The sequence below is a fragment of the Euleptes europaea genome, chromosome 1 (assembly GCF_029931775.1).
Source record: "Euleptes europaea isolate rEulEur1 chromosome 1, rEulEur1.hap1, whole genome shotgun sequence".
NCBI classification, from domain to species: domain Eukaryota; kingdom Metazoa; phylum Chordata; class Lepidosauria; order Squamata; family Sphaerodactylidae; genus Euleptes; species Euleptes europaea.
In genome coordinates, this window is record NC_079312.1 from 28,598,595 (window position 1) to 28,742,420 (window position 143,826).

Sequence of the window (143,826 nt, forward strand, 5' to 3'; positions counted from 1 at the left end):
GTAGCCATGCCGCTCTGCAGTAGCAGAGCTAGATTCAAGCCCAGTATCACCTTAGAAATGAACAAGGTTGTCAGGGCCCAAGCTTTCAAGAGTCAAAGCTGATGAAGGGTTTTTATCTGATAAAGGGAGCCTTGACTTTTGAAATCTTATACCCCAAAAATCTTGTTGGTCTCAAAGGTGCTACTGGGAAAGGAAGGAAGGAAGGAAGGAAGGAAGGACTTCCAAACAACCTTTACCACACAAGCACTTTCAAAACAAAATAAAATGGACAAAGCAGGGCTGGGGAGAAAACCGCTCTCACCCCACAGATGGCTACATATGTCAGTGTCGAAGATGGAGAAAGGAGTTACCCTTACAGCTGCTGCCTCCACACCAGCACACACACGATTTCTGTTTCTATGCACGTCTGTATGCAGCCTGGTTGTAGCCACCAGTAACTATCTAGATAAATGTACAAGAGGAGAAATCACAGGAGGCCCACATTTCAGTCTCTCTCTCACACACACACTCACAAGATCCACACGCACAGAGACACGAAGAGCAGCAGAACCTTTCCTTTTGACGAACCATGAGTCCAACGGCTACCCTTCCCCAGATAGGAACGCTCGAAAGTAGTCCGGTTTGCGTGCGTCGAGTAGGGGTGACCCTGCAATCCACTACTTCTAAAATAAAGTCCCCCATAGAGTTGGCACCTGGATTCCAGGTTCCAGGGGCAGGCAGGTGGACGGACACAAAGGTATTTTACAAAGACTATAGGATGTTGGGATTTTTTGGTGTTTTTTTTTTTTAAAAAACCTCCCCAGTCCCTACCCACCAGCCTCTGGTGTGAGCCTCTGGCCCCCCTCCCCCCCCCAGCTCAGCAGGCACCGGCCGCCTTCCCCTTTGGTGCTGCTCGCAAGGTCCGTCACTTGTAGAGCAGGTGGACACGGCTGCCGTCGCAATTGTTACGCCCCAGCTTGTCGGCTTGTTCAGCCACGAGGCAGCGCACGAGAGGCAGGCTGGGCTGGTAGAGGTTGGGGCCTGTGGCTGCCGAGGCCGAGGCCGTGTTGTTGAAGTGGTTGTCGGCCGCACAGTTGGAGGAGCGCCGGCGCGACCGCAGCTGCTGCCGCTCTTTCAGCTGTTGCTGGAGTTCGGAGACACGCTCTTCCTTCTGTCGGGGACAAAGGCAGGAGGAGTGAAACAGGGGGAGCAAATCCCCGCAGCACCCCAATGCGGGTCACGCAGGCCTGAACTGGGGTGGGGGGGAGAGAGAAACCTCCACGGGCGCTAGGCCCGTTCTCTCTGTAAGCACATCCAGGTAGTGGTTGCCTGGCAACCAAAGCAGGAGTTGTTCCGTTGGCCAGGTGAGCGTGAATCAGGGTGAAGGGCTTTCACCCTAAAGGGTAGACAGACTAATGGCAGAAGAGGCAAAGAGGAGGCTGAGGGTGGGAAATGGTGGCCCAAGAAACCAAAAGTAGGGTGGCCAGGTCCCTCTTTGCCACCAGCGGGAGGATTTTGGGTTGAGCCTGAGTTGGGTGGGGTTTGGGGAGGTGAGGGACTTCAATGCCGTAGAGTCCAATGGCCAAAGTGGCCATTTTCTCCAGGTGAGCTGATCTCTATCGGACTGGAGATCAGTTTTAATAGCAGGAGATCTCCTGCCACCACCTGGAGGTTGGCAACCCTAGCCAAAGGGCTGGCATAGCAGGGTATGAACCTGGAAGCTGACTGAAGGAAATGGGTATCCTTAGCCTGGAGCAGAGAACTCTGAGGGGAGACATGGTCAAGCTCCTCAGACACCTGAAGGGCTGTTAATCCGGAACAGGGAAAAGATTCCCTTTTCTTGCCGCTCCAGAGGGCAAGACTACATCCAATGGGATTAAGTTCCAGGAAGGTAGATTTCAACTGAATTTTAGGAGAAACTCCTTAATTGCAACAGTGGTTTGACAATGGAAGCAAAAAGAGTGGCGAATGACAGGCTCTCCCTTGCTTAAAATCTTCAAACGGAGTCTGGGAAGCCATCTGTCAACAGTGCTCTGGCTCTGAGTTTCCTGCGTTGAGCAGAGGGTTGAACTATATGCTGTACAGGGTTCTGGGGTTCAAAACAGAAGAAAAATCCTGTGGCACTTTAAAGATTAACCATATTTATATCAATATGAGCTTTCAGGAGTCATGGAAATATTGAGATAAATGCTGTTAGTCTTTAAAGTGCCACTGGAGTCTTAATTATACAAGGGCTTGGCTAGGGTTACAACAATAAACGCTGTGCTGCTTGTGAACTTACTACAGGCATTACTACATCTTACGTAGCTGCTGCCAGCTAAGTTTTGTACAAAACGAAAATTACAAAGCCACACTGTGCACAGAGTCAAGTACTATTTTTAAAAAAAAAATCAACAAAACCACCCTCACAATCCTGGCCTGTATGTGGACTTACAGGAGAAGCACAAACTTTAGCTCTAGAAGAAAAAGGGATAACAGCAAATTATAGGAACTGTAATGAGAAGACAGTAAAAGTGATAATCAAGGACCCAGGAGAACTAGGTTCAAATTCCCACCCTGCCATGACGCTTATTACGTGACCCTCAGCCAGTGGTTCTCCCTCCCCTCCCCTCCCCGGGTTGTTGTGAACGACAAATGGAGGAGGGAAAGGAGTATGTACGCTGACCTGAGCTCCATGAAAGAATTGTGTGATGAAAATGTGATGAGACAAGACATTCCCCTGACTTCCCCCCTCCCCTCCACCCACTCCCACCTCAGAGATAATCTTCTCCAGTTCCCGGTTCTCCTTCTCCAGTATCCGTGATTTCTCTTCCTCGTTGTTGTTGGTGGACGAGCCTGTCTTCATCGTGTCCTGTTGCTCCGACTGCCACTCGCCCCGGGTGATGAGGCGACGCATCTGGAACAAGACCCAATGCTCAGCGGTATGTCCGCTGCTCGTTTGAAACGGCAGGATCCTGGGCCCAACAGCCACAGTCAGGTTGGGCTGGAAGAGGCACCTGGCCACTAGTGACATTACAGCTGTCTCCTCCTATCCTGAGTCCTCTGGGGCATAGAGAGGCCAAACAACCTGCCATCAGGGAGAAGTAGTAGGGGCCAAGAAGAGAGGTCCTGCTCTACTGGCCAGGAATTTTCCTTGTGGCTCAGCAACCCACTCATCCCTTCTTGGCCTCTTCTTCTCCTTCCATCCCACCATCCATCGGGCCTTACCATTTCCAGCCTGGCCATGTTTACTTCCAGCCAGGCTGATAATGTTGCAGAGCTGCCAACTAACCCTGGCAACCGTTCCCCTCTGCACAAACCTTTTCTTTTCGCCATTGGCTTTGAGTTTTGCCCCGGGTTATTCTGAAGTGCTGGCAGAGATCCTCACAAGTTTTCAACAGTTTGACTTTCCATATTACTTAATTAACAATGGCTCAGAAACTGGAGCCTTGACCTGGATAGCCCCAGGCTAGGCGGATCTCATCAGATCTCATAAGCTAAGCAGGGTTGGCCCTGGCTAGTAATCTGGATGAGAGACCTCCAAGGAATTCCAAGATTGTGACATGGAGGCAGGCAATGGCAAACCACCTCTGAATGTCTCCTGCCTTGAAAACCCTACGGGGTTGCCATAAGTCAGCTGTGACTTGGGAGGGAGGGAGGGAGGGAGGGAGGGAAGGAAGGAAGTCCCATGTTAAGTAAGAAAGAATGCAGACCAGGCATCCCTGTGACTGTGTTTGTCCTTCAGGTAGTGGTAGATAGTGCCGTAAAGTTGAAGCTGACTTATGGCAACCCCTCATGGGGTTTTCAAGGCAACAGATATTTAGAAATGGTTTGCCATTGCTTTTCTCTGTGAAGGAACCCTAGATCTCCTTGGTGGTCTCCCATCCAAGTACCAACCAAGGGTGATCCTGCTTAGTTTAAGAGATTTGAGGAGATTCGACTAGCCTGGCCCATCCATGTCAGGGCAGGGCATTCTTAAATGGTAAAACTGGTAAAGTGGTGGCAGTTAACCTCAATTAGATGCCATTGTGACAGCTAGTTACCCTACTATGTTGTTAAAAGCTCCTGGATATGTGATTGGGTTCAATAAGATACCACATGCATTAGACTGGGTGAGATACATAGAGACTGGGTAAATGAGGAAGCACTGGGAACTGTAAACAGAGAAGAAATCCCTACCCAAGGTCACAGGCTCCTACATGTTTATTCAGGAACTAGCACTGAGGTCAATGAGTCAGCACTTAGTTCTCAAGTCAGCATGCTTACGTTTAGGGCTTCTGCCTCAGCATAATACAATCACCTCATACACTTTGTCTCAATAACCATGGCTGTGACGTCCTTGATGGTTACCTTGGGCACAAAGAGCACAACCAGTGTGAAGTAAGAGGAGAAGACGATGGCCAGCGAGGCAAAAGCAAAGGCTGCATCCTGTTGACTGTTGAGGATCATGGTAACGGGGGCCGTGATGAGACACAGCACCTGGGACAGGAAGAGAACCAGGAAGGTTGGAGAGCTTGCAATGGCCCAGAAGTTGCATACTGTAATAGCCAACAGGAAGAAGGGTGGGCAGCAAAGAAATGGCCACATGTTACAAATTAATATTTTTAATTGGTTTTCCCTGCAGCTCAAGCTAGATAACAGCATTACCAGTAGATGTTAACTGCTTATAGTGATTATTGGGTTACGAGACTTTGATTAACTTTATATCTGGAAGATTGTTTTGACTGTGTAGCTATAATATGTACAATAAGGTTACTAGTTTTATGTGGTATTATGTGGTATTATCTGCAATGTTAAAGCTTTTTCTTCAAGCTGGAAAGCTATTTTGTTTGTATAACTGTGTTGAATAAGCATGGCAATGTAAGGGGTTACCGCACTTTGTATTCCCAGTGATGTATTAAGAGTTTGAAAATGTTATAAAAAACATCGCTTTAAAAGGGTTTTTGGATACCACAGCTTATAAATGGTTGGAAGACGTCTTCACAGCTAAAGGGGCCAAACAAAGTGCGAACAGTATTTTTTATAACGTTTTCAAACTCTTAATACATAGGTAGGAATACAAGTGCGGTAACCCCGGTAATCTGTTTGATTCTATTTTTATTCTTTTTTTCTCTTATTTGTAATGCCGAAACCCTCCTTTCCTCCCTTTGCATTCCCCTTATTATGGAAAAAAAGCTAGATAACAGCATTCATCTTGTACCTCTTGAAGACAAAAGCAACTTATCACTGCACTACTGAGAACCTAGGCAAAGAAAGAGGGAGCGACTTGCACAGACAATACAGGGGTTGTAACTACCCAGCAACAGCCCTGCTGGATCAGACCCAAAACTCCATCTGGTCCAGATACCACAGGAAGCCCACAAACCGAGAAAGGAGGTACACAGTTTGGAGAGATCCCTTTGGAGCACTATACAACGTGCAGATTTTCCTCATCTGGAACCATTGGCGTTACCTATAAATTTGGCCACCTCAGCACTCGCCTCAAATCCCAAATTATCTGTGACCCTTTGAATCCAGGTGTCCAAGCCAAATGGGCCTTATTCACACAGGCTCAGTATCCAGAAACTCAATGCCTGCTTCCAAACTCAAAGGTGAGTAAGTGTGTGGAAGTATGATATGGGGGAGAGCTGAGACGCAGGGCATATCCACAGTCAGCTTTTGCTAAAGACTGGGTATATGGATGTGAAACCATCCAGGTGCCCCCAGAACTGATCTCGACCAGCCCACACATCAAGCCAGAAGAATGGAAAATTAGGACAGTTCTCATATTCTCCCACGAGAAAGAAAATTGGACAAAACTGTGCCCTTTCTCCCTGGAGGTCTTGGGGTCAGGCTATGACATTTTCAGCCCTGTAGCTAGGGGTGCCAACTCTGAGATGAAATTCCAGAAGATTTCAGGGTGCATTCTGGGAACGGCATGGTTTGAGGAGGGGAGGTACCTCAGGAGGATATAATGCCATACAGTCCACTCGCCAAAGCAGCCATTTTCTCCAGGGGAACTGATCTCTGTCATCTGGTGATCAGTTGTAATTTCAGGAGATCTCCAAGCCCCGCCTGGAGGCTGGCAACTCTACCTAAGGCTCAGCTTCACATTCCCTCCCTGGTTGCTAACCCAAGCAAGTTCTGTCAGAGGAACACGAGGCTCTTTAGTCGACCGTTGGGTCCCGTTGTCACTGAGTCACTCACAGCCACGTTGTAGATTGCCATGCCCACTGCACGGTGGTCATTGATCTTCTCTGTCGAGACGCCCTTTGTCTCATAGGCAAGGAAAATGCCGAGAAGCAGCAGCAGCCCTTTGAAGCCGTAGAAGATACCTGTGTGAAGGGAGGCAGGTGGGGGTCAGTGGCGAAAAACCGAAAGGAAGAATGGCAGCAGTGTAGGGCACTGGGTGGACAGGGTGTGGCAGGAGTGGGCAGGATATCAGGCTGGAGAAAAGAGGCAGATTTTGCACGACAGGCAGTTGAGTTTAGCTGTCTGGGTCAATACGTAGAAGGGAACATCCAAATACACTAGTCCCCATAACAAAGCAACCCTAATGCAGCCAACGGGCCTCCAACTATGCTGAGAACATAGTTCAGCATGAGGTTGTTAGTGCAAAACCTGGATTACTTTAGCCGTATCTGAAGAAGTGAGCTGTGGCTCACGAAAGCTCGCACCCTGCCAGAAATTTTGTTAGTCTTTAAGGTGCTACTGGACTCTTGCTCTTTTCTACTGCTACTGACAGACTAACATGGCTACCCATCGTGGATTACTTTAGAGCATTTTTAGCGCAGATTATACGCAGGCCTCTCCATCACCTGGGCTGTGTGTATCCTGCAATTGCATGAAAGGGCAGGGCATGGCGTTAATTTAAAGAAAAGGAAAGCAAGCCAGCTTCCAGCCCTTATGGATGTGAAATGGGTGGGAATTGCAGAAGCTAGAGGAGCATCTGAGAACAATTTACTATTATCAGTGGGTAGGATTTCACGTGTCCTGTTGTTCCTTATCCTTTCCTATAACCAGCACGCACACACACAAATTATGTCAAGTCAAATATATGCAAATTTGTTTCATTTGTGCAGATTGCAGAATTCAGATTTTCCTGGCAAGAGGGTGTGGGATAGCTTGGTGATTTTTATTTGGATTTGTTTTAATACAGAGTTTTCACATTCCGTTCTATCATAGATCCCAGGTGGTAGCCAGTAGTAATGAATGACATCTGTCTTCCTTTTCTCAGCTCTGATAGCCCTGGAATGGGGAAAAGCAGGGTTGCTGGAGGAGAGGAAAGGCTCGGGGGCTTTAAACACTGGGGTGAGATGGAAGTTGGAAAAAGCCAGGCTCCCTCAGGAGGCTCACCCAACCAGGTGTTCATCTTGCCGGAGCTGCAGTGCTCAAGCTGGGGCAGGATCAGGACGTCGATATCGCTTTTGGGCTCCTCTTTCGTGAATTCCTTCAGGAGACACAGGATGGAGACATTGGCTGAGAACACTTCAAGTACTTGAAGGGCTGTCATATAGAGGATGGTGCTGGGTTGTTTTCTGTTGCCCCAGAAGGTCGGACCAGAAACAACGGGTTGAAATTAAATTAAAAGAGTTTCCGTCTAGACATTAGGAAGAATTTTCTAACCATTACAGCGGTTCCTCAGTGGAACAGGCTTTCTCAGGAGGTGGTAAGCGCTCCTCCCCTGGAGGTTTTTAAGCAGAGGCTAGATGGCCATCTGTCAGCAATGCTGATTCTATGACCTTAAGTAGATCATGAGAGGGAACGCATCTTGGCCATCTTCTGGGCTTGGAGCAGGGGTCACTAGGGGTGTGAGGGGGGTAGTTGTGAATTTCCTGCATTGTGCAGGGGGCTGGACTAGATGACCCTGGTGGTCCCTTCCAACTCTATGATTCTATGATTCCAACAGGCCAGGCAGCGGATACTTCCGAGAAGCAGGAAGCAAACAGAGCCCAAGTTAATGATGAGCCAACACTGTTTGTTGGTGTAGCAACTGCAGAGAGTGGCAGCAGACACGTGTTTCAATCGCAGGTGGAGCAGGGTAGCGTTGGAGAGGTGCCATTTAAAGGGCGGGCAGGGGCAACAATTCGCTTTTGTAAAAAAAAAGGTATATTGGTCATTAAACTCCATTAAACATGCTCGAGACAGCTCACTGCGTTAGAACCAAAATATCCAAAGCTATAACAGTTGGGAAGAGGGAAGAGTTCCATGACAGTGCTGCTCTTTCGTGCAGTTCTCTCGATGCGCCCCCAACTCAAACGGCAGCGGCAGGACTCTGTTCTGCTCTCCAGGGGACCGCCATTCAAGGAAGATGCTAACAATCTGACAAAGCTTCAGAAGAGCCAGGGGCAGCAAGACAAAGGGTCACAAGGAAGAGATTGCAGGGACTAGGAAACAGTTTTATTACTGTAAACATGAAACCTGGTAAACCTTATCTAACCAGGAAGCTTATAAACACCGGTCTCTGACAGATGATGGTTAATTACTAGCAAGATGAGAACCACAAGTCTCTCACGCACCATATTAGCAAACGTCATGCCTGCTTTCACACGCATTGGGCTAACGCACTTTCAATGCACTTTCGCAATCATTTGCAACTGGATTGGAAAACCCACTAGCAAACGATTGTGAAAGCGCATTATCCAACGTGTGTGCAAGTTGTGCTAGCCATGGTGAAGCCACAAACAGCATGTGGAACTGGAAGGAGTGGGGCTTCTTAGAGGTGAGCAGAAAGGCACTTTGCTTATGCTCAGTGGCACTCCTCCTCTTTATTACTTTTTGTTTTCTAGAAATTCGTCCTGGTACTGAAAACTGATCCCATGGTTTAAACCCTGGGTCAAATGAAGCCCCAGAAATCTCATCTATGGAAAAGTTGCTCAATTATATCAGCTGCAGAGAAATCTTAAGTCTACCCACATTGATGGCCGTTCGAGGGTGTTTACCTCAATGGTGCGTTGAAGAGGGTCAACAATTTGCCAGATAGCCAAGATGACAACGTCAAGCCCGACCAGCAAGCCAACGGTGGCATACAGCTTCCAAGGTTCCAGAGTCTGGAAGAAACAAGAGAACGGATGGGGGGAATGGGCTTCCTTGGCACCCTAAGGGTCTTAAAGGGGTATTCTGATACACAGCAAATGAGCCTCCAAGCTCCTTAAATTCCTGTGCTTTCTTGAACATCTTACACTACCAAAGATGGGAGTTTCATTGATACTTCAGTTGAAATACACCATCTAACAAAGCAGGACGTAAGAACACGCAGTCTCTCTGTATGTGTGTGTGTGTGTGTGTCTGTCTGTCTATCTATCTGTCTATCTATCTGTCTCTGTCAAGTCACAGCTGACTTACAGTGACCTTGTGGGCTTTCAAGGCAAGAGACTAACAACTGGTTTGCCATTGTCTGCCTCTGCATAGTGACGCTGGTGGTCTCCCATCCAAATACTAACCAAGGCGGACCCTGCTTAGCTCCCAAGATCTGATGAGATCGAGCTAGCCTGGAACTATATAGGAGTATTAAAAGCATCTATATATCTAATTCTCAAGTGTGCCCTCTGCATGAAGATACTTAAATCTGCAGATAGGGGGCACACTCCCCCCCAACAGGTTTTTCTACAGACTCAGGGAACCCCCTGGGTCTGCAGAACAATCTGAATTAAAACAACAACAACAGACGGGGAGTTTAAATCCCCCCCCCAATTTTTGAAAGATTGTTGTCTGCGCTGTTGTCTATCCAACCTGTATCAGCTGTGACTCAGAGGTTGATTCTGCGTCTGGATAGCAGCCTACCAATGAACTTCGTCCTCTCAAAAGCCACTTTGTGTTTTCAAGGAGATGAAATCCATGGTACGAATGTCCGCTGTAGCACAGTAAGCCTATTTCAAATCCAAGTCAGTGGTAGCAAAAACATTTCAGGTAAGCTGACCCTGAAGACACCGATTACCACAGGGCTGTGAGAACACTTCCATTCAAAGACATAAAAGGTGTGAGAGAGATCTACCCATTACTATGAACTAATCATCCTAACAAATCATGTGAATGGAAAGGGCATGTACAAAGTAGGTTAGATCCAGAGCAGCGTTTCTGGCGGTGTAAGGAATTCCGCACACAGAGTGTGACGTTCTGGGCTCTCCCCACACTCCTGTTTTCCAGGGGGCATTTCAGGCTGCCGCACGAGGGAAAAGCGGAGAAAGTTGCACTCTGCAGGTGGAAGATCTTGCACCTGCGGAAATGCTGCGCTGGATTCAACCTGTGTTTAGAGAATGGAGATATTCTTCCTCCAAAAATAAACAGTGCGAGCCAAATTATTTAAAAAACAAAAACAAATGGGGGGGGGGAGAAACGTTAACAGTACTAAGGGGTATAGGCGAAGCATTATTAATTCATATCACGTACACATCTACCGTAACACTGTACACTGTATTAGTCAACAACAATCTGCAGTTCACACTCTAAAAGATGGTGTGAGACAATGAAGGGATTCTCTGAAAAATCACAAATCGGGAACAAATCCCTCCTCCCTCCCACGCCTTATAGGTGGTACATCAGCATATTAATCACCGTTAAGGCAACTCAGGTTCTTCCTTTAACTAGGATTTGTTATCAGATTCACACTGTGGCTAAGAATCCTGGCTAAAGAGGAACCCGTTTAAGCAACAGTCACGGTTAATGTAAGGGGCTTATGTAACCCGTCAGGCTCCGGCGTCGCAAACCAATTTCAGTGGGTTGGACCCCTGCTGCTTGTGGTGGTACTTTCCTCCAGAATAAGGGGTCTAACCCTGATGCACGAGGCTCTTTTACTGGCAGAAAATCCCTCTTGAACCAGGGAGGGATACCTGGCGCTGGAGGAAAGCACCATTGGCAGAAGAATAAATCTGTGGAAGCCGACCCAGTTTGTTTGCATTGGTTAATTGCTGGGCGTATCCCCTTCCATGGAGCACTGAGATCCGGGACACAAGCCTTCAACTAACTGTGAATAAAGGTGCCTTAAGAAACTAGTGCTCCTTTATTTCCCTGGTAACTGGGCTCCTTAACCGTTCCTTTAATCCTGGTTAAGAATCCCAAATGCTAGGAATGAAGCCCGCCTTAGTAAAGGCACCCATGTCCAGACAACAGAATTCATGAGAGTTAGTTAAAGAGAGCTTCAATTTTTTGACATATAGGGCAAGAGAGAATAGTTACCCAGGTTCCTGCCCCATCACAAACAAACTTTGTTCATGACGTGTGGACAAAGCCTAAAGCCTTGTTAAAGCTGGAAGGAGTAGGAATTTGCTCTGAGGAGGGGTTTATGGGATCAGAGCACATTGCTGATCTCATAACCCCAGAATTCCCCCACCCCTGTCATGTCTGCACCTACCCTGAAACGTCACATTTTCTCCCCACATCGCACTAATATAGTTTCTCTCTAGATCTTACATTATATATTTTTAAAACATTTAAAACATTCCATTACTGTTTCCCCCTTCCCTGTGAGCCATATTTCAATGATCCGTAATGCTTTCTTTTGCAAGTATTGCACAATGATGAATTTTGCTGCTGGCGAAACCATTTAAAATATGAGAGAGAGAGAAAAATCATTGGACGTTTTGTTTCATAGGCTGAATGCCAATACCCTTATGAAAACAAAACATCTTCTTAGAAACCAGGATAGCTGTATAATCCTCAGAGCAGTCTTGGTGGCCTAATATTTAAGCCTACATTCATTTATTTAAAATTCTTATGTCCTACCTTATCTCATTACGATCAAGGTGGCTGGCAAAGCAACCACATGTTGCAAACAAATAAAACACAACATAACAAACAATGATGGGATAAAAACAGCAATAACTAATCTAGGGTTGCAACTCCAGGTTGGGGGAACTCTTGGAGATATGGGGGTGGAATCTAGGGAGATCAGGATTTGGAGAGGGGAAGGACCTCAGTGGGGTATAATGCCATAGTGTTCATCTCTCAAAGCAGCCATTTTCTCCAGGGGAATTGATTTCAATATTCCTTCCTTCCTTCACTCTTATATCCCACCCTCCCTGGCAAAGCTGGGCTCAGGGTGGCTCACAGCACGGTCACATCAGAAATCCAATAAAAGGTACAACAAAATGACACTAAAACAGTTCCAATCACATAAAAACTGGCCCCATATATAATCATAATAAACATCAACAATAAATCAGATGGAACCTATTGAAGTATATTTGTTGCAGCAGGGCCTGCAAGCGGTCAGGACCCCCCCCCCCCAATACCATTGGTAATAATCATAAACAAATTGAAAACGAGCGTGTGTGGGGAAGCCAGCATTGATTTAAAACCATAGCTGCCCTCAACCATAGGCTTGGTGGAATAGCTCCGTCTTGCAGTCCCTGCAGAATTCCTTAAGGTCCCACAGGGCCCTGGCCTCCTTAGAGAGACTACTCCACCAGATAGGGACCAGGGCAGAGAAAGCCCTGGCCCTGGCCGAGGACAGCCGGACACGCTTTGGGCCAGGGACCACCAGCAGATTGTCATTTAAAGAATGCAATGTTCTCTGGGGGGGGGGCATACCAGGAGAGGCGGTCTCGCTGATACGAATGTGCCAGAATGTGTAAGGCTTTAAAGGTCCAAACCAGCACACTGAACCTGATCCAGTGTTCCAGCTGGAGTCAAAGTAGCTGGTGGAGCACAGGCTGAATGTGCGCCCGCAGTGGGGTCTCCGTAAGAAGCCTCACTGTGGCGTTCTGTACCAACTGGAGTTTCCAGGTCAGTCTCAAGGACAGTCCCACATACAGTGAGTTACAGTAATCTATCCTGGAGGTGACTGTCGCATGGATCACCATGGCAGGGCAGGAGAGGTAAGGCATCAGCTGCAGGGCCTGGCAGAGATGGAAAAAGGCAGTCCGGGCCATGGCTGTGACCTGAGCCTGACAGGGAGGCATCAAGAATCACACCCAAGCTCCTGACAGTAGGCATTGGTGTTAATTACAAATTGTCAAGACCCAGGAACTGGTACCCCACCTCAGAGCCCCATTGACCAAGCCATAGGACTTCTATCTTCGATGGATTCAACTTCAGCCGACTTTTTCTCAACCATTCAGCCATGGCATCCAGGCACCTGGTCGGTGTGTCCAGGGTGAAATCCAGATGGCAGTCCACCAACAGATAAAGCCGGGTGTCATCAGCATACTGATGACAACCCAGCCCAAAACTCCAGACAAGCTGGACGAAGGGACGCATATAGATGTTAAATAACATAGGGAGGCAGGATAGCACCTTGCGGAACCCCACACACCAAAGGGCGCCACTGCAATATGTCATCGCCAAGCACTACCCTCTGTCCTCAACCCTGGAGAAAGGATCGCAGCCATTGCAAGGCTGGACCCTGGACCCCAATGCTGACGAGGTGGTGGTCCAAGCAATCGTGATTGACCATGTCAAAGGCTGCCGACAGATCTAAAAGCATCACCAGCCCCGATGCACCTTGATTCAGCTGTTGATGGCGATGGTCTGGGCGACCAGAGCCGTCTCCATCCCATGGTCAGGGTGGAAACCGACTGACATGGGTCTAATAGCCTGGAGATCACTTATAATTGTGGAAAATCTCCAGGTCCCACCAAAAGGTTGGAAATCCTAGCGCTAATCTCATAAAACCATTTTACCTTCCACCAGCCTCTGAAATAAAACTGTTTTACAAGCTTTCACAAACGTAAAAACTGAAGGTGCCCTCTGCGCCCACTCTGGAAAAATCAATCCAAAGGGCCGATCCGACTGCACAGAAAGCCCACAACCTGATTGTTGCCAAAAAAACCTCCTATTGGTGATGAAGAGGGGCCTGGCAACCCTACAGCTAGAGGAGGGGGGCATTCTAATCTGGCCTAGCGAAATAGAATCATAGGCGTGACGATGCTCCCTTGTTAATTTCCTCTGCAATGTAAGACTGTAATCTCACAAACACCTCCTAAACTGCAAAAAAAGCACCAATGATCTTGCAAACACTTGCAAATGTAAAAGCACTGGGTTGGTGCTGACTTGCTGGGAAGATTTTTGTGACTTAGCAACAACAACAGTTTTAAAAACAGCCAACCTCAATATCTCCAAAACCTGTCTCAGTATCTCCAGTACCAAATATATCCAGTTTCAGAGAGCCAGCGTGCACACGATCAATTCCTCACCTTCCGTCGGTCTTTCTTGTCTTCCTTCTTGGTGAAAACAGTATGCACCCACCAGATCTTGGTGAACATGCTGCCATAGCCCAGGCCAAAACCCAAGCTCAGGAGCCAAAGACGAGCCTGTGGGTGGAGACAAGACCCATTGTAACAACGTCTTCTATTGCCACATTTTACCCAGCGTGCCTAAGGACGGCCAAGTCTTCCCTCAATGCATCGGCAGGGAGCCAAACTGGAAGCTAGGGGAGCAGACGTTTGTAAAATGTAGTCAGTAGATAAGGTCACTTCCAAATGCATATAAAAGGGGGGTGGGAGGACTGTTTAAAGCACAGCAGGAGGGGGAAGGTGAACCCCACTCCTCTCTCTCTCTCACACAAACTGCTTCACCATAGAGTTTTCTCTGAGCCCAGAATTAAATTCCACTAGGACCCCACCCCCCAAAAAACTGGAGTAAAGTAGTTGTGGTGGAGAAAGCCCAGATTTCTTCTGCCTCCTACCAATGTTGTTCTTTAAATTCTCCCTCACTCACATAAAACACTCCCTCACAAAGCTATCCAGTACACTTTCATCCTGCCTTCCTTCTCGGGGCTCAGGGGTTTCATGATTCCCCCTTCCCCCATTTTATCCTCACAACAATCCTGTAAAGTAGACCAGTCTGCAAGAGTATGACTGGTCCAGGGGGACACAGTGGGCTTCATGGCAGACTAGAGACTTGAACATGGGCCTCCCAGATCCTAAACCAACATCCTTAGCAGTGACACCACACTGGCTTTCTCATGCAGCACTTACGGCACCGTGCTGCTGTAACATCTGCTTTGCCTCACAATTTCCATCTCGTTCCCACCTCCCCCGTGTTTTATGACTCCTCCCCTCAGCCTCCAACCTTTCTCTCAATTTTGGCTCTTCTCCCATCCTATGGACAAGAGACATCTTGGTCAGGGCATTAAGTTGGAAAAAAAAAACCCTCCCAAAGTACTGAACACCCAAAGCGACCCCTCACCCGGCTCTAGAAGCCCACATTGCTCATCCTAAAGCAGCTCAAACGTACCTGGCATACGAAGGGGAAGAGTCCGATGCCGATGTGAAGGCCATCAAGCCCCAGCGGGAAGATGGCCGCCTGTGCCATGGCGCAACCCACTGCTGCCATATTGTTGAGGTACGGCTGCGAGTTCTGGATGTACCTGTGAAGGGATGGAAACCATCAGAGGCCTGCAGGGGCTTTGCATCTCCAAAGGTTCAGACCTAATTCCCTCTGCTTTACCACTGGCACACCAAGCTTTACCACTAACACCAGACTGAGGTAGCTCCACATCCTCTTAAAGCTCAAATGCCATGAAGAAGAAAAAGAAGAGTTGGTTTTTATATGCTGGCTTTCTCTACCACTTAAAGGAGAATCAAACCGGCTTACAATCTCCTTCCCCTCCCCACAACAGACACCCTGTGAGGTAGGTGGGGCTGAGAGAGCTGTGACTAGCCCAAGGTCACCCAGCTGGCTTCCTGTGGAGGAGTGGGGAAACAAATCCAGTTCACCAGATTAGCCTCCGCCACTCATGTGGAGGAGTGGGGAGTCAAACCTGGTTCTCCAGATTAGAGTCCACCGCTCCAAACCGCCGCTCTTAACCACTACACCACAGTGGCACTGAGAAGCGGCAACCAGAACCCGGAGGAGGTTGATCTGGCCCCTGTGTAGGAGGCAGAGGCTGAGGGCAAGGAAAAGATTCCGCATTAAGGCAATCCCAGGAAGTGACATGAGAGTAGCTGCTAGCTTTGAAGGTGGGCCAGGGAAGAGTAGAGGTGCCGGAGGCGGCCGAGTGTGCCTGGGGGAGGGGGAGTCACCCACCTGACATGTCCATTGTAGATGTTGAAGGCCAAGCAGATGATGGCCAATAGGATGCCCAGGCTGGACAGAACCGAAACAGAAATGAAGAGCTTCTGGGAGAGGTACCGGAAAGTGACGATAACTTTTGTGTAGTCGGCGGGTTGGGTACCCCCTGTGGAACGTGGGGGAAAAGAGCATCACTCAGGAGCCGCTCCCCCACCCCACCCCATCCCATCATAGGAGCAGAGAAGACTCTGTTACTTGTCTTTCTCATACACAGTTTCACTACTTGTCTCGGCAGCCCTGGAAGACTGATTCAGTTTGGCCTGTTTGGTATGCTGAGACCACTATGCAGCTAGGCGTTTCCGTGCGGCACTCTCCTTGAACGTTTCAACGAGTCTTACACTGCAGCTCGCTGTGTTCTTCTCACCAATGTTTTTAACGCTTTCAAAGGTAAAGGGATCTCTGGCACATACCCAGCAAAGGGACTCTTCCTAATATCTTGCACACTCTTTACCTATGGGATCTCTCAGTGCCTCACACTTTTCCTTGTACTGCGCTCCTTGGTTCACCGCTACACTGTGAAACAATTTACTGTTCTCGTCGGTAAGACATTCTTGAACACGGGCATTGCCCACTACACCACGCTGGCATTTAAATCTTTATAGTTCAACAGAGCAACCAACACCAAGCCACCTATGGAAAGAGATCTTCTCACCCTCAGCTCTTTCTATTCCCATGGAGATTGAGTCCCTCCTGCTCACAATTACTTTTGGCCTCTCATCAATACATGGGGACATATGCCCTCGGTCTCTTACCGATCCATTGGACATTACTGTACCAGGAGAGGTTATCCTTGGTGCTGTCATAATAGCCGATCTTCTTATAGATGCCATCTGTTGGCAGAGGGAGGGCATTTCAGGCAGTGGGAGGGTCAAAGGGCAACATCCCTCCCACCCTTGGCAAGGGCTGGTTGGGAAGAGGGAATGAATCACCAGCTGTCAACCCATTTGAGTGCTGGAATTAATAGTTAAGCAAATTTAATAATAAGTAATTCTGGGATGAAGTGACAGATAATTCTGGGCTCAGGAAATTATGCATGGATATGTCACAGCCTCTCAAAATCAAATAGCTGTCAACTGAACAACCGGTTGGGGAGGGGCCGTGGCTCAGTGGTAGAGCATCTGCCTTGCATACTGAAGGTCCCAGATTCAATTCCTGGCATCTCCAGTTAAAGGGACAAGGCAGGTAGGTGATGTGGAAGACCTCTGCCTGAGACCCTGGAGAGCCAGTCTGAGTAGACAATAATGACTTTGATGGACCAAGGGTCCAATTCAGTATAAGGCAGCTTCATGTGTTCAGATTCGTACAAATGGAGACACCAATAGCCACTGCACTGCAGAAATGTGCCGGAAAACTACTCCAAAAAACTCAAACCAGCACACCTGGTACAATCACTCACCCTGTAGCTGTTCGATGAGGGTCCAGGCCATCCGAGAGCCACTAGCATCAAAGACCACGTGTCCCTGACGAGGGAAGGGAAAGAGAGGTATATTGATGTAATTTCTCAAAGGTTCATCTGTACAGCTGAGCCACAGGAGTCTGAATCCTCCATTTGCTCTCTCAAGAAGGGGCACCAGGTTTAAGAAAATAAGAAAGGCCCTGCTGGATCAGACCAAGCCCATCAAGTCCAGCGGTCTGTTCACACAGTGGCCAACCAGGGGCCTCTAGGAAGCCACTAACAAGACGAGTGCAGGAGCACCATCCTGCCTGTGTTCCACCGCACCCAAAATAATAGGCATGCTCCTCTGATACTAGAGAGAATAGGTATGCAGCATGACTAATATCCATTCTAACTAACAGCCATGAATACCCCTCTCCTCCATGAATATGTCCACTCCCCTCTTAAAGCCCTCCAAGCTGGCAGCCATCACCACATCCTGGGGCAGGGAGTTCCACAATTTAACTATGCGTTGTGTGAAAAAATACTTCCTTTTATCTGTTTTGAATCTCTCACCCTCCAGCTTTAGCAGATTACCCCGTGTTCTAGTATTATGGGAGAGGGAGAAAAACTTCTCTCTGTCCACTCTCCCTGTCCACTCTCTCCAAACCATGCACACAACAGGAAAGAGGCTGGTTTCTTGTGCAGGACAGTGTTTTTTGGAGGTCAAGCGTGAAAAATGATTACAATGCAAGATTTGAAGACAGAAACTGGTAAGGTCTCCTGCATCTTTGACTCTGCTCTTACAACATGTTATGTGTGTGAGAGAAGGGGGAGGGGGGAATGTCAAATCCAAGGGAAAATCCTGATTCTTAAGATTCTCTGCTTTCATTTAAAAACAAAGTAGGTCAAGGTTTAGTCCTGAATGACCCCCCAGATGTTTCTGCCACAAACCCATAGACCTCACACAAGTACACACTTACCCACCTTTCTCTTCTTGCTCTCTGCAAGCCCGCCCCATCAAAAACAAATCTGCAAATGCTCAAACACTAAGTGTAGGGATGTGGATGCAAACTTAGCCATTCAAAGCAAAAATAGGCCAATTCTGCATAATTAAATTATTTGCATAATTAGGATTTGGGGGAGTCAGACACATCTGTGCCTGTCCTGTTGCCATTCTATGCCCCAACCACCCACATTCTGTGCTCAGGAAATCAGGGCGAGGAGGAAGAAGAAGAGTTGGTTTTTATATGCCGACTTTCTCTACCACATAAGGAAGAATCCAACTAGCTAACAATCACCTTCTCTTCCCCTCCCCACAACAGACACCCTGTGAGGTAGGTGGGGCTGAGAGAGTTTGGAGAGAACTTTGACTAGCCCAAGGCCACCCAGCTGGCTTCATGTGGAGGAGAGGGGAAACCAACCCGGTTCACCAGATTAGCGTCCGCCGCTCATGTGGAGGAGCAGGGAATCAAACCCGGCTCTCCAGATTAGAATGCACTGCTCCAAACCACCGCTGTACACCATGCTGGCCACTCACCGAGACTCCCTCAAAGGCTGAGGAGTTAAGTGCTCGATAGATCTCATCTGTAATGGTCCTGTTATTGTAATTGAAGTCTTCCAGACGAAGGCCCTTCTTCACCAACTCAGTAGAGGTCTTGTTCAGTGCGAGGGCCAGGGCCCATATGGCGTCATAGGCCAGAGGTGCCTCTTGGAAACCACCTGTCTCCTCGGGAGATTTCTCCACACGCTTTGTTAGCTTGTCTATGAACTCTTGCGATGTCTGTAGGGAGCAAAAGATAACGTCGTCCTCCCTCAGCCCTGTTTGCAGTGTTCCCAGGGCCCAGTGACCTGCTTTCCGACTAAAGGAGTCAGCTTCAGTGCACATGACAGAGGCAGGGATCTGCTTCCTTTGTAAAATGCCCACAATAATAAATAACACCAGTGCATTTGACAGAAGAAGAAAAGTTGGTTTTTATATGCTGACTTTCTCTACCACTTAAGGGAGACTCAAACCGGCTTACAATCATCTTCCCTTCCCCTCCCCACAACAGACTCCCTGTGAGGTAGGTGAGGCTGAGAGAGCTGTGACTAGCCCAAGGTCACCCAGCTGGCTTCATGCGGAGGAGTGGGGAAACAAATCCAGTTCACCAGATTAGCTTCCACTGCTGATGTGGAGGAGAGGGGAATCAAACCCGGTTCTCCAGATCAGAGTGCACCACTCCAAACTACCGCTCTTAACCACAACACCATGCGCTTCTCTTGCCACCAAACAGATACAACCAGCATTTTTGCACCTGGGAATGAAGAGGAAAGCTTCCAAGGCAGAGAGATTCAACTTCCAGACAGCCTTGGGAATCTGCCAGCCCCTCGTTTTGGAAATCACCCCACAAGTATTCCCTAAGCTTCTGGTCCTGAGGACCTTCCTCACCATATTGGAGATGCTGCGGGTGTTCTCTGGGTTTAGCATGACGATCTCGGTGGTGATATGCCCCTCCACCGCCTCCTTCATCTCCTCCTCCGTGCAGTTAATGTTTGCATCCTTGATGCGGAACCAGTTATCAGCATACCAGCCAATCAAGAACCAGACGTACTTCTTGCCAAACAGGCGCTCCTTGTACACCTGTCCCAGGTGCCACAAAAGAGGACGAGAAAAGGGTCAAGCAAGGAATAGAAAAATGCAAGTTCTTGAGGAATCCTGGAGGGGGAAGAATTGGGTTGGGAAGAAAATCCTGCTACCCACCCTTATGAGTCCTTGTGGGCCCCCAACGTTCCTTTCTGACTGTGAAGCAGAAGATGCCCTCCCCATCCCAATGGCCTGATGAGGGCTGAGCATGTTTACTGCCCTCTGCAAGGCACCGAATGTTGAGGGCAGGTGAGCATCACTTAAAGGAAGAAACAAGGAAAATGAAGTAGAGTGGGGAATTTCGCCTGCCTAGCCCTTTAGCAGCTTAAGGTATCCTGTACAGGGAACTGGTGGAAGTTTCCCAGTGGTTTATCCCCTCCTGCCCGATCGGAGAATGGGAAAAGAGGTTTTTGTGTGTGTAAAGTGCCGTCAAGTCGCAGCCACCCCTTTTGGGGGTTTCATGGCAAAAGACTAACAGAGGTGGTTTGCCAGTGCCTTCCTCTGCACAGCAACCCTGGTATTCCTTGGTGGTCTCCCATCCAAATACTAACCAGGGTTGACCCTGGCTTAGCTTCTGAGATCTGACGAGATCAGGCTAGCCTGGGCCATCCAGGTCAGGGCATAAAAATGATTTAGGGGGTGCCTAAAACCAACTACTGAATTGGATTTCTGATTCATTCCTATCCAGGCCTTATGAAGCGGTGGCCTGAAAATGTTGAAAGTGAACAGAACAGAAAGGTAGGGAATACCAGCTAGGCATTATGGGAACTACCAGACTTTTTTTTCTTACTCCTGGCTATGTAGAAGAATGCCTACGCCAGCTCATGATTTCTCCCAGGAGCCTGCCCTCATTATTTTCTGAGAGGAAATCATGTGGTGGTTTGTCCCACTTTTCAAGCCACTCTATTTCTAATATGTGCGTGAGGCACCAGAACAGGTAGTGTCTCTCAGGACTAACTAAAGAAAAAATGTGTATAACAAAACCACAATTGACATTTTTAAAGGAAAAGAAGCTGGGGGGGGGATTGCAGTTTGGCATGAGGAAGCAGCAAACGGCTGGGTGCGTTTGTGTATGTGAGGAAGGAAAGGGAAGGGCCCATCACATACTAAGGGCCGGATGACAACCGAGCCAGGACACATAAGAACATAAGGAAGGCCATGCTGGATCAGACCAAGGTCCATCAAGTCTGTTCACACAACGGCCAACCAGGTGCCTCTAGGAAGCCCACAAACAAGACAACTGCAATAGCATTGTCCTGCCTGTGTTCCAAAGCACCTAATATAATAGACATGCACCTTTGATTCTGCAGAGTATAGATATGCATGATGACTAGCATCCATTTTTACTAATAGCCATGAATAGCCCTCTCCTCCATGAACATGTCCACTCCCCTCTTCAAGCCTTCCAAGTTGGCAGCCATCACCACATCCTGGGGCAGGGAGTCCCACAATTAAACTATGCACCGTGTGAAGAAATACTTCCTTTTATCTGTTTCGAATCTCTCACCCTCCAGCTTCAGCAGACAACCCAGCGCGTTCTAGTATTATGAGAAAGACACGCGCCAATCCCCGAGGAAGTGCCCAGCTGGGAAGCCCATTTAGTGGGCAACAACATGCCTCCAGGGGCCTGAGGCGGAAGGGATTGAACAATCACTCTCCCTGCACACACTGTCCCTCCCTGAGGGGCCTAACCAACAGTCCACCCTCTGAGCACACTCACCTCACAGAAGACCTTCCGTGCCTCAGTCTCATAGAAGAGCCCAACGATGATGCGGGCGTCCTGGCGCTGAAGGAAGGAAAGCGGGATCAGACGGGCCAGATGACATTTCCACAGAGACAGAGCGCTCCAAGCGCAATGAAATATTAACCACGGACATGTCAGCATTCGGTTTCTGCCTCACACAAGCACACACACCAGATGTATATACTTGTTTTCTACGTCTAACAGAATTCGACATTACTGAGGCGTGGAGGCAGAGGGTTCCAGATCGGATTAAGAAATTCTGCACGATCTACAAACAGGGGAGACACTCCACTATCCTCTCAGCTGGTCCCCCAGAAAACACCAGGGATCTGTATCTCACCCTTTCTCTCCCCAATATGTTCCCAACTGCAATGCACACAGGCAGCCTTGGATCAAGCGATGCACTGACGAACACACTCAAAACAAGAATTGCCCTCCCATAAATCCAGATGTACAATTTTCTGTCCATCTTCCCATAATCATGGACACACTTACTTGAGTACACTGCACACATGCACATGAGAGACAGTTATACGCAGGTTGCTTACACAGAAGTAGAAATGCCAGCCGCCTGACGGGACCTGGGGATCCCCTGGAATTACAGCTCATCTCCAGACTACACAGATCAGTTCCCCTGGAAAAAACGGATGCTCTGGAGGGTGGACTCCATGGTATTTTACCCCACTGAGCTCCCTTTCCTTTCCAGGTTGCACCCCCAGACCTCCACGAATTTCCCAACCTGGATCTGGCAACCCTACCCCCCATCCCCCGCTGGTGGCCAGGGGGGACCTGAGCTATGCCAAAACGTACTTTCATACACATAGTGTGTGTGGGGGGGGGGAGACACTTCCCCTTGTCTGGAGACCGTGGCAAATGTTAAAGACTGAGCTATTTTTAGCTACATGAATTTTGCTGGTTTCACTGTGACTGCCAAACAGATTTAATGCTGGCTGAAGAAGTCAATGTATATTGGTGAAAACGCTATACATCTGGAAGGCGTTCCCGGGCTCTGCTCTGAGCTTCGCTGGGCACTTTGTGCCACGATCTTGCATATTTCAAATGTTTGATACGTGGATTTGCAATTTGTGATCCAACTGAGACTGTTCATTGTTTGAGGCTTACAAGCCCCTTGTTTGTGGATTTCTCCGTCCTCCCTTGTAGGCTGCTGTTGTTTTGTGCTGATGTTTTATGTGGTCTTTGCTTATGTTGTTGTTAAAACTTTTGTTTGCACATTCCCATTACTGTTACAATGTTTGTATTGTCGTATAATTGTTGAAATATACCAATTGTTGTTCATTGAATTCTATTGAGTATATATTGGCTTAGTACTGGTTCTTCTTAGCAACTAACTTAGCAGTACTGGTGATATTTCATAACCTACTCTAGACCAGGCCTGACAATGACCCCAAGTATAGCTATAAGAAAAAAACACACCCTCTTTCTGTTCCCTGTTGCCCTGAACGTGTCACAGACATCTCTGTGTGGTTCACTGTAGAGGGAGCATAAGCAATGCTTGACTTGTCTCCCAGAATTCTTTGTTTCTGTCTTGCAGTATGAGAGTTATTAAACTGATAGACAGCAAGGTGGGCCAATATATCGATTCTGCGACACCATCACAGCACAACGAACCAACATGAGAACTGTCATGCTGAATCAAACCAAATATCCATCTAGGCCAACAGAGGAAACCAGATTCCCTTGAAAAAATCACAAGCAAGGGCATCTGGGTAGAAGAAGAGTTGGTTTTCATATGCCGACTTTCTCTACCACTTAAGGGAGACTCAAATCGGCTTACAATCACCTTCCCTTCCCCTCTCCACAACAGACACATTGTGAGGTAGGTGGGGTGGGGCTGAGAGAGCTCTAAGAGAGCTGTGACTTGCCCAAGGTCACCCAGCTGGCTTCGTGTGTAGGAGCTGGGAAACCAATCCAGTTCACCAGATTAGCCTCCGCCGCTCATGTGGAGGAGTGGGAAATCAAACTCGGTTCTCCAGATCACAGTTCCGTTATCTGGCTTGGGGACCCAATACTCAAGAGGTTTACTGCAGCTGCTTATCGAGGTTCTGTTTCATTATAACCATTAATAAATTTATCCTCTGTCAATGTGTCAATTAAGAAGCTATTCTAAGCTACTAGGACTACCCTGCCCTGACCTGGATGGCCCAGGCTAGCCTGATCTCGTCAGATCTCAGAAGCTAAGCAGGGTCAACCCTGGTTAGTATTTGGATGGGAGACCACCAAGGAATACCAGGGCTGCTGTGCAGAGGAAGGCACTGGCAAACCACCTCTGTTAGTCTCTTGCCATGAAAACCCCAAAAGGGGTGGCCGTAAGTCGGCTGCTACTTGACGGCACTTTACACACACACACAGGACTACCCTATCTTATGCACTGAGTTTAGGGTTGCCATCTTTGGGCTGGGAAATCCCTGGGGATTTTTGGGGTAGAGCCCAGGGAGGGCATTTTGGGAAAGTTTGGGGAAGGAAAGGACTTCAGCAGAGTATAATGCCACAGAGCCCACCCTCCAAAGCAGCCATTTTCTCCAGGGAAACTGATTTTGGACATCTGGAGGTCAATTTTAATAGTGGGAGATCTACAGGTGCCACGTGGAGGTTGGCAACCCTGAGTTCCGTTATGCATTGTGTGAAGAAAAGGTTTTTTTTGCTTCTCCTGAACCTATTGTTATTTACACTGGTGCATTCTGCGGTCAGAAAAACCCAGCTCAGAAATTTGCACGTCGGATGCACTGGAGAGACAGCCTCTTGTTTTTTTGTGCTGAACTTGTGCTGATGAAACCAGCGTTTCATCAATGATTAATAAGCCACATTGTGCCTGGTTATCTGATACCATGATTATTAACTAGCAAGTCACCCAGAGACGATGCTGTTCTCCTGCGGGGAGTGCCGTATGTGTACTCTGGCTTCACAGGATCCCAAATCTATGGACAGCAGGCAGCAGCACACCGGGAGCGATAGGAGCATTTTCGGCCCAGCCAAAACTGAGTTCCACAGTCCTGGTTTTCTCCCAAATCCTCATATAAGAATGGAAATAAGCCACGTGATTCTGGGCTCTGCCGCCAGACGCCTACGGCAACTTCAGCCTCCTGCCAAAGAAATGGCTGCGGCTGATGATGTCATGGTGCTGGTGGCGGTGGCTCTCCCCTGGACAGAAGGATGGGAGTCTGCCCAAATATTAGCCACCAGAATACATAAGAACATAAGAACATAAGAAAGGCCCTGCTGGATCAGACCAAAGCCCATCAAGTCCAGCAGTCTGCTCACACAGTGGCCAACCAGGTGCCTCTAGGAAGCCACTAACAAGACGACTGTAGCAGCACCATCCTGCCCGTGTTCCACCGCACCCAATATAATAGGCATGATCCTCTGATACTAGAGAGAACAGGTATGCAGCATGACCAGCATCCATTCCAACTAATAGCCATGAATACCCCTTTCCTCCATGAACACCTCCACTCCCCTCTTAAAGCCCTCCAAGCTGGCAGCCATCACCACATCCTGGGGCAGGGAGTTCCAGCAATTTAACTATGCATTGTGTGAAAAAATACTTCCTTTTATCTGTCTTGAATCTCTCACCCTCCAGCTTTAGCAGATGACCCCGTGTTCTAGTATTATGGGAGAAGGAGAAGAACTTCTCCCTGTCCACTCTCTCCAAACCATGCATAATTTTGTAGACCTCTATAAATGCCAGGCCCTGCAATCAGCAGAAGGCGGTGGCTGCAATGGGTGAGTGACTGGCGGCACGTAAGAGCCTTTTGTGGCTGGGAGTACAATGCAAAGAGAAGGCGGGCACCGAAAGCTGGTTCTCCCTCCGGTCACCACGACTTGTACATGTGCCCAGGGTGAGCCGCTAGCAGTATTACCCTTTTAGAGGGTAATACAGGATGCCAGGAAGACCATCACACATGAATGCTTAGCACAGCAGGGATGCGCCATGCACACGAATTGAAAACTGCACCCCCATTCCCTGCTCACCCACCCTGCTCCAAATCGCAAAACCTTCAAGTGACCAAAATATGCTCCATCAAAATGTCATCGATATTTCTCCCCCCACCATTGCCTGATGACCCTATGCTGAATTCTAAAGGCCAGCCCAAAAAAATCACTTTGGAAGGGTATTTGCGTTTGGACTTCGGGAAATCTACAGTAAGTAAAAAACTTCTATAACAGGGAGACAAGAATACCTTTTCTCTCCCAGCAAACAAGAATACTTCTTTTACACCTTTCTTCCACACCTGATGCATAGGTGACATGAATCAGAGGACCCCTCAGCAGGATTGCCAGATCCCTCTTTGCCACTGGTGGGAGTTTTTTGGGGCAGAGCCTGAGGAGGATGGGGTTTGGGGAGGGGAGGGACTTAAATGCCATAGAGCCCAATTGCCAAAGTGGCCATTTTCTCCAGGGGAACTGATCTCTATTGGCTGGAGATCAGTTGTAATAGCAGGAGATCTCCAGCTAGTACCTGGAGGTTGGCAACCCTACCCCTCAGTGGGCCTTGCAGACTGTAATGGGAAACAAGGGAAGACCGCCCCCCACACACAATCAATCACAGCCAGGTGCATTTCTCTCACCTTGAGATTCTTGACAGGCACAGTAGGGTCCGAGAAGAAGCTCTGACGGAAGGTGATTTCAATGCCGGCCTCTTTGACTCGTTCCTCAAGGTCATCCAAGGTCTGTGGGAAGACAGAAGGAGGCATCATGACAGCATAGAAAAAGAAGAGTTGGTTTTTATATGCCAACTTTCTCTACCGCTTAAGGGAGAATTAAACCGGCTTACAGTCTCCTTCCCTTCCCCTCCCCACAACAAACACCCTGTAAGGTAGGTGGGACTGAGAGAGTGTAATTAGCCCAAGGTCACCCAGCTGTCTTCATAGGTAGGAGTGGGAAAATGAACCCGGTTCACCAGATCAGACTCCACCGCTCCAAACCATCGCTCTTAACCACTACACCATGCTGGCTCTAGCAATAGGCAACGTGAATTCATTTTGGGAGCCATGCTCAAGTAAGGGGGACCTCATAGTTAAGAGTTAGTTGGGGTTTTTTAAAGCCCGGGTATCAAGAAAATGCAACATTACAATAAACTTCACTTTTCATTTGTGAAAAATTTCTGGTCCCCTTGACCATGAAGATAAAACTTGAAAATGTGGAGGAGCACTCAGTAAAATCTCAGAAATGCGTGTGTGTGTCCCATTTTTCATGGGACCGGAGCTCTGTATACCCTGACAGAAAATGTGTACTGATCTTAAGCGCAGAATATACCTGCCCCAAGGTAACATGTGCTTTTGGTTTAGTGGCAAAGGTCATGCATAGAGGCAGGATTTGGATTCAGAGTGAATGTTGGGGTGAAAGTGCACTGGGGACAGAATTAAACCCTCTCTTCCTTCCTGCCCTGTGTGTCCCCCAATCCAAATAGGAGCCCTGGTGATTGCATTTTTAAAACAATGGAAGAATCCAACCATGGATCTTCTGTTGTCTTACCTGTTTTGAAGGAATGGATAGGACAACATTTCTAAAGAAAAGCAGAAGACCCCCCTCTATGACCTAAGCCCTTCATCGTTTCTTGCAGCCATAAGGACTAGACGCTTGGGCCACAATCCTACATCAAGACTTCAATGGACTTCAAATCAATGACACTGAGTGTACTTAAATCCACGACAGACTGTGACTAGAAAGGTATGAAGCCACCTTATGTACGCGGCTAGAAAAATGGTCCATCTAGCTTGGTCTACTATGAATGTCGCTTAAGAAGAAGAGTTGGTTTTTATATGCCGATTTTCTCTACCACTTAAGGCAGAATCAAACCAGCTTATAATTGCCTTCCCTTCCCCTCCCACAACAGATACCCTATGAGATAGGTGGGGCTGAGAGAGCTCTTAATAGAACTGTGACTAGCGCAAGGTCACCCAACTGGCTTCATGTGTAGGAGTGGAGAAACCAACCCGGTTCACCAGATTAGTGTCCGCCGCTCATGTGGAGGTGTGGGGAATCAAACCCGGTTCTCCAGATCAGAGTCCACCACTCCGAACCACTGCTCTTAACCACTACACACCTGAGATCCTTTAAGGGCAGAAGCTGAGGAGCGGGGACCTCTTGGGAGCAAAGTACAGGTACTATTACTGAGCCAAAGTGACCACAGAGACACCACACACATCCCTGGATTGTGCCCCGGTTCTGCAGGAACCACGCGATTTGTTAAAAGCCACACTGCATCCCACAGGGCAACTCCGGTCATTTTCATTCCCAAAAGACTCTGGTTAGGGACTAAGACTTGGGTTAGACCAAGAGTTAAAGAACATGATTTAGCAACTGGAAGAATTGCTGAGCCCTGAGGGAGACGGTGGAAATGTACCATGATGAGAAGGAGGGCTATGGCCATTTGCCGATCACGGTGCATACAAAAATAGCCTCATTTGCTTAACATTTGCATTAATGTGACGGACATTGGGAACACAGCTGGCTAGAAAGGCTCCACTTCTCCCCAAGTATCATTTGTGCAATTTTCCCTTGTCTGAAACTACAAATGGCAGTTCTTCTTAGGACTTCTTGGAGAGAAGTAGCACTTAACTGAGATCTCAGATGACATTTATTAAGATTCAGCAGGGAGAAAAAAGGCCTCTCAAATGTGCATCTGAAATAGACAGCACTCCAGTGGCATACTAATGGCATCCCGTCCCTTCCTTCTGTTGCCTTATTTCTCTTTCCTAACCAACCCCTTCCTCTATTCCACCATCTCCTCTGCTGTCTAGCTTCAGAATGTGAGCTCCTTGGGACAGGGAACTGAGGTTTTGCTCTTTTTTGGGAGGGGGGCATATATTACTCTTTGGAGCACTTTGGATAGCCATGTTGGTCTGAAGCAGAAGATTCAAGATTCAAGCCCAGTAGGACCTTAGAGACCAACAATATTTCCAGAGTATGTTTGTGGGCTTCCTAGAGGCACCTGGTTGGCTACTGTGTGAACAGACTGCTGGACTTGATGGGCCTTGGTCTGATCCAGCAGGGCCTTTCTTATGTTCTTATATGAAGCTTTCGGGAGTCAGAGCTCCCTTTGTCAGAGCTTTGACTCTTGCAAGCTTATATGATGAACATCTTGTTGGTGTCTAAGGTGCTACTGGAATCAAATGTTGCTCTTTAAAGCACTGTCTACATTGAAAGTCAGTATAACCACACTACTATGAACATGCCTAACATTAAGTCAGGACATTGGCCCATCTGGCTCAGTATCTTATGCTCTTTTTGGCATCAGCTCAAGAGGTTACAGGTAAATAGGCTCTTTCTCAGTACCTGCCGCCGAACATCCTTCTACTGGAGATGCCAAGGACTGAACCTGGGAACCTTCTGTACGCAAAGCAGCTGCTCTGTCTCTAAAATATAGCCATTCTCTGCATTTTTTGTTGTGGTTTATACAGGTCAAGTTGGTCACTTGTGCAGTAGTTCATCCTTATCATACGTAATGTTTACATTGGTCATGACTGGGATTACAGCCTTCGCTCTCAGGATTCTAGCATGGAACTCCAGGTGGTGAGCTCCCCATCATTGGCAGTCTTCAAGCCACGGCTCGACAAACACTTGTCTGGGATGTTCTAGGCCAGGGGTGTCAAACTCAATTGTTACAAGGGCTGGACATGACATAAATGTCACTTGGTTAGGCCAGGCCAGGCCTTGCCAGCCCAGATTCAGAGTGGAGGGGAGTGGCTGCCTCGCGGGCCAGATAAGAGCTCTCAAGAGGCTGGATCCGGCCTGCGGGCCTTATGCTTGACACCCCTGCTCTAGGATGATCCTGCATTGAGCAGGGGGTTGGACTAGATGGCCTGTATGGCCCCTTCCAACTCTATGATTTCTCTGACCTCAGGTATCACAGACAACCATGAATGCCATGTTGCCCAACTGTTTGCAGGATAAAGGGTTGATTGTTAGAGTTAATTAATAATACTATGAACAGGATTTTGTTTTCCTGTTAAATTGAACAGGAACAAGAAGTTAACTAACGTTTAGAGTGGATGGAGGACACAAGGCCCTTGCATTGTGTGAGCTATACATTTTGAAATCCCGCTGAAGGCTGGGGGTGGGGGATTCACCAAATCAGTTCCATTAGACTTAACAACCCCTTCTGATCTTTTAATCAGGACTGAGACCATGTAATGCGCGCTGGGGAAACAAACACTAATCTCCTATCAACCTCGTGTTTGCCCATGGAATAAATCAGCATGTATAATTTCTTCGGAGGACAGGATGTTAGTTCATGCCAATTTGAAACCTTCTGGCATGGAAACTGGTGATAAAGAGCAAGGAAAGAAGATAGAAACAGCTCGTTGAGTAAGAATGAGGAAGGGGTGTGGAGTCACAATAGGCAAACGAGCCCTTCTCTGTTCGTCAGAAGCACTTCCAAGGTCACCTTTCTTTTCCCAGACTTCAACAGAGACTGCTTGCCCACTTATCACATTTTTTTTTCTTGGAAACCAGGAGGGCTAGCATCACGGGAATGCTGTTTTTTCAAGAAACAAGCAAGCAAACTGGGAATTCACAGATTCTCAAGAAGCCAAAGTTTGCGTCAGATAACATGTTCTGTACAGGAAGGTGCACAAAACAAAAAGAGGCTCAGCCAAACAATCGCAGAAGAATCCTCTAGCCACCTAGCCCACCAGGACGCTATGCCGATGGCTAATTAGTCCATCGTTTATCAGTGTGTAGCCCATCATTATACAGGCCGATGTGTATCTGGCAGGTTAGCCTGTATATTTCAAAAAGGGGGGGTATAGCACCTCTCGGTGTTCCCTGTGGGATCCCAGCAAGACCGGGGGGGTCTGGCACACTTTCAAGGACAGAGGACAATCTGTGCCTTCAAAAGCAGCATCTTACATATCTGCATTGTAATGAATAGCAGCCATTTATTTAGATGGTGGGGGAAATAAAGGGGTTCACCTAGGGACACTGTTGTTATCAGGGCAAAGCTGTCCCAGCCAAGGCAAGGGGCAAGTTTAGCAGGCAAGGGGCAAGTTTAGCCACCTCTCAACTCTGCCCAGGTTGCTCCCCATGTATTTGGTCATCTGGGGAACTGGCGGGGCTAAAGAATCACAGAGGGAGTACCGTAATTGACTGTGCAAGCCCCCCCTCCCATGGCACAACAATGTGCCACTGCTCAGCTCGGGGGGGGGGGGCAGGAATAAGCCACTTCCTGCTCACCGAGTCCTGAGTCTCAGAAAGCTATCACTGCAGCACAGTTTTACTTATTTACAGAATTTATATCCCATCCTTTCTGCAATTACCCTACAGCAGGAAGCAGAACAGGACAGAAGTGTGTGTTAAGTGCCGTCAAGTCGCTTCCGACTTATGGCAACCTTATGAATTAATGTCCTCCAAAACGTCCTCTCGTTAACAGCCTTGCTCAGGCCTTGCAAACTGAGGGCCGTGGGTTCCTTTATAGAGTCAATCCATCTCATGTTGGGAGAGTCGGGCTGATGGGGAATGGGGGTGGGTGGGCATGCATACCTTAAGCAGTCAAGGGCACTGCCCCTTTCACAGGTGCAATTTTTCTGAGAGGTGGGGAAGGGTTTACGAGGATCGGAAGAGATCCTTTTCCTCTGATCTTAATGCATCAACCACTCCCACACTCTTTTCCCTCCAAAAGGGTCAGAGCCCTTAAAAGGGTGTAGCGTCCTGGAGTTAGGGGATGCCGTGAGGCAAGAATACCCCAATATTCATCCTTCTCCCTAGGACACTTTAAGCAGTGCTCCGGCATAACAATTCCTTTTCATTCTCCCTTTCTCTCTCCCCCCCACTCCCACTAACAGTTAACAGCCCTCAATATTCTATTGGGGGCAATGAACATGCTCACTCCTTGTCAAACTTGTTTTTAAATAGTGTTCCTTTCCTGTTTTAAAAGTTAATAAGGTACTGTTATTCTGCACTTAACACACACACACACACACACACTATACCCTGCCAGAAATGTTGCTAGTCTTTAAGGTGCTACTGGACTCTTGCTCTTTTCTATGGCTAGTGACAGCCTAACAAGGCTTCCATCGTGACACATTATTCTGCATACCAGGGCAGTCCCTGGCATATGCAGAACCCCCTGCCTCATGCATGGGTGGCCTCGTTTCACCGTTTCGCTGGTAGTCACAGGACTACCCAGAACACTATTAGAAGAAGAAGAAAAGGAGTTGGTTTTCATATGCCAACTTTCTCTACCACTTAAGGAAGAATCAAACCGGATTACAATCACCTTCCCTCCCCCTCCCCACAACAGACACCCTGAAAGGTAGGCATGACTGAGAGTGTGTGACTAGCCCAAGGTCACCCAGCTGGCTTTGTGTGTAGGAGTGGGGAAACAAATCCAGTTCACCAGATTAGCCTCCGCCGCTCATGTGGAGGAGTGGGGAATCAAACCCTGTTCTCCAGATCAGAGTCCACCGCTCCAAACCACTGCTCTTAACCTCTACACCATGCTGGAATGATAGAATGCAAGGACAGTTGATAAACCCCCTGGGTTAGGGTTGGCGTTACTAATTATAGGGCTGAGAGCCAGTGCTCTGACTACAACTCAGGGGCCTGCTGGACATTACAGAATGCCTGAAAGATAACTGTTGAGGACAGCTTCAGGTAAGGGGCTCCATACCGAGGTGAAGACCTCTGTGGTCTGCTGGATGGTGGCAATCTTGGTCCAGCCCCACTTTTTGAAGAGCTGCACGCGGGTGGGGTTGTGGAGAGTGGCCGAGGGATGCGTGCGGAAGAAGGTGGGGAAACGCTGGCGATTGGAGAGCGCTGGCGAGCTGGAGCCGTAGGACAGCTGGAAGGAAAGAGGCACAGCTAAGAAAGGAAAAGGCTGAGATACACACAATGAGCCCTGCTCAGTCAGACCAGGGGTCCATCCAGACCAGCGTCTGGTTTCCTATAGCGGCCAGCTAGGTGCTTCCAAAAGACCATGGCATAAAGAAAACAGTAGTACGGTTGGCCTCCCCTCACTTTGGGATCAAGATTTCCCACGTGCCTTTCTCCTTGTCCCATTCATACAAGCCTGGTCCTGAGGTTCTAGATATACTCTAGTCCTAGAGCCACATGAATATGTGAAGCTGCCTTACATTGAATCAGACCCTTGGTCCATCAAAGTCTACTCAGACCAGCAGCAGCTCTTCAGGGTCTCAGGCAGAGGTCTTGCACATCACCTACCTGCCTAGTCCCTTTAACTGGAGATGCCGGGGATTGAACCTGGGACCTTCTGCATGCCAGGCAGATGCTCTACCCCTGAGCAACAGCCCCTCCACAAAAATAAAGGCACATGAACATGAGTCAGACTGCTGCTTTACTGGGGTCGGTATTTTCTACTCTGACTGGCAGCACCTCTTGGACAGAGGTCTTTCACATCACCTATTAATTGATTATTTAACTGGCGATGGCTGGGATTGAACGTGGGACTTTCTGTATGCAAACCATGCACTCTACCACTAAGCCACGGCCTCTGCCTTTCAGGCCTGCTTCATCCCCTCCCTATTCCAGGACTTAATTTTGAAACTGCACTATGCCAGGGCTGAGTTTCCAGGCTGGTTTACTCTGGAAAACCCTAAGAGGCTGTACTAAAAGCACTGAGAGAATTCTGCATATGCTCCCAGACGTTCTCATCACACTATTCCAGGAATGAAATACTTCGCATCACTGAGCTCTGACTCCAGTCAAGACTTGTGCGTCCCATGCCCTCCACTGACACTGCATATGCATGCATACACACAACATGAGAGGTGCTCACCACAATGAGGTTCCACATGCGCGCAGCCTCAGCCACCAGGGTGGAAACACTGCTGCAGCCCGGCAAAAGGACAATCTTGATGGGGTCATTGTAGAGCAGCTCGTACAAGAATTTGGTGGCCACGCCCGGCTCGCACTGCAGGGGTGAGACAACTTGATGAATCACATTCCAAGGACAGCAAAGTATCCCTGACTTCCCCCAATCCCACACCCTTCCCACTCAGAACACATCCAGACGTTCCTAGAAAAAGGGCTTCAAGGCAACCGCTCTTTCTACTGCTTGTTATTAATTTTGGAGCCAACTGCACAGCAAGTTGAGGGAGCCAGTATGGTGTAGTGGTTAAGAGCGGTGGTTTGGAGTGGTGGACTCTGATCTGGAGAACCGGGTTTGATTCCTCACCCCTTCACGTGAGCGGGGGAGGCTAACCTGGTGAACTGGGTTGGTTTCCCCACTCCTACACACGAAGCCAGCTGGGTGACCTTGGGCTAGTCACAGTTCTGTTAAGAGCTCTCTCAGCCCCACCTATCTCACAGGGTGTCTGCTGTGGGGAGGGGAAGGGAAGGGGATTGTAAGCCGGTTTGATTCTTCCTTAAGTGGTGGAGAAAGTCGGCATATTAAAAACAACTCTTATTCTTCTTCAAGTACTGTATAGAACACAGTGGCAGTCTACATTAGGAAGAAAAAGAAGAGTTGGTTTTTATATGCCAGCTTTCTCTACCACTTAAGGGAGAATCAAACCGGCTTACAATCACCTTCCCCTCCCCACAACAGACACCCTGCAAGGTAGATGAGAGTTTGGAGAGAGCTGTGACTAGCCCAGGGTCACCCATCTGTCTTCGTGTGTAGGAGTGGGGAAACCAATCCAGTTCGCCAGATTAGCCTCTGCCGCTCGTATGGAGGAGTGGGGAATCAAACCCGGTTCTCCAGATCAGAGTCCACCACTCCAAACCACTGCTCTTAACTGCTACACCACGTTGACAGGAATGAAAGGAGAGGACAGAGCTTATCAAACAGGTAGCATAGAAGAGACATGGAAGATTCTGACGGCCATGGAAATGCAGGCATGGTGAAGTGCAATGAGACGCAGAAGAATCTGCTAGCAGTGTGGGGAGGAAGGAGGTATCTTGATGAGTAGTGACAAAAAGGTACACCATGGAGCCAGCCACACATTTGTTTATTTATTATGTTCCTATCCCCACCTTTCTTCCATTAAAGAGCTTCAGGTGGCATGCATGGATTTTCCCAGGCAGTCTCCCAGCCAGACATCAACTAAACCTAGGCTCTAGCTTCGGCAAGTTGACCTCATCAGGTGCCTTCTGTCTGCGCACTGTGGCTATTATTCCCTTTCCCAAATGGATGGCTACCCTCCCCTAACTCTTGTCCATGAAGAAAAAATTAGTAACGCGGAACTATGCAAATCCCTGGTTGCCTAAACACATGAACACATGAAGCTGCCTTCTACTGAATCAGACCCTCGGTCCATCCAAGTCAGTATTGTCTACTAAGACCGGCAGCGGCTCTCCAGGGTCTCAGGCAGAGGTCTTTCACATCACCTACATGCCTAGTCCCCTTTAACTGGAGATGCCGGGGATTGAACCTGGGACCTTCTGCATGCCAAGCAGATGCTCTACCACTGAGCCATAGCCCCTCCCTAAGCCCAGTCCTGAAGAATGGGACTAGAACTGTTTGGCCAGGATCCTTATCCTATCCTGTTCTAATCAAGGATACTGCTCAGATATTGACTCCAGCAGAGGTGAGAAGACTCCTTGCAGTTCAGTCACCTCCCACATAGCCAGTATGCAATGGGACAGAATACACAAAAGGTCATTGCCTTGATGAAGCAGACCAAAGAAGAATGTGCCGTCAACATCCGGAACACATGAACGCATGAAGCTGCCTTATACTGAATCAGACTCTTGGTCCATCAAAGTCAGTATTGTCTACTCAGGCTGGCAACGGCTCTCCAGGGTCTCAGGCAGAGGTCTTTCACATCACTTACTTGCCTAGTCCCTTTAGCTGGAGATGCCAGGGATTGAACCTGGGACCTTCTGCATGCCAAGCAGATGCTCTACCACTGAGCCACAGCCCCTTGCCTTAATCCCTTGGTGCTTGCACCTTTACCTACCTTTTACAGCTATTCTGAAAGATCTATTCTGGCTTGCTGTGTGTTTATGGGCTTAGTATATGGTGCTGGATTTTACCTGTAGAGTCCTTCATGATCTGGAACCCTCATAACTGAAGGAGCACCTTTCCCAGTATGTACCTGTACTCAACTTTTATTCTTCCCAGCCCCTTCTCCCTTCAGTTTGAGGAGGTACATACATCAATCAGCCCATTCCAGAGCACTTGCTGTAATGGCTCCAACAATCTGGAACAATCAGGCAGAGGTCTTTCACATCACCTACTTGCCTGGTCCCTTTAACTGGAGATGCCGGGGATTGAACCTGGGACCTTCTGCATGCCAAGCAGAGGAGCTACCACGGCCCCTCCCCTGTCAGGGCTTGGGAACTAAGCAGGGTCGGCCACAGTCAGCACTTGGATGGGAGACCACCACGGAAGATGAGTGGGTCGCTACACAGAGCAGACCAAAAGGGCTCATCTAATACGGGACATATTTCCCAAAGAGTGGCCAGCCAGATGCTTCATCCCATAGACTCAACAGCAGGGCATGAAGGGAGATTATTACCCTCCCCCTGTTTGTCCCCAGCATCTGCTACTGGAGATGCTGACTGGAAAGATGGAGATTCCATTCTTAGCTGTCATGGCTAATAGCTTGGGGCGGGGGACGGGACAGCAGAAGGCAGCCCTCGGCACAGAACAGATGATCTGTTGGCTTTCCCAACAGCGGGTAAGGGTGCTTGTGCCAACAGAGCTGTCAATTTACCCATCCACCCCCCAGAGACCGCGAAACCCCTTTTTATGCCTCTCCTTCGATCTTAAGATAGCCCCTGCCTCCCCACACCCCGCCTGACCCCCTGCCCGGCTGTCTCTCTCTCTCTGGACCAACGTGCCAGCCACCCCACCCTCCGCTCTCCCACCTCCTTGCCAACACTGCTCCTGGCTGTGCGCCGCCACCGCAAGGGGATGATGAATTATTCAGGGCATCGCCGCCCGGGAAAGAGGATCAGTTTCCATGGCAACCCAATCAGCAGGCGCTGCCACGGCAACCTGTGAGCACCAGGGAGCGGGGCTTCAATGGGGGGGAACAAAGGGAACGTGGGGTAGGGGGGTGACTAGGAGGCACAGAGCAGCGAAGGAGGGAGCGCGAGAAAAAGAGCAGGCGCGGCACAGAAGGGGTGTACGCTTGTGTGGGAGGAGGGACAGACAACCAGATAGACTGACGGACCAGATTGAGGCTATGATTGATGGACAGGTGGCTGGATTCAGGGACAGAAAGAAAGCTGGGGAGGGGGAGTTGGGCAGAGACGGAGAAGAAAAAGAAGTGTTCTTGGAAACAGTCGCCTAGGACAAGGGAATAAAGCCAGGCACGTGGAGCGGGGGGGGGGGGAATGACATGTTTTGCTTTGTGGATAAGGCACCTTGAGAAATACTGGGATGAGGAAGCAAAGGAATGTGGGTAAAAGAAGATGCGTAGAGCACGGACAGCTGGGAATATGGAAGGATGCAGAAGTTGAGATTCAGGGAATGAATACGGGAGACAGCCAGATAGAAAACAGGGAGCACGTGTTTTCACGAGGGTGGAAATACTGAAAGGTGGACTCAAGAATCAGCTAGCCAAAGTCAGTACAAGGGTTTAAAGGGCAGGCATGTGCAGCGAAACTTGAGCATTTTGTGTTGCAGTGCGGATAATCCTTGTAGCCCCCCAACCCACAATCACTGTTACTGTTGAACTGGCCCAGTGCGAATGCAACCAATCCTCAGGCATCTGCCACCGAAAAAGGGAAGAAGGCGAGTAACTTCTGAGCAAAGACCGCAAAGAGTTCCCATGTTCACCTGCCAACTCTGGAAGGAAAATGTGGTTTAACTTCCTGCCATGGGGAGGCCAGGAACTGTGCCTGGACAGCCTTCCCATCCTAGCGGTGAAAGCCTGCAGCTGTGTTCAAGGCTAGAAGGCCACAGACGTCACCTCTTCCCTGACAATGCCTGGCTGTGAGGGCGTTCTTTGAGCACCTTCCAGTCCTCACCCTTGGTTTCTTCCATCGTTCTTGTCCACAGAACATTCTGATACCGGTCACACGGAGTTAAATGATGCTCTGAACCATCACGGGGAAATCAGAAAACCAGGAGCCACAAGCTGAGTCTGAGCCCAAGGGTTGGACGGTGCGCCAAATGGTAGGAATTGGAGACCCATCAGAATTTATGGGGAAAGGCAGGCATGCAAGAGATGGTCACAGAGCAGGTACAATAATGCCACGGGAATGATGGTGGAAAGGAGGAAAACAAATAAGGGGGAATATGGCGGGGGGGGGGGGCATTGACAGTACAACCACCATGCGGTTCATCTTCCGAATCCAGTCTGACAGAATTGTGGTCATATTCTGAGGACATGGCTGGTGGCGAAGACCTGACCTCTCCGTCCTGTGGCCACATTTGCCGCTGAAGGGGATTATGAGGCCCGTTCTCAATCAGTCACATCAAAGGCATTGACAAAATGCGACTTTGAGAGAGCTTTCATCTTTTATGCACTTCTATCCCTGACTTGACATACCTCAGACCCCCTTCACTGCACTCCCCTTCCAGACAAACACATCTCTCTCTCTCTCCCCGCCCCCCCAAGGACGCATGAACACCTGATGGCAGCCCACGGGGTCAGGAATTTGGGTCTGTGATCCTGGCTCAAACTGAATAGCAGTGCTAATGAAAGGGACTCTGTGACCCCCCCCCTTCTCTCTTGGCAGGACTGTGTCATCAAACTGTCTATTTATTACATCTTTTATCCCACCTCTCTAGAGTGGCCTACGTGGTTTCATGTCAACAGTGCCCATCTGCCCAGGCCTACAGCCCTAGAAAGAACTTTTCAGTCAGACTCTAGAAAGGACCAGCCAGGCAGGTCGGAGGGGATGGTGGTCTAACGGTGACTGCCCACCTCCTTCATGTCACTGCAACAATGAAGCCACTTCACCCACCTCTCACCCTTAGGCAGCTGACGGGCTGACATTTAGTGTTACCTCCATAGAAGCAATTTGGTATCGAAAAGGCTGTGGCAGTCCCCGTCGCAAACCCATCCTTTAGGCTAGTCCATATTACCAGCAAGAAATCCCCACACAGATAATAGGGTAAACAGCCCTTTAACATCCCCCTCCTTACTAGCGCTCTCCAAAATCCTACCTCCCAAACCCACTGCCCTTCTCGGCTACTGTCCCCTCATGTTCACTCTCCCAGTTCTTGATACAGGCATTAAAAAAGTGCTCCTTGACCCTCTGTCCATCCACGCCTCACTCTTTTGAGCATTTGATTCAAAGTCTCTATGCGACTCTCCCTAGCGATCCCTCCCCCCTCCCCAGATGTTCCTATCAGCTCATGTTCTGATCATGCTCTCAAACTGTTCTCGGGCCGTACGACCCCCTCCCTTCATACTTTCGGTGGCACCCCTCCTCCTGCATCCCTTTCTGCTTCGCTTTCACCTTGCTGTCACGTTGGCTCAGAGTAACCCTTGCCAGAACAACTCTGCAACTCCATTTTCCTCAGTCCTCACCTTTTAGCCCTCAGGGAGGGTGCCTCTGTCTTGACCGGGAGACCCCCGTTACCCCTCTCACCCCTGCATTGCCAAAGCCCCACCCCTACCCCGCTTCCAAGGTCATGTCATCCCTCCATCCCTTCTTCACATGAACACATGAAACTGCCTTATACCTAATCACCTTATACCAAACCCTGGTCCATCAAAGTCAGTATTGTCTACGCAGACCGGCAGCGGCTCTCCAGGGTCTCAGGCAGAGGTCTTTCCCATCATCTACTCGCCTGGTCCCTTTAACTGGAGATGCCTGTGACTGAACCTTGGGACCTTCTGCATGACAAGCAGATGCTCTGCCACAGAGCTACAGCCCTTACCCGCTGTGGCATAGAAGAGCAGAGCATCCTTGAGGAGAGAAGCAACCCCTCACCCACCCCACCCCATCCACGGCCGGAGCTCTCGAAGCCCCTTCGGCTGTCTTGTCTATCGCTGAGTCTCTGTATTATCCTTGGGGACCAGGACAAGTGGGGCGCAGAGCAAACCACCTCCAAAGTGTTTGTGTGGCCAGTCATTCCCTCACCTGGCTGCGCTTGTGGCCACCAGGAACAACATTCCCACTCAGGCTCCCCAGCTCTGCAGCTAACCCCCTCCCTCTTGTAACAGTGCCCCCCTCCCCAAAAAACCCCTTCACAGCTCTCACATGAACACATGGAGCTGCCTTATACTGAATCAGACCCCTTGTCCATCCAAGTCAGGATTGTCTACTCAGACCAGCAGCAGCTCTCCAGGATCTCAGGCTGAGGTCTTTCACATCGCCACCTGCCTAGTCCCTTGAACTGGAGATGCTGGGGATTGAACCTGGGACCTTCTGCATGCCAAGCAGAGGCGCTACCACGGCCCCTCCCCTGTCAGGGCTTGGGAGCTAAGCAGGGTGGGCCACAGTCAGCACTTGGATGGAAGACCACCACGGAAGATGAGTGGGTCGCTACGCAGAGCAGACCAAAAAGGCTCATCTAATACGGGACATATTTCCCAAAGAGTGGCCAGCCAGATGCTTCATCCCAGGCTGAGGTCTTTCCCATCACCCACCTGCCTAGTCCCTTGAACTGGAGATGCTGGGGATTGAACCTGGGACCCTTCTGCACCCAAGCACTGAGCCACGGCCCCTCCCCAATCTCCTCCCCCAACACCCCTTGACTCGGGTGCCTCCCCCCCCCCCCGCATCCCTCCTTATTCCCCGGGCGAAGGCGAGTGCGAGCGGAGGGGAGAGGGGGGGGTCTCTCACCTCGCTGTCGCGGGGGTCGAGGCGCAGCTCGTAGTCGGGCAGGATGTCCCTGCGGCTGTTGACGTCCTCGAGGGCCATCTGGGCGGCGGGCAGGCAGGCCTGGCCCCCGGGCCAGCCGCCGGTCATGGGGAAGAGCGCGCCGATGTGCAGCCTCTTCTTGCCTGCGCCCAGCGGGGGAGAGAGCAAGAGCCAGCCCGTGAGCACCAGCAGGGCCGCCTGGGGGCCCCCGGCGGGGCGAGGGCCGGGCAGGGCCATGGGGCGGCCGGGCCGGGGGTCAGGGGCAGAAGCGCGGCGGCTGCTGCTGCTGCTGCAGGAGGCGGCGGCGGCCGGGGTGCGCGGCTGCACTGCGCGGCGGCGGCGCCGGAGCCGGCTCCTCCATGGCGCTGCCCGGCGTCGGTGCTGCAGTGAGTGAGCGAGCGAGCGAGAGGGGGGGGGGGAAGGAGGGGGCGGGTCCAGGGGGCGGGGGGCTTGCAGCCAGCCCACCGCGCCACCCCGAGCCCAGGGGAGGAAGGGAAGCAGCAGGGCCGGGGCCAGTCGGTTTTTGCCCCCCCCCCCAAACTTTTTTTGGGGGGGGTGTTGGAATTAAAGCTGGGCAGTGAAGAAAGCGGGTGGGAAGAAAATAGGCCCGGGCCAGTCATTTTTTGCCCCCCACCCAGGCCAGGCTGACCGCTTGTGCTCACCAATATCGCAATGCAGATGTCTTGTAGGGGAGAAAAAAAGAAAAGAGCAAAACTTTTTTGGGGGGGGGTGTTGGAATTAAAGCTGGGCAGTGAAGAAAGCGGGTGGGAAGAAAATAGGCCGGGGCCAGTCATTTTTTGCCCCCCACCCAGGCCAGGCTGACTGCTTGTGCTCACCAATATCTCAACGCAGCCCCCCCCCCCCCGGCCAGGCTGACTGTGCTCACCAATATCTCAATACAGATGTCTTGTAGGGGAGAAAAAAAAGAAAAGCGCAAAACTTTTTAGGGGGGTGTTAGAATTAAAGCTGGGCAGTGAAGAAAGCGGGTGGGAAGAAAATAGGCCCAGGCCAGTCATTTTTGCCCCCCCCCCCAGGCCAGGCTGACTACTTGCGCTCGCCAATATCTAAACGCAGATGTCTTGTAGGGGAGAAAAAAAGAAAAGAGCAAAACTTTTTTTGGGGGGGGTGTTAGAATTAAAGCTGGGCAGTGAAGAAAGCGGGTGGGAAGAAAATAGGCCGGGGCCAGTCATTTTTTGCCCCCCCAGGCCAGGCCAGGCTGACTGCTTGTGCTCACCAATATCTCAACACAGATGTCTTGTAGGGGAGAAAAAAAGAGAAGCACAAAACTTTTTAGGGGGGTGTTAGAATTAAAGCTGGGCAGTGAAGAAAGCGGGTGGGAAGAAAATAGGCCGGGGCCAGTCATTTTTTGCCCCCCACCCAGGCCAGGCTGACTGCTTGTGCTCACCAATATCTCAACGCAGCCCCCCCCCCCCGGCCAGGCTGACTGTGCTCACCAATATCTCAATACAGATGTCTTGTAGGGGAGAAAAAAAGAAAAGCGCAAAACTTTTTAGGGGGGGTGTTAGAATTAAAGCTGGGCAGTGAAGAAAGCGGGTGGGAAGAAAATAGGCCGGGGCCAGTCATTTTTTGCCCCCCCCCCCCCCCCAGGCCAGGCTGACTGCTTGTGCTCACCAATATCTCAACACAGATGTCTTGTAGGGGAGAAAAAAAGAGAAGCACAAAACTTTTTAGGGGGGTGTTAGAATTAAAGCTGGGCAGTGAAGAAAGCGGATGGGAAGAAAATAGGCCGGGGCCAGTCATTTTTTGTCCCCCCCCCCCAGGCCAGGCCGACTGCTTGTGCTCACCAATATCTCAACGCAGATGTCTTGTAGGGGAGAAAAAAAGAAAAGTGCAAAACCTTTTTGGGGTGTGTGTGTTAGAATTAAAGCTGGGCAGTGAAGAAAGCGGATAGGAAGAAAATAGGCCGGGGCCAGTCATTTTTTGCCCCCCCCCCCAGGACAGGCTGACCGCTTGTGCTCACCAATATCTCAACGCAGATGTCTTGTAGGGGAGAAAAAAAGAAAAGCGCAAAACTTTTTAGGGGGGTGTTAGAATTAAAGCTGGGCAGTGAAGAAAGCAAGTGGGAAGAAAATAGGCCGGGGCCAGTCATTTTTTGCCCCCCCAGGCCAGGCTGACTGCTTGTGCTCACCAATATCTCAATGCAGCCCCCCCCCCCCCAGGCCAGGCTGACTGTGCTCACCAATATCTCAATACAGATGTCTTGTAGGGGAGAAAAAAAGAAAAGCGCAAAACTTTTTAGGGGGGGGTGTTAGAATTAAAGCTGGGCAGTGAAGAAAGCGGATGGGAAGAAAATAGGCCGGGGCCAGTCATTTTTTGCCCCCCCCCCCCCCCAGGCCAGGCCGACTGCTTGTGCTCACCAATATCTCAACGCAGATGTCTTGTAGGGGAGAAAAAAAGAAAAGTCCAAAACCTTTTTGGGGTGTGTGTGTTAGAATTAAAGCTGGCCAGTGAAGAAAGCGGATAGGAAGAAAATAGGCCGGGGCCAGTCATTTTTTGCCCCCCCCCCCCCCCAGGACAGGCTGACTGCTTGTGCTCACCAATATCTCAACGCAGATGTCTTGTAGGGGAGAAAAAAAGAAAAGTGCAAAACTTTTTAGGGGGGTGTTAGAATTAAAGCTGGGCAGTGAAGAAAGCGGATGGGAAGAAAATAGGCCGGGGCCAGTCGTTTTTTGCCTCCCCAGGCCAGGCCAGGCTGACTACCTGTGCTCACCAATATTTCAACATAGATGTAGGGGAGAAAAAAAGAAAAGCGCAAAACTTTTTAGGGGGTGTTAGAATTAAAGCTGGGCAGTGTATGTCTATGCTCTGTATTGCGTGTATTGTAACACCCCTGACCAGAGGTTATAAATGTTGCCATCTTTTGTTCTGGTGTGTGAATTTACCTGCATGTTTGAGGTAAACACACCCGACTGCATTTATTTTGGCCTCAATAAACAGATCTTTATCTTCCAACCTCCGACTGTATTGCTGATCATTGGCTGCTAAGTAATACAGGAGCACTTCAATAGGAAGACAATAGATTGGTTCTTTGGTTCTTGTAGGTTATCCGGGCTGTGTAACTGTGGTCTTGGTATTTTCTTTCCTGATGTTTCGCCAGCAGCTGTGGCAGGCAACTTCAGAGGAGTGACACTGAAGGACAGTGTCTCTCGGTGTCAAGTGTGTAGGAAGAGTAATATATAGTCAGAAAGGGGTTGGGTTTGAGCTGAATCATTGTCCTGCAAAAAGTATCAAAAAGTATCAAAAGTGATTCAGCTCAAACCCAACCCCTTTCTGACTATATATTACTCTTCCTACACACTTGACACTGAGAGACACTGTCCTTCAGTGTCACTCCTCTCAAGATGCCTGCCACAGCTGCTGGCGAAACGTCAGGAAAGAAAATACCAAGACCACAGTCACACAGCCCGGATAACCTACAAGAACCAATGAACTCTGACCGTGAAAGCCTTCCACAATAGATTGATTCTTGTAGGTTATCCTGGCTGTGTGACCGTGGTCTTGGTCACACAGCCCGGATAACCTACGAGAACCAATGAACTTTGACCGTGAAAGCCTTCGACAAGAAAATAGATTCCTTTGAAAATGTAGCTTTGGAGGAGAGTGTTACGGATTCCGTGGACTGCCAAAAAAACAAAAACAAATCAGTGGGTTCTAGATCAAATCAAGCCTGAACTGACCCTAGAAGCGAAAATGACTAAACTGAGGCTCTCGTATTTTGGTCACGTCATGAGATGACAAGAGTCACTGGAAAAGACAGTCATGCTAGGAAAAGTTGAGGGCAGCAGGAAAAGAGGAAGACCCAACAAGAGATGGATTGACTCAATAAAGGAAGCCACGGCCTTCAATTTGCAGGATCTGAGCAAGGCTGTCAAAGATAGGACACTTTGGAGGACTTTCATTCATAGGGTCGCCATGAGTCGGAAGCGACTTGATGGCACTTAACACACACACAACATAATTCATTGACTCTGTAAAGGAAGCCACGGCCCTCAATTTGCAAGATCTGAGCAAGGCTGTTAAGGATAGGATACTTTGAAGGGCATTGATTCATAGGGTCGCCATGAGTTGGAAACGACTTGACGGCACTTCACACACACACACACATAATTAATTACATTCTATAGCACTGTTGGGGTACTTATCTTAAAATAAAATAAAATATATAAATTATCCGTTGCATTTCCCCCCCAAGTTTAAACTGTGCCCCTCAGGCCACTTCTGCGCCCCTCTGAGGTCTGCGCCCTAGGCCTAGTTCGCCTAATGTTAGCACTGGCCCTGGGAAGCAGTGGCGGACTGGCCAGGGTGTCAGCTTGCCCGATGGCAAGTGGGCCCTGTGGGCCCCTGATGACGTGGGGCCCTCTTAAACATTAGGCAATATGTTAGAAAATGTTGATGACCTTTTAGTCGCTTGAAAATATATAATAGAAGGGCAACAAAGACGGTGAGGGGACTGGAGACCAGGTCCTATGAGGAAAGGTTGAAGGAGCTGGGTATGGTTATCCTGGAGAGGAGAAGACTGAGGGGTAATATGATAACCATCTTCAAGTATTTGAAGGGCTGTCATATAGACAGGGCTGGTGCCAGTCATTTTTGCACCCTAGGCAAGGCTAACTACTTGTGCCCTCCCCCACAATTGCTAACCAATATTTAAAAACAGATATCTTGTAGAAAAAAAATAAAAGCAAAAAACTTTTTAGGGGGCGCCTAGTTTGCCTAATGGTAGCACCGGCCCTGGGAAGCAGTGGCGGACTGGCCAGAGTGTTAGCTTGCCCGATGGCAAGTGGGCCCTGTGGGCCCCTGATGAAGTGGGGGCCCTTAAACATTAGGCGATATGTTACAAATGTTAATGACCTTTTAGTCGCTTGAAAATATAACAGAAGGGCAACAAAGACGGTGAGGGGTCTAGAGACCAAGTCCTGTGAGGAAAGGTTGAAGGAGCTGGGTATGTTTAGCCTGGAGAGGAGAAGACTGAGAGGGGATATGAGAACCATCGTCAAGTCTTGAAGGGCTGTCATGTAGAGGAGGGTGCTGCCAAGTTGTTTTCTGTTGCCCCAGAGGTCAGACCAGAACTAACGGGTTGAAATTCAATCAAAAGAGTTTCCATCTAGACACCAGGAAGAATTTTTTAACAGTTAGAGCGGTTCCTCAGTGGAACAGGCTTCCTCGGGAGGTGGTGAGCTCTCCTTCCCCGGAGGTTTTTAAGCAGAGGCTAGATGGCCATCTGTCAGCAGTGCTGATTCTATGACCTTAAGCAGATGATGAGAGGGAAGGCATCTTGGCCATCTTCTGGTCCCTGAGGGTGTGTGTGTGGGGGGTGGGGAGGTAGTTTCCTGCATTGTGCAGGTGGTTGGACTAGATGACCCTGGTGGTCCCTTCCAACTCTACGATTCTATGATTCTATGATGTGATTCTAAGTTCCATACTATTACTGTATGCAACTAAAATTTTAATTGTACCCTTTTCCCACTTACGTATTTTTTTGAAAATTTTATTTATTTCTTATAAAAATAAATAAATGATAGCCTTAGGCCCCTTTGTCTCCTGGCAACCAATATTTTTAGACCCAGTCTGCCACTGAGGGGAAGGGAGGGACGCCCCGGGGAAGGGGGGGGAGAAGAAAGTGCTGGCGTTGCAGGGGGGAGTGAACGGAGGGGTGGAGGCACCTGGGGATAGAGGGAGAGCTGGCAAGATGCTTGTGCGTGTGTTGAGTGCCATCAAGTCGCTTCGAACTCAGGGCGACCCTATGAATCAAAGTCCTCCCAAATGTCCTATCATTGACAGCCTTGCTCAGGTCTTGCAAACTGAGGGCCGTGGCTTCCTTTATTGAGTCGATCCATCTCTTGTTGGGTCTTCCTCTGGCAGGATACTTGGCTACTAGTAAAAATGGATACTAGTCATGATGCATCCCTGTTCTCTCCAGTATTGGAGGAGCATGCCTAATATATTGGGTGCTGCTGCAGTTGTCTTGTTTGTGGGCTTCCTAGAGGCACCTGGCTGGCCACTGTGTGAACAGACTGCTGCACTTGATGGGCTTTGGTCTGACCCAGCAGGGCTTTTCTTATGTTCTTAGATAGAGTGGGAAATAGAGGGACGGAGGAAAGAAAGACTGGGCAACAAGGGTTAAAGGGGAGCAAGTGAAAGGGGAGGTTTTGACTTGGGTTTGCCACTTTCTAGACACACGTTTCCCTTATCCGAATTCTCAGAACTCAAAAATAAGCCCCCCATGCAGAGTTTTGAGAACTCGGTTCAGGAAAACATGCATGTAGGGAGCGGCAAAGCCACAGCAAAACCTCTCATGCCCAAATGGCCCTAGAGAAATGGCTTCTGGGAAAATATGGTAGCGAGAGAGAAGGAAAGAGCAAGTATGGTTGAAGAGATGGCCAAAGGATGGGAAAGGTGGTGGGAAATGGACAAGTGGTAGAGAAGCAGAGAGGGAGAGAGAGAGAAGAATGATGAAAGGGACCCTGATGGGCATAAAAACATAAGAACATAAGAAAAGCCCTACTGGATCAGACCAAGGCCCATCAAGTCCAGCAGTCTGTTCACACAGTGGCCAACTAGGTGCCTCTAGGAAGCCCACAAACAAGATGACTGCAGCAGCGTTATCCTGCCTGTGTTCCACAGCACCCAATATAATAGGCATGCTCCTCTGATACTAGAGAGAATAGGTATGCAGCATGACTAGTATCCATTTTAACTAATAGCCATGAATACCCCTTTCCTCCATGAATATGTCTACTCCCCTCTTAAAGCCTTCCAAGTTGGCAGCCATCACCACATCCTGGGGCAGGGAGTTGTTGCACATCGTGGCAACAGGAGATGGACACATGGATGGGCAATAGGTTCAGGACAGTCAAGAGTATGTACTTCTTTACTCAGTGTGTTGTGGAATTCGCCACTGGTGGACATCATGATGATCACTGGCTTTGATAGCTTTTAAAGGGGATGGGGCAGATTCATGGAGGAGAAGTCCATCAATGGCTAAAAGGAACCTCCACATTCAGAGGCAGTACATTTTTTTAATAGGAAGCAACATCTGGGGGGGGGGAAACGTGGACCTTTATGTTCTGTTTGTTGGCCCAGCGGACCATTAGGTTGGCCACTGTATTAAACAGGATACTGAACTAGATGGGCCAGTAGATTGATTCAGCGGGGCTCTTCTGATGTTCTTATGAAGAAAGGGTTGGTTTGAATGGAAGATAGATAGGAGCATATCTCAGAAAGGTGGTTGATACCTAGAGGATGAGAAGAAAGAGGAAATGGAAAGATGGACAGAACTGGAAGAATGGAGAAAAGCAAGACCAGTGGAAGAGCAGAGAAAGAGCCAATGGTGAAGCCAAGGAGGAAGAGGTGGCAGAAACAGGGAGAGTGAGAAGAGCTAGAGAAATAGACCCAGAACTGAGGTTAAGGTGAAAGAGACAGGGAAGGTGCAGAGAAACCGAAACAAGGGAAAGAGGCATGGATGGCATAGAACAGAGAATAAAAGTGCTGCTATCATACTGCCTTTGTATAAATCTATAGTGAGATCACACTTGAAATACTGTGTACAGTTCTGATCACCACACCTAAAAAAAAGGATATTGCAGATCTTGACAAGGTGCAGAAAAGAGCAACCCAAATGATCAGGGGACTAGAGCAACTGACCTATGAGGAATGGTCACTTAGGGCTGTTTAGCTTGGAAAGAAGGTAGTTAAGGGGAGACATGACAGGGAGAAGCTTTTCTCCCTCTCTCATAATACTAGAATGCAGGGTCATCCGCTGAAGCTGGAGGGTGAGAGATTCAAAACAGATAAAAAAGTATTTCTTCACACAACAAATAGTTAAATTGTGGAACTCTCTGCCCCAGGATGTGGTGATGACTGCCGGCTTGGAAGGCTTTAAGAGGGGAGTGGACACGTTCATGGAGGAGAAGGCTATTCATGGCTACTAGTAAAAATGGATACTAGTCATCATGTTGCATATCTATTCTCTCCAGGATCAGAGGAGAATGCCTATTATATTAGATGCTGTGGAACACAGGCAGGATGCTGCTGCTGCTGCAGTCGTCTTGTTTGTGGGCTTCCTAAAGGCCCCTGGTTGGCCACTGTGTGAACAGACTGCTGGACTTGATGGGCCTTGGTCTGATCCAGCAGGGCTTTTCTTGTTCTTATGTCAAGTGGCAAGGGAGGTTGGAGAAGGACGGAGAACAGTGATGTGAAGAAACAGGCAATCCGATTCCGGATGAGAGAAGGTTGCTTGTGGTACAGGCAGGATGGAGAAAAAGAACAGAGGCCAGGCTGATAAGCAGGGAAGGGTGAAAGAAAGATCGATGGGTATGATCGCATTGCTGACACAGAGGAAAGAGCGGCTGCTCTACGAGAGCTACAGAGAGCACTGGGAGCATTAGGTTGGCATGGCTAACAGAAAGGGCAAATAAAATAAATTAGAAATGGCAGGGCTTCACAGCCACTAGGGCAGGGGGAAAACATTCTCAACCTTGCATGCAGAGGGAGTAACGTCTAGGTTGCTCTTCATGCTTCCAGCAACTCAGTAAAAACTCAGTGGAAGATCACTGCAGTGGAAGATAGGGGGGAGCCCTCCGACAATGAGCTGAAATCAAGTCAATTAGTTTTGTTCCCTGTTGTGGGGCAGCTGGAGGGGAGGATGGAGCAGAGATTTCTGGCCTCGCAGAAGGCCTCTGGGAGGCAGGATTCCTGGGTAGTTCTGGAAGAGGAGCCCAGCTGGTTGGCATGATTCTGTGTACGCTTTCCTTTTTGGTGGAGGGGACTATAAGCCTTAAGTCCTCGGCTCTTTTCCCAGCTCTGGGATGAGGAGGTGGTGTATGTCACCAGCTCCCCTCCCTGCTGGTTGCTGACATTTTCCTGGCACAGACACATGCGGAGGTGGCTGGGAAAGGAACGGAAACGGAGAACAAGAATAAAAGAGCTTCCTTGCAGATCAATGCACTTTCCCCAGCCTCTCGCTAGCGTTCACCTCCCTGCTGGGGCACTGAGGCCGAGGGAGAGGAAAGGGCACGCCGAGAAAGAATCATCATCATAATAACCCGAGCGGAAGCAGAAATTAGCAACTTCGGAGTCTTGACTCCCCAAATCTGCCCACTGCACACCTCTTGATCCCACCCACGCTTCGCTCAGAGCTTTATCTGGAGAAACCAGGAGTGTGGGTTCTCACGCCTTTGGCTTGGCAAAGGATGAGATCCATCCTTCCGATGCCCCACACCCTTCCCTTCCCTCTCCGAGCTATAAATAGAACCTCTCCTTAGGAAGACAAGAGAGCAGGTTTGTCCCACAGACTGCACTGGGTTGGCAAGCACAGAGTTGCCCCGTGCCATTTTGCAGCCTCGTGGCAAGGTTTTGAGCTGTCGGTCCGGAGTATATACTCGGTGCAACGTGGTTTGCCAAACCACCACCACTCAAAAGGGGACACCTTCAGTCACAGAGGGTCCTGAGGACAGGGAGGAGATGGCTGCTAAGCAACCTCTAGGGCAGGGGTGTCAAACATAAGGCCCGAGGGCTGGATCCGGCCCCTTGAGAGCTCTTATCTGGCCTGGGAGCCAGCCGAGGCAGTGCCCCCCCCCCACTCTTGCTCTGGGCTGGCGAGGCATGGCCCGGCCTGACCAAGTGACATTTATGACACATCCGGCCCTCATAACAGTTGAGTTCGACACCCCTGATCTAGGGCCTGTCCACTGTATCTGAGGAGGCTGGGGTTTGGGGAGGGGAGGGACTTCAGAGGGGTATAATGCCATAGAGCCCAGCTTCCAAAGTGGCCTTTTTCTCCAGGCGAACTGATCTCTGTTGCTGGGAGAGCAGTTGTAACAGCGGGAGATCTCCAGCCACCATCTGGAGGTTGGCAACCCTACTAATGCTGTGGGAGTTGTAGCAGCTGTGGCTGTTTCCATTCCAGGTCCTGTTGTCTGCCTCCACCCATTGGGCAGCTCACCTGTAGTCTTGCTCACTTTTGCTGGTGAGGGAGGGGGCCAAATGACAAGACCGACAGGACTAGGGAGGGAATGAGTAACAGGAGCATAAGAACATAAGAGCCCTTCTGGATCAGACCAGTGACCCATCTAGTCCAGCATCCTGTCTCACATAGTGGCCAACCAGTTACTCTGGAAAGCCAACGATAGGGCATTGAGGCTGAGGCCTTAGAATCATAGAATCATAGAGTTGGAAGGGACCACCAGGTTCATCTAGTCCAACCCCCTACATAATGCAGGAAATTCAGAACTACCTCCCTCCCACACCCCCAGTGACCCCTACTCCATGCCCAGCAGATGACCAAGGTGCCCTCCCTCTCATCATCTGCTTAAGGTCATAGAATCAGCATTGCTGACAGATGGCCACCTAACCTCTTCTTAAAAACCTCCAGGGAAAGAGAGCTTACCACCTCCTGAGGAAGCCTGTTCCACGGAGGAACCGCTCTAACTGTTACAAAGTTCTTCCTAATGTCTAGACGGAAACTCTTTTGATTTAATTTCAACCTGTTGGTTCTGGCCCGACCTTCTGGGGCAACAGAAAACAACTCGGCGCCCTCCTCTATATGACAGCCCTTCAAGTACTTCTCCGGATGTTGCCTGACATTCAGAGGTTTACTGCCTCTGAATGTGGAGGTTGCCTTTAGTCACAATGGTTAGTAGACCAGTCGTTAATAAATCTGCCGAATCCCCTTCCAGAGCTGTGGCAGCGAATTTCACAGCATCTTGCAGTACTGGGGTGGGGTGGGGATGTATGGCTGTGTGTTGTTCATGGGGTACGCAGCAGTAAGCAAAGTGTCTTGCCAAATGGGAAGCCGTAGGTTATTACATTGTGTCTCAAGGAAAAGCCTCTGAAGTGTGTGTATGTGCATGAGGGAAGGGGAAAGGTTAATAAACCAAGGCTGCTTACTCATTCCTAGATGGGGATGATAAATCAGTGGGAAAGGCAGAGCCATGACCAGTGGTGTGCTTTAGGAGAAGGACACCAGACAGGCCATGAGAAAGAAGGGATGACCTCATCCGTTGGTCTGACGTCAGAAAATGGATGGGCAGATACAGTACGGTCTGGGAAACAAGAAGTCAGCACAAGTCAAAGTGTGCATCAGAAATGGAGCGGAAAAGAAAGGCGCTCAAAACCTTCCTTAGCGGATGCCCGTCTCTCCTGTTGGAAGGCCCACCTCACGTTGACAAGGGAGGCTAGAAGGGGAAGGGATGCCAAAGCCTCTTGGTGTTTCCTTGCTTTAACACATTAGCAGTTTATGTCGTTTTGTCTTTCTCAGTCCAACCTACCTCACAGGGCTGTGGTAAAGAGAAAATGAGACAACCTTGTTTGTGCCAGTTTGAGCTCCTTGGAAGAAAGGCAGGATAAAAGGAAGCATTTCTTCACACAACGCTCCGTTAAATCGTGGGACTCTCTGCCCCAGGATGTGGTGATGGCTGCCAACTTGGAAGGCTTTAAGAGGGGAGTGGACATGTTCATGGAGGAGAGGGGTCTACATGGCTTCTAGTAAAAATGGATACTAGTCATGCTGCATACCTATTCTCTCCAGGATCAGAGGAATATGCCCATTATATTAGGTGCTTTGGAACACAGGCAAGATGCTGCTGCTGCAGTTGTTTGTGGGCTTCCTAGAGGCACCTGGTTGGCCACTGTATGAACAGACTGCTGGATTTGATGGATCTTGGTCTGATCCAGCATGGCCTTTCTTATATTCTTATGTTCCTGGACAAGGCTGCTACCAAAAGTCAAAGGCCTGGTATATGTTTAGGATGTGGAACTTAGGGACCAGGGTACACACTCTGACATTCCCATTGAGGATGCCACTGCCACAAACAGCCTCCCCCGTGGCAGAAAATCTCTGCTGCAGCCTTAATGTACACAGCTGCTTGCCATACGGAATACCACTGTCCATCTTCGAGTCTCCATAGAGCTCTGACCCCACCCAGTGGCTGCTAGGAGCGTGGAGTGTGTGTTTGCATGTGTGTGTGTGGCGATCAACAATAGTACAATGGCCCTCCACTTGCTGAGTCACTGGATATCTCATGACCCGGACAGGGAGCTCTCGCTGTTCCTGGTAATGTTGTATATGGACAGGCCTGTATAAGAACATAAGAAAGGCCCTGCTGGATCAGACCAAGGCCCATCAGGTCCAGCAGCCTGTTCACACAGTGGCCAACCAGGTGTCTCTAGGAAGCCCACAAACAAGACGACTGCAGCAGCACTATCCTGCCTGTGTTCCACAGCATCTAATACAATAGGCATGCTCACCTGATCCGGGAGATAATAGGTATGCACCATGACTAGTATCCTAGTATGTATGTTCTGGCTATGCGTTTCTATCAGCAGATTCAAATGGGAGGGGGCTGTTCTTGCCAGCACAGTCCTGTCCCAACAGCACTAAGAGATATGGTACACAATACAAAAGCATTCCTTGTTTACAATGCAATTCTAAGCAGAGTTACCCCTTTCTAAGCACATTGACTCAGAAGGGTGTAATTCTCCTTAGGATTGCGCTGTCAGTTTAGCAATCCCATGTGTCTTTCCTTCCAAGGAGCTCAAACTGGCATGTACAAGGTTGTCTCATTTTCTCTTTACAACAATGCATGCCTATTTTCTCTAGTATCAGAGGAGCATGCCTATTATTTTGGGTGCAGTGGAACACAGGCAGGATGAAGCTGCTGCAGTCGTCTTGTTTGTGGGCTTCCTAGAGGCACCTGGTTGGCCACTGTGTAAACAGACTGCTGGACTTGATGGAACTTGGTCTGATCCAGCATGGCTTTTCTTATGTTCTTAACCCTGTGAGGTAGGTTGGGCTGAGAAAAAGTGTACCTCGTGCATTCAGTTTCATGGACTGTGCTTCATGTGTTAGCTGAACCTACACCTCCACGGTACAAGACAAGAACCTCTTTTAGATTTCTCATTTGAGCCGCACATCTGCTACTTAACGCTCTTCCCTCCTATGCCGACACAATGGGTGAAGAGAAAGAATGAATGGGAGGAATGGAGCTAATTATACACACAGTTCTGTGGGTGCTGATAATGGGTAGCTGACAATGATAACCATTTGTCATAAAGCTGAATTTAGAAATCAGCTCAGGAAAGCCAGGGCACAGGGACCCCCCCCCCCCCAGTACTCCAGCTTCAACCCATTTTGCTCCCTTGTACAACCAGTGAACCCTGGAACTCAGGGGTCCAAGAATCCCTGAATCAAATTAGAACCTGGCTAAGGGATTAAAGGCTGAGGGGCTACAGAGGAAATGGAAAGTTTCCAAACCCAAACGAGGAGGTTTTCTAACTTGTGGTTATGGTACTGACCAGAGCTCAGAAGTTCATTCTTTGAGGTCCCCTCTGCATGAACTATATGGAAATTTGAACCACCGTTTGGGAGCAAGAGATAAGTCATTTAGCTGAAATGTCTATGAGGGCCTGCTTCCTCACGCACTGTTTGGGGAGTGGAGCAGCGCTTGCACATATTAATGACCACAATGCTTGCCTGAAGCAATGTGCAAAGATAGTAAAGAGGAAGATGGAACAGGGATCCTTAGGAATTGCTAAACCTTCCTTAAGCTGATTTTCACCTATACAGGTGAAAACAAGCTTGTTTTGAACAAGATGTGGCCGGATCTGGTGCAAAAGGACCTGTTTCAGAATGACGCGGCTAAACTTTGACCTGCTCGTATAAAGCAATAGCTAAGTTTTTCATTAAATTTGGACCACCCGGTTTATGGAAACTCAGAGCACTCCAAGGTAGAAGGAACTCGGAGGAAACTCTCCACCCAAGAGATCAGGTGCTACTTGTGAGTATTTGAGTCTGTGCTCTCCAACACAGCAAGCAAAGCTAGGCATGACTGTGAATGCCTGCTTCCTCTTTGCTACCAAGAATATCTCATCTCTGCCAGCGTGGAATAATGGTTAAGAGCAGCGGACTTTAGTTTGGAGAAATGGGTTTGATTCCCCACTCCTCCACATGAGTAATGGACTCTACTCTGGAGAAGTGGGTTTGATTCTCCACTCCTCCACATGCAGCCTGCTGGGTGACCTTGGGCTAGTCACAGTTCTTTCAGAACTCTCTCAGCCTCATCTACCTCACAAGGTACCTGTTGTGGGGGGGGGGAAGGGAAGGCGATTGTAAGCTGTTATGAGACTTCTTTCGGTAGAGAAAAACGGGGTATAAAAACAACCTCTTCTTCTACTCTTGAAGTTGAATGGTTTGCTACTAAAGTAGACCGCCAGAGTTACCCTATGAACCACTATGGGCAATGTAATATAACATGTTTGTATGCACCGTGGTGTAGTGGTTAACAGCAGTGGTTTGGAGCGGTGGAGTCTGATCTGGGTTTGATTCCCCACTCCTCCACATGAGCAGCGGAGGCTAATCTGGTGAACTGGATTTGTTCCCCCACTCCTACACACGAAGCCTGCTGTGTGAGCTTTGGCTAGTCACAGCTCTCTTAGAGCTCTCTCAGCCTCTCCTACCTCACAGGGTATCTGTTGTGGGGAAAGGAAGGTGACTGTAAGCCAGTTTGAGTCTCCCTTAAGTGGTAGAAAAAGTTGGCAAATAAAAACCAACTCTTCTTCTTCTTCATTGCTAGGATAGTGTGCTATGGTGGTTAATAAACCAGTTAAATTTATAAATCCAACCAGGATTGTACGTGGTTTCTCTTGATTCTCATGGAATCCTGAAAAGATCCTGATGCACGGTGAACGACTTGGAAGAGTTGAGTGTAGTGTAATGTCCAGAGCTTCTCTGGTAAAAATAATTTTTTGGGGGGAGGAGGGTTAAGGGAAAACCTTGTCAAGCAAACAAGGGGATCTCATTTGTAGCTTCGTGGTCGAACCTTGGTAGCGGTGTGGGGGTGGATCAATTAGAGACTTCCTCAAACCAGCAGGGCTCGTGGAGAAGTTGAATATAACCCTGAAGACCACGTTGAAACCTTTGGTTCTATGGGGAGCGCAGAACTAAGAAAAGACTAGCATGACGCACAACCTTCATCAACTATTTCCCGAGTGAAAGCTCCAGAGTAAGAGAACGAAGCTGGAAAGAAGGAACTAGTTCACAAAAGCGAATCCCACAATAAACCTGTTAGCTGTGGTCCTGCCACAGTTTTATATCACATAGTAATGCAACTAACTCTCTGGCATTTGCTGTATCCCTGTATCTCTATTGTCGTTTATGCATGGGTACTTTCATTCACGTTCGCCCCTGGTCTGCCTTGGTTGTTCCTTGGAGTTATGCATCAGTTTTCCATCCATTAAAGATGACCTCACTGCCAGCCCTCACAAATCCCGGGACTTCCTGTTCCTCTGTTAACCCGATTCTTCCCTCTCCTCTGAGCTCAACCCGGGTGAAAGCCCCGTGCATAAGGCAAAGCGCGGGACACGCAAGCTTGGTTTCTCAGCTAATTACAAAGCAGTGTGTAAAGAGGCAGGGATTCAAATGCTTCCTGCTTCCTCAGAGCTCTTTCTGAGCAGAAGAAAGGCTTTTAAAACGGAGGCTTGGATTTAAACCCCCCCCCTTTCAGATTGCTCCATTTTTTTTGGTTTTCGCTCTTAAAATGCTTTTTATGCAGCAATTGGGTTTTGAGGGGGGAATTTTCTCTCACAGTAAGCTCTACAAAGTAAGCCAATTACAAAGCAGCATTTAAAGGGGCAGGGACTTGATTTGAGTTTGGAGATTGCTGGTGCATAGATTCCCAACAGGGTCCAGCGAGCAACCAACCTCAGGTAAAACTCCCATGCATAAACAATCTATGTTACTCAGATCTGTGTCACAGGCCTATAGTGCTAGAGACTTACTGATATATTGCTCCAGTGGAAGACACATGAATGGGAGCACGTGAACACATGGTCTGTCAGGGCTGACATTGTTATTTGGACTGGCTAAAGCTCCCTGGGGTCTCAGGTAGGTGTCTTTTGCATCACCTTTTAACTGGAGATGTCGGGGATTGAACCTGGAACCTTCTGCACGCAAAGCAGATGCCCTACCATTGAGCCATGGCCCCACCTCTGGAACAGGGACTGTTCATCTGTTTCTTAAAGGTGTGACCTGTGATCAAGAAGTCCCTGTTTAGAACATCGCCCTTGCTATGAACTCACTGGGTAACTTCAGACAAGTCACTGTTCTTTCATCATGCTATCAGCAGAACAAGAATAACCCAGTCTGTTTTTATAGGACTGCTATAAAATCACTGTGATAAGTGTTGAAAGCCCTTCACAAACAGTGAAATATGCAATAAAAAATTAAGTATGACTGTGGTTTTTCAGAAATGTGCCATTAGAATCCAGTGGCTTTTCCCCATTTAATATTATATGAAGCCACTGAGTGAGATAATTCATGAACTTTGGAGTCATCGATATAGTGATGACATTTGTATGTCATTAAAGAACAGCAGTCCTTGTCCCGAACTGACGTCTAGAAGCCGTGGTCAAGTGGAGGAGACAGAATAAATTGCAGATGAATCCTTACAAGGATGTGATGCTAGAGAGGGACACCGATGTTCTTGAGGAGATGGATCTAGGATAGATGAGGTTATAATTTCCACGCCTGATCAGGTTAAGTACCTTGGGGTACTCCTAGATTCAGGCCTATCTTTTGAGATACAAGTGAGAGTTGTAGCCAAGTCTGCCTTTTCCCACCTATGCCTTATTTGGAGGCTCTTCCCTCTGCAGGGCAGATTGGGCCTTGCTATGCCGATCCACGCTTCAGTCACTTCAAAGATTGACTACTGCAACACACTCAGTATAGGGCTGCCCTTGAAGACAACTCAGATGCTTCAGCTGGTGTAGAAAGCTGCTGCCCACTTTTCATTTGGTATGGGGTAGCACAATTATGTTCAACTGATTTCATGTCAGCTGCTCTGGCTGCCAATTTGTTTCTAGGTTCAATTCAAAGTGCTGGAATTAATCTTTAACCCCTTCATGGTCTTGTGACCCATATACCCGAAGAGCTATTTCCGCTTTACATGGACTCACATGCAAAATCTGGCCAGCAGACATTGCAGTCGATTACCTCCATTTTTCAATTTTTTTAAAAAAGGGTCAGATCTAGAGCCTTTTCAGCAGATGCTCACATCCTTGGGAAATGGCTTCCAGAGGTGGTGAAGGAAAGATGAATCATTTCTCAGCTTTTGCAAAGGGTATAAAGTTTTTTTTGCTCGGTTGGCTTCTAAGTGGAATCTTACTAATGCAAATCGGGCTGCTTTGCACCGTACTGTATTTGTGTTTTCCTGATATTTTATTGTTGTTTTTCTGTTTGTTTTAAAGTGACCTTTGTCGTTTATGCATGGGTACTTTCACTCACATTCACCCCTGGTCTGCCTTGGTTGTTCCTTGGAGTTATGCATGAGTTTTCCGTCCATTAGAGATGACCTCGCTGCCAGCCTTCACAAATCCCGGGACCTTCCCGTTCCTCTGTTAACCCAATTTTTCCACCTCCCCTGAGCTCAGCTCAGGTGAAATCTCCATGCATAAGGCAAAGCGCGGGACATGCAAGCTTGGTTTCTCTCACAGCCAATTACAAAGCAGTGTGTAAAGAGGCAGGGATTCCAATACTTCCTGCTTCCTGGGAGTTCTTTCAGGGCAGAAGAATGGACTTTTAAAATGAGGCTTGGGTCCCCCCCCCCCCATTCCTTTTACGGTGCTCCATTTTGTTTTTGTCCCTTTAAATGCATTTTGGCTGGGCACTTGGATTTTCGCTGGGGGGTGGGGGCTTCTCTCTCAAAGAAAGAACTATAGCCAATCACAAAGCGGCATTTCAAGGGCTGGGCTTCTTGTTTTGAGCTTGGAGACTGCTAGTGCATAGCTTCTGAAGAGGAAAGTGTGGGTCCAGCGAGCCACGAACCTCGGGTAAAACTCCCATACATAAATGACCCTTGACTGGAGGAAAAGCAGCACGTCTCTTTCCTCTACACATGCATGTTCTTCAATGGCAGGAAGCTTCGAGAATCTCTAGATTAAAAAAAAAAGCAATGGATAGAAGAAAAGAGGGACAGACACTGGAGGTGTGCATCCTCGATTTCCAAGAGAGATCACTGGAGCAATCAAGAGAGGCTAGCAAAGAACTGTGAAATGGTCAGAAGAAGCTTATCAGCTTGGCATGACCACAAGAGCCAGACCTAGAATCTACAACATACAGGGTCAAGTGCTGGCTCTGTCCTCTGTCAAGAATGCACTACTTGCTGCGTAGAAAAGACCTTTGAAAGTGATCTAAAAGCTTTTCAGACATACCTTGTAGCTGGGCTTTGTAGTCACGACTTACTGGCTTGACATTTACCGCAGCATCAGAAAACAAAGGGCACAGCGGAACACGTGGTCCTTAGAATGCTAGTGAATAAAGAGAGGTCCCTTGGGACCCTTAGAACATTAGAGATCCTGCTAGGGCAAGATTCCCAAGAGAGATCCATCTCCTTGAAGGAAAAAGAACATTTGACTCCATTGCCCTGAGCTGAGGTTTGCATTTTTTTTTTTTTTGCATCATGACAAATGATGAACAATCCAGCCGTTTGCTACATCCGTACAGCAAGATAACAAGGAGCTTACGGCACCTGCTGCCTTTCTTTAAACCCATGCACCTGCATCAAGGCTGCTGGGGAGAAATGCACTCAGATGTCCTGGACATTTTTCCCCTTCCTCAAAATTAATAGCTTTTACTTCTTTTGTACACCTATCTGCTCAAATCCCCCTTTTCTGGCATCAAAGTATCAGGCAACCGAATGGCAGACATGAATTCAAGCACAGCCTTCATGGTCATAAATGCTAGAAACTTACTTTTAAAAAGGCTCATGAGAATTCAGCACACAGTGCCATATTCTATGTTTCCCCCCCTGAACTTGTGCATAATATACACAGACTTCCACACATAAATATAATGTAGCCCAATTGTTAGGGTGCCAGGTTCCTCTTGCCACCAGCAGGAGATTTTTGGGGTGGAGCCTGAGGAGAGCAGTGTTTGGGGCGGGGAGGGACTTCAATGCCATAGAGTCCAATTGCCAAAGCAGCCATTTTCTCCAGGTTGAACTGATCCCTCTTGGCTGGAAATCAATTGTAATAGAAGGAGATCTCCAGCTAGTACCTGGACGTTGGCAACCCTACCAATTGTGATCTTGCAGCCAAAACTTCCGACCTAAGATTCAGAGCATCTGGTGATATTTTTGAATCAACACCAGGAAGCCACAAGGCTGAAGGGGAACAAATTACCCCAACACAACAGGGCGAAAACGCACGGTCACTTTAGCCTCCTTTATTCCCTGTTTCAGCCAGGATTAAGCTAGAATTGAATGCATGCATTTCGCCGAACTTGCGTTCGATCCTGGCTGAATCCTGGCTGAAACAGGGAATAAAGGAGGCTAAAGCGACCGTGCGTTTTCGCCTGTACAAAGAACCTTGGTCTAATATGATCCTGGAGAGGATATGCAATGTGCATTGCTTGGAGGAGATATGATGCTTTGGATCTCAAACACTGGAACATGTCCTTCTCAGGTGTAGGTACTATAAGGAGGATAGGGAGAAGATTCTTGGCCCTCCTAAGAAAGAGCACTGGTTATCCTGAATCTGTTAAAGCTAACATCCTTCTTAAGGATGAATTTCCTCAGGTAACAAAGTTAGTGGCCAAGTTTTGTAGAATAGTATTTAATCATAGGAAATCTAAATAGAAATGAAAAGTTGTAGAGGGGATTGATTGTTTAAATTTATATTGTTGACCAGTTTTTTAAGAGAGGAATATTTTGTATAGTGTTTTAATCAAAATATATTGTTTTATACTGCCGGTTTGGGTACGCCATGTAACTGCAAACCTTTTTTGCTTGGTCTAAGGACTGTAATAATAATAATCAAAGCTTTGGAGCTCCTGTCTAGGATAGTGGGGAGCAAGGAGGAGCCGTTCAGGTCCCCCTGCATCGGGGGTTGCTTTAGTCTTTGACAAGATGGTGTTGGATAACAAAATATCCAGACTCCCCAGGGCCACTCAGGAGGAGATGACTCACAGCCAGGAGGAGTGCAGGGGTTTTTTTTTGTGTGTGTGGTCTCCCAAGTCGATTCCCAGTGGCAGAGAAGAAGGCACAAACAGTGCATCAGAGACCCAGACCACAGAACATCCAGCACGGGCAACACGTGGGCTGAGAGAGGAGCTCATCTCTCTCACTCGACAGCGTCAACAAATATCATCCAGGGGGAAAGAACACGAGAAGGTGATAATATCCCTGCGACAAGCTTCAGACTGAGTGCGCATGCAAATGGGGCCGGATGGCAACTGTGACCACACCAGCGACGCTGCGCCCAAATGGCCGGCGATCAAGAATTCTGGGCAGGTGTGCCCCACATTCAGAAGAACGGACTCTGCCCTTGAAAACCAACAGGTAAGAGGCATCAGTGGCACAAGGAGGGAAGGTACAATTCTTCCCGGGTACAACAGAAGCTGGCTGCCGCCGAAACTTTACTGGATATGCAAGGAAGGGAGAAAGAATGGATCAGGCCTTTCAGAGTATGAATCATGGTAAAAAAAAAAAAGAGAGAGATTGTTCTCTTTTGTAAAAACATGCTTTTAAAAACAGGAGGGCCCCCCAGAACCTTACAAGAAAGCTAAGTATAATTAGAAAGAGGTGCTTCCCCTCGAAGTCTGCATGGACGTCACAGTTTTTGACCCTGAAGCTCGGCACTCTGACCTTAACAAGCCTGAGGGGCTAGTTGTTTTCATCAAGTTGTACACATGCTCGCAACGACTCTTTACCGCTGCTTTTCATATTTCGGAACCGAGCCCTGGCGTTCCCAAAATAGATTTGGCGGCTAACTCCCTGCTTGAAGCCCCCAGGCGTTCAAACAAGAGCCGACCTCTGTTCTGGTGACAGAACCGATTACGTTTTAATCCCAGGTTTCCTTCAAGGAGCTCAAGGCAGAATACCTAGTAGCTGAGGCTGAGGGCCAAATGAGACGCGACAGTGTCTTCATGTCCGCCACAAGGACACCATCCCCATTTTAAAGTCATTTTAAAAGTGCTGTGAGGGCCCAATCCTAGCTGAGGCGGCAGCGCAACGGACTGAAGAGCTCTTGGTGGGGGGAGGGCGTACGTGGTCATTTCCGTTCTTGAGAAAGTGTGTTGGGGAACAAGAGTGACGTGTTGTGTGTCATTTTAAAATGACTTTAAAATGATGACAGGGTCGTTGTGGCAGCCATGAGGATGCTGTCACTTCTAATTTGGCTGTTTGAGATAGTGACACAGTTATTTTGGTTATTTATGCATGGGAGTTTTATCTGAGGCTCGTTGCTCGCTGGACCCACTCTTTCCTGTTGGGAATCTCTGCACCAGCAGTCTCCAAGCTCAAATCAAGTCCCTGCCTCTTTAAATGCTGCTTTGTAATTGGCTTACTATGTAAAGCTGTGAGAGAACCCCCCCCCCAAAAAAAAACCAATTTCTGCATAAAAAGAATTTTAAGAACGAAAACCAAAAAAATGGAGCAATCTGAAAGGGGGGGTTAAATCCAAGCCTCAGTTTTAAAAGCCTTTCTTCAGCTCTGAGGAAGCAGGAAGCATTTGAATCCCTGCCTTTTTACACATTGCTTTGTAATTGGCTGTGAGAGAAACCAAGCTTGCGTGTCCCGTGCTTTGCCTTATGCACGGGGCTTTCACCCGGGATGAGCTAAGGGGAGGGGGAAGAATTGGGTTAACAGAGGAACAGGAAGGTCCCGGGATTTGTGAGGGCTGGCAGTGAGGTCATCTCTAATGGATGGAAAACTCATGCATAACTCCAAAGAACAACCGAGGCAGACCGGAGGCGAATGTGAGTGAAAGAACCAATGCGTAAACGACCATAGTGAGCTTTCGTGGCTTAACAGGGATTTGAAACTGGGTCTCTCTTTTCCCAGTCTGACGGGGCTCTGTCAGCATGGCGCAGTATTCTGTTTCATTTCTGATAACACCATAGAATTTCTGCCTTGGGACGTTCTTCTGCGGAGATGACAGTGAATAATAATATAAGAACATAAGAAAAGCCATGCTGGATCAGACCAAGGTCCATCAAGTCCAGCAGTCTGTTCACACAGTGGCCAACCAGGTGCCTCTAGGAAGCTCACAAACAAGACAACTGTAGCAGCACCATCCTGCCTCAAATATCAGGCCATGAAGAACTTGGAGGAGGAGGGAAAATGAATAAGTTTGGTCCCGATCTTTATAAAACTTCTCTTAGCCAGAACAGCATGTGGCAGGAAGGGGAAGAAGTGTAAAGGTTAGGAATGCAGCCCTACCCAGGAACAAGCTATGCCTGCACTTTAGTCCATAGAGTTTCAGACAGTTCGTGACTGGAATGAAGATTATCAGACTATGTGGGATTGCTGGGGACTTGCCTACAGATCAATATACAGACGGTGAAGAAAATCACAGCGCACTGATTTGGATCCTTCATTCCAGCCTAAACTTTCATGAGCCAGAGTTTCCTTCTAATACATGAAGTCTACAAGCATAGCATGTATGTTACAACATAGGTTTGCCAATTCTGGCTTGGGAAATTCCTGGATATTTGAGAGTGGTGCCTGGGGAGGGCTGAGTTTGGGGAGGGAGCGCAGCGAGGAAGTGATGTCATAGAATCCATCCTCCAAAGCTGCCATTTCCTCCAGGCAAACAGACAACTGTAGTCTGGAGATGACTTGTAATTCCAGGAGAACTTCTGGCGCCACCGGGAACTTGGCAACCCTAAGGCAACTCTGCATTTAAAAACTCTGCTGTGGATGTGCACGTCATTTATCTGATGAAGCGAGTGAGCTCTGGCTCACAAAAGCTTATGCTGGAATAAATTTTCTTAAAAGGTGCCAGTGGATTCCTATTTATTTTGCTGCAACAGACTACCATGGCTGCCCTTCCGGCTTAGATTCTGACTTTCCTGCTTCTCCTCCCCTTGCTGCAGTCTTCAGTTCCCTCTGAAATCGTGTACCTTACTAGGGTTGCCAGGTCTCTCCTGGCAGCCAGCAGGAGCTTTAGGGAGGTGAGTTCAGGGACAGCTGCGTCTAGGGTTGCCAAGTCACCCCTGCCTTGGTGCTGTGGTCCTGATAGACCTCTCCCCGCCCCCGGTAAGGAAAAGAAAAGAAAGAGAGGCACCCCTTCCTTTTCTCCCCTATTAAGGTTATATCACTCAACTTACTATTTAGGGGTTCCTACTGAGAGTCGCCATGAGTCGGAAGCGACTTGACGGCACTTAACACACACACACACACACACAGATTTCTAAAAGGTATGAGGATCATCTCTGTTTCCAGTTGCATGTTCCTGTTCAACAAAGGCACTTCAGAAAGGACCTGGACAGAATGGAGCGGGTGCAGAGGAGAGTGACAAGGATGATTGGGGCCTGGAGACCAAGCCCTACGAGGAAAGGCTGAGGGATTCGGGAATGCTTATTTAGTCTGGAGAGGAGGAGGTTGAGGGGGGACATGATTGCTCTCTTCAAGTATCTGAAGGGCTGTCACTTAGAGGAGGGCAGGGAGCTGTTCCAGTTGGCAGCAGAGGATAGGACTCGCAATAATGGGTTTAAATTATGGGTGGAAAAGTACCAGCTGGATATTAGGGAAAAACATTTTACAGTAAGAATAGTTCAGCAGTGGAATCCGCTGCCTAGGGAGGTGGTGAGCTCCCCTTCACTTGGCAGTCTTCAAGCAGCACCGGGACAAATACTTGTCAGGCTGATCCTACATTCAGCAGCGGATTGGACTAGATGGCCTGTATGGCCCCCTCCAACTCTATGATTCTCTAAACTAAAGCCTTCGACAATACTATGATTTTATGTTTTGATTAACATACCTCACAATTAGTGTACAGAAAATAAACTTGTCAGGTAAATAATACCCTGCCTAGCCTTTTCCTGGCTTTCATATGAGCAAATATATATATATTTTCCATCCTGTAACCTGACATGAAACTGGAAAAGTTTAACTACTTGAACCTGCTGTTTTTTATGAGTTATCCTACATTTCTGTCGCTGTCTCCAAAAGGCATGTGTTGGTGTTCAGGGGAGATGTGAATGTATTTTGATTCTATTGCTTAATTATTACTAGGCAGAGTAGTAGACATTACCAGAATCAACGGGTTGAAATTAAACCAAAAGAGTTTCTGTCTAGACATTAGGAAGAATTTTCTAACTGTTAGAGCAGTTCCTCAGTGGAACAGGCTTCCTCGGGAGGTGGTGAGCTCTCCTTCCCCGGAGATTTTCAAGCAGAGGCTAAATGGCCATCTGTCAGCAATGCTGATTCTATGACCTTAGGCAGATCATGAGAGGAAAGGCATCTTAGCCATCTTCTGGGCATAGAGTAGGGGGTCACTGGGGGTGGGGGGGGGAGGTAGTTTGGAATTTACTGCATTGTGCAGGGGGTTGGACTAGATGACCCTTCCAACTCTATGATTCTATGATTCTATAGCGATTCTTTAATCAACCTTACTTTCTTATGTGAGTAACTGGCAACCACAGTCTCAGTTTTGCCTGGAGCAAGAGCACCTCTGGCCGACTTTGACCTCACAGCAGGAGAAGCAATCTGAAGACGCACTGGGGTCATGGCAGGCCTGCCCTGAATATCTTTGCCTGTTGCTTCTGCTGCTGTACCAACCTGTCGCTCAAGCTTGGCTCTGGAAGCATTCCAAACTGCATGTCATCCCAGCCCGGGTATTTAGGTCACTCTGCGATTACGTGGATCTGCATGTGTTCTCTCAGGATGCTAATATACCTCCCTTTGATGAGCTGGGGGAGCCGTGGGTCGGAGGAGTCTAACAGTTCCCCTTGGATCAGGATCCTTTTCATATAGGGGTCAAGGCCACCCTTGGATAATGATGTCCCTTAAGATTAGCTGGATCTGTCTAGCAGAACTGGGGGCGGGGGGAGGGCTCATACATCAGATGGGAGGAGAGTGTGCAAGGAAAGGCTGAGAAGCAGCGGGGGAGGAAAGTGAGATAGATTTGTGGATCTGAGAGAGCGGGATGAGGAACAACTAGAACACAACTCACCCGACCCAGTCCTGGACACGGAAGGGCGCCAAACTGTAGGTAAGAGTGGGGAGAGAGAGTAATTAAACCCCTAAGAAAAATCAGGGTACTCCATTTCCCACGCAGAGCACATGCCGTCCTAGTCAGTACTTTTGTATGTCAGATTAAATAATCCAGATTGCAACCCCCTCCCGAACACCTCATGGTTCTAATCAACATTAGCACACAACCACTAAACATTGATTAAAAAGTATAGGGTAACAAGACTTAATTGGTTTAGTTTCTGGGTTGCTCAAATGGAAGTTTAGTTGATTCATCAGCAAAAGGTAATTTCAATTGTTTCAGGAAAAAAAATTTTGGGCGGGACTCTGAATACATTTCACACTTGTTCTTTTTTGAAGCTACTTTTGATTGGGATACTATTAAAGGAGATACTACAGACAAAAGGAAATTGAATTTATCTGAAACATTTATATCCTGCCTTCAAGACCCACAAAATAATTAACAGCACTATAACAATAATACAAATTAAAAGTTAATCCGCTCTTGAAAAAGCCATCCCTGGATCCTTTTGATCCTGCCCAGTACTGCCCAGTATCTAATATTTCATTTCTGGGTAAGGTAGTTGAGAGAATGGTAGTGGAGCAGCTCCAGGCTTCCCTGGAGAACACATCGACTCTGGGTAGAGTTGCCAGCTTCACATGGGGAAATACTTGGAGATTTTGGGGGTGGAGCCTGAGGAGGACAGGTTTTAGGGAGGGGAGGGACTTCAGTGGGGTATAATTCCATAGAGTCCACCTTCTAAAGTGACAATTTTCTCCCGCTGAACTGATCTCATTTTCTCCAGCTGAACTGACTGTATGGCACTGAAGTCCCTCCCCAAACCCCGCCCTCCTCAGGCTCTGCCCCCAAAATCTCCAGGTATTTCCCAACCCGGAGCTGGCTACCCTATGCAGTAATCATGCCAGCCCACTTCCATGTATATAACAGTAAGATCCCTCTTATGGTTCTCCTGGAAACCTCTGCAGAAAACACAGATCCACACAGCAACTTCTGAAGAAAGATTCCATTGCCCACAAGAGCTGTCTGCCCCCTATGCTAAGGTCCTCCCCCCCACACACACACACGCCAGATCATATCCCCACACTGCCAATTTGACTTACATTGGCAGACAGGCTTTGCAGAACTCCAGCGACCCGCCTTGGTACAGTTGCTGCGAGGACTACCCACCAGGTGAAAGCCAGCATTACAGCGATATTCCACCCAGGTGCCCTCTACAGGCACCCGCTCTATTGCCCAGACGTGAGCTTGCCCATTCTCCAGGCTCAGGTGCATCTTGGGACAGGTCCGTACTGGGGAAGGAAGGGAAGGAAGCATTCATGTCAGAACTATAACCGAGAACTATTGCATAGAGCTTGGCTCCCTTGCTTGAGTGTTCTGGAGATATTTGCTCTGCAGCTACCCTTGACAGGTATTTCCCCCATGGAGCGTAGCCCATGGCAGGTTTTCTTGTCCCATTCCCCCAGCAGCAGCCATTTCCCTACTGCCACCACCGGGGCTTTTTGAACAAAATTGTATTGTTATGATGTAATAACAACAAGGATATCAGGTTCTCTGATTTCCCAACTTTCATTTTTTTAAAAAGTCTCTAGTCGTGTTTGTTGCTGAGATATAAGGGGAAAGGCATATCTCTCCAATGAAAAGGGCTAAATTAGGCAGGCCAGCTACAGAGGGAGACCTCCCATCATTTACCCCAGTTCCCCACTGGCAATTCCAAGGCTACTAGGAGAAATCCAACTAGCCGAGCTTTCCATTACAGAATCTCTGTACAAGCTGTATCTCTTTCTGCTATTAAAGGCACATGAGCAACAGAAGGGGAGGGGGGGCTTACCTATTAAAGGTCTAGGAAGGCTGTCCAAGATTAGCAGTTCTAACCCATCTAGCAGTCCCCAAGCCAGAACCTCACGCCAAATGGCCCCTGCCAAACCCTCTTTCTTGCAACCGGAGGCTCTTCCCATCCTCAGTTTTCTTTCATTCATTGGGGAGTTGCAGTTGAACGCCCGCCCGCCCTTCCAAGCCCAAGAGACTCACAGCAGCGGCTCTCCACATCGCTGTTGGTCCAGGTGCCATTGGGCAAGCATTTGCGCACCTTGGGCCCCACGATCTCACGTTCGGGACGGCACACGTACTCGATCTCATAGTCAAAAGGCAGGAAGCGGGCCATCTTCACCTGTTCCCGGGTCAGGCCTCGGTAGCGGATCCCGCCGTCCCAAGGAGGGAAGATGAGTTTGCAGCCTGGATGAAAGGGGGGGGGGGAAGAGAGAAAGAAAAAAGGAGGGGTTCAGAGCAGCTGCAGAACTAACGTCATGTTGCATTAGCCAGATCATAGCCAGATCATATCTGCCATAAGCCAGAATTCACATCTTTTCATATGTGTGTGTGTGTAAAGTACCGTCAAACCACAGCTGACTTATGGCAACCTGGCATAGGGTTTCAAGGCAACAGACAAATAGGGTTGCCAACCTCCAGGTATTAGCTGGCGATTTCCTGCTATTACAGCTGATCTACAGCCAATAGAGATCAGTTTCCCTGGAGAAAATGGCCACTTTGGCAATTGGACTCTATGGCATGGAAGTCCCTCCCCTCCCCAAATCCGCCCCAAAACCTCCCACCGGTGGCCAAGAGGGACCATTGCCTGCCTCTGCCTAGCAACCCTGGACTTTCTTGGTGGTCTCCCATCCAAGTACTAACCATGGCCAACCCTGAGATCTCATGTGACTGGGCTAGCCTGGGCCATCCAAGTTGGGCGTTAATACATTTATACGTCATCGATCTTAGTTCAAAATGCCCTTGACGTTGTAGTAAAGAAGCCAGAGACCAAAATGCAGCAATTTTGGGTTAAAGACTGGATTGGAGAAACCTCAGTGCTTTTCTCTGTAATTCTTGCTTCTTGAATCAGGCTGTGTTTGCTTATCAGAAACCAACAGGCTCAAAAGAACGTAGTGATCTCAAAGAAACACGTAATGTACGAGAAACTAGTTAAAACTGGATAAGATGGATGGACAGCACATGAAGATGCTGCAATTACAATAGCTTAGCGTTAGAATCATCTGAAAGACACAATATCATACCTAATAAGGGCAAAAAAGGTGGACTTGGTAATCATATGATTTCTTTGTGAAAGATGTATAAAAGAAGAGTGAACATGTGTCAGAATCAGGCGTCTGTCCCTAGCATCCCATAAGCAAACTCATCCAGGCAGGTAGCTCTGAAGCAGTAATACTCTATTAGGAGCAAAAAGACAGATTAAAGGACTGACTGCCTCGAGGCAGGTGAGGCTGGTAATGGCGAAACATAGGCAAGTTACATGTTTAAAAGCACTACAGGTTGTGAAGGTAAACATGGCTCAGCAACCCTGAGATAAGCGATTCCCAGGAAGAAAGACTAAACATTTGAGCACAGCTGTGGAAAACAGGACGAGCGAAACTGTACACAGGGTTTACAGGCATGAGAACCAAGGACTTGACGTGTAGCCAGAAGCTGGCCTACTCATGTCAAGAGCCTTTACTCCTGCTAACAGCAAAGGCCTAACATGTGTGTGCACTAGAACTCTGCTGTTTAAACTCCCGAGTTTCCCTTTATTCAAATAAAGTCTTTAAAAAATATTTTTCTCTGAGAGTCCAACAGATTGTGTAGAACTGGAGCAACACACATCAGGAACAGAGTGCCAGTTTTGGTAACAACGTCTTTGAGGCTAAACAACTGGGTTTTCCCCAAGGGCAGTCATTAAAACTTGTAAAGATGTAGCATGCTACTTATTATAATAATGTTTTTTTTTAAGTAGTTGCTATCAAAGTAGGGATTTAAAGATTCGTGTAGGAGGAAAGCTTCCAAGCTTCCTTTTTCTAAAAGCAGCATTCCTTGTCTCTCCCCACTTCCTGAGAAGACACCCCATAAACTTAGGAGAAGGTCATCTGGAATGCCTTCTGACGGTGGGACAGGAGCTACAGTCTGAATCAAAACCATGGGTTTACTCAGGTAAAGTGTATGATATCCCTTGCACACAGCACTTTGGATCCAGATTTAGACATCACAGGAGTTATTTTCTATCTATACCCCATATAAGTCACTGAACTGAGAAAGAGAGAATGAGAAGATCATACTGAGAAGACCTGGGTTCAAATTCCTAGCCGTGAAGCTCACAGATCAACCTTAAGCCTATACCACTCTCCCTCAGTGTAACCCGCCTGAGTTGTCACAAGGACAAACCGGAGATCCATCCATGCAATGCCTAGACTCCTTGGAGGAAGGGTGGGAGAAAAATGCAATAAATAGAATTTCCACGCTTCAGACACCCATTTCCCAAGAGGCATCTTCCCAAGGCAAGCATAGAAACACATGGGGTATGTGGATCATCTGTAGCATCAGCCTACATGGGGAAGAGTTTGATCACACACAGGCACCTGCAGCCAATTAGTAAGCCAAGAAAGCAGAGGAGTGGTAAAATTGTCCTGGCCACATGGGCGAACATTGGAGACAGATGGTGGCTCCCCACATGGATGTAGGCCCACAAACTACCACTTGGTAAATGGCCATCTGGATACATCCATAAATACAGCAAAGTATTCTATACTCCATACACAACGAGGGAGAGAGAGAGACATCATGACAGGAGGAATGGGTAAAGGAGTACATGGGGAGAGAGATGTGGCGTAGTGGACTGAAGACTATTTGATCTGCATAGACCTGGTTTGAAACCCATAATGCAACTTGGTGACTTTGGGCGACTAATCTCTCAGCTAGTCCCCATAATTTCTAGACCGTATGCCAGGAAAGCTGATAGTATGCTGTGAGATATTAAATAAGTAATGAAAGGGCCCAAAAGAACTCATTGAAGTGAGTAACTTTCTTGGAGGGTGAAGAAACTTGGTGCTCTTCTGATGTAGGAGAATCAACTGCCTTTAAAGGAAGCCGTAGGTATGTCTCTGCAGGAGTCACTGATCTGGGCTTGCTTCTTTCCAGTCAGGAAGCACACTCAGAGTGTAGGAGTTCATGCAAAGACATAAGGACAGTCTCAACAGCTGTAAAATACATAACATGCTATTGGTTAGAATTATGTTAAAAGAGCCTTTAATAACTCTAAAGCTGGGGTTTTAAGAGCCAGGTGAGGAAGGGAGGGGAGTGTGGTTGATGTATAGGGTTGCTAGGTCCCTCTTCACCACCGATGGGAGGTTTTGGGGCGAAGCCTGAGGAGGGCGGGGTTTGGGGAGGGGAGGAACTTCAGTGCCATAGAGTCCAATTGCCAAACTGGCCATTTTCTCCAGGTGAACTGATCTCTATCAGCTGGAGATCAGTTGTAATAGCAGGTGATCTCCAGCTACTACCTGGAGGTTGACAACCCTATTGATGTATTACTCCACATTGATGCTTGCACTTAGGGCAACTAGGGTCACGTTGACAGAAAAGGTACCAGCAAAGCAAAAAGCCCATCAAAGATCGTGGTGGGGTTTTTGCTTTGCTGGTACCACCTTGTGGCTCTTAAGAGAGAACACTTCACTCACCCCCCCCTCTTTTTCAAATGGTTGGTCTAGACCAAAATGCAAAATGAAAACAAAGGCCTCTAAATAATCTAGGATGTAATTCTTATTCTTCAAAGGAAACATGTTTATATACAAGAATACAGTGTTTTTCTCATTTAAATTCAGGAAAAAAATATGCCTCACCTATTAGAATTGCTTCCGGTAGTGCCAATGTGTGTGTAAAGTGCAGTCAAGTCGCAGCAGACTCATGGCGACCCCTTTTTGGGGTTTTCATGGCAAGAGACTAACAGAGGTGGTTTGCCAGTGCCTTCCTCTGCACAGCAACCTGGTATACTACATCCTAAATCACCTTATGAGGATGAAGTCAGGATGAAAGTCTGCACCACCCTGTGCTGCTAAATGCGGTTTCTACCTGAAAGGGTTTGAAGATGAACAAGTTTGAGGGAGGCCAAAGAGACCGGGGCTTGGCAAGGAACTTCAGTGACAGCTTTAAGAAAGGAACTCTCAATGCACTGGACATGAAGCTGCCTCTGGAAAGTGTTTGGAAATTAAATGGGTCAAAAACACAGCAGCCAAGTTAACTGGGATTCACTAAGGAGAAGGCATTGCCTCGGTAGTTAAAGGCTTTCAATGGTTGCCAGTTTTCCCCCCAAGTGCAATTTAAGGATAAAGGGAGGGCAGCTATGAAAACGGTGCAACATAAAACAGTTAAACCCCATTTCTTCTTCAGTACACCATGGTCCCAATCGAAACAGCACACACATGCAATGGCTGTGTTTAAATGTTTGAAGAACCATGGGAGTCCGGTGGTGAGGAGGGTTCCAGGCAGCCAGGCAAGTCACATGCTGTGTGTGGAAGATGTGGCCCGGATGAGCCCCGCGCACTGTGGGGAAGGCATTGCCTGGCCTAAGTTGGCTGAATTGTGCACATAAAAAGTGCTACTGTCCAGGTGCCTCTAGGCCCAGCGTGGCTAAATCACATGCACAAAAGGCACTGCCCCCCTGTGTCATGGTGGAGTGGGGCTAGCTGTGCAGGCATCTCATTTCTTCCAGCTGGCTCTTTCTGCCGCCCTCCATTGGGGGCAGGGCAGGCAGGGCCCTTTTCCGGCATGACCCTGGATTAGCTCACTACTAAAAGTAATTGTCTCCCTTTCAGATATATACACTATTCAGCTCCCCCCACCTTTGACAATTCATTCAGTGATCTACATTCACCATTACCGCTTTACTCTTTCAACAGGATTTTTTTTTTTAATCTGTGCCCTGCACAGGGATGACAGCCTACAGGTGGGACCTGGAGATCCCCCAGAATTACATCTGATCTCCAGACTACAGAGATCAGTTCTCCTTGAGAAAATGGCATTGCTCCCCACTGAGGTCCTTGTCCTCCCCAGGCTCCATCCCCAAATCTCCAAGAATTTCCCAACCTGGATCTGGCAAGGCTACCCTCTCACCTCCGCCTCCGGCTGGTGGCCAGGGGGGACCTGGCAACCCTAGGCCTGCAGTATAATACCACACAACTACACCACGAGAAAATGGGCTTTCTGGCCTCTCTTTGTAATGGCTCCCCCCACCCCCCACCCCCACTACCACTTCTGCTTCTTTTAGCCTGGGTACAAATCTCTCTGCCAACTGAATGTAAGTCTGGCAAAGCGGGATCTGGCTCACAAAAGCTGATACCACTCACAATTGTTAGTCATAAGATATTTCAAGGGAGGGGATGTGGCAGAGCCTCTGGTTTGCACGCAGAAGGTCCTAGTTAGAACATAAGAAAGGCCATGTTGGATCAGACCAAGGCCCATCAAGTCCAGCAGTCTGTTCACACAGTGGCCAACCAGGTGCCTCTAGGAAGCCACAAACAAGACGACTGCAGCACCACCATCCTGCCTGTGTTCCACTGCACCCAAAATAATAGGACTGCTCCTCTGATACTAGAGAGAATAGGTATGCAGCATGACTAGTATCCATTCTAACTAACAGCCATGAATACCCCTTTTCTCCATGAATATGTCCACTCCCCTCTTAAAGCCTTCCAAGCTGGCAGCCATCACCACATCCTGGGGCAGGGAGTTCCAAATTCTAGTTTCAGTCCTCAGGTTCTCTACTTTAAAGGATCAGGCGGGACGTGATGTGAAAGACCTCAGCCTGAGACCCTGGAGAGCCGCTGTCAGTCAGAATAGACAACACTGACGATTGACGGACCAATGATCTGACTTTGTACAGGGCAGCTTCCTGTGTTCGTATTCTGAACGGTGCCCGTACTTTTTCCCTAGAAGGGCTGACAGCTGTGTGTGTGTTAGGGCTGCCAGGTCCCTCTTCGCCACCGGCGGGAGATTTTGGGGGCAGAGCTGAGGAGGGCGGGGTTTGGGAGGGGAGGGGCTTCAGTGCCATAGAGTTCAATTGCCAAAGCGGCCATTTTTCTCCAGGTGATCTGATCTCTATCAGCTGGAGATCAGTTGAATTAGCAGGAGATCTCCTGCTACTACCTGGCAGTTGGCAACTCTAGTGTGTGTGTTCGGGTAGGGTTTGCAGATTAGGGACAGCATGCAGAGGTAAAGGCTAAATGTGTCTTCTTCAGTGAGGCTTCCTCGATGAAATCAGCAGCCCCCAGTAGCTTCACACATAGGGTTGCCAGGTCCCTCTTCTCAACCGGCGGGAGATTTTGGGGGCAGAGCCTGAAGAGGGCGGGGTTTGGGGAGGGACTTCAATGCCATAGAGTTCAATTGCCAGAGCGGCCATTTTCTCCAGGTGAACTAATTTCTATCGGCTGGAGATCAGTTGAATTAGCAGATCTCCTGCTACTACCTGGCAGTTGGCAACCCTATTCACACATGAACACATGAAGCTGCCTTATACCGAATCAGACCCTTGGTCCATCAAAGTCAGTATGGTCTACTCAGACCGGCAGCGGCCCTCAAAAGAAAAGAAAAATAATAGACTTGAGTGAATTGATCACCAGATCACCTACTTCTGTTTTGGCACAGGGGTGTCCTGAAATAACACTGCTTACCCCATGGGAGCAAGAAAACCAGCAGCATGTATGATAACTGGCAGTCCTGGGTCATTCAAAGGCCAGATGTTGTTTTAAAACTGTGAATTCCACCCACTAGTGATAACAGCCCTACTAGTGTTTACACACGCCCAGCTCGCTTATTTGAGATGAACAGCCAGGTAAACCAGTTCCTGATTTTTTATTTTTTATTTTGTTAAACTTTCTGCTCAGAACTTGGTGCAGCCTCAGGACAGTCTCTGGACCATATTATAAACAAACATGTAGCTAAATGAAATTTCCGAGGCTGGTGTTCTGAGGAAAGAGCCTCACTCCTTCTGAGATAAAACCAGATGCGAGCCACTCCTGTGTGCTGAGTCCTTGCATGAACCTGCTCGCATGAACCTGAGTCCTTGCATGAACCTGCTCGCATTGGGGCAATGTTTTGAAATGGTTTGAAATGGTTTTCTTCTTGACATGGAGCATAAGAATGTAAGAAGAGCCCGGCCGGATCAGACTAATGGTCCCCCTAGTCCAACATCCTGTTTCACGCAGCTGCCAACAGCGGCCTTGGAGGGCCAACAAAATGCAGAAGCCATGGTGTCCTCCTGATGCTGAATAAAGGAAACCTCCATAGTCAGACACAGCAAACCTCCAAATAGCAGTAGTAGGTTTGCTGTGTCTGACTATGGAGGTTCCCTTTAGTCACCATGGCCATTAGCCAGTGAGGAATCTCTCTTCCCTGAATCTGTCTAATGGTCTTTTAAAGCCATCTATGCTCACAATGTTGGTGTTGCGATGAAACCAGCTTTACATTTGTAAGGCAAGTTGTGAGCAGCGGGTTTAGGGTCAAACTAGACTGAATGCCAAACTTACATCTGTTTTGGGTTGGAAAAATGGTGCAAGGGAGGAGGCTGAATCCCCTCCCCTTGTGCCTTGGTCCCAATCCGAATTGGGCTCCTGTGGCACTTAGGAACTGTCACTTGACTGAGGAGAATGGGAGTTGGACCAGGGAAGTCCCAACCCAACTCGTTTAAAAATATAACATCTAGTTTGGCCCTTAGGTATAGGTGTGGATTAGGTTTACAGATTTCAGGGTAATCTGGCAGTTGGTTTGTGCAGGAGCAAGAAGCGTCGCCTGGGACAGTTACCTTCTATCTAATCAATAGGAGTACAATCCATTCAAGGTAGCAAGATATCTCCAGAAATCGATTGCAGTGTGCATGTTATTAAGTCTATGGAGTACCTACAAGCAACCTGTCAGGGTTTTATTTAGGGTTTTACAAACCTATAATGTGACAGGACTCTGTTTAGGGTTTTTAACAAGGTGATTATATTTAGTATTGAAAGTAATGGATGAATGGATCTTTTTTTTTTACTGATGGGTTGGACACGGCATTTCTAGGAATCCATTCCTGCAGTTCAGTTGTTGTCAGAAGTGCAAGTTAGTGAGTCCTGGATGAGACACAAAAAGAGGGGTGCCAGCAACAGGGCTACTGTTCAAGTTGGACTCAAAAGAGGAGCATGGGCTGGTGACAAGGAAGGTTCTAACTGGGTGGGTTCCACTGGTAGTAGAAGCTAGGGTTGCCAACCTCCAGGTGATAGCAGAAGATCTCCTGCTATTACAACTGACCTCCAGCTGACAGAGATCAGTTCACCTGGAGAAAATGGCCACTTTGGCAATTGGATTCTATGGCATTGATGTCCCTCCCCTCTCCAAACCTGCCCTCCTCAGGCTCCTCCCCAAAAACATCCCGCCGATGGTGAGAGGGACCTGGCAACCCTAGTAGAAGCACTACAATCACTGCCACAGAGGCCTATCCTGGTCCATTTCTCCCACTCTGAATTTGAAGGGCCTAACTAGTGGTAGAAAGTGCCATCCAGTAGGGGTTTCAAGGCAAGAAAGGAACAGAGATGGTTTGCTATTGTCTGCCTCTGTGTAGCAAACCTGGACTTCCTTGAAGGTCTCCCATCCAAGTACCAACCAGGACTAAGCTGATCCTGCTTAGCTTCCAAGATCTGATGAGATTGGGCCAGCCTGGACCATCCATAGGGTTGACAGCTCTGGGTTGGGAAATACTTGGAGATTTTGAGGGTGGAACCTGGAAAGGACAGGGTATGGGAAGGGACCTCAGCATGATATAATGCCATATAAACCATCCTCCAAAGCAGCCATTTTCTCCAGGTAAACTGATCTTGGTCATCTGGAGATCAATTGTAATAGTGGGAGATCTCCAGGTGCCACCAGGAGGTTGGCTGGCAACCCTAGTCATCCAGGTCAGGTCAGGGCAAAGGGCACATGTATGTGTGTGTGTGTTTTTCCCCCTCAGGGTCCTCCCGATCAAATGTGCATTACAAGTTCTGTACTGAGTGAGCTTTCGTTCCCTAGAAGTCAGGCTGCATGTGAAGCAAAACAAAGTACAAAAGGGAAGGTAGGAGAATCGAAAATGATATTGCTGGGCTTGATGGAACTGCCCAAGTCAGCAGGCTGCATCAATCTTAAAATGGAGCTCAGTAAGTGTTATTGTAATTAAAATAGGATGTTCTGGGTGTTAAAAAAAAATCCCAACACTGCTGCAAAGGCTTCTGGGACAAAGATGCAATGATAACTCTCCCTTTGAAAATATAAAAGCAAGCAGTATCTGTAATTGTACAGGGCTTTCATTAAAGAAAATGTGGCTGATTAGTTGTATGGTTGGTTGAGCAAATAATTAATTGATTAAATCTGCATGCTTTTTAAATGATTGCAGATGAATTGTATCAGGCATCATCTTAAACAAGAATAAAGGTTCCTAAAGAGGGTGCCATTATAGAATTTACAAAATTATGCACAGGGTGAAAACAGTGGCTAGACAGAACTCCCCCGCCCTGTTCCTGAAATATTAGAATTCGGGATCACTCAGTGAGAATGATGGGCAGTGGATAAAGAACAGACAAAAGAAAATACTTCTTCACATAATATATAACTAACTTGTGGAACTAACTGTGACATGAGTTTGCTTATCGGTTTTTTGTTTTTTTTAAAGGGTAATAAATTAATTCATGCTGTGACCTGCATAGCCCAGCAGAGCCTGACCTTATCAAAGCTAACTTGCCCTCTGTCCTTTAAAAGAAAACAGCTGCCTGAAAGCAATGGGTTGAATCACAGTGCTGCAAAACTGTTGTAAAGCTTGCCATAAAGATAAACAGAAACCTGCTTACTCTTAGGGTTGTCAAGTCCGAGTTGGGAAGTTCTTGGAGATTTGAGTGTGGAGCATGGGGAAGGTGGGGTTTGAGGAGAGGAGGGACCTAATTAGGGTTGCCAGCCTCCAGGTGGTGGCTGGAGATCTCCCGCTATTACAACTGATCTCCAGCCGATAGAGATCAGTTCACCTGCAGAAAATGGCCACTTTGGCAATTGGACTCTATGGCATTGAAGTCCCTCCCCTTCTCAAACCCCGCTCTCCTCAGGCTCTGCCCCAAAAACCTCCTGCCGGTGGCCAAGAGGGACCGGGCAACCTTACAAACAGGTGATTTGCCATTGCCTGCCTCTGCCTAGCAACCCTGGACTTTCTTAGTGGTCTCCCATTGAAGTACTAACCATGGCCAACCCTGAGATCTGATGAGGCTGGGCGAGACTGGGCCATCCAGGTCAGGCCTTCATACCTGTGCACGCCATCGATGTTAGTTTTAAATGTCCTTGTCATTGTAGTAAAGAAGCCAGAGGCCAGAATGTTGGTGTTAAAGACTGGATTGGAAAAACTTCAGTGCTTTTCTCTGTAATTCTTGCTTCTTGAATCAGTCTGTGTTTACTTATCAGAAACCAACAGGCTCAAAAGAATGTAGTGATCTCAAAGAAACACGTAATGTACAAGAAACTGCCCTGACCTGGACGGCGCAGGCTAGCCTGATCTCATCAGATCTCAGAAGCTAAGCAGGGTCAGCCCTGGTTAGTATTTGGATGGGAGACCTCCAAGGGAGTCCAGGGTTGCTGTGCAGAGGAAGGCACTTGCAAACCACCTCTGTTAGTCTCTTGCCATGAAAACTCCAAAAAGAGGTCGCCATAACTCAGCTGCGACTTGACGGCACTTTACACACACACACACAAGTTAAAACTGACTGATATGGACGGACAGCACAAAAATCTCCTGGTATTTCCCAACCCGGAGCTGGAAACGCTACTATTTGGGGTATAACGCCATAGATTTTGCCCTTCAAAGCAGCCATTTTCTCTAGGGAAACTGATCTTTGTAGTCTGGAGTTCAGTTGTAATATTCCAGGAGATCTCCAGGCCCCACCTAGAGGCTGGCAGCTCTATTTCTCATGCACATGGCCTCTTAAATTGGACTGGGGCAATTAAGATCTTAAATTTAGATCTTAAAGGCCCTAGGGTTGGAGTGACCTAGAAATTGAGCAAAGTCAATAAATAGATGCAACTGAAAACACCCTCGTCAGAAACGACTCTGGAAGTCATGATATTAAGAACTCTTGCTATAGCTGGCCGAAGTTCCAGTCTAGCCGGGTACTTTGTCTCCAGCCATCATAAGCTCCTGGGAAGCTCACAAATAGGGCATGATGGAGAAAGCCCATGGTTTGAGCCCGGCTTTTGACAATTACGTTAGCCGCAAAGGAAGGCAAACCGCTCAACAGCCTGCTCAACAAAGAAGCCCGCAGGGTAATTAGCAAGCATTCAAGTGGGTTTCATTTCTAGACAAAGAGGCAACCAACCGCCAAGCGCATTTTCGTGTTCATTAAAGACATTTATCCGCCAACGTGTAAAAGCGGGAGCGCAGATTCCTGCCACCGCCGGCCGGCTTTGTCGAGTTCTGAAAGGCTCCGGACTCCCATCTGGCCTTCTCCTGAGCGGAGCCTCAAATTGCTACCGTGTGGAATCGGGGGCAAACATATGACCTTATCAAATCCAATCTCTCAGCGTGATTAAAGAGCAAACAAAACGGCGCTTTGGAGGGAGAGGCGAGAAACCAAGGGTGTCGCATAAAGGTTGCAAGAAGGCTGATATTCAGGAAATGGCACAAAACTGAACTGCTTGTGAGTGGTTTGGAGTGCACGTAGATGTGGTAGGCATGTGTGAGGGTCTCTGGTTGCTGGACGTGGTCATCGTTCTTTTCATGCTTGCATGGAGTTAAGCTTCTTTTTATGGTAATTGTTATTTCAAACCTATATTTTTGTTGTTACAGTATTTTTTAGTTCCGTTGTATACCACCTTGGGCCCTTTAACAGAGAAAAGTGGGTAAAAATGTTGGAAATACAATGAAGGTAAATGTTCAGCTCCTGGTGGCTTTCCACCCACACATCTACAAACTGCAAATGGGTTTCTTTTCAGCTCTGGGCTGATTAAAAGAAAAATATTGAGAATTATAGCACAGACCTCGGCCAAAGGTCAAAGAACAGAGAAGGTGGGAGGATATGATGTTGCTTTCAGTTTCATCCTGCCTTAATAAGGTTAGTCCCCCCGACAGTGTTTCATGCCTGGACCTCGGTCGTTGGTTTCGAAAATTCGAGTGTACACTCTGAGAAGTCTTTGGGGTCATTTTGACCCCCGTTGTACTAAAAGCTGAAATGGATGTGACGCTGACAAAATTATAGCCTTGGATCCTAGCCCTTTCTTCTGCTTGTCTAGCTCCATTTTCCACGCTGGAGGCAATTCTCCACTTCAGAGTATGTTCCGCCAGTATTGCTCACTTCCGCTCATGTAAGACCAGGGGCTGTCGATGAGCCAAAAAGCACCTCCGGCCAGAGGGACGTGCTCTGCAGAGGAGTGCCACCTCCGCAGAGAACTTTTACGCATGGCTGTTTCCGCGGTCACCCCTCCAACAACTTTGGGTCTTTGTCTTGATTATGCACGCCGTTTCCGACCGTCAGAGGTCGCCTCGCTCTCCCCCTGCGTTTCCCTGCATTTCCCCCGCGTTTTCAGTAGGGTAGCCGACCTCCAGGTACTAGCTGTTGATCTCCCGCTATTACAACTGAGCTCCAGCAGATAGAGATCAGTTCACCTGGAGGAAATGGCCGCTTTGGCAATTGGACTCTACTGCATTGAAGTCCCTCCCCTCCCCAAACCCCGCCCTCCTCAGGCTCTGCCCCCAAAACCTCCTGCCAGTGGCGAAGAGGACCTGGCAACTCTAGTTTTCAGAGGCTGTTTTATCTCGTTTGAAATAGCAGTGCATAAAAGACCTTTGTGTAAACTGAAGCTACAGTTTCATAATTTTCTCATATTTCCCCCTGGTTTCTCATGTGATGTTTCCATTACTGCAAAACAAAAAAAGTTCATAAAGGATTTTTTTTTCTTGGCAGTCATGGCATACTCAATGCAAGCAAACCCCGATGGTATTTTGGGGTCTACTAGATCTAGGGTTGCCAACCTCCAATGTGGGGCCTGGAGATCTGCTGCCAACCTCCAGGTACTAGCTGGATCTCCTGCTATTACAATTGAGCTCAAGCCAATAGAGATCAGTTCACCTGGAGGAAATGGCCACTTTGGCAATTGGACTCTATGGCATTGAAGTCCTTCCCCTCCCCAAACCCCACCCTCCTCAGGCTGTGCCCCAAAAACCTCCCTCCGGTGGCAAAGAGGGACCGGGCAACCCAATTTAACACCCTGCCACACATAGCTTCTAAGTTGCACCCCTTCCCCCTTCCCTGATAATCCCAGTTATACGTTTTCCACAGGGAGTAAAGCAGCAGAAAGCGGAGCGCTCAGGGGAGGAGGAAGAGGAGGAGGAGGAAGAAAAAGAGTTGGTTTTCTATACCCCCATTTTCTCTACCTTTAAGGAGTCTCAAACTGGCTCACAATTGCCTTCCCTTCCCCTCCCCACAACAGACACCTTGTGAGGTAGGTGGGGCTGAGAGAGTTCAGAGAGAACTGTGACTGGCCCAAGGTCACCCAGCAGGTTTCATGTGGAGGAGTGGGGAAACCAACCTGGTTCTCCACATTAGAGCCCACCACTCTTAACCATGACACCACACTGCTCTGGCAGGGAAAGAAAAGATTCCCATGCCCCTCCCTTTCCTCCTACTTTCCCCTTTAAACTGCATCATTTCCCTGATTCTTTCTAGGAGTTTGAAGAACCAGGTTTGCAGACCCAGTTTTCTGCCAAAAATCTAGTTCTGCCCATTATCAACTAAAACTACCACTTTCCCCCCCTGGCAGGGCTCCTATGTTTAAAAAATACACATAAAGATTACAGTTTTTGATAGATGCTTGAATATGCTTAACTGCATGCCACAAAATGTTTCACCTGCTGATTTTTGCATAGTGAACCTCAGTTAAAGGCATAGGAGCCCCTTCTCCCCCCCAGCACTTGTAGACCCATATGATAGATAGGGTTGCCTCTTTGCAACCGGCAGGTTTTTGGGGCGGAACCTGCGGAGGGCGGGGTTTGGAGAAGGGAGGGACTTCAATGCCATAGAGTCCAATTGCCAAAGAGGCCATTTTCTCCAGGTGAACTGATCTCTATCGGCTGGAGCTCAGTTGAAATAGTGGGAGATCTCCAGCTAGTACCTTGTGGTTGGCAACCCAAATGATAGACAAAAATTCAGCAACCTGACACAGAGGAGGAAACTGATTCAGCTGTTGAATTTCTGCCTATCATACTGCTATCTTGTTGTAGGCCCACCTTGGGTCCTTCTTGTAACAGCCAGGGTGGTATACTGATTCCAGCATTTCATTACTACCAGCCAGACCCAAGCTCCACCCTGCTATGGAAGCTCTCTTACTGGACGGCTTTGGGCCAGCCACTCTCTCTTAGCCTAGCCCATTTCACAAGGTTGTTGTGAAGATAATATGCATGCTGCCCTGAGCTCCTTGGAGAACATATGGAATAAAAATGTTCTAAGGAAACTATTAACTGCACAGCAGCTCTTCCAGAAAGGAAAAGATGGATGCCTAGCAAAGCTGCAGCCACAGAGAGAGAACAGCCTCCCCTTTCCCCTCCCCTCCCCTCCCTGCCTTTGCATCAAAAACGGTCTGCATTTCATTACATTTCTTTATCATATGATTCTTGATTTGGTTTATGAATATGGATAGCTTATTCATAGCCGGATGCTCTCATTCTTACTAGCATTTATACGAGGTATCTTCAAGTATTGTAAATTCTTGAATTTTGTTGTGCCTTTCTGTTTCCTTCTCTTTCTACATCTTTTGTCATTTCTTATAAATGTTTGTGTTTGTGTTAAATACCATCAAGTCACTTCCAAGTTATGGCAACCCTATGAATTAATGATCTCCAAAACGTCCTCTCGCTAACAGCCTTGCTCAGGTCTTGCAAACTGAAGGCCCTGGCTTCCTTTATAGAGTCGATCCATCTCATTTTAGGTCTTTCTCTTTTCCTGCTGCTTTTCACTTTTCCTAGCACTATTGTCTTTTCTAGTGACTCGTCTTCTCATAATGTGACCGAAGTACGACAGCCTCAATTTGGTCATTTTAGCTTCTAGAGAGAGTTCAGGCTTGATTTGATCTAGAACCCACTGATTTGTCTTTTTGGATGTCCATGGTATCTGTAAAACTCTCCAACATTACATTTCAAATGAAACAACTTTCTTCTTGTCAGCTTTCTTCATTGTCCAACTTTCTCACTCATACATAGTAATGAAGAATACGATGGCGTGAATTTACTTGAGCTTGGTTTCCAGTGACACATCCTTACACTTAAAAATCTTTTCCAGCTCCTTCATGACTGCCCTTCCCAGTCTCAATCTCCTTCCGATTTCTTCGTTGCAGTCTCCCTTTCGGTTGATGATTGTGAAATGCCTGGTTGTCTTATAGTGTCCAATGATAGACAACAAGGAGGAGGTTAAGTTAAAGCAACAGTTCTTTATTTAGCTAAACACAGACCTGGGGTGAAATAACCACAGATAAGATGCCAGGTTACTCACCAGAGAACAAAGGAAAGTCAGTATCATTTATGCATTGGGATGGGCCAGGCCCATAGCTGCTGACAAGCAGATTGATACACAAAAGCACCAATACACATTAGATGTCTACTCCACTCTAATTAGCATAGCCTATAGATATTGCCCAAAGGCGTTCACTGAGCGAATGCTTGATCTCTTGAGTTAGGAAGTAGAAAACACATTCCTAAGGACAGAGGTAATTCAGAGACAGCCCTCTCCACTGGTGACTGGCAGTACCAAGCACAGTGCACGATTTCCTGGCTCAAAGGCTTCTGGATGCCAACTTCCCCAAAGCTTCCATGTGTCTGCATAATGAGTACATAGTATTTTATACCAGCCCTTATATCTGCGCATTACAATTGAGCCAAGGAACAGAAATCTTCAACAATTTCAGTTCCTTCATTATCAACTTTAAAGTTGTGTAATTCCTTAGTAGTCATTACTTCACTTTATAAACGTTACTTTTCTAAAAACATATCATCATTATAACAACTAGCATTTATTTATTTTCTTAATTTATACCTCACCTTTTGTCCCAGTAGGGACCCAAAACAACTTATAGAAATCTTTTATCCATGTTATCCTCACAACAACCCTGGGAGGTAGGGTTAGGCTGAGAGCATGTAACTGGCCCAAGCTCACCCAGCAAGCTTCCATGGCAGAGTGGGGAGTCGAATCTGGGTCTCCAGGATCCTAGTCCAGCACTCTAGCAACTACACCAAACTGGCTGCTGTTACTACCACTGAAGAAGAAGAATAAAAAATAGAAAGGTGTGAATTTTAGTCCGCATTCTGGGACTCAATTTAGGGTTAGAATGGATGCGACTCTGGCAGATCCATGACTGCATTTTTAAAAGGCTAACAGAAGCCCAAGTCAGATTGGGACCATGTAGGGGAGAGGGGGGGTCTTCAAAAAAACAACAACGTTGTGTGTATTTTCTAATGGCAGAATGTGGAGGGTGGTTTTGATATGCCAGGCTGTTAGGGTTACCAACAACATGGAGAAAAGGAGTCCTGTCCCTTTAAATATCATGGGATGATATTTACCAGGTGATATTATTTCTCTCCATGCGGTGAAAAGCTTCACCTGCCTATTTTCACACGTTAAGCCTCTGTTAAAGGGACAGAATATTTTTTTCCTCTGGGTTTTTGGCAGCCCTGCGAACTGCATGGGTAGGAAGATTAAACCCCTCTCTTTCCTCCATTCATGGCCCTGATCTGGTTCAAACAGAGGAGGGGTGGGTGGGTTGAAATTTACAAATAAATAAATAAATACATTTAAGGTATGGGAGGAGATCTGTCATCCCCATCTCAGCTCCTGTTACCCTTCGCTGGCAATATTCTTGATTTTCTTCCAGTTGGGAACAATGAGTCTTGCAGTGTGAGAGAACAGCCCTTGCATTCTGAGTTGCAGGGAATTTAAAGATCCAAGTTGGCTGGAGACCTTCACACAGTTGCCGGCTCTGGCATGGGAAATTCCTGGATATTTGGGGGCAGTGCCTGGGGAGGGCAGAGTTCAGAGAGGGGAGGGAGCTCAGTGGGATGCAATGCCAGTTGTAATGTTGGGAGATCTCCAGCCACCACCTGAAGGTTGGCAACCCTACTCGTGGGGTCTCTATATTATGATGTGTGTGAGCACCAGAACACTCATGGATGGCTGGAACACCAAATATGACCCATGGATGACTGAAACACACCTCAAAATTCATTTCAGCGATAGTTGGAAATACTGGAATAATCAGCAGATCCAATATTTTAGATTCCCCCCCCCCATTTGAGGATTCTATTCCCTCCCTGCTCCCTCCCATTAAAAAGAGAGGCCAGTTTACAGCAAGATCCAATCAAAAGAGTAATAAATCACTCAGAGTGGGTGAGGGCTACTTCTAACTTCTGACAGATCGGTAAAATAGGATTAACATCAAATCTAATCTAGGCGAGTACAGGGAAAGACATGATGAGCTGATCTAGTTAGAAAAGTACAGAGAATATATAGAGGTTAGTCAAACATATTAGTATCCGTAAAAGGTGAGTCATGGTAAAATATTAGCACTTACAGTGAGTGAGAAATCCCAAATCCTTGTTCAGATTTGGGGGGATGGGACCAATACTATTGAATGACTTAATGAGTCCTAATTCTGCATTTTCATGTTGGAGTCTCCTTCCCTTTGAATTTCTTTGGTAGGAGAAGAGTCACCTTTAGATCAGCAACAGAATGCTCTGGAAGATTATCACCCCGGGGCTTTCCTGGATTAGATTTGATGTTAATCGCATTGAACCTATCTATCTTTACCCACTTACTACTCTTTTGATTGGATTAGGTTTTGAACTGGCTTCTCTTTGTAACATCTCCCCCCCCCCTCCTGTCCTTTAGTTTTGTAGTTTTAAGTATAAATGCCGAATCAAAGTGTACTTCACGCAATTGATGAAATGAGCTCTGACTCACAAAAACTTATGTTGGAAAAAATGTTGTTAGTCTGCAATGCATTCTGGTCTTAGTTGTATGGATAACTTTCAGTTGGTGAGGTAGGGTTGCCAGGTCCCTCTGCACCACCGGTGGGAGGTTTTTGGGGTGGAGCCTGAGGAGGGCGGGGTTTGGGAAGGGGAGGGACTTCAATGCCATAGAGTCCAATGGCCAAAGCAGCCATTTTCTCCAGGTGAACTGAGCTCTATCGGCTGGAGATCAGTTGTAATAGCAGGAGATCTCCAGCTACTACCTGGAGGTTGGCAACCCTATGGTGAGGCCTGCTTAGAAGTGTGCTGCCCACCCTATCTAGACTCAACCACTGCCCTTTTTTGGCTGCTGGTATTAAGCCAGGCTGGGTTGGCTGAGCAGATCCTGGAGGTAATAAACACCTTTTGGCAGGAGGGTGTAGTTCCAACCACCTTGAAAGAGGCGGTTGTGAGGTCTCTCCTGAAGAAGGCATCACTGGATAATACTGACCTAAACAAGTGCTTTAATGAGGAGTGGCCACACAGCTTCAGACAATATTGGAGGAAGCTGGAGTAGGGTTGCCAACCTTTAGGCACTAGCTGGAGATCTCCTGCTATTACAACTGATCTCCAGCCGATAGAAATCAGTTCACCTGGAAAAAAGGGCCGTTTTGGCAATTGGACTCTATGGGATTGAAATCCCTCCCCAGTCCCCTCCCCAAATCCCACCCCCCCAAACCTCCCTCCGGTGGTGAAGAGGGACCTGGCAACCCTAGACTGTAGGATTATCTAGACCCATTTCGACTCAGATTTATGCCTGCGTTTGGGATAGAAATGGCCTTGGTTGCTCTAATTCAGGGGTGGGGAACCTCAGGCCCGGGGGCCGTATGCGGCCCCCGAGGACATTTTTTGTGGCCCTCGGGAGCTCCGGGGCCCTGCTGCAGAGGCAGGGTGCAGGGCGGCCCTCCCAGAGGGTGTTCCTGGCTTACAGCGGCGCTGAGGCGCCCTTTGGACCTCCTCTCGCCGACTGTCGGCTGTTGAGCAGCGAGAGGGAGGGGGAAAGAGGCTGGCGGCTCCCGGCGGCAGAGCATGCATGCAGGAGCCGATCAGGCTTCAGGGGGGCCCTTTTGTGGGCATGGAGACTGGGGCCCGGTCGCACGGGGCTCTGTGCGCCGCCGTGTGTGTGTGTGTGTGTGGGCAGGGGAGGCTGGGGCCCGGTCGCACGGGGCCAGCGGGTGTGTGTGGGGGGAAGGCTTTTCTCTCTTTTCTTCCTCTTTTTCTGTCACTCTTTCTCCTTTCTCTCCCTCTCTCCCTCTTTTTCTCCCTCCGTCCTTTTCTTTGTCTCCCTTCGTCCTTTTCTTTCTTTCTCCCTCTCGCTCCATTTCTTTCTCCCTTTCTCCCTCCCTCCCTTTTCCTCTTTCTCTGTTTTCCTTCCTCCCTTGCCGATCGACTGTGGGCTGCGCCCCCTTGGCACCTCGTTTGCTCGGGCCCATTGCTGGCTGCCCTTCCGCCTGGGAGGGGGGAGTGGGGCACCCTGCAGGCCTTCTCTGTGTGGCCTCCCCTGGGGTTGCCAACCTCCAGGCAGTGGCTGGAGACATGGCAACTCTAGCCTCTTCCCCCCACCACCGGGAGATCTATACCTGGTATGGCCCCTGAATGATGTCATAAATGTGCAAATGGTCCTTGGCAGGAAAAAGGTTCCCCACCCCTGCTCTAATTGATGGTCTTTGCCAGGAGAGGGACAGGGGGAGTGAATCTCAATAAATTATCCTTAGGGTTGCCAGGTCCCTCTTTGCTACTGGGCAGCCTTTCCGGGCAGCCTTTCCAGAAGGATACCATAATTGATGGTATCAAATGCTTCCAAGAGGTCCAGGCCAAATAGCAGGTACTAGCTGGAGATCTCCTGCTATTACAACTGATCTCCAGCCGATACAGATCAGTTCACCTGGAGAAAATGCCGCTTGGGCAATTGGACTCTATGGCATTGAAGTCCCTCCCTTCCCCAAACCCCGCCGTCTTCAGGCTCTGCCCCAAATCCTTCCACAGGTGGCAAAGAGGGACCTGGCAACCCTAGATACAACCCAAAATTCCAGTTCTTACATTTAAAACCCTAGATGGTTTGAGGCCTAAATACTTGAAGGACTGCCTTCTCCCATATTATCCCCCCCCCCCAGTTAAGATCTGCCTCACAAGCCCTCCTCTGTGTCCTCCCCCGCTTCAGAAGTAAAGTGGGTGGCAACTAAAGACAGGGCTTTTTCAGTAGTGGCACCTTGCCTGTGGAATTCCCTACTCCTTGAGGCTTATGTGGAACCTACATTACTCTCTCTTCGGCACCAGGCCAAACCACTGTTATTTGCCCAGGCTTTTAACACCACCTTTATAGTGTGCTTTTAGTCTGAAAGCTGTTATTCCTTTTAAGCTACTCAATGATTTACATTGTTATGCTCTGGCTGGGTTTTTAATGCTGGCTTTTAATTAACAACTTCTAAATTTTTTTGATTTTATTATGTTTAATCTGTAAACCACCTTGGGTAGGTTCCCTGGAGAGGTGGCATAAATATTTCTAAATACATAAAAAGAAATAGGCTTTAAGGTGTTGCTGGGCTCCTGTTTAGATTTGCTACAACGAACTAGGCAGCATGGTGTGTAGTGGTTAAGAGCGGCAGACTCTAATCTGGTGAGCCGGGTTGGTTTCCCCACTGCTCCGCATGAAGCCTGCTGGGTGACCTTGGGCTAGTCGCAGTTCTCCCTGAACTCTCTCAGTCCCATCTACCTCACAAGGTGCCTGTTTGTGGGGAGAGGAAAGGAAGGCGATTGTAAAACCACTTTGACACTCCTTAGAGAAAAGAGGGGTATAGACACAAGCTCTTCTTCTTTTTCTTGTGAAACCTCCCTGTGAAGTAGGCTAGGCTGTGAGTGTGATGAGCCCAAGGTCACCCAGCAAGCCTCAAGGCAAAATGGGGATTTGAATGAGGGTCTCTTACAGCCTCTATCCACTACTCTACGCTGGCAAGCCTGATCTTTTAGAAGGATAACCACAGATTTGGGATTGGCCCTATGACCCAACAGCACCAGCATTATCTGGATATAGCTTCTGTTTATTGGCCTTCACCCAGCCCATTCCCACCTCTAGACATCCATTCCAGACACCCTTTGCTGAAAAGAAGAGGAGAGGTGTATTATCCCAAGTGTCCAGGTGGCCTCTCCCATCAGTTTCATATAAACATTAAAAAGTATGGGGGACAAAATGAAAGTTTGGAGGATCCTAGCGTGGTGTGGTGGTTAAGACAGCCAGCGTGGTATAGTGGTTAAGAGCGGTGGTCTGGAGTGGCGGACTCTGATCTGGAGAACCGGGTTTGATTCCCCACTCCTCCACATGAGCGGAGGCTAATCTGGTGAGCTGGATTTGTTTCCCCACTCCTACACATGAAGCCAGCTGGGTGACCTTGAGATAGTCACAACTTTCTCAGCCCCACCTACCTCACAGGGTGTCTGTTGTGGGGAAGGGAAGGCGATTGTAAGCTGGTTTGATTCTTCCTTAAGTGGTAGAGAAAGTCGGCATATAAAAAACAACTCTTCTTCCTCTTCCAAGGAACTCAGGGCAACTGATGATGGGGAACTTCTTATTTTCTCCTTATAACACCCCCCCACACACACACACACACATGAGGGCAGTAAGGCTCAGAAGGTATGAGCGGTCCAGGATTACCCAGAGAGAGCCATATGACACGTGATGGAAGGAATCTGTGATTGGATTATCCTGTAGCCGCAAAACTAACTGGAGAGGTGTAATGGATTGGGTCTAAGGTGCTAGGGAAATGGGGGGGGGTACTCTTTGCTTCCATTTTCCCAATCAAGAACCCCCCCCCAAAAAAAAAAGACAGGTACCAACATCATACTTGTGATTTTTTTCCTGATCAAGGCTTAAAGCAGTCTGAGAGAGTGGGGGCATTTTCAATCTAATTCCCTCCCTCCCCCAATGCCATGGCTCAAATATATGTTTGGAGAGGGGCTACGGCTGCTTTGTACAGCTAAATGACACATTGGGGGCTTTGATCACCTGTACCGTATACAGTTTTGCACCAAGATTCATTGCTAAAGCCTGATCAGACTTTCCACATCCAGCACACTAGATCTCAGAGGTAGAAAAAGCAGGTGGCAGGATCCGCAGCTGCAGAGCGAGGAGGTTCTCTTGCTTCTCAGAACCTATAAATATTCCTTTATCTTGAATAAAAAGATGCCCAACAGCATCGCGGACTTCTACAGACAAAGCAGCTGGCTCTTTTTCATCATAAAAGCAACAGAAGTTAAAAATATATCCCTGTTCTAGATGACGTCGGTGTCCACTAACACAACTACCACACCAATCAGCAATCCCAGTCTGGGGTTGCATCCAGACATGGTTGGATATTGTGCTGTCTTGGTGCGACAACAGTCACTTACAAATGAATTTTCCTGCGTGGGCAAGCCAATCCAGTTGAGAATTATTGCTATTGCACACAAACAAGGATTATTATTGTTGTTATTGTTATTATTAAAAGGTAAAGGCCGTGTGCAAGCACCAGGTCATTACTGACCAATGGGGTGATGTCACATCCTGAGGTTTACTAGGCAGACTAGGCTTATGGGGTGGTTTGCCATTTTGAGCACATGAAGCTGCCTTGTACTGAATCAGATCCTTGATCCATCAAAGTCAGTATTGTCTACTCAGACCAGCAGCGGCTCTCCAGGGTCTCAGGCAGAGAAAGGTCTTTCACATCACCTCCTTGCCTAGTCCCTTTAACTGGAGATGCCGGGGATTGAACCTGAGACCTTCTGCATGCCAAGCAGATGCTCTATCACTGAGCCACGGCCCCTCCCCAGTCGCCTACACTTTACCCCCAGCAAGCCGGGTACTCATTTTATTGACCTCGGAAGGATGGAAGGCTGAGTCAAGCTTGAGCCGGCTACCTGAAACCGACCTCCATCAGGATCGAACTCAGGTTGTGAGAAGAGCTTTGACTGCAATACTGCAGCTTACCACCCTGCACCACGGGGCTCCTATATTATTTTGTGACAGTGGTTACTGGTATGGAGTACTGGCACTTTTTCCATGGCTCTTCCAAGTCCTGTGGAAGGAATGGATGGAAACCGGAGCAACCTTCTACCTGAGTAAGCAGCCTGAATGGCCCAGCTTAGCCTGGGCTGATCAGAACTTGGGAGTTAAGCAGAGTTGGCCTTGGTTTATAATTGGATGGGAGAGCACCAAGGTAGACTGTGTTTGCTATACAGAGGAAGGCAATGGCAAACCGTGGCACGGAGAGGTAAGCTGCAGTACTGCAGTCTAAGCTCTGCTCACAACCTGAGTTCGATCCTGACGGAAGTTGGTTTTAAGTAGCTGGCTCAAGGTTGACACAGCCTTCCATCCTTCCATTGGTAAAACGAGTATCCCGCTTGCTGGGGGTAAAGCGTAGAGAACTGGGGAAGGCAATGGCAAACCACCCCCGTAAATATAGTCTGCCTTGTAAACATCATGATATGACATCACCCCATGGGTCAGTAATAACCCGGTGCTTGCACAGGGGGACTCCCTTTACCTTTATGCAGAGAGAGAGTCTTAGACCTCTCCAACCCCCATGCTGTCTTCCTGACCTGAAATGGCCTGCGGAGTACACTATTTGCTCCATTGCAGATATGGGAATGCATCGGGCCACTTTGGCCATTGGATTCTATGGCATTGAAGTCCCTCCCCTCCCCAAACCCCGCCCTCCTCAGGCTCCTCCCCAAAAACCTCCCATCGGTGGCAAAGAGAGACCTGACAACCCTAGCCTGCATGTGCCTAGGAAACATGGAACTTCAGTACACACCTGCCCACCTAACCTGAGGACATCAGGGGAGAAAACTTGTGTCGTTAAATCCTTAGTTTGTGATTTGATCTGGAATGATCTAAGAAGTACAGCCTGTCATTATTTCCATTATACTGGTTATGTGTTTGATCTGATGATACCAGAGGCTTGAACGTGCCAGAGTTGGCACTGGTAAGGACCAGCTGTGTGGAGTAATGAGTTTCTTACCTTCCGTGATGTTCAGGTGGAATGACCCGTCCCCGGCTTGTAACATCGTCAGCAAACTCAGCCCTAGGAGGAGCAGCATCTGAGGACAGGAAGAGGAAAGGTTGCTACGGGGTAACAAAATTGCATTTCACTCCCTATTCTAGAATGGGAATGAACAAAACAAACAAACAAACGAACAAAGGCTGCCAACAGACCTGGAGAAAAATGTCCTGTCCCTTTCACAGAGGTGGCCTAATGTGTGGAAATTAGGGCTGCCAGGTCTGGGTTGGGAAATACCGGGAGATTCTGGGGGTGGGGCCTGGGGAAGGTGGGGTTTGGCGAAGGGAGGGACCTCAGCAAGGTACCATGCCATAGAGTCCACCCTCCAAAGCAGCCATTTTCTCCAGGGGACCTAATCTTGGTCATACGGAGATCAATTGTAATAGCGGGAAATCTCCAGGTGCCACCTGGAGGTTGGCAACCCTAGTGGAAATGGGCAGCTGAACCTTTTCATGGCATGGAAGTAAATAGCACCAACTGGTAAATAGCATCCCATTAATGCTGTTTTCAAAGGAAGAGGGTTTCCCCCCCTCCATACAGTTGGCAACATAGCTAAAAAAAGAATCATCACGCACAAATTGTGGATGTGATCAGTATGAATTGAGCCAGTTAGGCACAGGTATACCTCTTTCCCCAGTTCTGCATAAGATATTCAGGCTCTGGTAACCCTTAAAAGCCTACAGCACGTCCGTGGCAGAACACACACTTTGCTTGGCACCAGAACTGTAAGTAGGGTTGCCAACCTCCAGGTACTAGCTGGAGATCTCCTGCTATTACAACTGATCTCCAGCCGATAGAGATCAGTTCCTCTGGAGAAAATGGCCGCTTTAGGCAATTGGACTCTATGGCATTGAAGTCCTCAGGCTCCACCCCCAAAATCTCCCGCTGGTGACGAAGAGGCACCTGGCAACCCTACAGAGAAGGCAGAACTGCTGCCTGTTTGCCAGCTGAGCCCATGGTCTGGATTTAGTAGGCCTGCCTCTGTATCCTCCCATTATTACTATTTACATATTACTAAAGCACAGAAAGAGTTTCTTCCCATAATGACTTCTTAACACATCAAAACAACATACAACAGTAGCATCAGCCGCCTAATATTGCAAAATTTAAATGCCAAAATATTGAAATTGGGTCCCCCCCTCCCTCTTCGTGCATATAATTGTTGATTTTGCCAAAATGGCAGATTCCCATACTTTGCCTGCTCATTCCATTATCGCCCGAACATTTGATTGTCTCCAACATCTGGCATATACAAGCCTGGCAGCTGTTACCATAAACGAGACAGGTTCTTTGTCTCGAGAATCAACACTTCCTTTAGTGCAATATGCTAATAGAGGATCTAATTGTAAGTCTTACCCAAGGCTCCTTTGCATTAAAATTTTATTTTTTCTCCAGTACTTTTTTTTTTTGTGCTAATGGACAGGAATGACCCGGTGCTTGCACAGGGGACTACCTTTACCTTTACCTAATCATGCATGCTCTCTGGAGTGCCTTGAGTGGTTGGGGTTAAACCAATCCACTAAAGACTATCCCTGGGGTATTATGCCACTGGACATTACAGTGAGACCATTCTCTCTTATATTCATATACAACAGAAAACAGCAGTTACCCAGAGAGATTCCTATGTGTGCATACACATGTTATTTCTGTCCCCTTGAGCACCTTTCACCATATATTGGACTTGATCAACTTCACATCCGCACTTCCCTTTTAGATCTTTGACAAAATGTCTTTCCTTTCATCAGTTTTTCCCGATGGTTGTAAGATTTCTAAAGAATCATTCACCTGTAAAAAGGCAAGCATGTGGGCTCCCCTTGGAAAATATTCAAACCAAGGAGAATTTGCGTCATTTGTTGTGTTCTTATTTTCACTGTAGTTCGCTCAGTTACTGTCGAGCAAATTGTCATAAGTATATATTGCCTGCGCTCTCCATATCCTAAAGGATAAATAAATCATACGTGTGTAGGGGGAAGAGTGAGTGCATTGAAGGAAAAACACTATTTTCCCTGAAGTTGCTATTCAGCTTGTGAGGAAAACATGCAGATACCATAACAGTGTCCTGAAGAGCAGGACGGCACCTGATGAGGCTGAAGTTGGCTCCTATTTCCTCGTTCCTTATTCATGAATCCAACGACAAATACTGAGGAAAATTTAAAAGCACTGAACCCCAAAAGAAGGCATGTACCACCACAAATCATACATCCCCTCATTCAAGGGACTTCACCCTCCAATGGGACTTACGCTGTTTCCTGCTCCAAAGCCCAATCCTTCAACCAACTTCACCCTCCTGGCAAAGAGTCCAATTGCCAAAGCAGCCATTTTCTCCAGGGGAACTTATCTCTATTGGCGGGAGATCCGTTGTAATAGCAGGAGATCTCCAGCTAAGACTTGGAAGTTTTCAAAAACAATACCTAGTGCTAGAATGTGTGTGTGTTAAGTGCCGTCAAGTCGCTTCCGACTCATGGTGACCCTATAAAGCAATGTCCTCCAAAATGTCCCATCTTTGACAGCCTTGCTCAGGTCTTGCAAATCGAGGGCTGTGGCTTCCGTTATTGAGTCAATCCATCTCTTGTTGGGTCTCTCTCTTTTCCTGCTGCCCTCAACTTTTCCTAGCATGACTGTCTTTTCCAGTGACTCTTGTCGTCTCATGACGTGACCAAAATACGACAGCCTCAGTTTAGTCATTTTAGCTTGTCAGTTCAGGCTTGATTTGATTTATAACCCACTGATTTGTTTTTTTGGGCAGTCCACTATTAAACAAGGACAGCACTGATGGCTAAACAAAATGAAGTACATAAACAATTTCCAAATTGACATAACTGGACCTTTAAGCAATATACATATTGCAAAGAGCTGATATATAATCATTCATTGTCCATATTCATTGTGTACTTTGGTTGATATTAACCACTCTTCGAGACGCTGGTTTATTGTGGAATATTTATTTATTGTGGAATATTGATACATTCGCATATGCAAATTATAATACTTGTACAACTTTTTGCACAATAGATTTTCATAATTTCACGTACCTGCGTTTTGTTTAGCCATCAGGGCTGTACGAGTTTAATAATACTTGGAAGTTGGCAGCCCTACCTATCTGTCTCCGTGGCTTAATTTTGAGTTTGACATCGCATCCAATGAAACAACTGAGGCCAGAGAAGAAACAAGAACGGCGTAGATATGTGGTACTGAACAGTCTGGAAATTTAAAGTGGGGGGTGTTGGACAAGCAAGGAGAGAGCAGTGCTGCCCTCTACTGGTTGCTCTTTAAAACAACAGGCTTGTCTTTATTCCTTTGTTTCTGCTACACTCTAGTGGTTATTAGATAGGATTGCTGCTCATAACAGGCACATTTGGTTTTTAAAATTTATGTTCATGTATGTATTTAAAATATTTATATCCTGCCTTATTTCTTTGGGCTCAAGGTGTTTTTTCAGCACCCAGGCTGGTCCAAGCAATATAAAATCTAAAACCTCTAAATGCAGAGAGTGGTGATGTGGGGTGTAGAGCATGGATTGACACATGCCAATTCTTTCCCATATATAGGCATGCAGATTATCAGCTTGGTGATCAGACTCTGCATCCTAGGGGAAGTGTTATTGTAGTATCCATCATCTGTTAAGACTCCATTTCAATCTCATCTTCTTTTCCTTCAATTTTATTTCTGTCTGCCTAGTAGGGCCAGATACTGGCAGAAAATAACGAAGACTTGAAACGACTACTGCTGAAAGTTAAAGGAGAAAGTGCCAAAGCAGGACGACAGCTGAACATCAAGAAGACAACAGTAATGACTACATGAGAATTACTCAACTTTAAGGCTGACAATGAGGAAATTGAAATTGTTCAAGACTTCCTATTCCTTGGCTCCACCATCACCCAAAAGGGAGACTGCAGCCAAGAAATCAAAAGGAGATTGAGACCTGGGAAGGGCAGCCATGGAGGAGCTAGAAAAGATTCTTAAGTGTAAGGATGTGTCACTGGCAACCAAGATCAAGTTAATTCATGCCATCATATTCCCTATTACTATGTATGGGTGTGAAAGCTGGACAATGAAGAAAGCTGATAGGAAGAAAGTAGATTCCTTTAAAATATGGTGTTGGAGGAGAGTATGGATACCATGGACTGCCAAAACAACAAATCAGTGGGTTCTAGATCAAATCAAGCCTGAACTGACTCTAGAAGCTAAAATGGCTGAACTGAGGCTGTCGTACTTTGGTCACATTATGAGAAGACAAGAATCACTGGAAAAGACAATCAAGCTAGGAAAAGTTGAAGGCAGCAGGAAAAGAGGAAGACCCAACAACAGATGGATTGACTCTATAAAGGAACCCACGGGCCTCAATTTGCAAGATCTGAGCAAGGCTGTCAAAGAGGACATTTTGGAGGACATTGATTCATAGGGCCGCCATGAGTCAGAAGCGACTTGACGGCACTTAACACACACACAGTAGGGCCAGAATGTGGATGGAGATGTGTGTTCAAATGTGCCTTCAAATGCACATCTCATTAAAAGTGATACAGTGGGGAGAGAAAGCATCCTCACGTGTGTTCCAATGGGCTTTTGGGTGCAGGTCAGATTTAGTCCCGCGGTTTTTACAAAGATCTCTTCACCTAGATCCAGGTGGCTACCCCTATTATTGTTAACAAATCAATGACAATGGGACTCTGGAGAGCTTTGAAAAATATCCAGAAACAACAGGTAAAATGCAACAGCAATTAGTAATACACAAACACTCCTCTGCTCAGATGACAAATTATAAAATTCCAGATGTTAAACCATGTGAGAAACCGAACAGGATCCTGAGAGACTCCATAAGATGACTCCCATGGAGAACAAAAGTCTCCCAAAGGGATGCTTCCACAAAGGACTTTTGCTCCGCACAGGCAGCAAGAAGCCCCTAGAGCAGGGGTGTCGAACTCGATTGTTTTGAGGGCTGGATATTACATAAACGTCATTTGGTTGGGTCGGGCCATGCCTCGCCAGCCCAGATTTGGGGGGGGGGGGGACGGTTGCCTTGGCTGGCTCACAGGCCGGATAAGAAATCTCAAGGGGCCGGATCCAGCCCTCGGACCTTATGTTTGACACCCCTGGGTTAGAGTATCTGGGAGAATCCAGAAAACGATATGCCTGATCTGGGCCCAACTCATCTAGCTCCCGTCTTTTCCCCCTTCAAGCCAGGTCAACCACTCTAACAACAGCCTTTCAATGTGACAGCATTATAGATGGGGGTGTTTTGCCTGGCTTGAATGTTACTGAGAAGCAGGGGTTTTTTTTTCTGCTTCCCACAGCATCATGGTTTCCCAATTCATCTCCCAGGTTTTCACCATATTTCCTACAATCTTTCCCAGACCTGCTTCACTTCTATGTGTCAGGAAAGATCACAGCACTGATAGGGGGGCACCCATGTGGACAGGAAAGTCCGAATCTTCCCAGTCCCAGCCACACTGGTACCACTTTCCCTGCCCAGTCCCCATAGCAGCCATTTTCCTTGCCTCAGGAGGGATTTTTGTTTAATTGGCAACTGAACAGTGTTATAGCATTGTAACAGTATAACAATCTATCAGGTTCTCTGAATTTTCAGCCTTCTTTAAAAAAAAAGCCAGTGGCTCATTTCACTATGCAAATAAGAGAAAGGCATACCTCTGCCATAAAAGGGGACAGAGACCAACTTATTTGAGCACTAGGGTTGCCAACCTCCAGGTACTAGCTGCAGATCTCCTGCTATTACAACTGATCTCCAGCCGATAGAGATCAGTTCACCTGGAGAAAATGGCCTCTATGGCATTGAAGTCCCTCCCCTCCCAAAACCCTGTCCTCCTCAGGCTTCACCCAAAAAACCTCCTGCCAGTGGCGAAGAGGGACCCGGCAACCCTACCGAACGCACCTAACAAACTGTGTTTGAACCAGGGTTCAAAATCCAGGGACGTTCTTGGTATCAAATTAAAAATGATCTATGCCAAATGGAATTGCACTGTGGTATCTTCTATTTAGTTCAGGACCACCCATCTCCTAAGGGTGATGGGGGTTCACCAACACCTAGCGTTGCCAACTCTAGGTTGAGAAATTCCTGGTGATTTGGGGCAGGGCTTGGAAACTCTCTCTAGAATATAAAACGACTAAATGGAGGCTCTCATACTTTGTTCCCTTTATGAGAAGTCACTGTATGTATAAGATGTTTTATAGATGGTATATTACACCAGTGATGGTAAGTAAATTCAAGATGGGAAATTCTGATTTATGTTGGAAATGCGGAACAGAAAAAGGAACTTTTATGCATGCTTGGTGGGTTTGTAATAAAATTAAAAAATTCTGGAGACAAGTAGTGCGGGAGACAAACAATTTGATCAATAGTAAAGTAAATATGGATCCAGCTTTTTGTTTATTAGGAATTCCTAGAGAAAATATGAATAAGAATGATAGAGTCATATGCCAATATAGTTTTGCTGCAGCTAGGATGGTTATCGCTAAATCTTGGAAGCTTGTAAATAGACCTTTAATTAAGGACTGGAGGGAAAAACTATGGTATATATGCGGATGGCTAAATTACCAGATTCCCTGCAGGGGAAGGATATGGAAGATTTTAAAAATATGTGGTCCAAAGCATTCGCATATTGGGATAAACTGGCAAAAATGAATTTTATGTGTATAGTGAACAAGTTGTAGATTCAATTTTGTAATTTCAATTAAGCTAAATGATTTATTAACAAACTGTTTAGACACTTCTTTGGAAGTTCAACACGGTGGTGGGAGGGCTTAAGGGTACACTGGTGGAGGGAGGTGGGAACACAATGGATAAGATAACTGTAATAAGAATGTATTAATTGTATGTTTGGCTAGTTTTTGTGAATTTCTTCATAGATATATTATTCTTATTATGTAGCTATCTATATTGATATATATTTTTTGTATTTTGTTTTGTTGAAAATTTATTAAAAATCTTTAATAAAAAAAAAGAGAAGTCACTGGAAAAGAAAATCATGCTAGGAAAAGTGGAAGGCAGCAGGAAAAGAGGAAGACCCAACAAGAGATGGATTGACTCTAATAAAGGAAACCACAGCCCTCAATTTGCAAGACCTGAGCAAGGCTGTTAAGGATAGGACGTTTTGGAGAACATTGATTCATAGGGTCGCCATAAGTCAGAAGCGACTTGATGGCATTTAACGCACACACACACGTAAAATCAGATTCTGTCATGGGCCCTGCCTTCGGAGCTGAGGACCTGGAGGACTCTGAAGCTGAAGTGGAGGAACAGGTTGCCTCTGGGCCTTCAGTACCTCCATTGCAGTCAGTAGTACAGGAGCCTGAAACAACTCAGCAGGAACCACAGCTAGGCAGAGAGATGGAACAAAGGCAGACAGAAGCTACTCGTCCCCCAACTCCTGCAGTGGAAGCTGAGAATGGCAGCCCTCCAAGCTCACCTGAACCTGATAGGCATATCAGGACTCGCCAGCATATAGTTTTGCAGGGTAGGCGAAGGAGTGCTCGCCTGGAAAGCCTAAGCAGACAGAGAACTGGTGCTGAGTCGTTGCAGGATGAAGCCTAGCTTGGAAGTGCACTGACTGATAAAGGCAGTGCAGGCACGCTTTCACTTTGCGGAAGCAACCTTGCAATTTCCCTGCCTTCTTGCTACTGCTATGATTGATCTTTCCGGCCGTTGACTCCTGCCTGTTTTGACGACGCCTCTGAATAGTGACCTTGGGAGATAGCAGAATCTTTGTTGCCTGCTCCGAAAGGGGCTAGATACCCCCCCGCACGTCTGAGGACTGCGGGCACCGCCCAGCCCTTGACCTACGCCGGCACAGAATCCTGAATGCCCAAAGACACACAAGTGTCATTGTTGTAGTCACAGAGGAGGCCCCGATCACCCACTAAGATTACTCCAGGTGGAACCTGGAGTTCTCCTGGAATTACACCTTATTTCCAGACTGCAGAGATCAGTTCCTCTGGAGGGAAAGGCAACTTCAGAGGGGACAGACTTTATGGTACACCATAGAGTCTATGAGAAATGGAAGTCGTAGAGTGACATCACATCCCCACCGAGCTTTCTCCTTTCTCCAAACACCGTCTTCCCTAGGCATCGCTCCAAACTTTCAGGAATTTCCCAACCTAGAGTTGGCAATCCTACATCCACCGTTTGGCAAACACTACTGCAGATGAGCCAAGCTCCCTCTCTGGAGAGGAGTATTCATGGCTACTAGTCAAAAGGAATACTAGTCATGCTGCATAGCTATTCTCTCCAGGATCAGAGGAGCATGCCTATTATATTAGGTGCTTTGGAACACAGGCAGGATGGTGCTGCTGCCGTCGTCTTGTTTGTGGGCTTCCTGGAGGCACCTGGTTGGCCACTGTGTGAACAGACTGCTGGACTTGATGGACCTTGGTTTGATCCAGGAGGGGTCTTCTTATATTCTTATGTTCTTATGAGCATGCCTATTATTTTGGGTGCTGTGGGACACAGGCAGGACGGTGCTGCTGCACTCGTCTTGTTTGGGGGCTTCCTAAAGGCACCTGGTTGGCCACTGTGTGAACAGACTGCTGGACTTGATGGGCCTTGGTCTGATCCAGCAGGGCCTTTCTTATGTTCTTATGTCTGCTAGGTGCTGCTTTTTTCTTGCATATGCCATGACTGTAGAGGATAGTGCAGAAAGCCCTCGGATGACAGTTGTGCCTGAAAACAAGACGGTGCCTTTTCTCGAGAAATCTCATTTTGAATATACAATATTCTTCCTCAGTTCCTCATAAGGAAACTCTCCAGAGTAATGTTTACAAATCATGCAGTCATAGCAGTTTACAGACCTCTTGCCTTGTTCCCCCGTGGGATACAAAATTGCAATTTCCTTATGAGGAACTGAGGAGGAATATTGTATATTCGAAACGAGATTTCTCGAGAAAAGGCACCGTCTGCTTTGGTGACTGGCATACCCTCCTGTAAGGAAGAGAGGAACATCCTCTATAAGGAAGAAAGAAACTTCATTTATACTGAGTACCTCTTTGGACTCTTGGATGTGGTTTTGAATGTACAGCATCTTTATATTTGCACACTCAGACCAGTGGTTGTTAACTTGAATTTGTGTTTATTATATTTATTTCATCTGCTGCATTGTGCCGGTCTCTGTGTTATTGTATTGCATAATCTATTGTGTACCCAGAGGTGTCATTTTCATTACTACCACCTGGACTCTGGCAACCCTAATCCTGGGAGGCCCTGGTGCCTTTGAGGGTGTCACATATCAACTTTACAGGATTGTGGATTTAAATGCCTGTGCACCAGATTCTGTTTTCCATCTAGACATTAGGAAGAATTTTCTACCAGTTAGAGCGGTTCCTCAGTGGAACAGGCTTCCTCGGGAGGTGGTAAACTCTCCTTCCCTGGAGGTTTTTAAGAGGAGGTTAGATGGCCATCTGTCAGCAATGCTGATTATGTGACAGGTAGATGATGAGAAGGAAGGCATCTTGGCCATCTTCTGGGCATGGAGTAGGAGTCACTGGGGTGTGTGTGTGTGTGGGGGGGGAGATAGTTGTGAATTTCCTGCATTGTGCAGGGGGTTGGACTAGATGACCCTGGTGGTCCCTTCCAACTCTATGATTCTATGAAATGCCTCCACACCAGATTCTGGTTGCTTCCACACAGTGTGGCTTCCCCATTGTGCTGTCATTCCATTTGCTGCAACAACTGAGTATCCACAAGGGGGATCCATCTGTGTTTTTCCTGGTCATCTTGCGCCTTCCATCCTCCACTAGCTTTCCCCCACTAAATCTGTATTTGCTATCATGGTAGAACCATAGAGTTGGCAGCAATGCCTAGAGCTATTCTACATCACTTCTGGGTTTTACATAGAAGTGATGTCGTGGCGCATGCAACAGCTACTTTTTAAAAATAATTTTCACAGGAGTAGTTTGGTGGCTTTTCCCCCTTTTTCTTGTTGCATCCACACAGCTGCCTCCTGGTTTTGTCTACTCCCTGGGCGTCCCATGCTTCGCTCCATTCTTCACCAAACCTGCTTTCCTCTGATCTTTCCTGAAAGATTGCAGTCCAAGCAGATTTGCAGCTGTGTGGACGGGAAGGCGTGCATTTCCAAACCTCCTTGTGGCAATTCCAAACATTGTGGCATTTTATTGCCATCATCCCCTCACATCTGCCGAGGACATCCTGGTTAGATTACTGTAATGCACTGTACGTGGGGAGGGTAGAGAACGGGGTGTTTGGTGCCTGGCTAGGGGCTGCCAACAACGTGGTGGAAAAAATGTCCTGCCCCATTAATAGAGGTTTGATATGATGTTTTTATCTCAATGCCATGAAAAGCTTCAGCTGACGATTTTCACACACAAATAACCTAGAATCATAGAGTTGGAAGGGGCCATACAGGCCATCTAGTCCAGCCCCTTGCTTAATGTAGGATCAGCCTAAAGCATCCCTGACAAGTGCTTGTCCAGCCTCTGCTTAAAGACTTCCAGTGAGGGGGAGCTCACCACCTCCCTAGGTAGCTGATTCCACTGTTGAACAACTCTTACTGTAAAATTTTTTATATAATATCCAGCCAGTACCTTTCTGCCTGCAATTTAAACCCATTATTGCAAGTCCTACCCTCTGCTGCCAACAGGAACAGCTCCCTGCCCCCCACTAAGTGACAGCCCTTCAAATACCTAAAGAGAGCTAGCATGTTCCCCCTCAACCTCCTCTTCTCCAGATGAAACATTCCCAATTCAATCAGCCTTTCCTCGTAGGGCTTCGTCTGTTCAAGAGACAGAACAAATGTTCATTTGGCAATGTTATCCAGAGCTGAGGCTTCAGAGTTTGGCCCTTTGCGACTTGATGGGCCATATGTACATATGTAAGTAGCAATAACCCTATCTAGAGGGCAACCTTTCTAATCTTTTGCTGCAAAATTAAATGGGAATCTTGTGGCACCTTAAAGATTAACATGAATTCTTGCATAAGCTTTCATTTACTTTGTCTTACACATATGATGAGGCCTCACTTGCCAGACATTTATATATGAAGTTATGGGGGTGGTAATAAACATCAGGGTTCCCCAGTAGGGTTGCCAGCTCCTGGTTGAGAAATACCTGGAGATTTTGGGATGGAGCCTGAGGGTGGGGATTGGAGAGGGGAGGGACTTCAATGCCATAGAGTCCAATTTTCTACCAGGTGAACTGATCTTTATCGGCTGGAGTTGTAATAGAGGAAGATCCCCAGTCATTGCCTGGAGGTTGGTAACCCTATACCCCACACTGCCATGGAAACTCAGTGGGTGACCATGGGGCCAGTCACACAGTCTTAGCCTAGCCTACCTCACAGGGTTGTTGTGAGGATAAATTTGGAGGAATGTATGTCACCCTGGCCTCCATGAAGGAAGGCTAGGATAAAATTGTGATAGATTCAAAGGGCCATGTAATTCAGGAAGTACAGGGTGAACATAAGAACATAAGAAAAGCCCTGCTGGATCAGACCAAGGTCCATCAAGTCCAGCAGTCTGTTCACCAGCTAACACCAGAAATGGCTGTCCAGTCCAGGATTTGCCGAGATCCTTGGTGGTGGTGGAAAGTGCCGTTAAGTCTCAGGCAATTTATGGCAAGCCTGCAGAGTTCCAAGGCAAGAGATGGACAGAGGTGGTTTGCCAGTGCCTCCCTCTGCACAGCAACCCTGGTATTCCTTGGTGGTCTCCCATCCAAGTACTAACCAGGGCCGACCCTGATTAGCTGCTGAGATCTGACGAGACCGAGCTCCTTAGCACCCATGATATATCCATTCAGGGATCAGGGAGTTTGGACACTGTTTGGCATTTTTTTTGTAGATTGTAAAAAGCATGATCTCGCCAGAGACAAATGGATCACAATATACATTCAGAGGTGGGGACCGGCCCTAAAGCAAGATATAGTTGCAAAATTATTGGCTGATAACTGACCCAAATGTAACCCTCGTTGTGGCAAAAAATTTATCTATGGCTTTTAATGATACCTCTTTTTAACTGTACTGTTTAGATATGATATCGTTGTATTGGTATGCCAATAAAATTTGAAATTTGATATTGTTGTATGCATAGTTATTAATGTATGATGGAATGTATTGAATTTGTTTTGCTTATGACCAGTTGGTCCACAAGCATAAAGAATGGAATAAAGGAAATAAAGGAAATGATATATTCATTGTTACACAAAAGAAGGGGTGTGTGAACCCGTATGTAACTTCTCCTTGCAGCCACTAGAGGGAAGCAATGTCCTTCCCATGCTGAACCATTGCGCTACTAGGCAAGGAGCAGTGTATACCTACAGGTAATAAACATGTTTCCTGAACGGCTTTATTTTTTTTATTAGGGATGTACAAGTGTTGTTGTTTTTCATTCAGTTTTTATTTCCAAAATGTCAGTCATTTTTGTTTTCATTGGGAAAGACATTTCGGGCTGTAACGTCTTGGTTTCCCAACCAACCAGGGTGAAATTTTCAGCTATTGCCTTTTGTCACTGTTATTACCAAATCTTTAGTGGAACATTTCGGAAAGATAGGAAACAGGGGTCCAGTTTTACAGGTAAGTGAAGTCAAAATTCATTTTGAGCTGTGATATATTTGCTTTCCCTGTAACTGAGACAACCTTCTCAGGAACTGTATTCCTTATCCAAGGGATAAGTTGGACTGGATGACCCTGATGGTCCCTTCCAACTCTATGATTCTATGACAGGGAGTAGGGCAGAAAGGACACAGCTGGAATTTAGGAGCTGCCTCCTCTAAGACATCCCTGTTTGGGGGGGTGGCTTCTGCCCTCGAAGCAGGCACAAATCCCCATCTATTGCTCATCCAGCACACAAGACAAATGTGAATGCTCGGTAGTACAGTGGGGGCAGCATGGTGTAGTGGTTAGGGTGTTGGACTAGGATCTGGGAGACTCAGGTTTGAATTCCCACTCTGCATGAAAACTCACTGGGTGACCTTGGGCCAGTCACACATTCTCAGCCTGGCCTACCTCACAAGGCCGTTGTGAAGATAAAATGGAGGAGGGGAGACGGATGCGGTAAGCACCCTTGGATCCCTATTGGGGAGAAAAGTGGGGTTATAAATATCCAAGTAAGTTGGATGGAAATCACTTGAATAAATGTGGGCATGGCGGGTAACACCAAGAAACAGACAGGGCCACTGTGCATCCGCTCCAGCTCATAACTCAAGGAGACAAACCTGCTCCCTGTGTTTGAAGTCACAGGCAAATATACACCATTATAGCTCACAGGGGGTGTCAGACACTCACACCTTGCTAGCTAATGGGGTCAACGGCTACAAAAGAATATTGATGTCTGCCCTGGGAAAAAACCTCACTACACAAATCAGGGCTCCTCTGTTACACATGCAACGAAGCAGGGCAGTAGAGGGATGCTCTTACTTTCAACTGCAGGTGGAAAGATGCCATTTCTTTAAACGTCACCCCACATTTGACTACTGCCCTCCATTTAAAATTCCTGCCAATAGACAACCAACACAGACGGCAAAGGGCTAAGCTAGAGCTTTACTCCCTCGTGTATTCATTTTCTATTTTCATGAAGGTTTTTTTTTTTTTAATCTGGGGAGTATTCATACTTGTCGACCTCTACTGAAATACATTTCAATACTCTGTTGCTTCATTATCCAAAGGACCGGTGGGGTAGGAACCACAGTGAACAAGTTCTCCAGAGAGGCAGCTGATACATTTCCCAAACAAACAAGGATTGGGAATACCGGGATTCAAATCCCAATAACACTAATGAACAGACCTGGGGCCCGCCACGTTCTGTCAGACTGGTGGTGGAGGAAACTGCTGTCAAGGTGCAGCCAACTTATGGCAACCCCTTGGGGTTTCCAAAACCCAATTTTGCTTTATCTGCACACGGAATCCGTGTTCAGAAGCAGAGTGTCTCTGGTGGCCAGATACTGGGGGCACACGGGGGTCTGGAAACATATCACATTCAAAGCCTTCTCTCTTTCTCCATTCTCTTGCCCTCCTGTGTTGGCATTTATTTATTTAATTTGTTTATTGCATTTGTTTAGAATATATACGTGCCTTCCTTTTTTCTCAAGCATTGCAAAAATTGTGGAACCCCCTGCCCTAGGAGGTGGCAATGGCTGCCAACTTGGAAGGCTTTAAGAGGGGAGTGGACATGTTCATGGAGGAGAGGGATATCCATGGCTACTAGTCAAAATGGATGCTAGTCATGATACATACTTATTCTCTCCAGGATCAGAGGAGCATGCCCGTTATATTAGGTGCTGTGGAACACAGGCGGGATGGTGCTGCTGAGGTCGTCTTGTTTGTGGGCTTCCTAGAGGCACCTGGTTGGCCATTGTGTGAACAGACTGCTGGACTTGATGGACCTTGGCCTGATCCAGCACGGCCTTTCTTGTGTTCTTATGCGCTGAACTCCTTGCAGGGGGGAGCATAAATATGATGGCTAAATGTTGTGTTAACTGTAGCAGGGAAGAGGCTCCACTTGCATTCTCCTCTGTTTCCTCAACCCCCTCCACACCTGTTTATGTTATTTTTTTTCGTAAAGCTCCGAGCTACCTTTTGATAGAATCCACTTTTTTAATGTCCTCACCTTGTCAGGCGGCATGTTAATTTCATTTAACGCTCTATCTATTTCGCTTTCCCCTGCTAATTCCGCTGTAGCCGTCTCTGTTCCTGACAACTTGACAGCTGGGCTTCTGTGTGAAGTCAGGCCCCTAAAGCCAGCCTGGAGAGTCCTGTAATGGGGCATTGGTTTAGAGAAGGGGCTGATGCAGCGCTGCAGATGGGAAAGCTGGGGCTGAGAGAACAAGGGCTGGCCTGAGCCCGCCCACTGAATTCATGGCTCGGCTTACCCACCTCAAGTCGGGGCCTGGAGTTCTTCTGGAACCACAACTGATCGCCAGAGTACAGAGATCAGTTTCCCCAGAGGGGAAATGGCAGCTTCGACAGGTGGACTCTATGATACACCATAGAATTGGAGAGAAACAGAAGTCCTAGGTCGTTTATTTTACTCATGTTCACCCCACGTGTCTCGGTGGTTCCTTGGAGTTATGCATGAGTTTTCCCTCCATTAGAGATGACCTCGCGGCCAGCCCTCACAAATCCCGGGATTTCCCGTTCCTCTGTTAACCCGATTCTTCCCTCTCCTCTGAGCTCAGCCCAGGTGAAATCTCCATGCATAAGACAAAGTGTGGGACACGCAAGCTTAGTTTCGCTCACAGCCAATTACAAAGCAGCAAGTCCAGAGGCGGGGATTCAAAGACTTCCTGCTTCCTGGGAGCTCTTTCTGAGCAGAAGAAAGGCTTTTTAAAACCAAGGCTTGGATTTCTTCCCCCACCCCTTTCAGATTGCTCCGTTTTTTGTTTTTTAAATGCTTTTTTATGCAGCAATTGGGTTTTTTTGGGGGGGGGGCTTTTCTGTCACTACAGCCAATTACAAAGCAGCATCTTAAGGGGCGGGGATTCAAATACTTCCTATTTTGAGCTTGGAGACTGCTGGTGCATAGACTCCCAACAGGAAAGTGTGGGTCCAGCGAGCAACGAATCGCAGGTAAAACTCCCATGCATAAACGACCCTAGAGTGACATCATAACCTTGCTGAGCTCCCTCCCCTCCCCTAAACTCCACTCTCCCCAGGCGCCACCTCAAAAATCTCCAGGCATTTCCCAAGGTGGCAACCCTATTCATGGCACAGGTAGGCTATGAACCAGGGATTTCCTGACTGATCAGCAGCAGGGTAAACGCAGGCTGAGGCATGTGAGGTGGGTGTGTGACGGAACAATCGCATAAATGCCATATTCCATACAGATCCACTTAAAGGTCATTATGTAACTGCAGATGGCCAGGGAAGGGGGTGAATACAGGGACGTAATGGCCATTACCCAGATGGTGCAAGATAATGGAATGAAAGAATGAGATGAAAGGATAAAATGAGGGGAAATTCACAAAACAGAATTCAGACCATGGTCTCTGCCATGTACTCCCCGCCCCCAATTCACATAACGCAATGTTGGTTTTCAATGGAGCTAACATTATTAGGTCCGTACGCCAGGTCAGTAGCCCACAAAACAGCTGTGATTCATAATTTACCGTATTTTCCCGTGTGTATGTGTTAAGTGCCGTCAAGTCGCTTCCGACTCATGGCGAACCTATGAATGAAAGTCCTCCAAAATGTCCTATCTTTGACAGCCTTGTTCAGATCTTGCAAATTGAAGGCTGTGGCTTCCTTTATTGAGTCAGTCCATCTCTTGTTGGGTCTTCCTCTTTTCCTGCTGCCCTCAACTTTTCCTAGCATGACTGTCTTTTCCAGTGACTCTTGTCGTCTCATGACGTGACCAAAATAGCCTCCGTTTAGTCATTTTAGCTTCTAGGGTCAGTTCAGGCATGTATAAGACGACCTTTTCCCTTAAAAATTTACCCCCCAAATTGGGAGGGGGGTTTGTCTTATTCACAGAAGGTGGCTGTTGCTGCCGGCCCCGCCCGTGACAGGCGGGGCCGGTGGCAACAGCCACCTCTTTCCCCACTCGCTCTCTTTCCCCGCCCGTCAGCTGTTGGGCAGGGAAAGAGCGGCCAAGGAGTCCTGAGCCCTGGCCGGCTGGCGACTGGTTTGAATGCCGAATGCTGGCCGCCCAGGGCACAAGACTCTTCCGCTCGCTCTCTTTCCCCGCTTAACAGCTGATGGGCGGGAAAAGAGAGCAAGCCTATAAGATGCCCCCACGTATAAGACAACCCCTATTTTTTTCTTAATTTTAGGTTAAAAAAATAGGGGTTGTCTTATACATGGGAGCATCTTATAGACAGGAAAATACCGTAATTTTCGGAAAGGCTGCTGATGCAGTGCCTGATAGGATACCCAACCTTGGCCCAGAACCCTTCTAGCAGGATTCCCAATGCGATACCAGCCTTTGGCTGCTGAACTAGAAGGGAAGAAGATGGTTACCGTTGTTTGTCTGAACAACCACATGGGTCCCTGTTGTACATGCCACTGAGTTTTTCAAGGTTACATGGCTTGGCAGTAGAGGACATGTTCTGCAATGCAGAAAGTTCCTGGTTCAATCTCTGCCATCTAGAGTCTTCAACACACATGAACACATGAAGTTGCCTTATTCTGGATCAGACCCTTGGTCCTCAAAGCAGTATTTTCTACTCAGACCAGCAGCGGCTCTCCAGGGTCTCAGGCAAAGGTCTTTCACATCACCTACTTGCCTAGTCCCTTTAAGTGGAGATGCCAGGGATTGAACCTGGGACCTTCTGAATGACAAGCAGATGCTCTACCACTGAGCCACGGCCCCTCCCCAAAAACTGCCCACTGTTGGAGAATGTGGGCATCGATCCCACTACCTCTCGCATGCTAAGCAAGTGCTCTCCCATTTGAGCTAATTCCCCAGTTTTGGGGAATTTCCCAGTTTTACGGAAGACACTTCTCTGACTGAGACCCTGGAGAAAGGGATGAGATATATGTCTGTGTGTAAAGAAAGGAAGAGTTAGATCCAACCCGTTTTTCTGCTGGGAATAAAAGGAGGAAGGAGTCTCCTTTGACTACCAAAAAAGCCATCCTGGGGATCCTGAGACCAGCACGGACAACAGCCCTGTGGGGTGGGGGCTGTAGTAAGCAGGAGCATCGAGTAAGAATGAGCGAAAATCCCGGCTGGATCCAACCCTACGAGTGCAGAAATGGTACAAGAGTCGCACACTCACGTAAATTCATGGCATGAATTTACACATGTCTCCACTTGTTACATCGATTTCCCAGTAAATTGAACCTGGAGTCAGGTCAGCTTTGCTGAAATGAAGCCGGCCTAGGTCTGGCCACCTGCACAGACGTTGCCTTGAGCTCCACAGAAGAAAAGCCTAGCTATAAATAAATAATAAGCCTTCAAGTGTTTTATTAAAGCCACAGGGCAGAACTGTGGCCAGGTAGCCGCTTCCCCAAAGCACGCTCAATGCCCGAGCTCCCTTCTTCCTGGCGACGGTGTCTCGCCTCTGTTATTTGTATAATGAAATGTCAGGGGCTCGTGTTCTCTTATCTTACAGAGCCAGACCTTTGCCAAAAAGAGAGAGAGAGAGAGAGAAAAAAGAGGGGGAGATAAGGAGGGAAGCCCGGCTTGTGGAAGAATCCAGATCTTAATCAGCCCTTCTTAACTACCGGCGCAGGGGAACATTGCCCGGGACGAGAAGAATATGCCCGATGTCAGAAAGATAGATGCACACCGTAACTGGTTGCCTTCTGCAGTACCGGCGAGAGCTACAAAGAGAATCGTTGCTGTGTGGAAGCAGCCAATGAGTCAAGCGTACGAGGGATGAAGTATCGTACGTTTATGTGTGAATCAGACCTTACAGCAAGGTGGCCCGGTATTCTCTTCGGTGCCTGTGCAATCATCATATGTCAGGACTGGTGTGATTTTATGCCTTCCGCCGACAGCTTTCTACACAGGACATCTGTAACAGCTATCAGACATCGCTGAGTTGGTTTTTTTTAAAGCATTCCATCTTGGTAGGGCAAATTGTTTTCCCAAACACATTGGTAGACATGGTTGCCAACCTCCAGGTACTAGCTGGAGATCTCCTGCTGTTACAACTGATCTCCAGCCGATAGAGATCAGTTCCCCTGGAGAAAATGGCCTCTCTGGCAATTGGACTCTATGGCATCGAAGTCCCTCCCCAAACCCCACCCTCCTCAGGCTCCGCCCCAAAAACCTCCCACCAGTGGCAAAGAGGGACCCTATTGGTGGTGGATATTTTTTTGAAAATGTACTAGTAATTACCCCAAGCCAGAGCACCACCTATCTCTTTTATGTTTTTATCCCACCCTTCTTCCAATACACTGTTCTCTCTTCCCCGTGTTATCCTTATGACAACCCTGAAAAATACAGTTGGCTGGCCCAAGATAAGTCAGTGAAGTTCGTGGCTGAGGGGGGATTTGAACCCTGGTCTCCCAGATCCTAGCCTGACACACAAGCCACTACACTGCACTGTGTATACACTCATTCATGGTCTGAATTCTGGCTCACGTGAGCAATGCACACGGAGCCGTTTCCTCTAGTGAAATGAAGTCAGTTGTCCTTGAAGGTACATGAAGAAGAAGAGTTGATTTTTATATGCCAGCTTTCTCTACCACTTAAGGAAGAATCAAACAGGCTTACAATCACCTTCCCCTCCCCACAACAGACACCCTGTGAGGTAGGTGGAGCTGAGAGAGTGTGACTAGCCCAAGGTCATCCAGCTGGCTTCATGTGTAGGAGTGGGGAAACCAACCCGGTTCACCAGATTAGTGTCCGCCGCTCATGTAGAGGAATGGGGAATCAAACCTGGTTCTCCAGATCAGAGTCCACGGCTCCTAACCATCGCTCTTAACCACTATACCACGCTGGCTCTGAAGGCAATGTGTACATTTTTAAACTGCTAGATTGGGGCAGTTCTTTGCAAAGTTTCCTCCAAAGGTAAAAATGCCATGATTGGCATGGCTACCTATTCTTCCATCAGGGCATCCAGATATATAGGGAGCGCTGCTGGACATGGGCCTCCTGTTGGATAAACAGGTGGCCGTGATGGCCAGGTGTACCTTTCATCAACTTCAGCTGGTGAACCAGCTGTGGCCCTTCCTGGGCAGGAAAGATCTGGCTATTGTGGTGCATGACCTGGTAACAAGCAGATTAGATTGCTGCAATGTGTTTCCCGTGGGGCTACCCTTGAAGACTGTCCAGAAACCACAGCCGGTACAGAATGCTGCAAGCAGAGTGTTAATTGGAGTGGGTCATAGGGATGATATCATTCCAGTCTTGTTCTAGCTACTCTGTCTTCTAATTTGTGTCCATGCCCAATTCAAGGTGCTGGTATTGAATTTGAAAGTCCTATACAGCTTAGGGCCAGCATAACTGAAGGACTGCCTACTTAAGGAATGCCTATGAACCTAATTCAACCACTCTGGTCATCCTCAGAGGCCCTGTTTTGGGTACCACCAACAGTGGAGGCTAGACAGTTGGCTACCTGAGAAGGTGCCTACTCGGTTATGGTGCCGAACCTTTGGAACTCCTGCCCACAGGAGATTCCTCTTTCTCCCTCTATTATTGTCTTCTGCCAGTGACCGAAGGCTTTTCTGCTCTGTTTTGCATTGTTATTAGCCCTCCTCCCTGTTTGTGTGTTTATGTTTTATTTAACATTTTTCTATATTTGTATTTTAAATGCTGCTTTAATGTTTGAAATGTTAATGCTCACTGCCTTGCAAACCCTGAGCTGGGTAGAAAGGTGACAAAAAACATTTCAAATTTTTAAAAATCCCCCTATGTATCATTCAACTGTCCTTGCCCATCTCTCTCCAGTTTGGGAAAGAAGGAGGAGGAGGAGGAGGAGGAGGAAGAGGAAGAAGGAGTAGGAGTTGGTTTTTATATCCTGCTTTTCCCTACCTTTAAATGTGGTGATGGAGGAGAGTGTTATGGATAGCGTGGACTGCCAAAAAAACAAATCAGTGGGTTATAAATCAAATCAAGCCGGAACTGACCCTAGTAGCTAAAATGACTAAACTGAGGCTATTGTATTTTGGTCACATTATGAGAAGACAAGAGTCACTGGAAAAGACAATCCTGCTAGGAAAAGTTGAGGGCAGCAGGAAAAGAGGAAGACCCAACAAGAGATGGATGGACTCTATAAAGGAAGCCACAGCCCTCCATTTGCAAGACCTGAGCAAGGCTGTTAAAGATAGGATGTTTTGGAGGCCATTGATTCGTAGGGTCGCCATGAAGTGACTTGAAGGCACTTAACACTTAACTGTTCGATGGTGGAATGCACTGCCTCGGAAGGTGGTGGGGTCCCCATCTTTGGAGGTCTTTAAGCAGAGGCTGGATGGCCATTTGTTGGGAATGCTTTGATTGTGGGATCCTGCATTGCGGGGGGAGGGTTGGGGTCACTGGGGATGTGGGGGGGAGGTAGTTGTTAATTTCCTGCATTGTGCAGGGGGTTGGACTAGATGACCCTGGTGGTACCTTCCAACTCTATCATTCTATGATTCTATGAGTCTAGCACGCATAAAAGGAGTCTCAAAGTGGCTTACAGTTGCCTTCCTCCCTCCACAACAGACACCTTGTGAGGTAGGTGAGGCTGAGAGAGTTCAAAGAGAAGTGTGACTAGCCCAAGGTCACCCAGCAGGCTTCATGTGCAGGAGTGGGGAATCGAAGCTGGTTCTCCAGATTAGAGTCCACCACAACTAACCACTTTGCCATGCTGGCTCTCTCATTCATGCTCAGTATGTACAGTTCCATTATCCTATTAACTGACTTATTTTTACATAATGCAGCTGCTAGAAGGCACGGTTACATGGATTGCTGGCCTCCCCCCCCCCCGCTTTTCTTTTTCCTATCCTTCTGGCCCTTTCCTTTTTTGACTTGTTTCCATCCCGTTGCTGTTGCCTTTTCCTGGGCCAGTGGGCTTCCTGGAGGTACGGGCCTTTATGATTCCCTCTTTGGCCCACCTCCTTGGTGAGGCCATTTTATAGGAGCCGGTTACTAAATTAGTGCTATCTAACACTGTCCTTCAGTGTGACTCCTCTGAAGATGCCTGCCACAGTTGCTGGCGAAATGTTAGGAAAGAAAATTCCAAGACCACGGTTACACAGCCCGGATAACCTACAAGAACCAATGAACTCTGACCGTGAAAGCCTTCGACAACATAGTGCTATCTTTGTTTAAGCTGGGTTTAGTTTTAAGCTTCGCTGTATGTTTTAATGCTGATATTCTTATTCATTTAAACTGTACTGTATTTTTGCATTGTATTATTTTGGAAGCTGTCCTGAGCCTGCCAGTGCCAGGGAGGGCGGGGTATAAACTTAATAAATAATAATAATAAAGAGGACTGAAATTTCCCTATAGGGCACTGGTTCGCAACCAGGGGTCCGTGGACCCCCAGGGGTCCGCGAGAACTAAATTAAGGTCCGTGTAACAAAGTTATAAACCCATAATAAATTAAAAAATTTAATTAAAACTTCTCTATTATAAAAATATATATTCAAATATTATTCTAAGTTTAATGTTTAACTAACAGTTATGATTAAAGTTTATTTTCAAATTCTTGGAATTTTTATTTTGAACCTTGGGGTCCCTGCACCGAACAAAAAAGTCCTAGTGGTCCCTGGTCAAAAAAAGGTTGGGAACCACTGCTATAGGGTGACAAATCTGGCCCGTCACTCAGCGCTTCAACTGAAACAATTTTATTTTTCCAATTTTATATCACTGTGGCCATTCAGATTTTCAACATTAAAATCCTTGGACAAATCCAATCTGGATTTCAGCACTAAATAATTCTGTGGAGAGTATTCAGGCAAAACCTTTGAGACAAACCCTAGGAGTACCAAAATGTGTCCCATATGTGTCTCTATGCCTAGAAACAGGCCAGAATTTAGTGAAGATCAGAGCTTGGATCTCAACCTTTAAATATTGGCTTAAAATCCATTTTAAGGCAAATCCAGGAACCCTTATGTTCCATCTGCTAAAAGACACCTACTATGTTATCTGGTTCTCCACTATTTTAGCTAAGCTTGGCCAGATTGGTATAGCCTTAGAGGAACTGTCAATGCTAGATGAAAAATCGGCGTTCAGTATTATTAAACTTTAAAATTAAACAATTTTAGATCAAGAACAGCAAATAATATGTCCATTTATTCCACCAACTTGCTCCCCTCTTAAATTAGGTCTACAGGTTAAATACGGGAAATTACAGCAGTATTTTGATACACTCGAGGAACCCCTTCAACAGAGGGCATTTATGCTTGCCAGGCTTAATGCCCTCCCTTCAGAGGTACTAAATGGTAGGTTTAAAAATATCTCTTTTAAGAAAAGACTATGTGAATGTGGCTTGAGTCAACATGACATGCTACAGCATATAATCTTAAATTGTCCTCTGCATGACGGCCCTCGTAAGAAAACAATTCCACCCTTGATTGATAAAATGAAATCTAGCCAAGAATCCTCCGTATGCCAGCTTTTAATTAATGATTCTATTCCTGAAGTCACATTAAAGGCGGTGGAATTTTTGATGGAAGTTGTTAAGACTAGGACCAAAGTTTAAATTATATTTAAATTGAACGGAGAATTTATGGACAGAGAATTTTTGTGCACTGCTTATGTTATGTTTCGGAGTATATGCCAATAAAGGTCAACTGACTTACAGAAATGTAAGGGGAGATCAGCATGGGACAAAGGGGCTGTTTAACCCTTGCCTCCAGTTTACCACTGAAAAACTGGGACCCCGAGTTGGTTTTTGGCTCCAGCGAAGCGGGGAAAAGAATTTTCCCCTTTGGAGCACTGGGGAGGGGGGGCAAGGAGGCCCTTTTCAGCAGAAAAATGGGGTGCACAGACGGGGTGAAACAGCCCCGCTCCCACTGCACACTGCTCCCTGTCTTTACCACGTAGTCCCCATGTCTGAATGATGTTTTTTTTAAAAAAGAAATCATGGATTTAAAGGATTGTAGAACTACATGTACCGTGTAGTTTCACCCTTTGCAGTCTCTTGTCAGCGGATAGCCAAGCACTCTGCATACCTTTCTCTTAGAGATCATCTCTCCCCGGGACACAGGCAGGGTGCTCTGGATCCAGGTCTTCTTGGCTTCCACTTCCAGTCCTGATGTGGTAAAACAAAAAGATTTGCTATTAAAATCTAAGGATAACCTCCTTCCTTCATCACAAACGCCTGCGAAGAAAAAAGAGAAGTTTAAAACCTTGTGTCAGAGAGCCACCGTGGTGTAGTGGTTAAGAGTGGTGGACTCCAATCTGGAGAACCGAGTTCGATTCCCCACTCCTTCGCATGCAGCCTGCTGGGTGACCTTGGGCCAGTCCCAGTTCTCTCAAGAACTCTCTCAGCCCACCCGGAGGCAGGCAATGGCAAACCACCTCTGAATATCTCTTGCCTCGAAAACCCTACGGGGTCGCCATAAGACAGCTGTGACTTGACAGCCCTTTCCACCACCACAAAACCTTGTGTCAGGGCAAGGCTGGGGCTGTAGATCTGGAAAATGTACACATTAAGTGACTTGATCATGCTCTCCCTGGGCCCTCCCTGCGTTCACATGACCAGATGTACAAAGTGAGTTCTGTGCTGGGAACGGAATCCAAACGAACACATGGACCTTATTTGGATCAGGACGGTGGTGCGGGAAGCAGGCATCCTTTCTCCCATGCCAGTTTCTTGACATGAAATGGCCTTGCAGCGCATGATATGTCCCATTGGGTAAACTTAGCTGTACCCTATCAATGAGCATGGAGCCAACGGGGCAAATACTGCAACCTCGGGCCATTTCAGGGAGGGAAGGCGGTACAGAATAGCCTGATCTCGTCAGATCTCAGAAGCTAAGCAAGATCGATACTTGGAAGTGAAAACCAAAGTCACAAAAATGCATGTAGAAATCAGGATAAGCCAAAGCAGTATGGAGCCCAAACCAATTTTTTAAAGCCATCTGGGAAAGCCCCAGGTAAGGAAAATGATGCAGGAGGAAGAATGAACCCCCTCTTCCTACATGCCATGGTCCCAGTGTGAATTGGGTTAGTACATGCCTGGAATTAAGTTCCCAACAGAACTTATAATACTCATTTGATTATACAAAACCAGGTGGGACCCACAGGAAAAAATATATATTGTGTAGCTATAAGCTTCCAGCAATTAGGGGTATAGAAATCAAGTGATCTGCCTGTTTGTGTGAACTTGGCCTGAGAATCTACTCAACAGAAGCAGGAAACTGCAGAACTAAACAGACTGAACTGTGAATAGGTATCTCAGGCATGCCTAGGTAAACAGTGCCTTTTTTGCAGTGAACGGATGGCTGAATAAGTCAGAGCCTAAACAATGCGTAAGGAGCAATTCTCAAGCAAATATGACACTGACATTTTCTTGCAACAATTGAAATTTTGATCCTCCTAATTTGATAACTGACAGTGTTTGCGGTTGTTGATGCTGTTGGGTTTGGAGGGGGAGGCGGTTAAGTGGAGTCATATTTGGCCTATATGATTCAACATGGTGACTGCGCGTCACACGGGCGTGCCCTGAATCATATACGCACAGCTCTATCATACCCTGGAACTTTCCCAGCAAGCTGGTCAGACTTAGGTCACAGAGTGACAGGTCCAGTGGGGTGGTCTGATTAGAGCAGTGGTTCCCAAATTGGGCAGTACCACCCCCTGGGGGCAGTGGGATTACCTAGGGGGGTATGAAAACGCAAGGGGGCAGCAGGGGGGTGCTAGAGGCCCTTCAACTGTGTTGTTGGATAGGATAGGGGTGCTGGGGTTGAGTTTGTGGAACCGAGGGGGCTGTGGCCCCAAAGGTTTGGGAACCGCTGGGTTAGAGTATCAGACAAGGACTAGGCAAGACCCAGGCTCAAATCCCCATGTTGACATCTGTGGTTGCCAACCTCCAAATTATCAAGCTAGGAGAGCCCGTGGGGCCGCTGGTCATTGAGGTCGTTGTACCCTTATGAAAATTGATTAATCAACTGAAGAAGTTGAGGTCGTTGTACCCTTATGAAAATTGATTAATCAACTGAAGAAGCTCTTTCCAGGCGAAACACACTCAAATCCGGAGGTGTTGTCTTGGATTTGTTGGACTTTGGACCTTGATGAACACTGTTATTATTGCAAGTTTCATACCAGATGGTTTCTGGATCTTCCCGGAACCAGTTCATTTTCTCTCAAGAGGACTCAGTATTGGACTTTGATTTGAACTCGAATTGTACATTTTGGACTCTATTTCATTTTGATGTTTATAATACTTTTATTTTTCATTGGTGGGGTAACCTGTGACACCTTGGTTGTGACTGTTTTGATTATATCATTGACAAATGTACAGAATAGTACACCAATACTGAATTATTTTTGAGTAATCATCATAAAATTCAGTTTGATTATTGTTAATTGGAGCTGGTGCTGTTTTTCCCTTTAACCTCCAAATTATGCCTGGAGATCTCATGGAAGTAGAACTGATCTCCAGACTACAGAGATCAGTTCTCCTGGAGAAAATGGCTGCTTTGGAGGATGGACTCTATGGTCCTTCCCCAATCCCAGCCCTCCACGGTCTCCACCACCAAATCTCCAGTAATTTCCCGGCCCAGAATTGGCACCCCTACATGATGAAGCTCATTAAGTAACCATAGGCTGTTTTGATTTTCAAAACATTTACCACCTGTCTGTCCCCAAAGGTCTCAAGCCACAAGATTAGCCTAACTTCTCTCTCTCAGGCTTGTTGTGAGCGATGACCAATTGTCAGGGGAACTCCTTATAGCAGGGATGGGGAACCTCAGGCCCAGGGGCCGTATGCGGCCCCCGAGGACATTTTCGGCGGCCCTCGGGAGCTCTGGCGCCGGGTGTGTGTGTGTGTGTGGGAAAAGGCATGGAGGTTGGGGCCTGGTTGCTTGGGGCCGGCGTGCACAGGTTTGTGAGTGGGGGGGGGAAGGCTTTTCTTTCTTCTTTTCCTGTCACTCTCCTTTCTCTCCCTCTCTCCCTCTTTTTCTGTCTCTTTGTCTGTCTCCCTCCGTCCTTTTCTTTCTTTCTCCCCCTCCCTCAATTTCTTTCTCCCTTTCTCTCTCTTTTCCCCTCCCTCCCTTTTCCTCTTTCTCTGTTTTCCTTCCTTCCTCCCTTCCTTTCCTGTGGATCGGCTGCCTCCCGGCGCCTCGTTTGCTCAGGCCTACCGCTAGCTGCCCTCCCGCCTGGGAGGGGGGGAGGACAAGGGAGGGGGGCGCCCTCCAGGCCTTCTCTGCGTGGTCTCCCCTGGGGTTGCCAACCTCCAGGTGGTGGCTGGAGACCTGGAAACCGTAGTCTCTCCCCCCCCCCGGGAGATCTACACCTGGTTATGGCCCCCGAATAATGTTATAAATGTGCAAATGGCCCTTGGCAGGAAAAAGGTTCCCCACCCCTGCCTTATAGGAAGGGAAGGGGCAGAAAACAGAACTACGACAGAGGAAGCAGAGGTCAGTTCCAGACGGGAGGGAAAGTATCGACCTAGTGGCTCTGGACTGGGAATGGTGCAAGTGTAATGCCTGTAATCATTATTATTATTTGATGGTATGCTTTTGTGTTCAGTTTGCATAATTGCTTTTATGGAAATGCAAGGCCTAGAGTATAAGAGCTGGTTTGGAACACTGTGTATTCATGTGCACACACACGAGGGCTTTGGGAAGGTGGCACCCAGGAGCCATGAGTCAGTAAATCAGGCTCTCTGGGTCTGGTACAGCCTTTCGCCAATACACGGCCCAGAATTACCTACCGCCTAAGGAATGTTAAGTTTCGATCCCCTGTCCCAGATCATGTAACCACCTAAATTCCCGCCTCAACCCCCACTGATAGGCCTATGCTAATCCATAGGTGTCCATCATTGGGTCTTTATGTGTCTATGTTCTATACTGCGTATATTGTACCACCCCGAACCAGAGGTTATAAAAGTTGCTGTAATCCTTTGTCTGGTGTGTGAATGTACCTGCTTGTTCTGAGGCAAACACACCCGGCTGCATTTATTTTGGCCATAATAAACAGATCGTAATTTCCCAACCTCCGACTGTATTATTTTATCATTGGCTACGAAATAATACAGGAGCACTTCGCAAGCAAGGTGCGAGGCTGGGCCCTGCTAGCCAGGAGGTGGGACACAACTAGCCAGGGGCAACGACAGAAGGGCATTTGGGATTTGCACCTAGTGTTGCCAGGTCCCTTTTCGCCACCAGAGGGAGGTTTTTGGGGCGGAGCCTGAGGAGGGTGGGGTTTGGGGGAGGGGAAGGACTGCCATGCCCTAGAGTCCACTTGCCCAAGCGGCCATTTTCTCTAGGTGAACTGCTCTCTATCGGCCGGAGGTCCGTTGTAACGGTGGGAGATCTCCAAGCTAGTGCCTGGCAGTTGGCAACCGTATTTGCTCACACAGCGGATGCTTTGTTAGGTGCACCAACCCAGCTAACCCAAAGCGTAGTTAATAGCACCCAGAGACGGGTGGGGGCAGCCATCAGTCGCAGTGGGAGGGAGATGAAACAAGGCAAAAGCCTCATCGATTGACTTAGCCCCAGGGGGCTGTTGGTTTCCTACACTTCAACTTTTGTTTATCAAAGTCTCTGGTTTTTAACGGTTGCCTCAGTAAACTGCTATTCCCCCCCCCCCCAAGCTCTTTTGCCTCCTGGAATGTTGTTTGAGAATGCCTGAGGGTTTTTTGGGGTTTTTTGCAGTGCAATCCTAAACAGAATTAAAAAAGGTAAAGGTCCCCTGTGCAAGCACCGGGTCATACCTGAACCGTGGGGTGACGTCACATCCCGACGTTTACTAGGCAGACTTTGTTTTACGGGGTGGTTTGCCAGTGCCTTCCCCAGTCATCTTCCCTTTACCCCCAGCAAGCTGGGTACTCATTTGACCGACCTCGGAAGGATGGAAGGCTGAGTCAACCTTGAGCCGGCTACCTGAAACCGACTTCCGTCGGGATCGAACTCAGGTCGTGAGCAGAGCTTGGGACTGCGGTACTGCAGCTCTGCGCCACAGGGGTCCTTAAACAGAATTATTCCCTTCTAAATCCATTGAGGCCCTGACCTGGATGGCCCAGGCTAGCCGGATCTTGTCAGATCTCAGAAGCTAAGCAGGGTCAGCCCTGGTTAGTATTTGGATGGGAGACCACCAAGGAATACCAGGGTTGCTGTGCAGAGGAAGGCACTGGCAAACCACCTCTGTTAGGCTCTTACCATGAAACCACCCCCAAAAAAGGGGTCGCCATAAGTCAGCTGCGACTTGACAGCACTTTACACACACACACATCCATTGAGCCATGATCTGGATGTCCCAGGCTTAGGGCTGCCAACCTCCAGGTACTAGCTGGAGATATCCTGCTATTACAACTGATCTCCAGCCAACAGAGATCAGTTCCCCCGGAGAAAATGGCTGCTTTGGCCATTGGACTCTATGGCATTGAAGTCCCTCCCCTCCCCAAACCCTGCCCTCATCAGGCTCCGCCCCCAAAAACCTCCCACCAGTGGTGAAGAGGGATCTGGCAACCCTAATCTAAGCAGTGCAAACTTGAAGTTCTGAGCAGCAGAAAGAACTCAGCTTCAAAGGAAGGGCAAGGGAGACTGGGGAGAGGTCCCTGTGGAAAGGAGAATGGCACTATGCGCTGTTTCCCATTGCAGTCTAGCCATGGACTATCTTAGAAACACATCCCTACTCTCTCGCTCTGAGTAGATTCATCCCTTCCTTTCCACTCCGTGGTCAGTTCTGCCCTCTCTCTGCTCACCTAAAATTTGGCTAAGGGGAAAGGAGATGAAGTCCACGCATGCTGTACTGGTTGAGCCCCGCCTTCCCTTTTGCATTTATTTCCCGGTTCAGACGGCTTGGATATTGAATTTGTGTACGGACAGGTACCAGGCAGCCATATGAAGGGCAGAAGGAAATGGTGGGGGCCTGAATTGTGGAGGAGGGAGGAAAGATGGATGCAATACAAGTGTGTGGCAAGGTAAATGCAGGACTGTGAAGTGGGCTGAGAAAGCTGAATATTGCCTGCCAAGAGTAGAGGAAAGAGAGAAGAAGAAGAAGAAGAAGAAGAAGAAGAAGAAGAAGAAGAAGAAGAAGAAGAAGAAGAAGAGTTGTTTTTTATATATGCCGGCCTTTTCTACCACTTAAGGAAGAATCAAACCAGCTTACAATCACCTTCCCTTCCCCTCCCCACAACAGACACCCAGTGAGGTAGGTGGGGCTGAGAGAGTGTGACTACCCCCAAAGTCACCCAGCTGGCTTCAGGTGGAGGAGTGAGGAAACAAATCCAGTTCACCAGATTAGCCTCTGCCGCTCATGTGGAGGAGTGGGGAATCAATCCTGGTTCTCCAGATCAGAGTCCACCGCTTCAAACCACCGCTCTTAACCACCACACCACACTGGCTCTTTTAATCGTAAGGAGCAAGGAACCAAGGCTGCAAACCTGCATGTATGCACTTACGCAGGGATAAGTCCTAGTGGATTCAGTGGGGTTCTCTTTTGAGTAAAGAGCCAGCGTGGTGTAGTGGTTCAGAGCAACGGTCTCTAATCTGGAGAACCGGGTTCGATTCTCTGCTCCTCCACATGCAGCCTGCTGGGTGACCTTGGGCTAGTCACAGTTCTCTCCAAACTCTCTCAGCCCCAACTGCAAGGTGTCTGTTGTGGGGAGGGAAAGGGAAAGCGATCGTAAGGCGCTTTGAGACTCCTTAATAAGGTAGAGGAAAAAGCAGAATATAACAACCAACTCTTCTTCTTCTAGACATAACCTGACTTAGCAGCACCGCAGCTGCGTGGGTGACAATCATCTCATGACAATGCCCTTTTTGAGAGGCTTGAGATCTCTCGATGTAGGGTGCTTGAGGCGCTTACGGTAATTCCATTAAGTCAATAAAATACACACCAATTGCATAAGATGACAAGGAATTTTTAAAAAATAACAACTACAAAAGCAGCAAGCAGCTAAAAGATGAGTCACATAAAACACGAGAGCAAAGATTGTTTCAAAAATAGCATCATCAACAAGGAGGTAAAAGGGTGTAGCTCAAGCACGTCTCACAGGAGGGGGAAATACTGAAACAGTGGAGAAGAAATAAAAGCTTATTCACTTGTCTCCTAAAAGACTGCAGCTTCCCCCGCCTTTGTGGGGAAGGAGCACCAAAACTTTGGGCCGCCACCACAGAGAAGGCCCTGCAAGATCAGACCAGTGGTCCATCTAGGCCAGGGGTGGGAAACATCAGGCCTGGGGGCCATTTAAGACCTGTGTAATCATTTGGTCTGGCCCTTCTTGGGTCCTGGCAGATCTCTAGCTCAGAAGGATCTAAGACTGGAGATCCACCCCCTCCCGCAGACAGGAATAGCCTCTATTCAGGGCTAGAATGCACGGGAGGGGGAGTTCTTAGCCAGTGTGTCCTCATTTCATCCCTGCAGGTGGAGGTAGCAGGAGCCAATTGTAGTATCTGGCCCCAACCATGCAGAGCAGGAACAACTCCGGCGTGTGGCTGGACGGCTACGCCCGGCTGGTGCAACAGACCATCCTGTGCCACCTGGTGGGTGAGTGCGCCACCCATTGGATGCCTGCCTGCTTGCCCATGCTGGGAGGGTCATTTGGGGCAGCTGCCTGCTTGGGCCTTGGTTGGCAAATTTTTAAGTTGATAATTTTGTATGGCCCGCGAATGATGTTATAAATCTCCAAATGGCCCTTGGTGGAGAAAAGGTTCCCCACCCCTGATCTAGGCCAACACCCTGTGTCACTCAGCGGCCACGCCGCTGCCCCAAAGGGCCAAGAAAACCAACCACAGAAGTCAAGGCTTCTCTCTCCCACCACTGCTATTCTGAGATTTACTGCCTCAAAATGTGGAGGTTCTCTTTAGTCACTATGACTAGCAGTCCTTGATGGGCCTTGATGGGAGAGCCAGTGTGGTGTAGTGGTTAAGAGCAGTGGTTTGGAGCGGCGGACTCTGATATGGAGAACCAGGTTTGATTCCCCACTCCTCCACATGAGCGGCAGACTCTGATCTGGAGAACTGGGTTGGTTTCCCCACTCCTCCACACAAAGCCAGCTGGGTGACCTTGGGCTAGTCACAGCTCTCTCAGCCTCACCTACCTCACAGGGTGTCTGCTGTGGGGAAAGGAAGGGAAGGAGATTGTAAACCAGTTTGATTCTCCTTTAAAAAAAGGTAGAGAAAGTCGGCATATAAAAACCAACTCTTCTTCTGTGGTTGGCCACTGTGTGAATAGACTGCTGGACTTGATGGACCTGGGTCTGATCCAGCAGGGCCTTTCTTAGGTTCTTATGCTCTCCTCTATGAATCTAATCCTCTTTTGGAGCCAGGTGTAGTGCTCATTTGCCTCACCTCTTAACCAAGGAGAAGGCTCATATGGGAGATGGAGATCCATCTGGTCCTAGGCCATGTACGGCTTTAGCAGCAATTGCCAGCCCGGAAGCTAAACAGCAGCCCATGAAGATTTAAATTATGGGCAGCAAGGTACCAGCTGGATATCAGGGGAGGGGGAACTTAAAGTAAGAGTAGTTCAGCAGTGGAATCGGTTGCCTAGGGAGGTGGTGAGCTCCCCCTCACTGGCAGCCTTCAAGCCGCGGCTGGACCAACACTAGTCAGGGATGCTAGGCTGATCCTCCATTGAGCAGGGGGTTGGGCTGGATGGCCTGTATGGCCCCTTCCAACTCTATGATTCTAAGTTAAAAAGAAGGAGGAGAAGGAGAAGAAGAGGAAGAAGAGTTGTTTTTTAATTGCCAACTTTCTCTACTAATTAAGGAAGAATCAAACCAGCTTGCAATCACCTTCCCCTCCCCTCCCCATAACGGACACCCTGTGGGGTAGGTGGGGCTGAGGGTGTGTGACTAGCCCAAGGTCACCCAGCAGGCTTCATGTGTAGGAGTGGGGAAACAAATTAAGATCACTAGATTAGCCTCCGCCACTCATGTGGAGGAGTGGGGAATCAAACCCGGTTCTCCAGATCAGAGTCCACCCAACCACTGTTCTTAACCACTACCACGCTTGCTCTCTTCAGGCAATTTTGAACCAGCTGAAGCTTCTGGTACATCTTCATGAAATGGCCGCAGGGAGGGGCGGCTGTAGAGAAAGGGGCGAATGGGCCCTCCGCAGCTGTTTCCACTGGTAAAAACTGTGTGGTAGGGAAGCCCCTTCTTCCCCTTTGCAGCACTCTGGAACTGAATGGAGCAACAGAGGGCTTTCTCAATAAGTTCCCCAGTTCTTCCATGTGACAGTGACTCAGGTCAGGCATCCATGTCCCAATCCATGTCACACATAACGTGTAGTTTGGCTCTGAATTTAGGACACCTTTATATGTTCAGATGCCTCGCCCACTTTACAGCAGGACAGGGCAAAGCCCGGGTGTCTAAATACTTTATTCTCTGCTGCTAAAAACGTAAACACATTTTTTCTTCCTGCTCGGCTTTGGGAGGTGTAAAGATCACAGTGCCTTGACCTGGATGCCCCAGGCTAGCCCAATCTCATCAGATCTCAACGGCTTAGCAGGGTCAGCCCTGGTTGATACTTGGATGGGAAACCACGAAGGAAGTCCAGGGTTGATTAGCAGATAGTAAACCCCCTTTGCTTGCCTAGAAAACCCTACAGGGTCATCGTAAGTCAGCTGCAATCGGAGGGCCCTTTCCACCCAAAGATCAACAGAGTGTCGGTTTCATTGAACCCCGTTTTGCTGGCCTAGAGGCTAGTTTCTTGCTTCCTCATTCCCTTGCAGATGGATACTTATGGGATTGCTTCCTGAGTCTAAAACTCCTTCTCATTCTGGACTCATTCATTTGGGCTGTTGACACTGAAATACGCAGGTCGCGATCAAGACCTGAATAAGCCAAGTGCCATCTCTATACAGTTGTTTCAGAGCAGGGGAAAAATATATATTTGTTTTGCCATCAAGTCACATCTGACTTATGGCTAGAGTTGCCAACTGCCAGGAACTTTGGTAAACAAAACGTTAGCCTGCTGTATGAAGGTTACAGAAATAAACCAGCAGTCTTATGAAGCCTTAAAGTGTATTAATATGCATATAAAGCAAACATAAGATAAAAAATGATATTATAATTCATATCATATTCTTGGGAGCATACATTGTTGCCCCACCATAAATCACAAAGTTACAGATGTAAAGGACTGTTAACATTGACAGTAAATAGAACACTAGAGCACAACGTAAAATAACGCGCGTTGAGGTTCTGCGTAAGTGGCTCCTAGTGTCTGTAGCTTTGAGGTTCCGATCTTCCCCTGTGTATTGGGGTGCGGTTCTTGCTTTTACAGGGGTCCGGTTATTTCATCTCCCTGTTTCGACCTTTTTTTTAGGTCTTCTTCAGGAACCACTATAACATTATAATGGTGAAATTATTATATAACCTTATAACACAATGATATCATTGTAAGCCACTTACGCAGAACTTCAACAAGTATTATTTTACATTGTGCTCTAGTGTTCTATTTACTGTCAATGTTAACAGTCCTTTACATCTGTAACTTTGCGATTTATGGTGGGGCAACAATGTATGCTCCCAAGAATATGATATGAATTATAATATCATTTTTCTATCTTATGTTTGCTTTATATGCATATTAATACACTTTAAGGCTTCATAAGACTGCTGGTTTATTTCTGTAACTGACAGGAACTAGCTGGAGATCTCCTGCTATTACAACTGATCTCCAGCTGACAGAGATCAGTTCCCTTGGAGAAAATGGCTGCTTTGACAATTGGACTCTATGGCACTGAAGTTCCTCCCCTCCCCAAACCCTGCCCTCCTCAGGCCCCACCCCAAAAACCTCCCGCCCGTGGCAAAGAGGGACCTGGCAACCCTAGGTGGGGTAGCAGAACAGAACCGACTTTATTTGCAGTCATAGACCATCAAATATCCTTTAAAAAGTGAAATTAAATTCATACATAAATAGTTATGGACCGATAATACAAAAGGTAAAAATGTAGTGGAGATTAAAAACTGGAATAAAGGGATAAAATCCTCCAAGAAATGCATGAAACAGTAGAGATTATAATCACAGATTGGTTATTCCAGAGCCTTAAGTGCATTTTGTCTAGCAACCCTAGGCGGGGTAGCAGATCTCTTGCTTTGCAGGAGGGCCCCTTTGCATCCACCCTTACTATATTTCTACTTGCATATTTCTAAATATGGCAAATACTACCCCCATGCCCTAAGCCGCTTTCCTCCAAAGGGAACCTATCCAGGTCAAGCGCGACCTCTGGAACGTCTCACTGCTCAGGGAAATAGGGCGTGCGCGGCACCGTCCTTTGAGGCTCTTTGTTGCACAGCGACGCTCAAAGCGACAAGTTCGAGGGGGGAAAGTCATTCTGTTTTTCATATTCGGGCTCGTTGCCGGGTCACCAAGTTGTTTCGGAGATGAAACGAGGTCTCTGGGCTGGTTCCGTTAATTGGATTAAACTCCGCGTTGGCAACCCGCAGCGCAGCTGGCCCGTAAAGCACATCAGCGGCGTGACAGAATAATGGGGGTAAGTCTCTGAACGTGGTTGCGGCTGCACGGGAATCTGCTCTAATGATCCCAAGGCCAGAAGGGAAGCATACAGGAAGCGGACGGAAGGATTTATTATTTGGAGGACTGGCGCGTTCCCAGAAGCCTTGAGAAAAATATAATATGTGTTCCACCCCCCCATATCATTACCAAAAAAAAAAAAAAAAATCTCAGAAATTATAGCTCTGACTTCTGTACCTTGGAATACATTAGTAGAATGAAAACAGAATTAGGGGTCCAATTGGTGTCGATGGCAGAGTTCCCATTGATTATAATGGACCTGGGCTGCAACTTTAATGTATTAGCACTTAAAGAAAATGGAGAGATTACCAGCTGCCAGCATGGCTTTATTAGGCACAAATCATTCATGTCAGACTAACCTACTTTCCTCCCTAAAGCTGGTTTAGAAGAAAAGGGAAACACAGCTGGACTTTTGACCTAGTCTCGCGCGGCATCTCGAAAGGAAAGAGGGAGCAGAAGCGATGAATATCGGGCATGCAAGTGGGATTGAGGGGAGGACACGTATTTGAAGTGTCATAAGAAAACAATCTGTCTTTAACAAGTGGCATTGTTAGGGTTGCCAACTGCCAAGTAGTAGATCTCCTGCTAATTCAACTGATCTCCAGCCTGCAGAGATCAGATCACCTGGAGAAAAATGGCCGCTTTGGCAATTGAACTCTATGGCATTGAAGCCCCTCCCCAAACCCCACCCTCCTCAGGCTCCGCCCCCAAAATCTCCTGCCAGTGGTGAAGAGGGACCTGGCAACCCTAGGTATTGTGCAGAGAACGGGGCTGGCTCCAACGCCATCCCGTGTTTCCATTAATGACTCGGATGAAAAAAGTACAAAGGTATATAGATCAAATCCCCCACTGACAAAAAAAACCCAGTAGGGATTGCGAACACTTTAGAGGATAGGCTGGAAAAGAATTCTAAACGTATCCGTCTTTTTTGTTTTTTTGTTTTTAACCACACCCTGCCAACACAATGGAATCCAGTCCGGATGAAGAGAAAATGAAATTCCTCTTACGGGAGGGAGACTCTCAGGCCATTTATGCAGGGTCAATTTTGATGCTTGCTCAAAGCTCTTTTTTAAAATACGACCTTTAAAATGCTTATCCAAAAGGAGAAATTCCACCCACCCCCACTCGCCTGCTCCTTTGTTCCTTCCATTAGCCAACCGCCGTTTGCATAGCTAACTCATTTTGCATGGTTCCTTCAGGGGATTCTTCGGTGTGGGGGCAGAGCAAACACAAAAGGTTGCGTTAATGGGGCTCTTAAGAAATGCGAAGTAGGTATGCACCGGCTTCGCAGGCGCTTCCTAAATGGTTCAGCGGGGCACTTCAGCCTGGAATGCACTGCTAATTACCAAGCATAAATGGCCTCAGTGTTATTTACAGGTAGCCAAATATTGTTCTGCAGCAATTAAAATCCACTCGGAAAAGGTTACTAGTGTTAATAAGGTTAATTTTAATTGATATAATTTTATCTGTATTTTTTACAAAGAGATTATTTTATCATGTAATCGGTTTTATTGACAAGGTTTGTATCTTTTCTGGCTAATGCCATCATAATAAATCTCTCAACCACACCCTGCCCTCAGTGAGCTGAACTCTTGAAGCTGCCTTTCACTGAGTCAGTCCTGTCAAGGTCAGTATTGTCTACTCTGACCGGCAGCAGCTCAACAGGGACTCAGGCAGAAGCCTTGCACGTTGCCTTCTGCCTGATCCTTTTGCACTTGAGATACTGGGAATTGGACCTGGGAGCTTCTGCATGCAAAGGAGATGGTTTGCCACTGAGCCACAGCTATGGTTGCCAGCTCCGGGTTAGGAAATACTTGGAGATTTTGGGGGTGGAGCCTAGGGAGGGTGGGGTTTGGAAGGGAGGCTTCAGTGGGGTATAATGCCATAGAGTCCACCTTTCAAAGCAGCCATTTTCTCCAGGTGAATTGATCTCTGTTGCCTGGAGATCAGTTGTAATAGCAGGAGATCGCCAGCCACTGCCTGGAGGTTGGCAACTCTAGCCATGGCCCCTCACCAAGATGTTAGACCTCACTTAGCCTCACAACCCTGTGAGCTGGGATAGGCTGACAGGGAGCACATGACCTCAGGTTACCCAGTGAGCTTCATGGATGAGTGGAGCCCATCGCTCTCCAAACATAACACAACTCTCTTAACTGCTGTATAGGGTTGCCATCTTTGGGTTGGGAAATTCCTAGAGATTTGGGACAGATCTTGAAAAGAGCAGGGTTTGGGGTGGGGAAGGACCTCAGCAGGGTATAATGGCGTAGAGCGTGCCCTCTGGAGCTGCCATTGTCTCCGGGGAAACGGATCTCTATAGTCAGGAGATCTCCTGGCCACGCCTGGAGGTTGGCAACCCAACTGCCACACCACAACAGCTCTGAAAAGGATTTCAGAAACAAGGCAATGTAGCTAGCCTTCAAGAAAATTAAATCGAACCGTATTACTCACTGGGGGCAGCGCCTCGACAAAGGATTTAAGATATTTCCCGTTGTTTAAAAAGGCAAAGCTTCCAGAAAGGCACACACAACTTATGCATTTAGGGTCGCTTTAAAGTTCTGTGCACTTTGTTGGGTATGCATTATTGAAGGTGGACTGAAACCATGCGCTAATAAGCTTGATGAGGCCTTATTGATTGATTAAGTGCACTCTTTCTGGCATTCAGCGACTCCCATAATGGAGCCGGTTGGGTCATGGCAGGGCTGTCGGCAGGGGCTCTGCAAGGCCAACAGAATGAGAGCGCTCCGTTTGGGAGTCAGAGAAGGGGATGGAGTGATAGCACTGGCACACTGGGGAAGTCAGCTCCAGGTTGGGAAATACCTGGAGATTTGGGAAGCGGAGCCTGCGGAGGGTGGGGTTTGGAGAGGGGAGGGACTTCAATGCTATAGAGTCCAATCGCCAAAGTGGCCATTTTCTCCAGGTGAACTGATCTCTGTCGCCTGGAGATCAGTTGTAATAGCAGAAGATCTCCAGCCACCACCTAGAGGTTGGCAACCCTAAAGAGTTAAGAGCACTTGATATTTGATCCTTTCCGGAGGCAGCTTAGAAGAAGAAGAAGAGTTGGTTTATATATGCCGACTTTCTCTATTACTTAAGGAAGAATCAAACCCGCTTACAATCACCTTCCCTTCCCCTCCCCACAACAGACACCCTGTGAGGTAGGTGGGGCTGAGAGCGTGTGACTAGCCCAAGGTCACCCAGCTGGCTTCGTGTGTAGGAAAGGGGAAACAAATCCAGTTCACCAGATTAGCCTCCGCCGCTCATGTAGAGGAGTGGGGAATCAAACCCGGTTCTCCAGTTCAGACTCCACTGCTCCAAACCACCGCTCTTAACCACTACCCCATGCTGGCTCTCACGCTGGTGGGTGTCATTTGAGCACAATCTGAGGAGACAACGCTGAGTTACATGAATAGGGTTGCCAACTGCCAGATACTAGCTGGAGATCTCGTGCTATTACGACTGATCTCCAGCCGATAGAGATCAGTTCACCTGGAGAAAATGCCCACTTTGGCAATTGGACTCTATGGCATTGAAGTCCCCCCCCTCCCCAAACGCCGCCTTCCTCAGGATCCACCCCGCCTGTGGCGAAGAAGGCCCTGGCAACCCTATACATGAACCAATAGTCAGAGTTGGTATAAGACAGGCTCATAAGTTGGTCCCACTTCCCCCAGAACCCAAGGAAGCAATGGCTTGGAGTTAGGTCTGTTTGCAAGATCATTTGCCACAGATTAGTACTTTCCTAATGTGCTCCAGCCACCTTTTTGCTGAGCAGCTTTAATGAGGGTGAAAAGGCAAACTGCCCCCAGACTCTTCGTGCATGTTTATGGGAGAGATTGTGTAATCCCTATATTAATCTTTTCTCCAGAACGAATTAACCTGAAGCATTTTCATAATCATTACGGCCGATTATGACCATCCCCCCCTGCCCTTTGAGCGTTCTCTGGAAAAGAGGTAAAAGTTTTCCCTTTTTGTTGCTCTTTAATCCTCCTGGGCTGACAAGAGAGAGGTTAAAACCTAGCTGGGGACAAAGCGGCACAGCATTAATCCTTCCGCAGAAACAGGGATGAGATCCTGGGAGGGCTAGACTCTGGCTTTTGTAGAGTTGCCAGGTCCCTCTTCACCACCGGCAGGAGGTTTTTGGGGCGGAGCCTGAGGAGGGCGGGGTTTGGGGAGGGGAGGGACTTCAATGCCGTAGAGTCCAATTGGCAAAGTGGCCATTTTCTCCAGGGGAACTGAGCTCTACTGGCTGGAGATCAGTTTACGAATACGAATACGAAGCCTTTATTGGCATTAGTTTGGAGATCAGTTGTAATAGAAGGAGATCTCCAGCTAGTACCTGGAGGTTGGCAACCCTAGGCTTTTGGCTCCTCTGGCTATTTGCTTGTTCCTTTGGGGGGGAAGAAAGGCAAAAGCAGTTCTCAGTGCTATGGGGCAAGTGGGTCGACTGCCCCATCTAGAACAGAACTTTCCCCACCGTAGAATTTTATTGAAAAGGCTTCTAAAATGTGTGCCGTGGCACACTCCTTTTGAAGAACAAGATCTTTTAAAAACAGGAGCACATCTGGGGTTTTTTTTTTTTAATTCAGTGGTGGTTCATTGCCCTCTCTGCATGTTCAGAATTTCATCATCCACAAAACGACTGGGCTGTTTCATTATCACAGTGCGAAATCTTTGTTATCTTATGTTTTTCCAGATTCTGAGAGACGCCTGGTTTCTATTGGCCAAACACTGCTAGACTTCAGGAACCGGAGAGATCCCTCTACCCCAGGGGTGGGGAACCTTTTTCCTGCCAAGGGCCATTTGCACATTTATGACATCATTCAGGGGCCATACCAGGTGTAGATCTCCCGGTGGGGGGGGAAGAGGCTAGGGTTGCCAGGTCTCCAGCCACCACCTGGAGGTTGGCAACCTCAGGGGAGGCCACACAGAGAAGGCCTGCAGGGTGCCCCCACTCCCCCCTCCCAGGCGGAAGGGCAGCCAGCAGTGGGCCCGAGCAAACGAGGTGCCAGGGGGGCGCAGCCCACAGTCAATCGGCAAGGGAGGAAGGAAAACAGAGAAAGAGGAAAAGGGAGGGAGGGAGAAAGGGAGAAAGAAATGGAGAGAGAGGGAGAAAGAAAGAAAAGGACGAAGGGAGACAAAGAAAAGGATGGAGGGAGACAAAGAAAGAGACAGAAAAAGAGGGAGAAAGAGAGGGAGAGAAAGGAGAAAGAATGACAGAAAAAGAGGAAGAGAGAAAAGCCTTCCCCCCACACACACACACCTGCACACGCTGGCCCCGTGTGACCGGGCCCCAGCCTCCCCTGCCCACACATACACACACGGCGGCACACAGAGCCCAGCGCAACCGGGGCCCAGTCTCCATGCCCTCTCCTCCCCAGAGTCCACAAAAGGGCCCCCTCGAAGCCCGATCGGCTCCTGCATGCATGCTCTGCCGCCAGGAGCCGCCAGCCTCTTTCCCCCTCCCTCTAGCTGCTCAACAGCCGACAGTTGGCGAGAGGAGGTCCAAAGGGTGCCGCAGCGCCGCTGTAAGCCAGGAACACCCTCTGGGAGGGCCACCCTGCTCCACCCTGTGTCCCAGCCAAATAGGAAGCCGGCAAGCAAGGCACAAAGCCAACAAGCAGCCTTCTACTGTTCCTCACCAAAATCTTATGTTCAAAGGTATAATGCCTCTAAATGTGGAGGTTTGTTTGGCTATCATAGCCAATGAGTAAGAGCCCCATGGCGCAGAGTGGTAAGCTTAGTACTGCAGTCAAAAGCACTGCTCACGACCTGAGTTAGATCCCGACGGGAGTCAGTTTCAGGCAGCCGGCTCAAGGTTGACTCAGCCTTCCATCCTTCCGAGGTCGGTCAAATGAGTACCCAGCTTGCCCGGGGTAACATGTAGACGACTGGGGAAGGCACTGGCAAACCACCCTGTAAACACAGTCTGCCTTGGAAACGTCGGGATGTGACGTCACCCATGGGTCAGGGATGACCTGGTGCTTGCACAGGGGACTACCTTTACCTTTACCATAGCCAATGACAGACCTTGTCTAAGCCACACTGGCCCTTACCACATCTAGCAGTAGCAAATGCCGTGAATTTATAAAGCTACCTGACAGTGAGTCACATGATCAGTCCATTTCGCTCGACATCACCTCACTCTGAATGTCAGCAGGTCTCTCTTGGGCAGAGCGAGGGGTTTCCCTCCCAGTCCCTGCTCCCTGAAACTCTGCAGTGGCGACGCCAGGCATGCCAAGCAGATGGGCTACATGCGCTGAGTGAAGAAAAGGCCAGACCTTTGCAAGGTCAAGCCTTTTTCCGCAGAAAGGGACAGGCAAAGGAGTCTAAGGATGAGGATTTAATGATAGGTCAGAGGCACCAGATGAGAAAAGGAGACATCAGGAAGGCGCAGAGGAAGCCAGAAGGAGGCGGTCATCCTAATGGGAGGCGAAGAGCCAGGAAGGGGCTTTTCAGGGGCAAAGTGTGAAGCAAGGACAGGCAGGATAAAGCAAGAGCGAGCTTGGGAGCTGCGTGTCAACAGGGTCTTTGTTGGACGGGACGTGTTGCACAAAGAGAGGATTCTAGACAGACAGCCCTGTGAAGTCTGTGGCCACAAAAAGAAGGAGTAGGGTTGCCAGTAGGGTTGCCAGGTCTCTCTTCACCACCAGCAGGAGGTTTTTGGGGCGGAGCCTGAGAAGCGGAGGGTTTGGGGAGGGACTTCAATGCCATAGAGTTCAATGGCCAAAGCTGCCATTTTCTCCAGGTCAACTGATCTCTATTGGCTGGAGATCAGTTGTAATAGCAGGAGATCTCCAGCTAGTACCTAGAGGCTGGCAACCCACCCTAGTTGCCAGCTCTGGGTTGGGAATTACCTGGAGATTTTGGGGGTGGAGCCTGAGGAAGGCAGGGTTTGGGGAGGGGAGGGACTTCAATGGGGTATAATGCCTTACAGTCCCCCTTCCAAAGTGGCCATTTTCCTCCTGGTGAACTGATCTCTATCAGCTGGAGATCAGTTGTAGTAGCGGGAGAGCTCCAGACACCACCTGGAGGCTGGCAGTCCTGAGCAGGAGTCTTGTGGTACCTTCAAGACTAACAAAGGCTGCCTCCACGCAGCAACAATTCTCCATTGTGGCTTGTTGAATGCATTGGCAGTGGCAACAAAGTGCCCACATATGTGTGGGGGTATTCTCTGTGTTTTCCTCTGTATCCCCTTAAGTCTGCCATCCCCCACCACGGCCGCCGGTGGGCTCTTTGCCTTTTTTCCTACTATGGCATAGCACTATAGCAATACAGCTACAGCTATATCGCTATAGTCTTATGCAATAGCAATTTGGGGGGGGGGAAGGCCAGAAGTCCACCAGTGGGGATGGGGTGGTAGGTGCTGTCAGATTCCCCTTCGCCACTGGTGGGAGGTTTTTGGGGTGGAGCCTGAGGTGGGTGGGGTTTGGGGAGGGGAGGGACTTCAATGCCATAGAGTCCAATGGTCAAAGAGGCCATTTTCCCCAGGTGAACTGATCTCTCTCGGCTGGAGATCAGTCGTAATAGCAGGAACTGTCCAGCTACTACCTGGAGGTTGGCAACCCTAGCAAGGGGATATGGAAAGGACATGGTGCCAGTGTGGGTGATGAGGTTTGGATATGTGTCCCTTCCCAACTACGTGGTGCCCAAAGCTACTGTGACTCCGATCTTTCCAGAAATACCAGAGCAAAGCAGATTTGGGAAACTCTGGATAAAACCATGGAAGGAGACCGAAGGTTGCAGACCGTCGTTGGGTGGCTGCTCTGAAAGAACCACTGTAATCTGAGAAGCAGGACAGAGCAAAACACCTATGTAGAAGAGGCAAAATTTTATTGCAGCAGAAGTTTTTGTAGACTCAGGCCCAAGTCTTCATAGGCTATGAATGGATCCTTATTATGCAGTTATTTGGGGGGGGAAGCAGGGTCCAGAGCCACAAAATGTAGGAAATACATAGCGGGATGTAATTAAATAAATTTCAGCTTTAATCTGGAAAAAACAAAAACCATTCACTAATTCTGCTAAACTAGTTAAAGTTTTTAATGGCTAGTGGAATCATAGGTTTCGTTCAGATAATCACAACTCTGGTGAGACAAAAATCCTAAGAGTCTAAGGTGACGCGGGACTGCTGTTTTCAGCAGCAGCTCTGTGTGCTGTCCAGCCAGTCAATTCACGACTGAGCACAATGGATACTTCTGGTCCCTGAAACTGGAACGGAGGGTGGCTGGATGCTGACTATTTCAATGTCACCTTCTACATCTCAGTTGGACTGGAACGTTCTTGCAACACGGAAGGTAGCGTATCTAATTCGAGCGCCGCAGGAAAGAGGGAGCCCAGCCGATTACAGTCTCCCTTTCTGAGCTTTGTTGACGATACTAAGGCTTTCATCCAATCCACACCCAAATATAATTCTATACGTAGCCTGATACTCTCCATATTTGGAAGTTTTGCTGTGTGCGACGGAGTTTGAATTACCAACGCCTTTTTCCTGGAGGATGTGGAACTGATACTTTTTGTACCTCTGCTTCCTCTTTGGCTAATGGCCCAATCCATCCTGTGCGCTCTGTTCTGTTGCATTTACTCCCAAGTAAGCATGCAGAAATATTGCAGCCTGAATCAAATACAAAGAGGGATGCCTATTGCTTGATGGAGCCTAAGGTTATTCTTTTTTTTAAAACCTGCATAGGTCATTTTTATCTTCTTTTTTGATGTGGCAGATTGGCATAGAATCATAGAGTTGGAAGGGGCCACCAGGGTCATCAAGTCCAACCCCCTGCACAATGCAGGAAATTCACAACTACCTCCCCCACACACCCCCAGTGACCCCTACTCCATGCCCAGCAGATGGCCAAGATGCCCTCCCTCTCATGAGATGCCTAATGTCATAGAATCCAGCAATTAACCCCAGCAATTAACCCCAGTCACAGTAGCCCTCCTCACTCAGGAAACAGGAACTCTTTGGAAACTCTAGGTCCTGCCCCCTCTCAGCCAGATGCCTCAGCTTCTGCCTCTGGTGAGAGGAGCATGTATGCAGTGATCCTGTAGGACAAATTGGGCATGATGGTGGAATTCTATGATAGCATCTCAGTTTGGTCCTGAAAAGCTGCCACTGGGAGCCCAATCTAGATCAGAATTGTGCAACTGGATAAGGGAAGAGTTCACTCTTCCCATTCCTGTATTTCCCCAATCAGAAACGTATCCCTTGGGCTACTAAAGGCCCACCAAAGAAAAGGGCAGGTACCACAAACTGCAGGAAGTATAAAGTAAAATATAGTTACAGACAGCCCCTAACCTAAGGTAGCTTCTTATGAACAACAGTGATCCAATGGAACCACACCTAGATGCCAACTTTGTCCTCACAAGCACTCGAGCAACAGTATTCTACAACAGGACTGAGTAACATCAGCTGTACTGTCTCAGGCTCGGCCACTTGCTCATCCTCCAGTGTAGTATATGCCATCCCAAGTCAACAAAGCCCTTCGGCTCTCTGCACTGGATAAACAGGAAGTCTCTAGGTAAAAGAATAATTGGACTCAAATCTGATATTAAATACAACAATATTCAGAAGGCCGTGGGCAGACATTTTAATCTTCCAGAATATACTGATGCTGATCTAAAGGTTTGTGCTCGCCTACAGAGGAACTTCAAAGGGAGAATCCAGCATGAAAGTGCTGAACTGGAATTCATCTGGAAGTTTGATAACCATATCCCAGGGGCTTAATAAAGAGATTCTTCAATCATCTCAGCTGTTTACCAGAGAAAGATTACCAGTTACTGCTATTGTGAAAAAACTTGCACTGGTGTATGTGTATGTGTTAAATGCTGTCAAGCTGCTTTGAATTATGGTGACCCAATGAATTAATGACCCCCACACATCCTATCATTAACAGCCTTGCTCAGGTCATGCAAAACGAGGGTCATGGCTTCTTTGATTGAGTCGATCCATCTCATATTGGTTCTTCCTCTTTTCCTGCTGCCTTCAACTTTTCCTAGCATTATCTGATATTATCTTTCTCACCAAATGCAAAAGACTGGATATTATACTATGTGCATTGTACCTTTGCATCATAGAATCATAGAGTTGGAAGGGACCAACAGGGTCATCTAGTCCAACCCCCTGCACAATGCAGGAAATTCCAAACTACCTCCCGCCACACACCCAGTGACCCCTACTCCATGCCCAGAAGATGGCCAAGATGCCCTCCCTCTCATGATCTGCCTAAGGTCGTAGAATCAGCATTGCTGACAGATGGCCATCTAACCTTAAAAACCTCCAGGGAAGGAGAGCTTACCACCACCCGAGGAAGCCTGTTCTACTGAGGAACTGCTCTAACTGTTACAAAATTCTTCCTAATCCTGAATTCCTTCTTTGTAGCACCCCTGGGATATGAGGACTCAGAAATCTCCATTCCAACTCACATCTGATTAAGAGAGTTTTGACATTCAAGAGCTTATACCCCAAAAATCTTGTTGATCTCTAAGGTGCTACACAACTAAATCTCACCCTGTATTTCCTACATTTCACAGTGCTTTGACCCTACTGTTTACAATCTTTGTAATTTCATACATATACATGTGTGTGAAGAGGGTGTATGTTTAAATGCTCTGCCATTAAAAAAAAATCTTCCTCAACACAGAAAAACAGTGGAACCATTCTTCTTCGCATGCTAGTTTACTACCTGCAGGGAGGTTGTTTGTTCATTTCCTTTCGTGAGACTATATTCAAACTCGCAACCCTCCCCAACATCACCCCCCAGCTTGGAACAAAAGAAGCCAGGAAAAGTTTGACCACAGCATTCTCTGAATGACTGTACTGGCTTCTGAATAGCTAAATGTTAAGCATTTGTAGTGTGGGGAAGGCAGGATTCTTTGGCCTCCGTTTGCTCTGCCATAAATTTGGAATTGTCCACTCAGCTCCAGCATCTGTCCCGTTCATTTTTCAAGCTCTCTTCACATGTTGTGGTTGCAACTGCGAAGTCAACTGACACAAGCATCTTTTTGCTTCATTAACTGCTTGTGTAAAACGTTGCCCAGATGCTCTGAGCAGACTCTAACCACACCAGGGGGAAATTGGCCTTCTCTATAGGATTGCTGCCCTGACCTGGATGGCCCAGGATAGCCTGATCTCATCAGATCTCAGAAGCTAAGCAGGGTCAGCCCTGGTTAGTATTTGGATGGGAGACCACCAAGGAATACCAGGGTTGCTGTGCAGAGGAAGGCACTGGCAAACCACCTCTGTTAGTCTCTTGCCATGAAAACCCCCAAAAGGGGTCGCCATAAGTCGGCTGCGACTTGAAGGCACTTCACACACACACACATAGGGTTGCCATCTCCGGGTTGGAAAATACCTGGAGATTTTGGGGGTGGAGCCTGAGGAAGGTGGGGTTTGGAGAGGGGAGGGACTTCAATGCTATAGAGTCCAATTGCCAAAGCATCCCTTTTCTCCAGGGGAACTGATTTCTATTGCCTAGAGATCAGTTGTAATAGTGGGAGATCTCCAGCCACCACCTGGAGGTTGGCAAACTTTCTTCTCCATCTACCCACCTGCAACAAAGACGTTACGCACATATTTCTTCAAACACATGTATTCCAAAGTGGAGATGAATTTTTGTATTGAAAAGAGTAACATGGGAAGTGGAAACGTCTAAGAACAGATGAGGCTAGCGGTGCATAGAACAATCTCTGCATTAGGGCTAGCAACATTCAGTGGGGGGTGGGGCTGGTTTTAAAAGCTGCCAGTCCCCTAATTTGAGGAAGAATATGTGGCATTTCAGTAAAGGTGGAATTATATTCTGGGTTTAAAGCCATAACCTTATGTCTTCACTGTCACTTTTCGGGAGACTGTGGGCGAAAATGCGTGGTCGCTTTAGCCTCCTTTATTCCCTAGTTCAGCCAGGGTTCAGCCAGGATCAAACGCACATTCAGCGAAACGCATGCGTTCGATCCTGGCTGAATCCTGGCTGAAACAGGGAATAAAGGAGGCTAAAGCGACCATGCGTTTTCGCCCTGTGTTTGAACTACAGGTGTCCGCCTGGGCCCCCTTACTTCTTGTGATGGGCCCCCTAGCTACTGTTTTAAAAGGTGATGGGTGGATCATAATTTGGCTCCCTTACCTCTATTCAGATCCCCAGGTGGATTCCTTTTGAACTTACCCTTACATTACGAAACCCTGGGGGTCCTCACTATTTGATGTACAGTGGGCAGCTATGAAGGGGATGGCCTTCTCTGCCCCACAAATGAAAGTGTGGGCTTCCCTTCTTAGGCAGGAGGACCCCCCCTCACTCATTCCATTTGGCAGGTCAAGGCAGATCTATTGCAGAGAGCTGATGTGGTGCTCCTGGCCGCTGCGGTAAGCAACATTCGTTTCTTGGCTCTTAATGTTTTGTTAGCTTTGTCGCTAATTCAAGACTTTGATTTTGCTGTGGTTTTCAGTTGCATTTTAGCTTGCAATGGACCTTTGACGCTAGGGACGGTTTAAGAAATGTCTTGTGGATCGGATGCCTTCAGGCCTACCAGCTTGCTGGTATCTTCATGGCCAGGCTAGTGAAATCAAGTCCTGGCGCAGTGATCCCTAGCATGGCTGTTTGCTGGTGAGATGGCCTGTATGGCCCCTTCCAACTCTATGGTTCTATGATTCTAAGAACCCAGGAGGCCTCACAGTCCTGTTTGTGGGGAACACCCATTTGGAAACCACTGCCTCCATCACAGGCGGGACCTTGGCTTGGAAACTCTCGACATTTTGTTGACAATCTGAACGGTTTGTGATTGGACCCTAACCCTGTGATAGTCAACTTGTGATTTCTCCCCAAGCCCTCTAGGGCAGCCAATTTGTTGTGGTGCCCACTATTTCTTCCCAAAATTCAAGAAGTGACCACTGGTCCAACTGACACTGGGGTCTGAAACGTCAGAAACATGGGGACATTTTGGATTTTTTTTTGCCGTCAAGTCACATCTGACTTATGGTGCCCCCCGGATGGTTTCAAGGCAAGAGATGATCAGAGGTGGTTTGCCAGTGCCTTCCTCTGCACAGCAACCCTGGTATTCCTTGGTGGTCTCCCATCCAAATACTAATCAGGGCCGACCCTGCTTAGCTTCTGCGACCTGATAAGATCAGGCTAGCCTGGGCTATCCAAATGAGGGCAACATGGGGACTACACCCAACTAAACATATGAAGCCACCTTAAATCAAGCCTGCCTGTTGTTCCATGTGACTCGCAGTGACTGGCGGTGGCTTGCAGGGTCTAGGACAGAAAGCGATCTTTCTCCCAACTGTAATTGAAACAGAGATTCTCAAAATACAAAGCATGTGCTTTACTACTGAGTCCTACCTGGATCTCAGTGGGATTGTTGCCCCAACCGACAAATCTCTGCCCTAATTCTCCCATAACCCACCAGGTTCTTCTCTGTTCAGCTAGGGTTGTCAATATCCTATAACTTTAACAGAGGTTTAATATGTGGATGGGCAGCTGAAGGTTTTCATGGCATGGAGGTAAATAACATCCCATTAAACATTTATTAGGGAGCCCTGTGGTGCAGAGTGGTAAGCTGGAGTACTGCCGTCCAAGCTCTGCTCACGACCTGCGTTCGATCCCTACAGAAGTCGGTTTCAGGTAGCCGGCTCAAGGTTGACTCAGCCTTCCATCCTTCTGAGGTCGGTAAAATGAGTACCCAGCTTGCTTGGGGTAAAGCGTAGACGACTGGGGAAGGCAATGGCAAACCATTCCAAAAACATAGTTTGCCTAGTAAATGTCGTGATATGATGTCACCCTATGGGTGAGTAATGACCCGGTGCTTGCACAGGGGACTACCTTTACACATTTATGAAAAGAACAAGACCTTTTTCTGCTGGCAACCCTATGCCTGAACCTGACTTTACTCCCTGATCTTATCCAGGGAGCCAGTATTTTTGAAATGCAAAATATCTATGGATGCTGGAAATATCCTTCGTTAAAAGCAAATTTCCTATGTCTTTGGTTGTGCTCGATGGCAGAAATCTGTTGGTGGCCCCAGAAGGAGTAATTGCTAGTTACAGTTTCAGGACTGTTGCATTAGAATAATAGAATCATGGAGTTGGAAGGGACCACCAGGGTCATCTAGTCCAACCCCCTGCACAATGCAGGAAATTCCAAACTACCTCCCACACACACCCGCAGTGCCCAGAAGATTGCCAAGATGCCCTCCCTCTCATGAACTGCCTAAATTATTTGGATTACCAGAAAGGAGTTGCAAAGAATTTAGGATTGTTCAAAAATTGTGCCAGCCAGATACCAGAAACTTATTTTTCTTTTTAAATTCTGCTTCTTTCCTCCCAACGTGGGATTCAGTGCAGCTTATAAATCATCAAGAAAACAAAACGTTAAAACAATACATTAAAACCTTGACACATCCACTTGGAACAATACCCAATCAAAAATAATGGATGACCCAACCCATTTATATTTAAGAGGTGGAAAAGTGAATTGTTACTTGACGTGCAAGGGAAGGCTATATGGAAATAAGCAGCTTTAATGATAACTGGGGTGGGGGGTAATGGATTGCAGGAATAAGCATTATCGTTTGTTACCACTTTACCTAGGTACTCAATGCTGCAAACTCTGATTTGCGAATTTGAGGGTTTTACAATGCATCTGGGGGTTGCAAGGAATCACAGGATGACAAACAATTTTGACCCCTTCACCCCTGCCAAATTTCTCCCTCCAGGATTCTCTAAGGTCTCAGAGGTTGGGGCAGGCCAATTTCTCCCTCCACCCCCTTAGACGTGAATCTCTGCTGCCCTCAACATTCCACATCTTGAGGAACACCATCAGTCCTCAACGGGCCTTTCTGTGCCCATCTGTTTTTCCCTTAGGATCTTTTAAAAAGAAGAAAGAACAAGAAAGAAGAACAAGAAAGAAGAAAGAGGAAGAAGAAGAAGGAAGAAGGAGAAGAAGGAGGAGGAGAAGGAGAAGGAGAAGAAGAGTTGGTTTTTATATGCCGACTTTCTCCACCACTTAAGGAAGAATCAAACTGGTTTACAATCACCTCCCCTTCTCCTCCCCACAACAGACACCCTATGAAGTAGGTGGGGCTGAGAGCGCTCTAAAAGCTGTGACTAGCCCAATGTCACCCAGCTGGCTTCATGTGGAGGAGTGGGGAAACCAAGCCAGTTCACCAGATTAGCCTCCGCAGCTCATGTGGACGAGTGGGGAATCAAACCCAGTTCTCCAGATTAGAGTCCACTCCACTACTCCAATCCACTGCTCTTAATCACTACACCACACTGCATAATTTTCTGCACAGTTGGGAAGTCCCCCAACTATGTCGAAAAACCCTATGTTGTCTGTGGGCCATGTCCAGTTTTGCTGCTTTTGCTGGGATCGTATGCTTTACTATCCGAAAGAGGGATTGTGGGGATTGTGTTTTAGGCTATGAATAATGACATGTGAAATTAAGCTGGCAATCTTCAATGCCCCTCAGACCACCTGGACGTTCACCAGGCCCGCCAGCTTGCATGAGTGATTACCTGGCCGGGGAGCCCTGCTGAAGCTGGACGGGGTTGGCTGGGTGCCTTTGGAGCCTTGGCTTCTCTGCTTTCCAAGCCCCCCCTAGCATCTCTTAATAATCATTTCACAAAGCCCCAGCACTGACTCACAGCTCCGCGGCTCAGGCTGGCATGGAAAAACCAACAAGACACAGTACACTTGGCTGCCCAAGCAGAGGGATGCATCCCTCGGGACCTGGCCAGCTGCTGCTCCGAACTTAGAGTCTTTAAAGCTGCCCCCGGGAATATGAAGTCTCTGGAAAGACAGGCCAGGCACGTGGATGCAGGCAAGCGGCTGGGCCTTGAATGGCAGCTCGGGGAGGACGGCCCTGGCCCGGGAAGCCTCGCCGCAGTCCAAAGCAGAGAGAACTAAGTGGGGAGCCATGTTCAGCCTGCAGGAGCTGAGGTTTCCCCCCACCGAGGGAGGCTGATGAGCAGCCAGACATCCCCTATCCATTATTCATATCACAGCAGGGATGGGCACCGGAGAGCAAGCGAGAAGCAAACAAAAGAATCCCCGGCCTGGATCCTCCTTGTTGAGGGTTCTCACAAGGGCTTACCACCAATCACTAATTGATAGGGAGCAAAGGGAGGATTCTGATCTCCTTATCTCCCCGGGGTAGATCCCAAAGAGGACCGTAAAGAGCCAGATTGGCATCCCAGACAAAACGAAGCCCTCTCTCCTCCTTCACCGCCCAAATGTGGTATGAAAGCAAACTGCAAGACTCTGTTGTCTACAGGGAAAAGGCTAACCATTTATTCTCTCCCCACACCAAGGATTCCCCTTTCCGTTCCAGTCCTCAGATTCATGACTCACCTTTCCTCCGGTGAGCTCAGGACCGTGTAAATCAGTGATCCCTGATGTGGCAATAGGGTTGCCAATCTCCAGGTGGTGGCTGGCGATCTCCAGGGGTTACAACTGATCTCCAGGCGACCAAAATCAGTTCGCTTGGAGAAAATGGCCGCTTTGGAAGGTGGACTCTATAGGATTATACCCCATCAAGGTCCCTCCCTTCCCCAAACCCTGCCCTCCACAGGCTCCGCCCCCAAAATCTCCAGATATTTCCCAACCCTGAGCTGGCAACCCTATGTAGCAACCATGAATGCCATGGTGCCAACAATGGTTTCTTGGTACCCAGATGACCCTGTTGGTCCCTTCCAACTCTACGATTCTATGATTCTAGAGCGGTTCTTCAGTGGATCAGTCTTCTTTGGGAAGTGGTAAGCTCTCCTTCCCTGGAGGTTTTTAAGCAGAGGCTAGATGGCCATCTGTCAGCAATGCTGATTCTGTGACCTTAGGCAGATCATGAGAGGAAGGGCATCTTGGCCATCTTCTGGGCGTGGAGTAGGGGTCACTGGGGGTGTGTGGGGGAGGTAGTTTGGAATTTCCTGCATTGTGCAGGGGGTTGGACTAGATGACCCTGTTGGTCCCTTCCAACTCTGTGTTTCTATTATTTGCTTCTCCCCCAAAAGACTACTTTTTGAAAGCAAAGAACTAGTCCTAGTTTCCTTCACCTCTTTGGAGAAGGGCTTCAGAAGACCCTAGCAGGGATCACCTTTTTCCTTTCCCCTCAAAGGGACCCTGGATTTGTAGTACTACCCTGCCCAGGTTCCCAGGGTGACGAGGGCCCTTAGAATTTTACCCTTCTAATCCACCCTCTCAGCAGCCCTGATATGAAATTATCCAGCAGGATTGAGAATGGTATATTTGGCCCCAAGCAACAGGTAAGACTGAGAATGAAAAACCAGAGTCAGATTTTAAAGAAACTGCTCTACCCTGCACCTGACCCCCACCCGAGCATCCTCATCTTATCTGCATTCTCATGATCACATGAAACTGCCTTCTACTGAATCAGACCATTGGTCCATCGAAGTCAGTATTGTCTCTTGTAGGTTGTCCTGGCTGTGTAACCGTGGACTTGGTATTTTCTTTCCTGACGTTTCACCTGCAGCTGTGGCAGGCATCTTCAGAGGAGTAACACTGAAGGACAGTGTCTCTCAGTGTCAAGTGTGTAGGAAGAGTAATATATAGTCAGAAGGGGGTTGGGTTTGAGCTGAGTCA

The 143,826-nt window shown here is 47.8% G+C and overlaps 2 protein-coding genes and 1 non-coding gene across 3 annotated transcripts; all 3 read right to left on the bottom strand.

Annotated features, from left to right (window-relative positions):
* Positions 1-856: 856 nt before the first annotated feature.
* GABBR1 (gamma-aminobutyric acid type B receptor subunit 1) lies at positions 857-40,632 on the bottom strand. The gene is made up of 18 exons (XM_056867366.1): positions 40,366-40,632; positions 33,449-33,583; positions 32,324-32,494; positions 26,280-26,381; positions 21,670-21,735; positions 19,755-19,946; positions 18,864-19,106; positions 17,345-17,408; positions 16,701-16,778; positions 15,904-16,054; positions 15,112-15,244; positions 14,070-14,186; positions 8,880-8,987; positions 7,294-7,387; positions 6,145-6,272; positions 4,309-4,437; positions 2,732-2,875; positions 857-1,150 (listed from the first exon to the last, which is right to left on the bottom strand). The coding sequence occupies exons 1-18, from the start codon at positions 40,618-40,620 to the stop codon at positions 905-907; spliced, it is 2,556 nt and encodes an 851-aa protein (XP_056723344.1). The 5' UTR covers positions 40,621-40,632; the 3' UTR covers positions 857-904.
* Positions 40,633-40,639: 7 nt separating this feature from the next.
* On the bottom strand, positions 40,640-91,305 carry LOC130474693 (gamma-aminobutyric acid type B receptor subunit 1-like). The gene is made up of 4 exons (XM_056846395.1): positions 91,231-91,305; positions 67,423-67,626; positions 66,495-66,683; positions 40,640-40,764 (listed from the first exon to the last, which is right to left on the bottom strand). The coding sequence occupies exons 1-4, from the start codon at positions 91,274-91,276 to the stop codon at positions 40,640-40,642; spliced, it is 564 nt and encodes a 187-aa protein (XP_056702373.1). The 5' UTR covers positions 91,277-91,305.
* Positions 91,306-108,458: 17,153 nt separating this feature from the next.
* TRNAD-GUC (transfer RNA aspartic acid (anticodon GUC)) lies at positions 108,459-108,527 on the bottom strand. Its single transcript has one exon. It is a non-coding gene; the product is annotated as a tRNA-Asp (tRNA).
* Between the last annotated feature and the right edge of the window lie 35,299 nt (positions 108,528-143,826).

Excerpts from the sequence above, each read along its gene's own strand:
- GABBR1 (XM_056867366.1), bottom strand. The coding sequence starts at position 40,620 with ATGGCCCTGCCCGGCCCTCGCCCCGCCGGGGGCCCCCAGGCGGCCCTG. Across the intron at positions 19,107-19,754 it reads CCCGCAGCATCTCCAATATG|ACATCGCAAGAGTTCATAGA; the intron begins GTGAGGAAGGTC and ends TGCTCCCTACAG. Across the intron at positions 15,245-15,903 it reads ATCTACAATGGACATGTCAG|GTACATCCAGAACTCGCAGC; the intron begins GTGGGTGACTCC and ends ATCCCTTCACAG.
- LOC130474693 (XM_056846395.1), bottom strand. The coding sequence starts at position 91,276 with ATGTTACAAGCCGGGGACGGGTCATTCCACCTGAACATCACGGAAG. Across the intron at positions 67,627-91,230 it reads CCACCTGAACATCACGGAAG|GCTGCAAACTCATCTTCCCT; the intron begins GTAAGAAACTCA and ends CCTTTCATCCAG. Across the intron at positions 40,765-66,494 it reads TGCAAAGCCTGTCTGCCAAT|CACCGACGCCGGGCAGCGCC; the intron begins GTAAGTCAAATT and ends CACTCACTGCAG.